The 144,179-nt window shown below is 45.1% G+C and overlaps 6 protein-coding genes and 1 long non-coding RNA gene across 11 annotated transcripts; 6 read left to right on the plus strand and 1 right to left on the minus strand.

Moving 5' to 3' along the window:
* Positions 1–9,400: 9,400 nt before the first annotated feature.
* Positions 9,401–19,894, plus strand: LOC133893007 (cysteine-rich receptor-like protein kinase 10). The gene is made up of 7 exons (XM_062333988.1): positions 9,401–10,535; positions 17,785–17,922; positions 18,009–18,136; positions 18,375–18,582; positions 18,669–18,906; positions 19,005–19,155; positions 19,274–19,894. Exons 1-7 carry the CDS (start codon positions 9,677–9,679, stop codon positions 19,544–19,546), a joined length of 1,995 nt encoding a protein of 664 aa, XP_062189972.1. The 5' UTR covers positions 9,401–9,676; the 3' UTR covers positions 19,547–19,894.
* A 13,155-nt stretch (positions 19,895–33,049) lies between these two features.
* Positions 33,050–36,964, plus strand: LOC133892072 (uncharacterized). Of its 3 annotated transcripts, XR_009904353.1 has the most exons (7): positions 33,050–33,832; positions 35,007–35,140; positions 35,207–35,281; positions 35,375–35,457; positions 35,718–35,922; positions 36,346–36,547; positions 36,646–36,964. It is a non-coding gene; the product is annotated as an uncharacterized LOC133892072 (long non-coding RNA). The 3 variants fall into 3 exon arrangements; XR_009904351.1 differs by having other exon boundaries at positions 35,718–36,547; XR_009904352.1 differs by having other exon boundaries at positions 35,718–36,547; positions 36,649–36,964.
* Positions 36,965–38,780: 1,816 nt separating this feature from the next.
* On the plus strand, positions 38,781–40,105 carry LOC133892103 (protein FAR1-RELATED SEQUENCE 7-like). The gene is made up of 2 exons (XM_062332842.1): positions 38,781–39,339; positions 39,582–40,105. The coding sequence occupies exons 1-2, from the start codon at positions 38,781–38,783 to the stop codon at positions 40,103–40,105; spliced, it is 1,083 nt and encodes a 360-aa protein (XP_062188826.1).
* An 18-nt stretch (positions 40,106–40,123) lies between these two features.
* LOC133892104 (protein FAR1-RELATED SEQUENCE 9-like) lies at positions 40,124–41,461 on the plus strand. Its single transcript, XM_062332844.1, has one exon. The coding sequence runs from the start codon at positions 40,124–40,126 to the stop codon at positions 41,459–41,461; it is 1,338 nt and encodes a 445-aa protein (XP_062188828.1).
* Positions 41,462–61,272: 19,811 nt separating this feature from the next.
* Positions 61,273–67,212, plus strand: LOC133892619 (cysteine-rich receptor-like protein kinase 44). Of its 2 annotated transcripts, XM_062333500.1 has the most exons (8): positions 61,275–61,920; positions 62,016–62,431; positions 65,098–65,223; positions 65,300–65,421; positions 65,499–65,709; positions 66,144–66,381; positions 66,486–66,633; positions 66,707–67,212. In XM_062333500.1, the coding sequence occupies exons 1-8, from the start codon at positions 61,484–61,486 to the stop codon at positions 67,046–67,048; spliced, it is 2,040 nt and encodes a 679-aa protein (XP_062189484.1). In that variant the 5' UTR covers positions 61,275–61,483; the 3' UTR covers positions 67,049–67,212. The 2 variants fall into 2 exon arrangements, with proteins under 2 accessions (XP_062189485.1, XP_062189484.1); XM_062333501.1 differs by lacking the exon at positions 65,098–65,223 and having other exon boundaries at positions 61,273–61,920.
* Positions 67,213–89,521: 22,309 nt separating this feature from the next.
* LOC133893704 (cysteine-rich receptor-like protein kinase 6) lies at positions 89,522–92,280 on the minus strand. 2 transcript variants are annotated; one of them, XM_062334796.1, is made up of 7 exons: positions 91,390–92,280; positions 91,087–91,218; positions 90,866–90,996; positions 90,572–90,782; positions 90,254–90,491; positions 90,004–90,154; positions 89,522–89,926 (listed from the first exon to the last, which is right to left on the minus strand). In XM_062334796.1, exons 1-7 carry the CDS (start codon positions 92,237–92,239, stop codon positions 89,660–89,662), a joined length of 1,980 nt encoding a protein of 659 aa, XP_062190780.1. In that variant the 5' UTR covers positions 92,240–92,280; the 3' UTR covers positions 89,522–89,659. The 2 variants fall into 2 exon arrangements, with proteins under 2 accessions (XP_062190780.1, XP_062190779.1); XM_062334795.1 differs by having other exon boundaries at positions 90,857–90,996; positions 91,390–92,279.
* Positions 92,281–111,242: 18,962 nt separating this feature from the next.
* LOC133893624 (cysteine-rich receptor-like protein kinase 6) lies at positions 111,243–118,338 on the plus strand. Its single transcript, XM_062334699.1, has 7 exons — positions 111,243–112,170; positions 116,338–116,466; positions 116,557–116,696; positions 116,777–116,987; positions 117,080–117,317; positions 117,411–117,561; positions 117,639–118,338. Exons 1-7 carry the CDS (start codon positions 111,324–111,326, stop codon positions 117,903–117,905), a joined length of 1,983 nt encoding a protein of 660 aa, XP_062190683.1. The 5' UTR covers positions 111,243–111,323; the 3' UTR covers positions 117,906–118,338.
* Positions 118,339–144,179: the final 25,841 nt, after the last annotated feature.

Raw genomic sequence — 144,179 nt, forward strand, 5'->3', positions numbered from 1 at the left:
GCATGAATATGGGTAGTGATTCAAATATTAAGATAGCAAGCTTCCAAAAACTCTAAAAAGAAAGTTTTCTTGAAGAAACTAATATTCCTAATCATATGAGTTAAATGAGATCTTTCACAAAGAAAGAAATCACTTGGAAGCAAAAGTTGAAACAAACATGATCAATAATGATTATCACTTGTATTATTACTAATTGTAAGAAAACAATGGTACATGAAGTTTTCTCAAGTCGGTAATTGCAACAAGCTATGGATCAACTTTCTTTCAAGAAGCATGATAATAAGGACTTTAGAAATTAAACATCAATCTTCAAACACATTCTTTACAAAGTCAGCTATTATAAGTAAACACATAAAAATAATAGTTGATTTGATTCGAATGAGAAATGATTCAAATTAAAATCTTGAGATTAAAATATCACTAAAGAAGTACCAAGAATCTCAAGTTTCAATTTAAGATCAAATGTGGATTCATTAATGGATTCTTGCAAAATTGAACTTTATATGAGCTTGATATACCGCATAGAAACTAGATAAGCAATGATATCAATTCTAAGTGGTGTTGCTCAAATATTCACACTTTATGAGTATTTAAGATGCATAAAACATAATACTCCCCCATAATGTGATATTTCATTAATTTCTCCAAAAAAGCCAAAATATAATTCAATAAGACAGATAAGATCAAATAAGGCTTCAAAACCACAATCAACATATGAATGTGCAATGCATCCTACATATATTAGTTATATGACTTACACATACTAGTTAGCAAGGAAAGCTAGATGCACTAGAAACAAATTCATAGCATACTTAGCAAACAATCAAAACATATATGGATATAAAATATATACATGATAAGATTGCAATAAAGTCTACACATGCTAGGATAAACACAAGCTCTAAACAAAGCATAGATACACAACCTATACATACAAAGAGCTAGAAACTTCCAGAATCCGGAGTTTCTAGATATAACCCAAAACTTCCGAGTTCTAGAGCACTCGGATATTTTGGCCTGACTCGGAACCTCCGAGTTCTGGAGCACTCCAAAAAATTATGTAGAACAAAAATCTAACACAATGAACATGAATATGAATTTAATGCATTGTTATAGAATGTTACCTTCATAGAATGACATTTGATAGATAGCAAATATATTTTCATATAACTCGACTCTTTAAGCAATTAGATAGCTCTTCAAATAAATATCCAAATCTCCAATCCCAATTCTCATTGACATCCTTGAGGATATTATTTTACAAAGAAACTAAACACAAATTTCACTTGAAGAAATATTAGTCTCAATACACAAAACATAGGATGAGCTCCCCATATATATGTGCATCCAAATACTTGAATTACTTGTAACATGCACTTAATTAATTCAAGACTCTAGGGGAATTTACCATATATTTTGAGTTTAAGGCACAAAAGTAATTTACAATGAAAATATTTATGTCAAGAATGAACTTAGAACCATGAAATCATGTAGATTAAGTTCATCTTCCATAGTCATCACCAAGTTCAAATCCTCTAGTATCTCTTTTACCTTATATAGCTCACAAAGATACAAAAAGGTAAAATCCACAAGAAAGTATAACTAGAGATTTTAGAAATTACCATCCCTCTTTCAAATGTCTCTTTGAACATCATTCACGGAATGATCTCTTGGTCACTTGATGAGCTCTTGAGATTTTCTTGATATTTTTCTTGATGGCCACCACCAAGCATTCATTGCCAAGATGTCATTGGTTCTTGATATTGGAACAATAATCTTCATACTTGACGCTCTTTCCACAAATGATGAGAAATACAACTTGAAAGGAAACTTGATATGAGATGTGTAAGAAAATTCTTCTTAAGTGAACTAAGTCTTCAATGCATCTCCAAGTACCTATTTAGCAAATTAAACACTTTGTGGTACCCAAACCATATTGGGTCCTTTAAGTTTAGTCACAAGAGACTTAGGCACCCAAATGGTTTTTGTGCTAGAAAATGATGAACTAATCACCTTAGTAGCACATGTTCCACTTTTGTCATTCCTAGGCGATAAATCATAGTCAATTGAAGAGTTAGGCTTATGAATGCAACCAATAGGACAATTATTACCAGTATGTCTCTTGGCCCAGCAAGTGTAGCAAATGCAGTGCATGTCCTTGCAAGATGCATTCTCATCTTGCTTCTTGCTTGCTCCCTTACCGGTGAGCCTCTTCCTTGATGACATAAGGTGTTCATTCTTAATGTAGGGGCATGATGCAATTTAATGTCCCTTCTCATTGCATTTATAGCACTTCCTCTTGATTCTTCTTATTTTCTTTTTTTGGAAGTGTGGTCTTGTCATCGACCTTGTTGGAACACATAGAGGCATAGTGTCCCATACTTAAGCACTTGAAACACTTGACATGAGGCATCTTTTTATCTTGGCTCTTGCTCATGTCCTTCTCTTCTTTCTTCAAGGAGCAGTCTCTCACATAGTGACTCTCCTTCTTGCACTTGAAGCAAGTGATGAGAGCATTGTTCTTTTTTTGTTCTTGCCCCTTGATCTTGATATTGTTAGACTTGTTCTTCTTGTTGGATTTTGCTTTAAGTTCATGATCCTTGTGCTTCTTATTTTTACCTATATGATCTAAGTCACATGTAGTGCTCATGTAACATTTGCTTGAGAGCAACAATGGTTAACACAAGTCAATTCATTATGAAGTAGTGAGCATATGCACTGTGCATGTAAGGTCAGTAGAATTTTACCATTGTTACTGAATGTGCATCTAGGCACCTTGTGGGTTTTGGATAATTGATGACAAATGATTAAGGAATTAATGGTTTTATCAAGTGTATCAACAGGTTTTAGTCCCGTTGAAAAAGGATAAAAGATGTCCATGCCCCTCAAAAAGAAAGGAGAAGTGACATGAAGAAACTCTTAGAATCCAACTGGTTTTTAATTTGAATTTGAGTCTTAGGAATGTCGTACTATTAAGAGGGATGCTTTTTGTAGTTTTGGTAGTGTCTCAGTGCTCAAAGTATTTTATGAAAACCAATTTTTGAGAGACACCATCACTCACGAACACCGGGATCAAAGGGCAGTTTTGTCTGGTTTCGGAGTCTCCGGGTTGGTCCGAAAACTCCGGACTCTGTAGGTGTTCCGGAGTCTCTGAGTGAGACTCCATGAAGAGCTCTCGGTTAGGCTTTAATTCTGTGCCCAGAGTATCTGGGATGGCCCGAATACTCTGGACAGTGCAAATGTTCCGGAGACTCCGAGTGAGTCTCCGAGAAGAGCTCTCGGTTTTGATTTAATTTTTAAGCCCAGAGTCTCTGAGTTAGTTCGGATACTCCGGATGCTGTTAAGCCCCGGAGTCTCCGAGTGAGACTCCAAGACAGGCTCTCGGTTAGCTAAGGTTTTTACCAGGAGTCTCCTAGTTGGTCCGGAGTCTCCGAGGTCTGAATACACAACCCCCCAAAACTAACCATTACAACACTTTTTTTACTGACCCGGAATCTCCGGGTAAACTAAAAAGGCTCAAACCGAGACCCCAACTCAGAACCTCACCCAGAGCATCCAGAACTCAGAGTATCTAGGTAAACTAAAAAGGCCCTAACAGGCCACTCGGCTCGGAACCTCACTTAGAGACTCCAGACAACCAGGAGTATCCTAGTTAACCCGAAATGTCCGAGTTCAGCATATTTGACCCTCTGAAAATGGCGATTACTTTTGATCCCGAAGTTCGATTTCAATGATTTTAGACTCTAAGAAAAGCTTATTCAGAGGGCTACACATCCTAACTGAATTCATGACCTCAAACATATTGGATCAAATTAGGAACACTCCGAAACTAAATTCGGACACTTCCACACTTACCGCATCGGATCCTTAAGCTAACTCTTACTTTGGGTTGGTTAGTAAATTTTTGAGCACTGAGACACGACAATTAGCTCTATGTTGCATCCCTCTTAATTGTGTGGTATACCTATTGTAGCAAAAATGGTCCTATTAGGCCATGATTGTGATTTTGGTGATTCAACATAGTCAATGGGACTAACATGTTTGTCAAAAATATATGTTAGTAGGTCTCATGGATGCAATATATGAAGAAGCCACCGAATCTAGAAAAAAGTTTGGTTGAATTGGAGAAGTCCCAGGAAGAATGACTTCACTGGATGGTCCGGTGTTCACATGTTTGAACATAGTGGAGCATTGTGTCCAGAGGCATTTCACCTCACCGGATGGTCCGATGCTCAGACGAGGATACACATCGGAGCATTTTCACTAGAGAAGGTTGCAGCCGTTGAAGATCGAAGGTCAACAAGCCGGAAGGTCCGGTGATGAAGAGAAGTACACTGGATAATACACCAGATAATGAACAGTGTAAAGACGAAGAAGAAGAAGAATACCCTGTCGGATAGTCTGGTGATTGATTTGAACATACCAGAGGAAAGCACCGGAGCATTGTTGACAAAGTGGAGAATGCAGTGAACTCATCGGAAGGTCCAGTGCTCTGAAGATGTGTACACTGGAGCATATTTTCTAGAGAGGGTTGCATTGGCTCAGCTGGCTGAGGATAACGCGTTGGATGGTCCGGTGATGAAGTGATGTGCATCGGAGAATACATCTGAGCAATTTACGCAGAGAAGATGTTGGCTCGGATGGCTAAGTTATACTCACCGAAAAGTCCGATGATGAAGATGGAGTATACACCGGAGTGTCCGACGTTCACAGAGGCTTGAGTGGAGTTCCAACGGCTAGTTTGTGAGAATGTACTCACCGGATGATCCTGTGTTAGTACTGTTGTTCTCACCGGATCATCCGGTGTTAAGAACTTTTCAGAGACGTTGGGTTAACGGCTAGTGCACGAGTTTGAGGCTATAAATACTTCTCCACTCAATCATTTGATGGTGCTGGAGTTCAGAGAAGTTCATATACACCTGAGATGACATCCAAGCCACCAAAGTGCTTAAAGTGATCATCTAAGGCAAATTAAGCATAAGATTAGAGAGTGATTAGTGCCTATAGGCCAAGAGAGTGTGTTGCTAGGTGATTGCTGACTAGAGAGTGGATCAAGAAGTGATCCAAACTTGTACCTCTTGGTACATCGGTGCCTTAGAATATTGGTGACTCGCCAGCAACTTGAGCCGGAGTTGCTCAAGCTTGTTGACCCTCCGACTTGGTGTGGAACGGCGACAAGAAGCATGTATGGGGACATGGAGACCCTTGTCTTGGTAGCTTAAGCTCTGAAGTGATCATGGCAGCAAGGAATCGAAAGAGACGCTAGTGGTGAGACCTTGCCTTAGTGGTTTGGTGTCTCATCCAGGTGGAGGCCTTGCCTTTGTGACTTAGTGGCTCAAAAGCTGTGACCAGGTGCCAACCAGGAGCATACCCTTTGTGAAGCTCCAACGTGGACTAGAGATAGCATTAATGCCATCGATACCACGGGAAAAAAAATCCTTATATCGAGTTTGCTCTCTTTACCTTATTTACGTTTTTGCATTTACTTACTTGCAAATTTACTTTTTTAATAGGTTGCAAGTGCTTTGATTGGTAGAGTAGATACATTAGATAAACCTAGAGCACATTTTGATAGAAATCGATATAGCCTTATCTTGTGTTATTTTTGGAACCAAAATTACTCTAAGTGTCCTAATTCACCCCCTTTTAGGATGTCATAGATCCCTTCACCTATACTCAATTTCAAAGATAAAACTCGTTTAAACCAATTTGAACCTTTGACTACTTTTAAGTATCGCTTTTTTCATTCAAACTTTGAGGGTTGCCAACTTCTATATATATTCTTCACTCCATCTCTTATTGATTCTTCATATGATTGATACGAATCACTTATAGATTCCTATGGCCTCACACAGTTCACTGGTGCAAAGCTTTCACTTGCTCTTCACCACCGCCTTGGTCCTTCGGCGCCAAGCCATCTGCTTACCCTTCACCACCAGATGGTCCATCGTGGCCGAGTCTTGTTTGCCCTTCACCGTCTTGCCGTAGAAAAATATTTTGTATTCGACATATTCAAGGAATTCACTTTATCAAATATGGAGTCCACTCTTATTCTTCACTCTTAGTATATATGATTTCAATTTAACTTATGCCTTCTTATAGATTCTAACTCCAACTCACTCTCAAGTACAAAGCATATGGGTTAGCCTATGAAACTTAATTGATAATTTAATATCTTTAGTTACTTGATCTCCACAAGTAACTTAACCTTCATGCTTCAAGCTTCTTCTTTGAGCTTTTCATTCTTCTCATGAGCATCACTAGGATCTCAATGACTTTGATGTAATTCTTTGAACTCATAGCATTTCTCAATGAATTCATGCTTCATTATTATGCATCTCCTATGGAATAACCTAATAACAATTCTCAACATAATTGTTAGTCCATAGATATTGTTATTGACTTACCTGAGCATCACTTAGAGCTCATTCATCTTGATTCATATCCCTTCTTCACGCATCACCTATGGAACAACCTACTAACAATTCTCACCATCATTGTTAGTCAATAAGTATTGTCATTAATTACCAAAACCACTCATAAGGGCTAGATACACTTTCAATAATAATATGTAATGTTTAAGTTAGATCATGTTGAAGTTGGGAACAAAATTGTATTATATTGAGGTATTCATATATTTATTAAATTTTCATACCAAGTTGGATGGGAAAGATGAAAATTATAGCTCACAACAATATCTATAACTTTGTAATTAACAATTTTTTTTATTTGAAGTATTTAGATATTCAAATAATTTAGAGGTTACAAGTTCGACTCCTATGAACCACATATATGCAAAAAAATCGCATGGCTTGTGAATTAGGGATGGCTAAAGCTGGCTAACTGTGTCGGACCAAATGGGCCAGCATGAGGCACGTTGATTTTGGCTCGGCCCAGGCACGACACGACAAGCCAGGCCATGCCTAGTTCAAAGCCTTGGCACGGCCTGGCCTGACTAAGCCGTACCGACAGGCATGGCCCCTCTTGACCGCCGCCACGCCCTGCCGGGTAGCTCCACCCCATCGCGCCTCCCAACTGTGAGGAACAATAATGTCCTAAGAGAGAGGTGAATTAGGACACTTAGATACTAATAGCTCTAAAAAATTCATAAGATAAATTTATCTTAATTTTTATCTAAATGTGCTTTAAGATTATCTAGTGTATCTACTCTACTGCTCAAGAGAATTGCAACTTACTCTAACAAGGTAACTTGCAAGTATATAAATGCGAAAACGTAAATAAGGTAGAGAGACAAAGTCAGCACAAGGGATTTTTATCCTGTGGTATCGATAGCACACAAGCCACCCCTAGTCCACTTTGGAGCTCCACAAAGTATATGCTCCCGGTCGCCAAGTCTCTTTTGGTCACGGCTCTAGAGCTACCAAGTCACCAAGATAAGGCCTCAAGCAAGATGAGCCACCAAGCCACAAAGGCGAGGTCTCACCACTAAACTCTCTTCCAGTCACTTGTACGTTGTCTTCACTTCAGAGTCTTAGTCACAAAGACAGGAGCCTCCGCGTCTCCACATAATCTTCTTGCTGTCGCTACACACCAAGTCAGATGGTCAGCAAGTTACCGGCGAGTCACCAAGGCTCTAAGGCGTCAGTGTACCTCTCGATACACGATTGGATCACTCTCTAGATTGCAGCACCTAGCAACACTTCTCTCTAGGCATATAAACACTAATCACTTTCTTATAGTGTGCTTAATCACCTTAGATAAACATTTTTAGCACTTTGATAGATTGGATGTCTTTTCAAGTGTATATGAGCTTCTCTGGACTAGAGGGCCTTCAAATGACCGAGTGGGTGGGTATTTATAGTCTCAAACCCGCCAACTAGTTGTTGCTCTAATGTCTCAACTTTACTATGAACACCGGATATTCTGGTGTACCTTCAACTTCATCGCCGGACATCCGGCGTGTTGTCTTGAGCCTGACAGAGCCACTTCATGCTTCTTTGTGTAAATACTCTGGTATAAACCTTCGGTGTACACAACATACATCACCTAACTATCCGGTGAGTTATCTTAAGCCAACCGAGATACTTGAATTCTATTTGCATAAAATACTCCGGCGTAAGTCTCTGGTGCACACAACATTGATCATCGGACCATCCAGTGCCTTGATCTTCATTCTTCACCTCTGGAAATGCCTCTGCAGGAAATACTCTGATGTAAGCCTCCTAGAAATGCTCCGGTGTGTACTACACATTGAGTACCGAACCATCCGGTGAGGTTAACTACATCTGGACATAAAGCTCCGGCGTCTACAAACTTATCCAGCGTCAGACCATCCAGTGAGGTCATTTTCTCTTGATCTTCTCTAATTCAATCAAATTTGTTCCGACTTTGATGACTTCTTCATGTATTGCATCAATGAGATCTACTAACATATATTCTTGATAAATATATTAGTCTCATTGATTATGTTATCATTAATCACTAAAATTACAATCATGATCTAATAGGATCATTTTCGCTACACTAGCTACCGCCTCGCCGTACGGCCGTGCCGCATCTGTGCCCAGGCCGACCTGACATGACATAATCTGTCACAGGTCATGCCATGGGCCGAGCCTCTAGCACGTGGGCTGGCATGGCACGACCCGATTAGTTAGCCAGGTCTGATGGCCATGCCTTAATTGGGCCATGCCTAGGCGTGCCCATACCAGCTCGGCCCATCAAACCCAGTTGGCCAGGTCGGGGGTGGCTGTGGTTATGGTTAGCCTAGTGATAGAAAAAATATATATTTTTAGTTTTTAAAAAAACTTAATTTTAGAAAGTACTAACCGTCAGTTAATGATACGAACTCATAACAATTTATTACTATCGGTTTATATATAGACTGATAATGATATATTCATATCATCAATCTAAAGTAAAATATTATCACTATTGATTTTACAACTTACAGCTTGTCAGTCGTAGGACGTCGGTTTAATAATGGATAGTGATAAAGATTAGGAACCGACGGTGATTAGTATTTCCCTAGCAGTGGACGCCCGCCAGGCCGTGACTCACCCGGACCTAGTCAAGGCAGCTGAGCCGAAGGCAGCACGGCACGCAACAGCAGCTCGGGCCTCGTGGGTAGGTGAAATGTGGTCGCGAACGCTATAGTTTGACGTAGAACACGAACAGATAGAAATGACGTGAATACTATACGAGCACACTTGTTCTCTGAAATGTGGTCGCGAACGCTATAGTTTGACGTGAATACTATAGTTTTGTGCAGCTTGCAGTCTGTGACCGAATAAACTAAACCAGCGGCGCCGCTGCCTTATCAGAAGTTAAGGCTCGCTGTGTCCGGCGATGCTGACGGGTCTGGATTGGTTTAATCGATCCAGTGGATGCCTCGCCCCACTGAAGAGTTGATAAAAAAAATACATACCACTAGATAGCAAGTTGAAACACATGCAGCTGCTCTGGTCAGGTTTCTGGGAAACTGGCATTGCAACTTGTGCCCCCTCTTTTCGTCTTCTTTTGAATTCTTCATATTATTGTGTTTCAAAGGAAACGCGTCGGCAAGTTCATGTCGTTGGAAGCGCGATGCATGCATCCTTGCAACCTTGATGTTTGTTGCCCTGGCCCCTGCCTCAAGTAGGCACAGCATTTCCCTACCCTTCGCCAGATAAGCTTCTTCCTCCGGTGACCGGTGGCTCCTCCGTCCGCCCGCGCCATGCACAGGTGCGTCGTCATTCGTGTCAGTGTTCTAGCACTCCTCGCGGCGGCTCTCGCGCTCCCCTTCGCCGCCGCCCAGCCGTGGCCGAACTGCGACATCAGCAGCGGAAACTACACCGCGGGCAGCGCCTACGAGGGCAACCTCCTGCAGCTCATCTCCGAACTCCGCGCGAACGCCTCCTCCTTACCCTCGCTCTTTGCCTCCGGCTCCGCCGGGACCGGCGCGGGCACCGTCTACGGCCTCGTGCTCTGCCGCGGGGACCTCAGCTCCTCCGACTGCTTCGACTGCGGCACCCGCGCCGGCCAGGACGTGCGGCGCGCCTGCAACCGCACCAGGGACGTGGCGCTCTGCTACAACCAGTGCTACGTCCGCGTCTCCGACACGGACTTCCTCGCCTCCGCCAGAAACTCCGGCGAGTTGTACCTCATCAGCGGCACCAACATCAGCACCGGTGTCGACGTCGTGGCCTACGACAGCGCGGTCACGCGCCTCCTCAACGCCACCGTGCGGTATGCGGTGGATACGTCGGGAAAGCTGTTCGCGACGGGGCAACTGGTGGGGCTCGACCCGAAGATTCCAAACATCTGGTCCATGGCGCAGTGCGCGGCGGACCTATCGCCGGCGCTGTGCCAAAGGTGCCTCGACGACCTGGTGGCCCGGTGGTGGAATGGGAGTTCGTTCCCGCTGAACGGGGAGGGCGCGAGGATCGCCGGCTCGCGGTGCAACCTGAGGTGCGAGCTGGGGAAGAAGTTCTACACCGACGCGCCGATGGTGAAGCTGCAGATGAACGGAGAGGCGGCCATTCCGGCGCCGGCGCCGGCGCCTTCTATGGTTGTTGTACCGGGCACTATGGGAGGTGAGTTCTTTCTCTTCAGCTTGATTAACTTGATAAATGTGTTTGCCCTAAAAAAGAGAGAGAAAAAACCATGAATAACTTGCTTCCGGACGCGCCAGCACTCTGCAGTAATGCACCGACGCCCACATGCGGACCGGGCCTGTGTCAGCCTCTCTGCATTACTGCAGAGAATCCGCGTCCGCCAGCACCGGGCAGTGCCGTGGAAGGTCGTGGGTAACTATAGGCATACCTGCTTGTCTCGGGCGGCCATAGCCATGGTCCATGGATGCTCTTCGGGGTCGTCGTCGCGAGGAAGAAAGAGCAGAGGCATCGCGGGCCCAATTAATAATTAACTAGCCTGGTCCACATAAGACCTCAACACAGACACGAGCGACGAGCCACTCGTTGCCTGGAGCTTTTTTTATTTCGAAAATGAAAAAATTGCAAAAAGTTAGCCATCCGTTTGAAATAAATTGTAAAACTATGCTAATATCATCGGTTGAAAGAGTGATATCTTAAAAAAATATTTTTCCAATGGGCAACAATAGCCTATTTTTGCAAATTTTTTTAAACAAACACCTAGTTTTGCAATTTTTTGATTTTCAATATATAAAAATAAAAAATTATGTTGCCTACGGGTCCACGGTTGCTGCGGCCTGCGGGATGGCGAGCGACGATGAATGACGGTGGAAGTAGCCACGGGGAGTACTGGCTGCCGCTGGAACTCTATGGTTTCATTTGCCTGGGAAAATAATCCATAGATGGTGTTTGGATAGATGGTGGGTTTAGGATATAGATATGAGATGTGATATGAAGTGGTGGTTTAGGGAAAGGGATATGAAGATTATAGATTTACATCACGTATGGATAAGTTAAATTTTGAATTAAGATAAGAATTTTATTGAACAAAAATACCCTTACTTCTATCTCGGCCTGTCACTTGTGAGCAAAGAGAGACCAGCAAAGAGAGGTCATCTCGGCCTGAGGTTCAGGTCCCATTTCCTAATCTTAACCCACCCCCTCCTCTGGGTATGACTAGGTGAGATATAAGTCCATCTTATCCATTCCCTAACTCTCCTCGTATCCCTTTCCCAGAAAACAAACACTGGATTAAACCTATCCTCCCCTCATATCCCATTCCCAGCAACCATATCCCCAAATCCAAATGCCACCATAGGAGAAACAAACCAAGTGGGGATTAGGTTGAGCCCCTCCCACATAGGTGGTTTAATCCCTTGGTTCCTAAGCGTTATTTGGACTATGCTTGAATAAGCTTGGATTGGCATGGATTGCCTCCTGTACATGTGTTCATAACAAATGGAGTCTGGCAGTACCTTTCTTGATCTGCTCCTCTTCTTATGCATACTTGATCTGCCAAATGCCTCACGGTCATTGTCATAAGAGCTTATGCTACTAAAAATAGAATCAGATATTCAATATGACAACACCAGGGAGAACCTTGTAAGATTATAAGTTTTGCATACAGAAGATAATTTTCTTCATTGTAGTCGAAAACACCAGGATAGCTATAACAATAGTTCATCTAGGAAGCTCAGAAAAAGATCAGGATATTGATTGGTCACAAATTAATAGGTGTGTTCATCCAACGAGTCAACGACCGCAGTCGCTCTTAACCACAATCTCCCCAAAACTTGACCTCGTCCAGCTAATCATCAAACCATCATTAGGGACACGAATGCCTCAGTTGCTTTATCTGATCTATTTCAAATGCATTGTTGCATGAACTAAAAGAACTATACAAAACATGAAATTTCAGGTGTAGTTAGTTATGTACACACCAAAATCCTAGGTTATGGCCCAACCTAATATCATACCTTGTGCAACATCTCCAACCAAACCATAAAAAAAAAAATCCTAACTAAGGAAGAGCTCCAAATCTCCATTCCCTTAATCCCAATATGTGCATCAAGATGAGGTAACACATGAATGATGCGCAGAATCCAAACACCAATACTAATCCACGCACAAATCATTGGGTTTTTTCTACCCGCAAAATTGAGAGAAAAGTGCAGTTAACCGAATATTTCATTGGAAATAATATATTGCATTAACAAGGATGTCTAGGATTGGATGTTTCAACAATAGTTGAATCTATGAAGACATAAAACTTGATATAAATTGACACAAAGAAGCAAAAGCACATTGTTCACAACAAATGAAATATTCAGTCCTAGACTGTTCTAGCATATTCTTTAAACATATGTGCAGAAGGTAATAAATTCTATATTACTACTAGATTTGCACTCACAAAAGCCAACAAAGTCAAAATGGAAGAATCAGGTCACCTCTTAGGTGGTTAGTGATAGTGCCAATGGCAACAAAATCGTTATCTCGTCACAGCATGCTCTGCTGTTGTAAGGTTAGATGAGTGGTTATTTTTTTTCATCTAACGGTCCAAGCACAAGATGACAATCATTTAAATTTGACCTTTTCCCCTCAAAATCTGAACGATATGCAAACATGATCATGAAATACTCAGTGGCAATGACAGGTCAGAACAATAAGAACAATATGCAAGAATAAGAACTTGATCAGAAGAATAAGAGCTTTATCACTGAAATCAGTCATAATTTGTGAGACCATATTAATGAGACCCTGTTCAAAACTGGGAGTAGTGTAGTACGTGTATGGCTAGCACTAATAGATGAAAATATCAGAAAATGCATGCGAGACAGTTGCATTTAGGAGTAAGTTATTCTGATCCTGCTACTGTAAAAAAATATGCAAGGCAAGCCTATCCAACTTTCAGGCATTAAGATACGTTTAAGCCTCCCTTTGCACCCGACTCAAAAAAAAAGAGTGCTTTGGGGGCAACTCTTCTCAAAATCTCAAAACAAAAGGTGAAGTCCGTGTTTTCGAAGATCCACTATGATTGAATTGTTGAATTCTTGTTCCTATGCCAACAAAAAAAGAATCATCTATGCCTAATTGACCCTATGCATCAAATGAATGCCAAGCATCCTAGCTTCATTTTCATATTAGATCCACAGTATACAAAAGTTCATAAAAAATCACTATTAGTATTCAGTACTCAGTAAGGGCGAAGGCCTCTGAAACTGACCAATGTTCTTTTGTGCACGACCGGGACGGAGCAATACCATCACAGTGCAGATAGGAGAAATGAGTAATCTCTAGGTTGGAGCATCTTGTTTTACTCTCGAAGTTCTATTAGTATAGTAAAGAAATATTTCTCTCAACATAAAGATGTAAAATTGATAAAGGAAGACCAAAAGTAACCCATCACATGTGAATACTTTGCAAATAGTGATGGCTTAATTTTGAAGAAACAACTAGAGAAATCACATGTCATAAAAATCAATGCATAACCGCAACCAATCTAACTACGACGACTGATATCTGCAATGCCGCAATGGGAGGCCAGAGGACAACATATGCATGTCCCCTTTAATTTGTTGTTGATACGATGGTGCACATTTGTGTTAGGTGAGGGGAGACCCAAACTATGCCTCCTTCTTCCCTCATTTCAGGAATAACACTGATTTCAGCTAATGCATGAAAATATTAAATATGAATATGTGATGCAACCTGAAGGTGGAATGAAATAGTAAAGCAGCATGCTGACATCCAACACTAAAACGTCATGCAAGAGTTGAAAGTATCATAATACAGGAGGCCAATGTTCACAGCTGCAATGCAAGAGCTTAACTGGAGTAAAAAGAAGAATACAGCAGCCATAAACTAACAAGAAAAACCACAAACTGATACATCGGAATCCATCAATGCATCCATTGCAGCGCGAAATCAATCAATTGGAAGGATTTATCCCCCAAAAGTGGAAGGAATTAGATCAACAAGGCTTGCTCTTTCCGTGCTCCATTGCAGCACGAAACAAAAGGACCATCAAATCGAACGCATACCATCACAAGGGACCACGAGGCTCACCGGTTGTCGACATCTGTATCACCAAAGGGAGTTGCGGCGACCCAGTGCGATGGGGAACCTTGGCTCACCAAGGATGCCCATGGGGTCGCCAAGGAGAGAGAGGATGCACAGCTTGCCAAGCGCATCACCCATGAAGACACATTGAGGTCGCCAGTGATTGCGGCGGTGACACGCGATAGGGGAGACGACACGAAGGTGACACGGTTCTCTGACTCGATGGGACGCGGCTTCGGGTAGATCAAGGACGACAGCGATAGTGACGGGCAGATTGTCGATCGTGGGCGATCCAGTCGGACGCGGCTTCGCGCTAACACGTGCAAAAATCGCTCGGGAAAGGACATGCATGACTCGCTCGGCGAGAAGGGCGTTGATGGTGACGAGCGCAGCATCAGGGTTTCGGTGGACGCACGGTGCGGATCGCCAGTCACTCTCCATCCAATAGGACGCGGCTTCAGGGGAGCATGTGCATGACTTGCTCGGGGAGGACGTGGCCCAGGGTGACGCGGTGGAGGGGTTCAGGGAGAGGGCGGCACAATGAAGGGGGTCAGGGAGAGGGTGGCGTGTTGGAAGGGGTTGGATGGCGCTCGTCTCCCACGTGCTCTCCTCAGTAGCCTGATGCAGATCGTGGAAGGTTAGGGGTGGGGGATCAGAGCGGGGGCAGGAGGTGTGGGTGGACGATAATTGTGTGGGGGAAGGATGGCGGCGACACGGGGACAGGGGAAGGAGAGGGGATTCGGGATGGTCGGGGCCATGGGATGAAAAGGTGAGGGGAGGTGGGTATGGGATTCAGCGGACGTGAGACTCATTAGAGATTTTTGAAATAGTAGAGAAAAACAACTTTTTTATTTATATCAAATTCAGAGATGAAGACTGACACAGGTGAATCACCAAATAATAACAAGGCAAAATCATCACTACTACTGCTATAGCCAAGCTTCCACAATGCATCGATGCAGAGATCATAACAATAAGCAAACAAAAGCCTCTAATATCTCTAGGCTAACAAATGTCATTGAGAAATTATTTAGTGAAGCATAGTTGATAATATTAGCATAAGACCTATCTCTAACTAGCCTAACTAGTGTAATGATCTGGGATTATGTTTGTAATTGAGTAGGTAGACAATTGAATCAGTTACAAACAGTTAGAGACAAGTTGAAAATATTGAGCTGGTCTGATTACACTTTGAATATGAACCTACGGACACTAAGTTTTTTTTTTGACACCACAAGAAAATTCAGATAGTGAATAAATGACGCACAAACAATTGAGAAACAACTAAACTTAACTGGTGTATAATAAATTGAACAAGACCCCCCAAGTTGATGTTAAAAATAGAAGGCAAGATATATTGTGCATAGAGATTTCAGGGTATATATATCCCTCCTGGCCTCCTGGGAAGATGTGAATACAGAGCAACTAAAGGATGCTGCATCTAGCATCAACCAGTGAAAAATTTGATCGTATTAATAGAAGCGGAAACAATACCATATCCACAGAAGTCTTTTCATGACAAAAGCAGAAACATACTCATGACAAAAGTAGAAGCAATACGAGATTGTTCTGTGATCTTGTGGAACTATTTATATAATCCTGACACGCATTTAAAAGCATGAACTAACACAAATAAAAATGCTTCGATTCAAGTAATGCATACCGAGGGGCATTCAAAGCGGACATATGCTAGTGCTTCACCAATTTGACCCATCACTGACGGATCAAATAGAAACAATGCAGCAATATAAACCCCCAAAAATTACAAAGTAAACAAATTTTAGACTCCTCATGGTAAGAACGCAGCAAACTGCCTGTGCTGCTTACCTCTCCTGGCCACCGACGTCAAGATCTAGCATTGCAAAGCCACCGAGGGTGTGAAGACATGCATACTGAGTTGGACGGTGTGGACAAATTCAGCAGATGACTCGATTTCACACTACAGGTGGTGGATTCGTGAGAAAAACTACAGATCCCTGGAGATGGAATCCCTAGGAGGAAGAGGAGGGGGTGCAGAGGGGAGTGGGAGGAGGAGAAGCCATCACCTGTGTGGGGGAGCTGTAGGTGCCATAGCCGGAGTTGGGAAGCAAGTGGCGCACGTGAGCAGATACGAGAGGCGAGCGGAGAGGGCGATGTGACACTATAAGAGGCGAGCGGAGAGCTCCGTTCCCGGCCTTGATTGGGGATTATATTTTCCCCCGTAGTTCGGCGGGGTTTTGACCGGAAACATCCCAATCCACGTTGGTGCCAAATACAATTTTAGCCCACCATGTGGTTTTCTCCCCCACGTGAGCGGGATCAGCCCTAATCCTGGTCAATCCTTTCATTTCCAAATGAGATCTTAGTGAATTCAGTGTGGATTTCTCACATCGTGGACTATCTTCGTTCTCAAATAGATATCATTCTAGAATACGTGCAGTTAAATATTAAAAACTTTGACCACTAATATACACAAAATTATTAGGATTTGACATATAAAAATGATAGTAATGATTTTGTTATGAAAAATACTTTAACATCATCTAATTGTTATCAATTTTTACTAAGAGCTAGTTGTCAAATGTAATAGTCGAACGTGCTTACTGAAGGCTGTGTTGATGTCATAAACAATAAGTAAAAGAGAACAAAGTTAATAGTTATTTGTCCCGCTAAAGTGTTAGGGACCAATAGCAGAAATGATTCCGGGATTGAGACAGTAAGAAGAAGAACGAAATTAGGATAGGCAGACGGAGGAATTGTATTGAGAGGATTGGAGTATTTGATTACAAACTCATCGATGCCTCTCTTAATCGCAGCCAGCTTTATAAAACAAATGGAGTACAATAGTGACGTCTCTCAATCGGCCACCCAATCTGGGCCTGTGATTCTTGGATTGGGTCTCGGGCTTCTATTCGATCTTCTAGTCTTGCCTTGGTCGGATGGACCTTCTATGGATGAGCTTGTACTCGTAGAGGTCTTGACAATTGTCTAGGTTAAACTTTTAGTCCTGCAAAAGTTTCCTAATTGTCCACCTCTTGATTATTGTTTCGATCTAAGTTGAAAGGTTCGTTGGTAATCATCTTACTACAAAGTATCTGATCATCATGGAAGTGATCTGCATATCTGATTAAGGACTAACTGGTTTTGAGGTTGGCAGTTAGCAGTCATTAACTTGTGGCAGATACGTGCAGTGCACGTTCTAGAAAAAAAAAACTCTTCACTTTTTAATAAAGGAGGGGATGGTACCGTGAAAATCAAAACCTAAGTCAAATGGAGCAACACCATCAAAGACATGAGCTAAGATAAAAAAAAAAAATTGACACATTGAGTGCTGGAGATAATTGAACTGAATTTTTTTGGATCAAAATTGCAGGTAAAAACAGTTCAGCCGGCAAACTTCTTGGAATTATACTGCCGGTTGTGTTTGTTGCTGTGGTAGCTGCTATAATCCTTTATATGTGGAATAAGCGTAACAAGAGAAGATACCAAAGAACAAAGCTTCCCCACCGAAGTAAGTCCTCTGCACAGTTTGGGATGAAGCTACAAAAAATTTCAGTTCTTTATTACTAACAAATCGGATCGATGGAAATTTACCAGCTCATACAGTTGAGGACTTCGAAAACATCAAGTCAACCTTGTTATCTCTGTCATCACTACAAGTAGCAACAAATAACTTTGATGAAAGCAATAAACTTGGTGAGGGGGGATTCGGTGCAGTTTATAAGGTATGATGATAACCTTTTCAAGAAAATAGCTACTTTGCAAGTTTGCGACAAGCTTTTATGTTCAAATTTCGAGTTACCTCAGGGATAGCTGGTTTAAATCAAGGATGTTAAAAAAAATAAAACTTAGATAGAAATCATGAAATTAGTACTCAATTGTTCTGAATTATAGTATGTGAAGCCTATTTCAGCATGCAGTATATTCTATCCATTTAACTTCACAGAAGATCAATTTATACAGGGAGATCTTTCCGGGCAAGAAGTAGCCGTGAAGAGGCTATCAAAGGGTTCGAATCAGGGGCTAGAAGAGCTAAGAAATGAGCTAGTTCTGGTGGCCAAACTTCATCACAAGAATCTTGTCCGGCTGGAGGGTTTTTGCTTAGAAGAGGGGGAGAGATTGCTCGTCTACGAGTACATGCCCAATAAAAGCCTCGACACCATTCTTTTCGGTGCTACTTCCTTGCCGTAGAATCTAAATACATTTTATTAACATCTATGCATCTGCCATAACCATGAAATTCTCATTTGCTATTAGACCCTGAAGAAAAAAGAAAGCTAGACTGGAGGAAACGATTCAACATAATAGAAGGAGTTGCTCGAGGATTGCAGTATCTTCACGAAGACTCTCAGAAGAAGATTGTCCACCGTGACATGAAAGCAAGCAATGTTTTGTTAGATGCAGACATGAACCCGAAGATTGGGGACTTCGGCCTAGCCAGGCTCTTCGGGCAAGATCAGACTCGTGATGTGACGAACCGCATTGTTGGGACATTGTAATTAATCATGGCCGTCCAACAATTAACCATTCAGTTTTTTCTCGTACTCATAACACCAGCTTAGCTAACCATGCTGTCAATTCTTCTTGCTGCAGTGGCTACATGTCTCCTGAGTACGTGATGCGTGGACAATACTCCACGAAATCAGACGTGTTCAGTTTTGGCGTTCTTGTTATAGAGATTGTAACGGGCCAGAGAAACAGCGGACAGTACTTTGCTGAGCAACATGAAGATATCATAAGCATCGTGAGTACTTGCCAACAAACACACGATCCTTCCTGTAGTAGTACTTGCGTATTTTCTTAAGCAAGTAGTATTACTAGATATATTGTTGTTAATACCGAACACATGTGACTGATGGCAGGTATGGAAACACTGGGCCGAGGGAACAATTGCAGAGATAGTAGACGATTCTTTGGGGAGAAACTACTCGGCAGCTGAGGTGCTAAAATGTGTTAACATCGGCCTGTTGTGCCTTCAACAGAACCCTGTCGACCGACCTGTAATGTCAGATATCATGGTGATGCTCAACGGTGACGCTACCAGTTCTCTGCCTCCCGCTGCTAGACCAACATTTTTCGTTGATGGAAGCTCAGGTTACTCTTACAGTACCGCGTCGTATCCGACCACCGGGTAGCGGAGGCTAACACCTAGGGCATGCCCGTTTCTGGATTGCGGCATATCGTTCCTGCTTGTTTCTAGTTGTATAGTAGTTCAGAGCAACCGTTCCAATTCATCACATAGTGCAATTGGTGCTCACCATTAGTTTCTATTATTCCTGTTGCTGTAAGCTTTCAGAAAGTATGAAAAAGCCCAGCGCCAAATTGTACGCGACAATGGTCAGGATGGTTTTCTTCAGGGATTATCTCAATTTTAGAGTGAGCTTCTTCAACTACAGTTTAATGAAGACTGACATGGCTCCAACAACTCTAGTGCACTGTTTGTTTTCTTTGGTCTACAGTTTAATATTTTTGTGATTTTGATATATGCAATACAGTTATATGAGTAGTGTTGCGTGTATTGATGTGAGTTAAGTTTAGAGAACTTATGCTTAAAATTATTTGTTAATTTTGTTTATGTGTATATGTGTCATGAGGGTGATATAGTCGGTGATATGGAGCGAGACTAGATTCAGGGAGTAACCATGGGCTAAGGAATATTGTACTTAAATATGGATTAAACTATAAGATGTACACATAAGTTGTAGGATATATGATATAAAGATAGATAGCTTGGAGTATGGCGCCAAAAGATTATTCTAATGGACACAAAAGTGCATGTGTGCATTGGAATAAAGAAAATAAAAAAGAAGATGTGCTTGAAGGTTGTATGCCGCCACAAAAGTGCATGTGTGCATTGGAATAAAGAAAATAAAAAAGAAGATGTGCTTGAAGGTTGTATGTCGCCTTTTGGAGGTTAAAGTGATGGAATTTTTTGTTAAGTATGGGTAGAAGTTTAGCAACAGAATTTGTGCTTGAGTCTTTAGCTCATCCTTTATGCCCTTCGGCCCAGTTCGCTGGGTGCGTGGCGCGACTGAGCGCATCGGCCCACAGGTAGGAGCGAGAGACGGCTGGCATGATGGCTTGCCGGCGTGGCCCAGGCGACCGAGCGTGGGTGCGTGAGGAGATGGGCCAAGGCGCGCAAGAGGTGGCCCGTGAGTGCGCGTGACTGAGTCAAAGTGCCAAGCCCACGGGAGCAATGAGTTCATGTTGGACGAGGACTGGAGCCAGCCAAAAATAAAAGGAGAGGAACAGAACCGAGATTGTGAGAGGTTTTAGTCGGTTTTTCTTTTTAGCGAGAAAAATAGGGAACTTATTTAGGTTTAGGATTTCATGAAAATCTTTCAAGGATCTCATATAGATACATCTTGTGAACTTATTCATATAATGAATATCAAGTTTGGTAAGTTTTTATCTGCGTTCTTCATTTTTCTTCCGATCTTTGATTTTTTTGGATCTTTTGGTTAACGTATTTTGTTTTGGTTTGATACATCCAAAATCATCATAAGCATCTAAGTAGAGTTCTGAAAAGTTTGTTTAGTTGAATTTTTTAATTCTTGTATAGTTGCGAAATTATTATTTAATTTATTTTCACCACTCACAACTCTTGATCCAGAGATCTCCGGTTAACTTGATTCTTTCTTATTGGAATAGTTTCGTAACGTTGTCTAGTTTTAACAGTTAAAAGTTGAGGGTAATTAGATCGATAGATATTTTTGTACATCATTAGTGACGTGATAATAGCTTGTCTAGAACAGAATACGAGAATAAATTGATTTTTTATTAGGGAGAATTAAATTTGAATTTGGCTTTCGCAATCATTCACTCCTTCATCTGATTGCATATTAGAGAGTAATTTATCCTACAAGTGCCAACAGAGCTATAAACCTTTCTAATTGATCTTAGCCGATCATTAGAAATATGATATCAGATAGGTATTCTATAAAACCTTATATTTTTCATAATGTTGATTTTTAGTTCCGGAAGATGAAAACTATGGCTTATATTCAAGCACAGGGTTTTGTAATTTGGGAGATGTCTACAAATTGTATGTGGTTCCAGATAACAGCGAAGTGACTACACAGATCATGCCAAAGTTGAGGCGAACAACAAGGCCAGGAACTTTATCATTTAAGGCTTAGGAAGGAATGACTTTGACCGAGTTGTACATATCAAGTCAGTGTATGAGGTATGTAAATAACTTTGTGATTATCATGATTCATCTACCACAGAAGAGATACATCAAGATTTATATAAGAAAAATTACATACGATTCGAGATAAAGTTTGGTGAGTCTCTAAATAATTTCTTTGCCCACTTTAATAAGATTCTTAGCAATTTACATGCTTTGCCCAATTTAATAAGATTATAGAAAAATTACATAATAAGATTCTTAGCAATTTACAGATACTGAAAATATACGTTAATTACTAAGAGCTTTAGACATGTCAATTTAGGAGATGAAAGTAACATCTATTAGAGACTATATCGTCACGGGTACACTTACTTTAGATATGCTTTACTCTAAATTGAAAACTCATGAGTTAGATGTTTTTACTTTAGATATGCTTTCTCTTCCGGTCTTTGGTGGATCTTCCGGTTAATGTAATTTGTCTTGGTTTGATTCATCCAAAATCATCCTATAGCATCTAGGTAAGGTTTTGAAAAGTTTGTTTGGTTGATGAAGCACCCCTGGGTCATCCCTGCTACTTAAAATTTTATTATACCAGTCTCTGAATTAGTCGCTGGTAAATACAAATCTTATAATAGGTGATACCATAGTTATACAACAAGAGGAGAGGTGAAGTAAATTCACCATCCTAATAATACATAAAGGACTACGCAGAGGTGCACAAGCAACAAAGTCCATATCACCAGAGGACACAACATAGTCAACATGAGGAACATGCCACTCCACAGGCAACTCGGGTGCAGATGCTATCAAGACTTATTCGTCAGCCTCACCACTGGTGAAGTCCAGATCCTCCTCTAAAATCATAAGCAAGGGTGAGTATCAACATAATAATCAAGTCCCAACCCTTGTCCTACATCAAGGAGTATAAATACATGCATACAATATTGGCAAGGGTAAGACAATAAGTTTAACTTTTGCGGGGAAAAAGCCAAGTTCACACATGCAAGGATTCATTTTCATAAGACGGGTTTTGTGAAAACAACATATCATAAATATTAAATGAAGGGGGTTTGGCCGTGGTGGAAAGGCACCAGGACCCAAGTTTTAATATTTTCGAACACTCCATCCATGGTAACCCGCGGCATACTACCAGACCTATTTTCAAAAATGGCACACCCTGCCCACTCATATTTCAAAGAAATATGCACAACCCATGCTAGTTATTGTGATCGAACCATAGTTCATCCATGACTGTGGACACAGCTATTCGAATAGTTTAACCTTTGCAAAGTGGTAAACTTTACCTACAAGCTGGGCAACAAACCACCGTCATTGCAGCGTGACTAAAAAAACCATTACCCACCACAACATCATTCCACTAGTCGTCTAGGGATCTAACAGGGGTTCCTGATGCAAACTAGGCCTTCAACTGGATCGACAAGCCTGCACTTGCTTGCACCTGCTCCATGGTTTCCCGTTGCACTCATGTCTCCAGATGATCAGTAGACTAGCTGGTGGGGTTTAGACTAAACCCTGTCACATACAGAATCGAGTGGCTATATTGTGAAGACTAGGTAGGATATCACATCAACTCGGTCCTTAATCGAGCCAAGACAATTATCTCCACAATAAGTCTGCCACACAGGCAACACTTAAACTCCCAAGACATTCCCGGCGGGAACCCTGATTTGCCCTAGCTGTAACAGGCTATCTGTTGTTACCAATATCCGATAAACCTTCCCATCCCGATAACTCACACAACATCGAATCACCAAGTTTCACATATTTCACAAAATTAATCATGATTAAGTATGAAATAACTGTAAAGTACACAACCCTAAGCATACTAGTATCAAGGTATTCGTCTTAGCGTAGTTAAAGTTGTCGAAACAACGGTCCTAAAGTTACCAAGATTATAAGTCAAAAGCAATCTAGTTGGCTACTCTAAAATAGGAAATAACTAGAACAACAATTTAAATTATGCCGGTACGTAATACTTCATACAATTATTTGGTGAAAAAATGGTCGCTACGGGTCGTGGTAACAAAACTTGGGTTCAGCATGATCAACGAGGGAAACAGATTGAGACTTGCCTCCGCTGAAGTTCTCGAGGGGTTCCTACTCAAAGTCTTGCGTTCCCGGCTCCTCCTCCTCAAACACTTCAATATCTAAAATGTGGCACACAACCTACACAAATAAATACAAAAAAATACAAAATTAATTTGAAATTTATGAAAATGGATATGATTTGAATTTATATAAATATCGGTGAAAGAATCATCGAAACCAAAGTTGAAACATAGGAGATATGGGCTTTGGAAGTTAGCCAACAGAATACATTTAGGAAAAAGAAAAGTGAAGAATATTCCCTGAAAAATTCTTTAGAAAATAGAAAAAAGTTATTGTGTTGTAGACTAGGTTCATGGATCTATGGACCGAAAGGAATCTAGTCTATGGTCTACAGTGGACCAGGGGCGTGGACTATGCTAATGTGGCAGCTAACTAGTTAAAGTGGTGGGGTCGGTGTTGAGGTGGCGCCAATGTGGCATTGATATGGACAAACACATGTCAACATGGGGGGATTTGGTTTCTGGGGTGGTGCTGAGACGACAACGCCAGGGAGTCTGCAGCGGGGTCTTGCCAGAGAGCTCACCACCGGTGGCTCCTAGCCTCGGATTGGACCAAGAGCCGGTCCATGAGGACTAGCACGACACGATGGAGCCAGTGGCGAACATCTCAACGGCGGGTGGTGGCTAAAACAGTGCCAGCAGCACGCCGGAGTTGGGAGTGACGGTGGTCGTTAGGGAAAATACACAGGGAGGCGGTTTGGGCTTGGGTTTAGGGCGTCAGGAGTGTGTATGAGGCACGGGGAAGTGATATCCTTGCTTGGCTTAGCCAATGGTGCATCAACGGTGGCTGGCGACGGAGACGGAGACAGAGACTGGCGGCTCGGTTACAGCTCAGGAGAGAGGGGGAGAGGCTAGGCGGAGGGGTGAGGGTGGTGGAGGGACCGAGGGAGGTCGGGTGGAGCTATCTGCAAGCTCAATTGGCTGGCGGCGGCTTCTGGCGGTGGGTTGACAGTGTTGGTCGCCGGAGGGGAAAAACAATGAGAGAGAGGGGGAGGGGAGGGGGAGGGGGAGGGGAGAGAGGGCAGAGCTTTCCTTAGCGAGCTTAGCGAGTGGCGGTGAGCTGCAGAGGAGTGGATGGCCAGTTTTTAAAGTCAGCAAAGGGGAAACAGTGCTGACGGTGGGGTCCGACGGTGGCACTCGTGTGTGGGGCGATGCGACAATTTTCCATGGTTATAGAGCGCGGTGGTGTAGCTACTTTGGACTCGCGTGGCATGAGCAAGAAGGGTGGTGCGGTAGCCTAGGAGATGACTACCTTTTTCTTGCGTGCCCGCACCGGCGAGGCTGTCGGGTGTGGTCGCTGAGTGCAGTGCTAGAGAGAGAGGGGCGGCGAGGTTAGTGTGGGTTAGGCTGGTGGCAGGGTGTTAGGCGGGTGGCAGGCAGACGGCATAGGGTAGGTGGGGTGGGGTCCATCTGTGATGAGCTAAGGCGTGTGCGAGCGGGAGGAAGAAGAAGGAGAGAGGGCGATGTGCTAGCAAGAGCAAGCAAACCATGGGAAAAAGAGAAAGAAAGGGAGAGTGGGCTGACTGGCACAAGCGGGCCGGAGGGAAAGCAAAAAGAGGAAGAGAGAGGGGGACAAAGGGATGGGCCGGCCCGCGGGGAGGTGGGGCGAGGTAGGGGAGGTGGTGGATCAGAATGAGTCCAAGGGGAGGGGAAAAGATAAAAGCTTTGAGATTTTGTTTGAATTTTGAAGATGATGTTTGATTCAAACACCATTGTTATGTTTATTTGCTTCCTTATTATTACAACACGGGAACTTTTGCTCCTTGTGGATACAATTTTTTTTTATTCTAAATAAGCCATTGACAGACACTTGTGCTCTTACGGAGCTTCCAGCCTTCAAATATATGATCCTAATCACCCACATTGTATGCTCAATGGGCCACAATAACGTCGTGATATATACCTTTTTTTTCAAAAAATTATTTTCAAATGCACAACCTCAATTGTGTGGTTCACTATTCTTGTTGATATGGATTCCACCTGCATGCTTGACTGATATTTGAAAAGATAGAGTAAGAGGAACAGAGCCAGAGAGGGGTACTGCCATGGATTTCCGATCTCTGTAAACAGGGGCACAAACACCAGTAAGAGGACCATTTTGTTGTGTGGTAGACATGGTGGAGTTGGTAGATCACATAGGAGATCCATGCAAATGTTACTAGACCATCAATGCAGACGAGAGGATCTTAAAAGCAACATAAAACTCGCAGGTGTAAAAATGTAAAAAAAAAAAGACTTGCAAGTGGGTTTATGAAAATCCCCAGACTTGCAGGTGTTTTGAAAATTTTCCTCTTTCTTATGTTTTTGACACTTCGAATAAAAAGTGGGCCAAAGCCTTTGGTGTAAAAGAATTCTACTATGCGAGTTTGACACTACTTATATCGAGTTACTGGCATTAGTATATATTTTTATTTTATGATCAGTTGTAGGAAATTATATTTCTCTATCGTAAATGACGAGTGTCACTAGTATGCTATTATGAATAATTTACTCAGCAGGACTATATGAATAAGGACGATAACTTATCACTATCGGTTACAGTCCAATAAAACAACCAAAGCTAGGTGATGTGCTCTACCACACGAAATGTTCATCATCGGCCTCCAGAGTCCAACCCACGCCAAACTCAGCCCCACGAATTTGCAGTTTCCATTTGCCAATTCACAATTATTGATTCGATGTTTCTTAACAAAGGGTGGTTAAGTTGAGTTTCCAGAAACGAAATTTGCCTATTTAATTCGCAGGTACCATATGAGTGTTGCATGAATTTAGGCATCTTTGAAACACGAGAGTCACAGACGCAGGAATATGGTTGAAATTGCATATATGATTTTATAAACACTGTAAAGACGTAGAAATTAATCCAAGGCACAAAGGAAGAAACGCGTGAGTTCACAACAACAGTTGAAGCGGCACCACTCGCCCTGACGAGGAAGCATAAATGTGCGAAGAATTAAAACATAAATATATTGGCAACCTTATCAGCTTAAGCTATGCGATCGACGGCACTAGACATTTTCAGGAAATAGGACACGGTTCTTGCGAACACAGATATTACATTCTGCTTTTGCAGGGAACACGAGATTCTTTCTCGATGGAAAGGTCATTTCGCCAGCCAAACTGTCTTTGATTGCAACGGCCTGTGACATTCCACATGATAACCGGCGCGAACGTCATGTCATACACACGGCTGGGATATATCCGGATATAGGGGTGGAAACGGATCGAATACGTATGGAATCAAATTTGGATAGTACGATTTATCATATTTTAATTTGAATGTGAATACGGATCCGGATACTCTCGGATGCGAATACAAAATGGATAGTCCGAATTCGAATTCGTATTCAGATATCTACTCAATCTTCAAAATTCATGTCTGGAATTTAAATTTTTGATAAAATTTGAATGAATTTTGGTAAAACTTGACTAAAATTTGTTCTAATTTGATTGGGATAGAATTTTAGAAATTTGGTTCGAAATTCATGTCGAAAATTTAAACTTTTGGCCAAATTTGACTAGAATTTGATAAAATTTGACTAGAATTTGATCAATTTTGACTGAAATTTGATCAAATTTGACTGAAATTTGATCAAATATGACTGAAATTTGTTCCAATTTGATTGGGCCGGAATTTCGTTTACCTCTAAAATTTCTAAAACTTTAACAAAATTTGGTTCCCTGGTTGGCGGATACGGATACGAATCGGATATATCTCGAATTTGGATATCCACATTTGAATCTAAATCTCGAAAACGAATTCGGATGTATCCATTTTAGTATCCATTTCCGAAACGAATACGGATACGGATATCCATATTCGTGTTTTAATGAATACAGATATCGAATAATTCGGATACACAGCCATCCATTTCCACCCTTATCCGGACAAGTGCCCGGCCGTGTGCATTCGTACATGCCAGTATATGGCGGCACCTTCCTATAGGGCCACTTGTTAATCGACGCCTTCCTTTCAGCAGGTTGCATCCTAGGTCCCTCGTCCGGAGAAGACAACGACGACTTACTCCACAACTTTCCAAAGTTCGTCAACTCGTGTTGGGGGGAAAAAATCTGCACATGCACTGCCCCTAAGGCCTAAGCAGTGGTAGGCTTAGGATTTTTAATCTAGATGTACATATTATATTGTATATAGTAAATATCTACTTTGTAAGTTTAATAAGGATAGGGTTTGACAATAAATACTCAGAAATAAATATCTTGGTTCTAAAATGCTCCCTCAAGTTCATGGTCAAGCAGGAGATTCGTACTTCTGGTCTAGGCTTACGAAGATTAAAAATGATTTCCTCAAATATGGATCTTTTCTAGTACAAAATGGAAACAAACTCGTTTCTAAAAAGATATTTGGTTGGAAAAATACCCATTATGCCAAAAAAAAAATTTCTTGCTGCACAATATAGTGAGACATAAACAAGCTCAGTTGTAGAAGTAATGAGAAGTATACCCCTCAATTTATCTTTTTGATGGTCGATCATTGGGAACAAGCTAATTGAATGGCAATAACTGACATTGCAACTTGTTCATATCCAACTCATTAATGAGCGAGACATTTACAATTGGGATATACATGGGAAGAGACTGTTTGCTGTACAGTCGATGTACGAACATGTGCTAAACCTCCCTCATAGTATACCTAACAAGTGGCTATGGCAACTAAAGCTTTCATTAAAGATAAAAATTTTCTTATGGTACACAGTACGTGGGGTGATTTTGACGAAAGATAACTTGGCCGAAAGAAATGAAAAGGGCAGCCTCAAGTGCTCATTTTGTAATCATAATGAAAATATCCATCACCTTTTCTTTGAATGTTTCTTGGCTAAGATAATTTGGTATATAGTCAGGATAGCTTTAGGGATTAAAAATCCAATGAATATTTCACATTTGATGGATACTTGGTTAAGGGAGATAGGATCCTAGAAAAAGAGAAGAATCTTAGTTGGAATAGCGTTTTTTTGGGGGCTATATGATTCTGTCGTAATGATATAGTGTTTCATAAAAATTAAATATATCTTTTATGCAGGCACTTCTTAGAGGAACTGATTGGCTAAGATTCTAAAGACTACTACACAGGGAGTAACAAAGGGAAGAGTTTATGAAGGTTTACCATTCTTTGGAGGTTGTGGTGATGGAGCTCTTAGCCAAGCATGGGGAGCTATGTAGTTACAGATTACAAGCTTCATGAAACTCTTCTTCATTTTATTTATGTTTTCTCTTATGCGATGCTGGCTTTATGTGCCTGGATATTGTAATAATCAATTGTGGGTTATATGCGTTTCTTGATGAAAAAGGTGGATGTTTATCTATTTTAAAAAAGTTATATTGTATATAGCTAATTTTTTAATCATAAATATTAAATAATGATAAGATCTAAGGTAATATAAAGAAACTACAAAAGAAAATTTGGAAAAAATAGTGAGCATGTGGTAATGTTAAGCATATGAACATTGAACAAATAAAAAAAACAGCACAACAAAAACAGTACAAATAACCTCGCTCATATGATGAGTGATGATCAATTGGACGTTCACTTTGGCATTTTCAGTATAGACCAATACAATTAAACAAAGTTACTCCAATCCTCCACTTTTCTTCAAGATGGTGACATTCCACTGCTGGAGCAAGAAGTAGAAGATTAAGCCACTGTAACCACTGGCATTAGTTTAAGCAATAATCAAGTGCATCACTTTGGAGACCTTGGGGGCGATTAACATAATGCATCAGTTAGGTACCATCGCATAATCACATTATGCTCCGGACCACGAATTAAACAAGCCGTGACATCAGGCAAAGCCATTTATCAGACAAAGACATCACAAAAGCCATTCCAAACGGGCAGATTTCAGTAGAATATAACAATACCGTATTCGCTGCGTTATGTGTATAAGTCGACATAAGCATTGAAATTGGACAACCAAAGCTGGGAAAACATCAAGCGCTTGAATCACTGATCTCACAAAACGATATACTGTCTTACCAACACATTTGGACAACCCAAGCCTTGGAATCAATATACTGTCTTACCAGTGCCTCCGTGGCCACGCCTCGCCTTGCCGCCTTTCTCGTGCCCGCGCCGCATCCACCGCCTGCCTGGCTCACGCTAACATCAATGCCATAGCTGCTACCGCTCGGATGGCTCGCTCCCGCGTCCCGTCTAGCTTACACCCGTGCCGCCACCACCCTCCATTTCATATCTCACACCCTCACAGAGATGCGGTTGAGATTCGTAACTCTTGTTAAAACAAAACGAATGTCAATACACTACTACAGAAATAATCATCAGTGCCGATTTAAAAATTATCGGTACTGATAATCTATGATTATAATCAACAATGATAATCAGTATCAGTGTCGATTTCTAACAGAGAACCGGCATTGATACTTACACTATTAGTGACGGTTCCTAACACTAACCGGCACTGATACATATTACAAGGCCAAAAAAACTTGTATTTTAAAAATAAAAATAATTTCAGCGTGTATGCATGGAACCAATGCACTTACTGATTTGCAAAGCACTGACATCATATTACAAAATCAAATGCATCCAACAGATATATCAATATCATCATCCTAGAGAAATCATGCATCAAAAACACATCTAGCTTTCCATGTTTCACCTCTGTCATTTCGCACAACCTAATATTAGAGCAAATAAGAGGTTTTGTACCTCCAAATATGACCCATCAATTCATCAACCAAACACGTTACACACAACATATCAATACGTACGAGCCTCATAAATTCTCACTTCACCCACCAGGCCACCGCAAACTCAGGATCAAACCACATCACTACCACAATTGAACAAATTCACACCAAAATAAAGTACTAAAGAACCCACAAATCATCTATAACAAACTCACCAATCTATGAAACATAGATCGTAGTTAGGCTGTAGTACTGGAAGAGCTGGACTGTGTGGAAAAATCTTTAGTTCAAAAAATATGAAACCAAGATTCACCGCAAAGGAGCTGATACAAGGGCAATTGGTGACTATGGCTGCTCTCAAACCCATAAACCTGAAATTTCAGAATCACTATCAATTGGGAAAAAGAACCGAGTAGTGAGTAGAGATAGAGAGGTGGAAGGAGAGGAAGAGTTGCGCTGGACGAGTACTACTTGTGGGAGGGGACAACGGCGGAGAGCAGAGGATGAGGATGCCACAAGCAGTGCAGGCTGCGAACGCGTAGAGAGAGAAGGTGGAGAGCTCCATCGGTGATGGATGAGGAGATAAGGTTGAGAGCTAGTACACAGACTTGTTCATGAATGCGTTTTACCTATGTAAAATTTTGGATCTAACTCAAAGAGTATCAGTGTCAATCCTACTAACGAACTGATACTGATAAAAATTATCAGATGCCGGTCCATATTTACGAACCGACACTGAAGTATCAATGCCAATTACTAATTAGAACCAACACTGATAATGAGTAATAGTGCCGGTTCAACCCGACTCAATCATTGATTTTGCTCAGAATATTCCTAACCGGCACTAATAAGACGACACATATGACCTATTCTGTTGTAGTGATACCTAGATAAAATACGAATACAAACAATATCAAAGACAAATATGATTCAAATACGATCGAACATAAAGCTGCCATGAAAATTTCTCAGAATATGAAGACCACTCAAATTACTTGCAGAATAACAAGCAAAACAATGATTTAATAGTATTTGACCAAAATGTTAAACGAACTCATTGTATGGATCATCGAAGTATTCTCGCAACAATGCATGGTCGTATGCTACGATAGAGAGATTAATCTATATCTATATCTATACCCTTATATAATATACTAGTTCAACTTTTTTCTACATCTACGTAACTTTCTGCCTTCATATAGATAAACTTTCTTCTATCAATCCCAATCTATACACACAGAAATCCTATTTTCTCAAAATAAAACGCTTAGATCTCTTCAAACATAGTATTATCGGCAAAAATCCAAAATTAGACAATATATGTGACCGTATTTACCGAAATAGACAACATGTTAGCGTATTTACAATTTTAGCATCCGTATTCGGCACACCGTGTGTCGAATATGGCACTGTAGCTCATATTCGGCACACGGTGTGCCGAAAATGACACTGTAGCACAATTTTCGGCACACCGTGTGCCGAAAATGGACTGTAGCACAGTATTTCGGCACACCGTGTGCCGAAAATGGACTGTAGCACAGTATTTCGGCACACGGTGTGCCGAAATACGGTGCTACAGTCATTTTGGCACACCACACTCCGAAAATGAACAGTACCGCGCGTGAACAGTACAACAGTGCGTTTGAATTTCGTTTTTACTCTTTTTCAAAACGGTGGTCTTCTGTTACTCCAAAAATGTTAAAACTTTTTTTTACATATTCCATAATCCATGTGCAACCCATTTTAATTGGATTCACCAAAAAATCCTCTGTATATTTAAAACTAAAATTATTCAAAAAAGACTACTTTTATAAATTGTAATAATTTTTAGTATCTCAAATAAACTCCCAAAAATCTAGAAAAATTCACTAATATTCTTATTATGTGATGAACTAATTTCTAAAATTATTTTCAGCTCTAGTTTATATGATGAAAAAATGAGTTACTTTGTAATGCTTCATTTACATGAAATGATAAAAATACATATAAATGAAGTATTACAAAAGAACTCACTTTTTCATCATATAAAATAGGACTAAAAATAATTTTGGAAATTAGTCCATCACATAATAAGAATATTAGTGAATTTTTCTAAATTTTTGGGAATTTATTTGAGACACTAAAAATTATTACAAGTTATAAAAGTAGTTTTTTTTGAAGAATTTTAGTTTTAAATATACAAAGGATTTTTCGGTGAATCCAACTAAAATGGGTTGCACATGGATTATGGAATATGTAAAAAACGTTTTAACATTTTTGGAGTAACAGAAGACCACCGTTTTGGAAAAGAGGAAAAACAAAATTCAAACGCACTGCTGTTACTGTTCACGCGCGGTACTGTTCATTTTCGGAGTGCGGTGGGCCGAACATGGACTTATTTCGGCACACCGTGTGCCATAATACTGTGCTACAGTCCATTTTCGGCACACGGTGTGCCGAAAATTGTGCTACAGTGTCATTTTCGGCACACCGTGTGGCGAATATGAGCTACAGTGCCATATTCGACACACGGTGTGCCGAATACGGATGCTAAAATTATAAATACGCTAACATGTTGTCTATTTCGGTAAATACGGTCGCGTATATTGTCTAATTTTGTATTTTGGCCAGTTTTATCAAATCCAATAATACAAAATGCCCAATTCATCTAACACTTACAGACCCACGTCATGATAGGTGAACCCTCCCAATCCCGATCCCGATCCCGCACCCCTCCCCAAACCACCAAACCGCGCCACTGCTCCTAGCCGTAGCCGCCATCTCCATTCCTCCTCCCGCCGTCGCCATCCCCTCACCCTCCTACCGCCGCCTGTGCCTCGTCGTCGAGATCCTCCAGATCTCGCACCCCTCCCATGCCCACTGCCCTCTCCTCCACATCCTCCTCTCGATCCCAGCCGCCACGCGTGGATTCGGACGCACGCGAAGGCACGCCGCTCTCCTCCTCCACATCCTCCTCTCGATCACCGCCACTGTCGTCGTGCCTCCGGTACACATGACTCCGCCGCGGCGTCTCCCTACTATGCCGATGTCGCTTCCTCTCCCTATGCTGACCCGCTACACCACCCCGACCTGACGCGCCCGCCTCCATGGAAGGCCCCTCGCGGCCAGCGTTGCCTTCACTGGCCCCGGTGCCCGCACGCGACACTTAAGCCTCCATGTGCTCACCGCGGCTCTACCCTTGGGCGTTGGTAAGGAGCATCAGTCGGCTCTGCCCCAGCGCCCAGCCCCGCCCGCATCCTCCCGCCCGCCACAGCCACCTCCCCGTCGCCTACCCACCCGCTGCGCCTCCCCCTCCGCCACCGCGCCTTTGCCATGTCCATCAGTCGGCTCTGCCCCACCCGCTGCGCCTTCCCCTCTGCCACCACGCCGCTGCCATAGTGCCATGTCCGCTAAGGCGCGGACGCCTGAGTCACCGATGGTGCCGCCGGCGCACCCCCCCTATGACCTCAAGGCCATCATCGCGCTCGCTCTCTCCGAGGATGCCGGAGATCGAGGTATGCAGCGTCACTCTCGCGTACTATTCGCTCGTTGCGATTCGGATTCCATGACACCATTACCTCAGTTGTTCCTGTCGTGTGGAGCACAACCGTGTTCCTGTACTGTGGAGCACAAATTTATTTTCTTGCTACATTCATCTATGTAATATTTGCTTGCTACATTCATCTATGTAATACGTGCTTCATCTCAAAGTATTAGTGAGCGTGTCGTGATTGCAATTGGACTTGCGGACATCGTAGTGACTGGTGCTGACTCTTGGTGCACAAATTTGGTCCTGTGCGTTCATCACCAAGTTAAAAAAAAGCAGCTTCCGAGCTAACATCTTAGGAAGAGTAGTATGAAAGTTGGTTTTCATCTTCTGAAATGATGATGGTGTTCTATTACTTTAGGCTGCAACTGATCACATGGAGTAGAAGCAAATAATTAGTCATTCCACATTCTTAAATCTTTACCTGCTATTCGTGCACAATAACACTATGCATTCGATAATCAGCATGCTTTCAGTATGCGGTATCAAAGGATGCCATAGGTAGCACTCACGTGATTAAAGAATTTGAGATAAGACCACAATTTCTTGTCCAATTTGCTGCCATAGGGATGCAGAGCTCAAGTTTCCTATTTGATTTCTTGTTATCATGCATCTGCTATAGTAAAGGTTATTTACGAAGGCAGAATGGACAAGAATGATTAACAAGAAATTGCATCCATACCACCAAACTAGACCCAGTACCCAAAAGCACCATCACTTTTTCACCGCTTACATCCATACCACTGCCGTCTAAAAAATCTTTCAGTTGTAAGGGTCAGTTGAGAACCAATTTATATGCAATTTCTATGATCCGCACGGCCCAGTTCCCGTTCATCAGCAGTACTACAAACTCTATTTACTTTCGGTCATCTAGGTATAGATTTTCATCAAATCATGCATGTTGCTTTCTTCTTAACCAACTCATGAGTTTTCTCCCTTTTAAGAGTGTAGATAACAGGTATGTTAACTAAAGAAGGTAAATACCACTTGGGTCCCTTCAGTAAGCTCCAGTCAGGTCTTTCCTCTGCATGTTGCGATATAACTTGTTGTTTCTTCATATTTTTTATGTTAAGTTATTTCTATTTTCATGGATGTACATCTGTTAGTACAAGATTGTGGTGACTGATTGTTAACACCGTCAGGGGATGTGTCTTGTTTGGCCACCATACTGTCTGACGTGGAAGCTGAAGCCACATTTATTGCTAAAGAATATGGTGTCATTGCTGGAATAAGCCTAGCAGATATGATATTTAACCAGGTCGATCCATTGTTTAAGGTATCTACCTTGCATCTTCTCTCCCATCTGAGGTTTTGGCAGGATATGATTCTATAGGTATTACAGGTGGTGTTAAGGTCGAATGGTTTGAAAGTGATAGAAATTTTGTCCACAAAGGATTGCAGTTTGGCAAATTACATGGTAAAATGCATGTAAAAGACAATCTGTTGTACTTGGCAGTAGTTTAGATTTTGAACTTATTAATCCTTTTCCCAATTCCCTTTTTGTATCAAGGGTGAGCTCGGAGCATCATTGTTCCTGAAAGAGTTGTGCTCAATTTCATGCAGAGGATGAGTTGCATTGCGACCCTAACAAAGGTAATTTCTGTCCTTATTTACATAATTATGGATGCTCCCCCTTCCTGGAGGAATTGAAATGTTGTTTGTCGTTCATAGAGCCTTGACAATGTTACAGTTTTGAACTCTATGTGCCCCTTACATCTTTTCCTGATACGTCCAACACATGCATATTATTCATTTTCCAGTTATTTGGATACTTCCATCCTTTCAGAGCTGTTTGTTTCCTTCGTCTTGGAGTCTACATCTAATCCGTTAGGTGGTGGGCATGATTGATGCAGGTCGAAGTCGAACCAGTACGAGACCACGCTGCCATAGAGATTTGGTACAAATTTGTGTGGCTATTTTTTTTAGCTCAGGACCATAGAGTGAGGCTGGTGCGAAAGGTAGGGGTACAATGACTGCTGATGAACTGGCCGGAGCAGCAATCTATTGAGCGGTCAGGCTCTAACAGAGCTAGCGACACAGCTGCAGACTGGCTCACAGGTTAGCCTCCCAAACATATAAATATTTTTTGTGGGGCAATCATACCAATATCAATATACCTTAGAGGCAAAGCTGAGAGTGTTGGAGCTTGACTATTTTTGCGAGTGGGGCAAACATGTTCCGTTGTAAATAAACAACTTGTTAGAGAAAAATACTGCATTGGAGTTTCAATTTGAGAACCGTTGACAATTAGTATTGCATTTCTTATGATTTTCTCCCTTGTACTATTGTATTTTGTCGCAATCAATTATTTTTACTAAACTTGTGTTGCATCAATATTTTTACTAAGCAATATCTATGCATATGCTTGATGTCATCTTGTACAAATTTTGTTTTCGTTGCAACGCACGGGCACTGAACTATAAATTACTCAAGTGTGTTGGTGATTTGCTTTTTTGGGTTTAATTTTTTTTGCCTATCAAGTGTCCTGTTATTTTTGGCGCAAAGAAGAGCTGCAGGTCAGCATTCAAGCATGACAAGGTTTCGATTCCTGAAGCCGGAACTGCTTCATTTGGCCATCTAAGACCGAACTCTCACTTGCGCGGTCTCGCATGGTTATCGTGGAGAATTTGCCAGATGATTTTACAAGAAATAGCCTCAAGAAGATCTTTGACGTCATTGGAAGGTTAGAACACAACTCCTCTTATCTCCATGTAATTTGTGGTACATGATGTAGTAACGTCTATTAACCGTGTACTGCATAACAAACTTGTTGGATTTCAGCAGTAGAATTTTATTCTGGCTACAAGATGAACGTGTGCGTACATGCATCTTCCAAACTAATTACATTAACTCACCACTCCAAATGTCAGGATGAAACTTCAGGAACAAAATTATCATCGATTTGCACTATTAGTACTCTCATTTATTTAGTATTTGGTCCATACCATTGTATAATTAATGTTTTCTGACAATGATCTGTAATAATGCATGTGCATGATGGGAATATGTTGAGGACTAAGTTCTTAATAGATGTATTGAAGTACAATGTGAATGAATTTAAAGATAACATTCCTAAAGTTATATAAGAATTTCTTAAACACATCAGGATTTAGATGGTTTTGAAAGATATAAAAGCTGCGATGTTATTTTACACATGTGGCTATGTATTCAATAATATAATAACTCTCTGTATCATTCCTGTTTTGCGTGAATCTTAAATCTATCTCATTTTATGCTTGATTATCAAAACATATATCGCCTTTTGGTTATTTTATTTGCATCATCATATATCGTCTTACCGTTAGCACGGGTATTATACTAGTCCAACTTTAGTGCAACACTTATCATATACATCATCCATGTATTTTCACAAACTAACATATGGACATTAACCAAATTCATAACATGACATTTCATGAAAGAAATTTAATCTATTACAATAGGTGAAAGTACATATCATAGATACCTTTTTTCGAGTATATCATAGATACTTGTAATACGTTAGGTGTGCTAGGGTGCGCGCGTGTGAGGTGGGGACATGAGTATTGGAGTGCAGTTAGGTTAGGGTTGGCTCTTGGGCCTTCACTGGTTATTGTGTTGACGATGGGCTTGGGCCAACTAGACACAGACAGTATGAACTTTGGGTTGTCCCCTTATGAATATCCAAGACACAAACTATAATTTTTTGGATACGACTAATGCACGGCCGTGACTAATGCACGGCCGTGCATGCTATTAGCATCTTGTCCGCACGCCCAAAAAAGGAATCTTTCTTTTGCCGCGCGCGGACTGCGCGTATGGCCCAAGGCCTTTATTCTCTCCGGCGCGGGAGCGCGTTTGCGCGCGGAGCGCGCCTGGTAACTGCTGGGCCCACCAAAAATCGATCGGAGGCGCTGGAATAGGCTTGCCCAAACCACGCGCCGCCGCCAGCATGCAAAAAAAGCAATCGCGGAGGCAAAAGCTAGGGTTCCAACGGAAAAAGCAAAAAAATCTCCATTGGAGCAGCACAAAGCTAAGCAGATTTGCCTAAAAAAATCAGGTATGCTTTAGTAGCTTCCCAGATTCTTTGATGGTTGATCAGTTTTACATCGTTTTTGTCTCAACCGATGGGGGATTCTCAGAGTGACACTGAAAAAGTTTGCATGGATTTCCTCTACCTAAAATCTACATGTTTGCTTCCTGGAAACAACATTTAGCCTGTATGACTGAAATTGTATCATAACTTGCCTGCACAAAAGGGAAAAAACAGCACGCAAACTTGCTTTTGTCATCCTGTTGGTACCCTTCTTATTATACCTGATGCAACTGACTACACAGACCTGCAGAATTGGGGAAAAACTGCATATGAGAATGAGCTATCCCTGTTCCTATTTGATGTAAATTACAAAACAAAGTAAACATAAAAAGAGGAAGAAAGTTTATGCTCAATAGAATCTGGCTTATTTTGCTTCTCTGAACTGGTTTAATGTTACTGAAGACATTAGATCTGCCTTTACAGGTCATCAAAATAGCTTGTATCTACTTAAAGAAGCTTGTATTTATCTTAAAAAGTTACATCTTCTAAAATTTGTTCAACCCTGTCAGGTTTTTTCTGCATGTTTTGCTTCACTGAATGAACACAATATAGTTTGTGCATATTTGCTTCTCAAATGGTTAATGACCGTAGAAAAAAAAGAACAGAAATTGTACTTCGAAAAAAGGACATACCCTAGATTTGCTTCCTGATCTGGTTCCAGATGTATGTATATGAATTCTCCAATGATACAATTTATTTGTGCTGCGAAACACAAAACCTGATTCAGCATGCGTGATTGTACTACGTAAAAAAAAAAAAGCAAAACCATGCATGATTTTCTTGCTTATGAAGATATGCACTACTGAAGAAACATTTATGTATTTATGTAGGTTTCTAAGAGATGGATCTAAACCAGCTGCCACCTGACTTTGACTATGATTTCATCTCAAGACATACTGAAGATGCAATTGAGAGCAGTCCAAAAAATTGCACTCAGCCTCCCCCTATCCAGCAAGACTCCCCAAGCATTTCTGATGTTAGACTCTCTTTGGAAGAAACACATTTACAAGATGTTCAGCAAGAAAATGCCGATAACACACTGGTTGCTGTAGGGGATAATGTTGTTTCAGATATTACTGGACAAGTTCTGCATGAAGAGGGTGAGGTGTGGTCTACGCCGCAAGTCCCCTATACTGGTATGACATTTGGCAGTGTAGTAGAAGCAAGGGGATACTACAATGCATATGCTAAGAGAATTGGTTTCTCAATAAGGACAAATACCTCGCGCAGATCAGGAATTACAAAAGTGCTAGAAAAAATCCAGTTTGTCTACAACAAAGAAGGGAAAGGGAAGAAAAGCAAAACTGATGAAAATATTGAGGAGCCTACAGATGATTCAGATGAAGATGATTCTGAACAAGATGATGTTGATCTACCGCATGAGCGAGCCATTAAACAGGGTGGGGGGGGGGACATGGTGGCAAGAAAAGGAAAAGGGAGAAAATGAAGTATACGCAATGCAAAGCAAGGATGACTGTGAAGCTAATTGGTGCTAGGTGGCATGTAATTTATTTCATAGCTGAGCACAATCATCCACTCATTACGAAGCCCTCACTAACAAAATGGCTTAGATCACACAAAGGCATATCTAAGGAAGAAAAGGCTTTCATCACTATGCTGCATGGCTGTAACATGACCACAGGGCGCATTATGCAGCTAATGGCTGAGTTCTATGGCTCCATTGAACTAGTACCGTACGTAGGCAAAGATGTCAGTAACTTCCGGTCCACACTTCGTACCACTGAAAAGTACAAAGACATGCAAGAAACACTAGACTACTTTGAAGAGTTGAAAGTGCAAGATGACCCTGATTTCTTCTACAAGTTCAAGTTGGACAATGATTATAAGATTCAGAACCTATTCTGGGTGGATGGTTCAGCAAGGAAGGCGTATGAGGCATATGGTGACTGTGTTTCATTCGATACGACATACATGACTAATATGTATGACATGCCCTTTGCCCCCTTCATTGGAATAAATAGACATGCTCAATCATTCCAGCTAGGATGCGCATTCCTAAGGGATGAGAAGACAGATAGCTTTGTTTGGCTTTTCAAAGAATTCCTTGAAGCGATGAAAGGCAAGGCTCCCCTTAATATAATAACAGATCAGGATGGGGCTATGAGGCGGGCAATTGAGCTTGTCTTCCCTAATACAAATCATTGAAACTGCCGGTGGCACATAATGGATAAAGCTTCTGGAACAATTGGTCCATACCTTTCATCTAATCAAGAATTGAAGGTTGAGTTTACAGACTGTATTAACTACAGTGTAACACCTGAAGAATTTGAGGTGAAATGGGATGCTATGATTAATAAGCATGGCCTGGGGGACATACAGCATTTTCAGCATTTATATAGCATCAGAAAGAGTTTTGTTCAAGCGTACTATATGCATTGTTTCTATCCTTTCCTCCAATCAACTCAGAGAAGTGAAGGGTTTAATGCAGTGCTGAAGAGATATGTGAATCCAAACTTATCAATACTGTTATTTGTGAAACAGTATGAGAAAATTCAGCAAAAGTGCCTTGTTGCTCAAGATGGTCAGGACTTTAGGACTGATGATAATGAACGACACACATGGTCAAAGTACCCTATTGAGAAATATGCATCAACTGTGTACACAAAAGGTATTTTCTATAAATTCTCAAAGGAATTTGAAAAGACTGCAGAATATGATGTGCAGGAGCATGAAGTGCCCTACCAATACAAGCTAGTACCGAATGACAAATTTGTTGAAGACTATGGGACTAGGTCATATATTGTGACAGCAATTGAAGAAGAAACAAGTTACTATTGTGAGTGCAGCAAGTTTGATAGGGATGGGATAATTTACTGCCACATCATGAAGATTTTGATCAGATTTGGTGTGAAGACCCTGCCTGAAAGATACATATTGAAAAGATGGACACAACAAGCAATTCCTGTTGACACAGATATGTCTGCTGATGCAAACATTTCTGTTGATATTGCGGCTAGTGGTATGTCTTTGCAGAACAAGAAAACACTGAGATTCAGCAACCTTGCTTCTGCACTTGCAAAATTTGCACGTGAAGGTTCAAACTCAGATGATGCTCATTCTATTGTTACTAAGCACATCGAAATGATGCAATATGAACTTGCAGATCTAAAGAAGAGGAAGAGTAAGAGGAAGAAAACTGTTGTTCCTAGCAATGACTTTTCTATTGCAAATGTATCTCAGTCTCTTTCTAATGCAGCTACGACAACTTCACCTCCTGGTCATGGCTCTATAGCTGCTATGTCTACTCCTAACCCAAATGTGCCTGCTCCTGTAGATTTTCAAGATGCTTCATATCCTGATAGTTCAAGATTAGTAAGGAATCCGCCAAGATCAGTAACTAAAGGGAGGAAGAAGTCAAAAAGGTTGTCTAACGGGAAGAATGTGCAACCAAAGAGAAAGAACAAATGCAGCATTTGTCACTCTGAGAATCACAATGCTGCAAAATGTCCTGGAAAAATAACTAAAAGAATCCCAAGCAAGGAGATGCAGCTATTCACATGACATTAGTATGCTTCGTTTTAGGTTTGTGGCAGGAGGAATGTATGCAGTGGAGTTTTCTTAAGAGTTTGTGTTAATCTGCTTAGTTAGAGTAGTAAACTGCTTTCTGCAGTCTAGTAAAGTGTTTTTTTTTGTTTAAAAGTGCTTTTTACAGACTATTAAAGTGCTTTTTGTTAGAGGAATATATTGTTATTGAACTGTTGTGTTAACACAACAATCTGGATACATAGGTAAATAGCACATAGGTAAAATGTATTTTCGATTTTGCTTTCTTAATAGGCAATATATATTTTCAGAGTCAACTACATTTCAGCAGTGGGTCGGAAAAAAAGAAGATAGATGTTACCTAAATGATGTTGAGCTTTGTCTTCCAGCGCGTCATGTTTTCAGGGTGACTTAGCCATTTGTATGTCAGTAGTTTGCGTATGTTTGGCATATCTTTTTCCTTGAATGTGGGTAGCTTACGACCGTCCCAGTGTTCACAATGCATAAGCATATGGAAACCACAGTCATATCTGTGAAAGAAAAAAAAACTGTACACATTGCCAATGAAAACATCAAACAAAGTTGCAAAAAAGCATTATGATAACTTACATATTGCTCTGCAACGGAACCTTGATGTCTACTAGTCGATAGCTATCTATCTTCTTCTTCGATTGCGTATAATATGTGATCCACAGATGCTTGATTGCAGATACCAAAGTACTGCAGCAACTTTTCAGCTTGTTATCATGTAGGGACCTCATTGAGTCAAGTACCTCAAAAGCACAAGAATGATACAAGTTACTTGTGCTGAATATGAATAGAAGACCTTATTGATAATGAACATAATGACTTTAGAAAAGTACATCAAACCGTTGTTCCCGTAAGTTCAAAGACAATAGAAAGTAGTGCCCAACTTCTTCGTGGAGACCCTCGACCTCCCACATTTGAAGTACAGGGAACATTACCTGGAAAAAATTGAGAAAAACATATTGTGTCTAAGAAATGCCAAAAAATGTGAGGAAAAAAAGAAAAAGAATGTTACCAATTTAGATCTGTCAAGATGGGTCAAGCCTCTCATAAATGCCCTCTTTATATCCCCATGATCCATTTCGCCCCTCAGGAGTCGATGCTGCACATAGAAAAAAATACAGGGAGGAATTTATAAACATTTAGAAACCCATGTTGTGTCTTTTCCTGGGTATGTATAGAGGCAAAAAAAAAAGAAAAAGAATACTCACGGCAACCCTTAGTGGCAGTACACATTTAGCAGGGCTTGTATTATCAGGTTCGTTCAACAGATGAATCCCAATTTCAGCTACAGTGTTGATTAACTTCCCCCCTAGTTTGACTGACTTTGAGAGATGATTTAAGGTGACCCAAAAGTCCCATACATTGATTATAATATCACTGCATGAACATTGAGAACAAAAAAGAAGAAAAGGTTTAACTTAGTCAAAAAAAAAGAGAGACCCACTTGGTAAAGGTTAGATGTTCAAGAACATGGGAAAAATACTTATCAGTTGTATGGATTTGCTTATGAGCATGGAACAACTTGCTTTCAGTTTACTGTCATTTTGCTTATTGATTGAAAATTCCAAAAAGTTGCTTCGACTTGTATAGAATTTGCTGTACAAGTATGAAAAACTTGCTTGTCCAAAATGCATGCATTAGCTTGTAGACAGGCAACAGGAATGCTTCTCCAAGTCACTAAAATTGCTTTTTCGAAGACATTACTATTGCTTACAGTTTCTGAAATAATTACTTTTATACATAGTACAGATAAGTAACTTAGTAAAAAATTAATCACTAACTTGCATAACAATGATAAGTAATTTGTTTAAAATATAATCACAAACTTGCTTAATCATAATTAATTACTTGTTTAATCATAACTTGTTTTACCGTGTTTTTGTTTTCTCTGTGTTTGGCAAATTACTTTTTATGCTAAAAAAGAAGAAGAAAGGCTTATACAAAATTGCAACTATTCGTGCTGAGCAGCTGATACAAAAGAACAGGGAGCTATATGAAAAAAAGAATGGTGATGAATAAGCAATAGAGAAATACATACTATGTCTCATTGGAACTTTGGCTTGACCTTGTAGTCCTTCCAGTGGCTCTGCACACCGCGTTGTACACCATGCAAACAACTTTGCTGCATTTAAAGTTGTTCTTATTATCGTAGTCAATAAATGGAGACCTCATTGTAGCTGGGATCTTCAGAAGCCTTCTGGGGGTTGCTGTACCAGATGTACTTGGAGCAGTAGAAGGTTCAAGATTGATTGCTGCTGGGGTTTTTTCTGCAATTTCATCAGTTTGAACTACTGCAATGCTTTGCATAATTGCTGCAGCTTCATGCATCTTCTTTTCTTCTATGTGCCTTCTTGCATCTTCTTCCATTTTGTGTAACAATTCCTCAGGTTTATTTGCAGCGTTCTTTTCTTCTATGTGCCTTCTTGCATCTTGTTCTATTTTCTGTAGCAATTCCTCAGGTATGTTTGCAAATGAATCATCTGAGTCGTCCTTGTTACTGCATTCAAATTGTGGTGATGTGTCTTTCTTGACTATTGTATCAAGTACAGTGAGGTTCCTTAGGCCTTCTTCAACCTTTGTTTGCTCTAAATTTTTTTGTTCATCCTCAATCCCATCAGATTCAATGTCAATGAACTTCATGATGTTACATTCTGGTGCCGGGAAATCCCAAGAATTGTTCCTAGCAATAGGTGGTGTAACATCTTTTGTCTCTAGGACATCATCTGTTGATTTGCTCTTGTTTAAAATGAAGTTTTCCTTCACACTATCTGCTGGGACAGGTAGCCTTAACCTCTCCCTCTTCAATTTCTTCCGAAGCTTCTCACTACAGTCATCTTGCTTAGCAACTCGCTTCTTAGTACTGCTACTTATTCCATGCTGCACATCTTCTAGATGCTCTGGTAACAGTAGCTCTATGACTTTGTTGTTAGCCAATTCTCCAACTCCTTCTTCTTCATGAACAGCGGCTGTTCCTGATGCTCCCTGCTCCCTATCTAGTTCATATTGTCCTTGCTCCATGCCTCTGTTCTTCCTTGTTCGCCTAAACAGAGGTGTTTCCTTTTCCTCCATGTCTTCCTTAATATGTATTTCATCATCATTCCTATCTTGTTCTTGTTCTTCCTTGTCATGACCTCTCAGATTCTGCTCTTCTGATTCTGCATGCGCACTGGACTCGTTGTTGCACTCCTTCTCACTCAACTCAACATCATATTTTCCCAAGTCCTCCCCCTCATGACCTGCACATGCTTCGTTTCCACTCTCTGAACCTTCCTCCTCATCCTCATCTTCGTTGGAGTCTACATCTTCATCCTCATAGTCTTCGTCCTCATAGTCTTCGTCTTCATCGTCGTCGTCTTCGTGTTCATCATTGTCTTCATGTTTTTTGCTCATCCTCCTCCGCTTGGATTTCCTTTGACTTGGTTGATCATGGTACACAGAAGGTTGGTGTTCCCCCATAATTTCATATACCACTCCTAAAAAGGTGCCCATCATTTGTGTGATGCCAATGCATACTTTGCTGACAGCTTCAGAGAGCTTCCTCTTTTTCTGCATTGAATTCATGTAAAAAAGCTTCTCCAAGTTACTAAAATATTTTTCAAACACTTTTAAAAATGCTTAAAGGTACCAGCAAAAATGCTTAAACAATCAGTTCAACACAAGGCATGAGTGAAGGGCTGACTAAATTGCAAGATATGTTGCACTAAAAATGAGTAAAAATAAGTAGAAATGACTTGACGATTATCAGGTACAAAAAAAAGTAAAAAAGTGACAGAATGATTATAATTTCATGTGACATTCATTGACCATGACAGAATGCCATAAAACTTCAACATGATTATTACACCCTAATACAGGATAAAGTTTGAAACAATATCGATTCCAACAAATAACAAAAGTTGGAAACTTAACTTTTTAGTAACACCACCAGAAAATGCTTCTCTTTAGGTAGAAAATGCTTCTCTTAAGGTAGTAAATGCTTTTCCAACAAATAACAAAAATGCTTTTTACACCTGGTAAATTTGCTTTTATACACCTGATAAATTTGTTTTTATAGTTACTACAAAATTGCTGGATGCAGATTGGAGTATTGAGATAAAAAAAATCATTATGATTTTTGCCTATCATCGGATATGTAGCTTTGATCCAATATTTCTAGTGCTATATTCATGGTTGTTGTAAACGAGTAGGTGTAGCTTGAGATTTAACATTAAACTGCTTGAGAGGACAAAAGTGAAATGCTTTCAATTAATAAGGTGCATAACAAGAATATGGGACAGACCTCAGCTGGTAAGCCTGGAGTGACCTTAGATGAAACAAAGCTTTCAATATCATCCATATGTCCCAGAAGTGACTCTTGGACAACTGAGTGGCATGAACTTTTAAGCTGAAAAAAAAGGAGACAGAACAACACGAAAGAAAAGTGAGATTTTGTGAACCCTCTTGCAGGGATAAAAACTTGTGCATATTAATCTGAACAAAAAAAAAGATTTGAGAATAAAGTTCACGCATTGTTAAGCTTCCAAATGACCCATTTCTGTTTTTGTCAAGCTTGATGACTTTATCGATGATTGTCCTCTTCCATGCCCCAATTCTTGGAATGCAATCAGGAATTTCATATCCGTCAATGACCAAGGAGTCTAGATACAGGAGCTGTACATATAAAAAGGAATTTAAAAAATCACAAACTGCCAGAAAAAGAAATTATCTTGTGGAGTTCAAAAGATGAAAAAAGAAAAAGAAAAAGAAACTGCAGGACAAGCTTACCACAAGGAAAAATAAGCAACCCTTCACAGAGTTCCTTTTGTGCATTTGATGTGCAGATTGTCTCAACGAATCTACAACAAACTGACACCAATTCAATGTATTAACCTTGGATAAGTTGACCAGTGCAGGATAACATTTTGAACTGATGCCAAGGCAGGTGGTTGGGCACAGAAATGATGAAACAGCCAACATAAGCCATGTCCTTAGGTAATCTTCATCAGCATTCTTGTTAGCTTTCAGTCTCTTCACTATTGAACCAATCTTCGGTGCATTCTCAGTATCATATTTCTCATGTATAAAGTTGATGGCTTTTACATTGAAGTCATACAACACCTTGTCTCCCTTCTTTGGCAAGCCAAGAATCCTATGAACTGATTCAGCTGTGACACTGATCCTCCCCCTCCCCGGGATCACAATCTCACTGGATTCAGCATTGAAATTCCTTATCATCCACTTGGTAAGGTCAGATGGTAGTGTACTTGTCCCTATACTGAGCAACCCTCCAAAACCAACTTTTGTAATCATGTCACGCTGTGCACCTGACATGCATTTGTACAGCTGTTCCTGGCACCCTGAGTATGGGACATGGCATCATTTTAAAAAAAAGCTATACAAAAAGCCACGCTATAGAAAAACTAAAAAAGCACTGCAACACAATACTCCCCTTAAAAAATCATTACTTATAGCAGTTAAAAAAGGCATTATTTCCATATTGTATTCCCTCCAAAAGCAGAAAAGCAAGTTAACATTGTTCAGATAGAAATTTAGGCTTTTCCTATTTGAACCAGTACTTGATCAGCATCAATGCTTATCATAGAACTACTCTAAAGGTGAATCTTTACAAATGGAGTGTGACACCATCACACCAAAAAACTAAAATGACTTTTGTTATACGCACCCCACACTGCCGACGATGGTTGCTACGTGATGTAGAAGCCACATCCTCTTTTGTTATTTGCCTTGTCATTACCTATGAAAAAATTACAAACAAAAAATAGACACATGGAGATCAGAGGAGCTGTGTGAAAAAACAATGGAAGAAGAAAAATGATGAATAATTAAAAAAAGAAGATCAACGTGTATGCATGTGGAATGTTACTTACCTGCTTAAACAAATTTGCTAATACGAAAAAAGTAATTTGCTTATCATACCATAAGCAATTTAGGCTACACAGTAAAAAACATTAAAATGCTTATAATACATAAACAAATTGTCCTATTAGTAAGTGTTAAAAAAACAATGATAAAACATAGCATCAGGGGAGATATCGAATAAAAAAAGGAACCACACAGATTATATATATGTGATGACCCAGTAAATACATAACAAAGTTTTTTAATCATTCGACGATAATACATAAATGACATAAAGAAAAAAAAAACCTTGTATATATGTATGAATGTAAATCCACTCATATCAATAGCAACTGTGAACAGGTTGTGCCCTATGACATGGGCTAGCTACAAAACAAGCATTGAACAAAAAAAGAATGAAAGGTGAAAAAAAAACTCATCCAATGTTTGTTGACCTTAAAAAAACCTTGTATATTTGTATGCAAAAAAAAAAGTGAGCATAAAACCATTGTATGAAGAGTGAATGGATCAGGCTATAACTATGATGTGTTTTAGGCAATTTGGGGGAAAAATTTGCATTCAGAGAATCGAGTACGCACATTCAGAGGATGCGAGGTTATCAACGATTTGCACTGGATCAGACAGGTTCCCCCCGAGCAAATGTGACAGAAGAGAAAATGTAGTACGAATTTTGGGGAGAACCTCACCTTGCTGTTCAATCATCAACACCCCCCCCCCCCCGCCCCCTTGCACAACTGATTTGCAATGGATCTATGCAAAAATCACGAATCAGGAAACCCTAGGTCATAAGATTGGGGAGAGAAAAAAACGCATGCGAGAGAACCAAATATGTGCACACTCAGAGGAATCCACGAGCGGGTACAAAACGATTTGCACTGGATCATACCGTATTCCCGAACAGTTAAAATATGTGCGAGAAGCGAAAAAAACAACACATTCAGACGGATTTAGAGGGGGGGGGGGGCTCACCTTCTATGCAATCCTCCTCCCCGCCACGCTACTGATTTGCGCTAGATCAACAAAAAATGTGAATCAGAAAACCCTAAAATCGCGCGAGAGAAGAAAAAACACAGCACATTCAAACGGATTTTGGGGGAAACTCACCTCCTGTGCAACCCTCCTCTCCCGCCGCGCTACCGATTTGCACTGGAACAACAGGAACACGCGAATCAGAAGACGAGAGCACGCAGCTTGATTTTTTCTGTTGCGAGAGCGACGAACCTGGAGAAGAAGACGAGCGAAACGAAATGAACTAGCACGGTTCCCGATGTTTGAAAAAGGCTCGCCTCGACGGTTCCGCGGCTAAAAGCTTCGCTGACGCGTGGGTTGGTATACGGGGCGCGGGCAGACGGACGTATCGCGTATCTCAGTCGCCGTATAAGTCGCGCATGCACGATCAGATGGAGAACGAACGACGATCCGAGCGTGCATGCTGAGAGACGTGAGCATGCACGCTCGGAATTTAGTCATTGGGTAATTTTTTTAGATAAAGGAATAAAATTATCCCAATATCTACATCTTGTGATATATATATATACACACACACTTCCATTTATGAACTCGGTTTTGAGAAAAATAGAAATATTGTGTCTTCGTTTCAGATCCGACAACCCGGCATGTTTTCATATCCGCTTTTTCTCCTGGACGGACGGAAACTCCACCCTCCGTTTTCGCTCATAATTTCTATTATTCGAGTTGGAACTTTTCTAAGGGCGACACGTGGTCCACTCTGAAGGACCAGAAAGGCTCCAAACGGGCAAGGATCCCGTGCGCCGCACAAACGCTGGGAAACTATGGCCTGCTAATTAGCGCACATGCGCTAGCAGGGCCCCTCGCGCACGATCGAACAAGCAAGAAAAAGGAAGGTCGTGTGCTGTCCCCCCGCACAATCAGGAAAGTGCCAACCTGTCGGCTTGACTGCTCGAATCAGGAAGGCGCACAGAAATCCATTTCCCTTTCCTTTTTTCACTTTTTTTGCAAAAATTTCCCACAAATATTGTCCTCAAAGTTTTTCGCAAAAAGTTTTCCGCAAAAAATGTTCACAATTTTTTCCGCAGAATTAGTTTCACAAAAGTTATTCACAGAAACAGTTTCACAAAAGTTATTCGTAAGAAAAAAAACACATTGTTTTGAGTAAAAAAACAGAGAAGGAAGGTTGACAACAATTGGCAGCACCTCAAGGACCCACAGTGAAGGTGATATACACTAGAAATAATTATAAAAATGATTGTATCACATGTCTATATTAATGTACTTCTAAATAATATGTTATTCAAAGAATGACTATCATTTAGTTTGATTGGTAAGTATGTGATTTGTTCATAAAACTCTTTGTTTATATCATTATGTTATTCTTAGTCGATCCTTGATCGTTTATCATTGTGATGATATATAAAACCAACATATGTATTGATTGATGATCACGTTTCATGAATCATAGGTATAGAAATATCAGATCAAGAATATGGACATTTATATTGAAGAACATAATGTTGATATACCAACCTTGAGATACTGTTAGGAATGTTATTATGATGTGTCATCAGTTGTTATCTCAAATGGTGTACCAGTAGGATCCTTACACCTAAGATCGTCATTGATTCCCAGAATATGTAGTGATATACTTTGGGGCTGTCAAACACTATTCCGTAACTGGGTAGTTATAAAGGTAGTTTTCGGGTTTGTTATGAAACATGTCGTGAGGTGTGAGCGATCAAGATAGAATTTGCCCCTCCTTTATAATGGGAGAGATATCTCTAGGCCCCTCGAGGTAGTTGGATTAAGAAAGTGCATAGTCATGCCAATATGATTAAAGAGTTGATCATGATGAATCCACTACTTAATCGAGTGAATGGTCGAGCTATCACAAGGGTGGTACGTATCTCGCCTTGAGCTTGACTGGTATCGTGAGGCGAAGAGATCGGTGCATGTGTATATCAAGATTCAGTCGATATGATCTTTTATGTATACTCGGGAGTCAACATGTCCTGCTAGGGACCGCTATTGATTTCGGTTTGGAAAGGGTTTCCGAATCATAACTGTTTGTACATGAACCTAACAGGTCACACACTTAATGGGTTAGAACAAAACATGCGAATTGGATTCGTGTATAGGTTTTGATTGGATTGTGATCCATGAGGAGTTAGAGTCCTAAAGGACTTCCAACGTGGGAGCCCATTGGCAGGCTCTATATAAATAGAGGTGTGGATAGGGCATGCAGAGGTTGAGCTAATCCAAAACCCTAGCCGTAGCCTTCCACACGATCTCCCAAAACCCTAGCTACGTGTGCGGTGCTAGCACATCGGCGCTCGGTGTTTCTGCCCAGTACGTGTGGATACCGTAGAGGCGCTGCTGTTATTGTGGCACTGATCTTCTCGGTGAGTTGATCGTGACGTGTTCGGGACTGGTCGTCGACCGTAGCACACTGGTCGACAGACCTGCTCGTCTGGTTGTAGAGCATAATGTGACCACTCGGATCTGGTTGGACAGCACGACACGACTACTCAGGATTGGTCGAGGAGCACAACCACCTGCTCGGACACAACCACCTGCTCGGAGCTGGTCGAGGAGCACGATCACATGCTCGGAGTTAGTCGAGGAGCGTGGCCATCTGCGCAGGGCTGGTCGTGGATCTGATTGAGAAACTGCTCGAGGATTTGACGCGCACGACGTTGGATCAGTCTACTCCAACTCTTCTTCCGCTGCACTGTGTGTCGAGCGGTAACCATCTATGATCTCTTACTAGCTTGATTTCCTGTGTGAATGCGGTAGAAAGTTTTGTTTTAGGCTTGCGTAGCCTACCCATTTCTCAACAGTGATATCAGAGCCATCTTGCGTAGTTTTTGGTTTGGAACAATCACATATATGTGATATGTGGTAGTAATAGATTAAATTTATTAGTTTAGTGATCTGTTCATGTGATGGATCGGTCGCTGCACGGTTTGGTGTAATTGGGATCGGATGAGGTGCGAGTCATGGAACTATATGACCAAAAAGATTAGCTCGATCTCCCACTTGGCCGCGCGTGCGACTTGGCTTACCGGCTGGAATCACCATCAGGGCTAACAGCGTGCACTACTGCATGGTTGCGAGAACAGCAGATCGAGGTTGTGTGTGTTGTCATCATTTCCAATAAACCTCACGCGATGATCAATGTGATTGATCCAATGAAAATTGAGGCATTGTGAATGATTCAGAATCGGTTTGGTATGATCAATCCAATGAGATTTTCATAGCTATTTTATAGATACGATCTATGAATTTCTGAGAGGCTTTCAGGGCGCTACCCTGAGACCCGCAGGGGGCGGCTCCCACCTCGACCCCTTGCCCGCTAACTGGCTAGCAGGACCGCCGTGCTGTCTGAGCTTAGGGCTTATAAGGATAAAATGTTGATGTTGCGACATTATATTTCGATTCCACGCTTAACTCATTTTTCAGATAATGTTGTGACTAGTATGGCCTAATTATGTATGTGATGCATGCTTGTAATTTTCATGACCTGCGCGTCATGGTTAATTGCAGCCCAAGGTTGTCATGTTATTGTATAACGGCCTGCGTGCCGACTTGTGATGCTTCTATTTCTCATATGATTTGTCTAGTGCTATTAGGTGTAGTAGAATGGTACATTATCATGGAGATTTAAAGCATGATGGCTGGAGGATAGGGACCATGGCGATGGAGATCACCATGTGAATGGGATATACTATGTCACAGTTAATATGATTGCATGTAATGCTTATCTATATTCCTGTCATGCTATTTTATTTATGTTTTCTATGAGATGGATATGTTAAATGATAGAGTAGCTTCCCTCAGAAAAATTAAGAATAATTGATGCCCTTTCAATAGCTGCACCTATATAGGTTTTGATCATTGTTTGATAGGTCTGCCAAAGCAGGGTGCCATTATTTATCTTAACCAATTAGGTAGATGTCGGACATCCACACGTATAGTGTCAGTTTACTTAACAAAGGTATCAAAACAGTTTTGGGCTTTGGGGCATAGAGTTGGGCGCCAGGGTATTCGATGCCACCCAACAAACAAGAGTCACATAGGGATGTGATTAACAAAATGTTGCTTACCTATGTTACCTAAGTTTCTAGTAGTGATGACAAAGCTCACTAGAACCTAGTCGACTATGGATCTTGTTCCACTATATGTTGTTAAAAGGAAACGGTATCAAAACATATAGTGGGAGTATCTTTTGTTAAATTATTTAATGAAAGGTTTACATAAACATAATGCTAAACCTTGCATATTTATTTCTGTTGTAGCTCATGGCACATACTGTTAATGCAATTCTAGTTTTAATTTGCGTTCGATTCTTGAAAAAAAACTATCTAGAACAAACTTTATTGATTGGTACAGAAATATGAGAATTATTCTCAAACAAGAGAAAAATGAGTATGTTCTAGAGGTTCCCTATCCTGAAGAACCAGCTGATAATGCATCTGCCACTAATCGGAGGGCTTACAATAAGAATACCAACGATTCACTCGATGTTAGTTGTCTCATGCTTGCCACTATGTCCTCTGAGCTTCAGAAGCAATATGAGAACGCGGATGCTCATGATATGATTGTGAGACTCTGAGGCATGTTTGAGAACCAAGCTAGGGCCGAGAGGTTCAACACCTCTAAGTCCTTGTTTGTGTGCAGGTTGACAAAAGACAGTTTAGTTAGTCATCATGCGATCAAGATGATTGGTTACATTGAGAGCCTGGAATAACTTGGTTTTCCCCTTAGTCCTGAGTTGGCTACAGATGTGATTCTCCAGTCGCTCCCTGTGAGCTTCGAGCCATTCATTTTGAATTTTTATATGAATAGCATGGAGAAGAGCATGGCTGAATTGAATGGGATGCTTAAGACTATTGAGGAAAGCATTAAGAAAAACTCTAGTCATGTGATGATGGTTCAGAAGGATAGCAAGAAGAGAAAGCGTAAGGTCAAGGCTTAAGCGTTAGATGAGATCTCGAGCTCAAAGCCTAAGTCCATTGGAAAGTCCAAGGCTGGCCCTGCTGCTTCTGATGCTTGCCACCACTGCCATAAGCCTGACCATTGGCGGAGGAACTGCAAGCTATATTTGAAAGAACTCAAGAAGAAGAAGGGAAGTAAAACTTTCACTTCAGGTATAAATGTTATTAAAATTAATCTTGCTACTCATCCTAATGATTCATGGGTATTTGATACCGGATCGATGATTCATACTTGCAAATCGTTGCAGGGACTGAAAAGGACTAGAAAGTGTACAAGAGGCGAGGTGGATGCGTGTGTCAGCAATGGTGTAAAAATTGATGCATTGGCCGTCAGTGTTTATTCCTTATCGCTACCCTCAAGATTAGTTTTGGAATTAAATAATTGTTATTACATTCCTGACTTGGGCAAAAACATTATCTCTTCTTTATATTTGGATGAAGATGGATATGATTTCATAATAAAGAACAAGTGTTGTTCGATTTATTTGAATGGTATGCTCTATGGTAATTGTCCATTGGTGAATGGATTATATATACTAGATCTTGAGGATGTCCCTATCTATAACATTAATATGAAGAAGCCTCGGCTCAATTATTTGAATTCCACCTTTATTTGGCATTGTCGATTAGGTCATATAAATGAGAAACTCATGCAAAGGCTCCATAAAGATGGTCTTCTTGATTCATTTAATTTTGAATCACTTGATACATGCAAATTTTATTTACTTGGCAAGATGACTAAGGCGTCTTTCAGCTGTCAAGGAGAGAGGTCGAGTGAGTTGTTGGCCCTTGTATATACTAATGTATGTGGACCAATGAGCTCTATGCAAGAGGTGGTTTTCAGTACTTTATTACTTTTACCGATGACTTTAGTAGATATGGTTATATCTAATGAGGCACAAGTCTGAGTCTTTTGAAAAGTTCAAGGAGTTTCAGAATGAAGCACAAAATTAACTTGACAAAATAATTAAATTTTTGCGATCTAATTGTGAAGGTGAATATTTGAGCCATGAGTTTGGTGACCATCTAAAGTAATGTTGAATTGTTCCATAGTTGACTCCACCGGGGACTCCTCAATGGAATGGAGTGTCCGAACGGGGGAACCGGACTTTGTTGGACATGGTCCGGTCCATGATGAGTCAATTTGATCTTTCTTTATCTTTCTGGGGATACGCTCTAGAAACTGCTACGTTCACTTTAAATAGGGTTCCATTTAAAGCTGTAGAGAAGACACCATATGAGGTATGGATCGGGAAGCGTCCTGAGTTATCTTTCTTTAAGATTTGGGGTTGTGAGGCCTGTGTAAAACGTTTGACGTCAAATAAGCTCACCTCCAAATCAGATAAATGTTTTTTTGTGGGATATCCTAGGGAAACGAAATGATATTATTTTTATAACCGAAAAGAAGGCAAAGTGTTTGTCGCCTGAAACGGTGTTTTTCTGGAGAAAGGGTTTCTCTCAAGGAACATTAGTGGGGGCACAGTGTAACTCGAAGAGATTCGGGAACCATCAGAAAGTGTTTCAGCTCTTACTGAACCACAATTGGATGTTGTAGAACATGTTGTGGAGACACCAACCCCACGACAGTCGGAAAGGATCAGTCGCGCACCTTAGAGGTTTATGTTCCTAATCACGGAGCAGCGTGATATATTATTGTTGGACAATAATGAACCTAAAACCTACTCGAAAGCTGTGGTGGGACCGGACTCTGAGAGATGGCTTGGAGCCATGAGATCCGAGATAGAATCCATGCACGATAATCAAGTTTGGAACTTGGTTGATCCACCCGAGGTGTTAAAGTAGTTGAGTGAAAATGGGTTTTTAAGAAAAATATAGACGTTGATGGAAATGTTCACATCTATAAGTTACGATTGGTGGCAAAAGATTTGAGACAAATTCAAGGTGTTAATTATGATGAAACATTTTTGCCTGCCGCAATGCTAAAGTCTATCCGGATCATCCTAGCAATTGCCGCATATTATGACTATGAGATATGGCAGATGGATGTCAAAATAGCTTTCCTTAATGGAAACCTAAATGAGGATGTGTACATGACATAGCCTGATGGTTTTGTCAATCCAAAAAATGCTAGGAAGATATGCAAGATGCAAAAGTTCATCTATGGGCTGAAGCAAGCTTCTCGGAATTGAAATCTTCATTTTGATGAAGTGGTCAAAGGGTTTGGTTTCATCAAGAATGAAGAAGAGCCTTGTGTTTAAAAAAAGGCTAGTCGGAGCGCACTTGTGTTTCTGGTCTTATATGTAGATGACATATTATTGATCGGGAATGATATTTCGATGCTTGATGCTGTCAAATCTTTGTTGTAAAAGAGTTTTTCAATGAAAGATCTAGGAGAGGCAGCATACATACTAGGCATAAAGATCTATAGAGATAGGTCAAGAAGGCTGATTGGATTAAGCCAGAGTACATACATCGATAAGGTATTGAAAAGGTTCAATATGCAGGATTCCAAGAAAGGTTTCTTGCCAATGTCACATATCATCACTCTCAGTAAGAGTCAGTATCCTTCAACCATTGATGAGCTCGAGAGGATGATTGCGATCCCGTATGCTTCCGCTATCGGCTCCATCATGTATGCCATGCTTTGTACACGCCCAGATGTCTCCTATGCTCTAAGTATTATGAGTAGATACGAATCAAACCCGAGTGAAGCCCACTGGGTTACAGTAAAGAATATCCTCAAGTACTTGAGAAGAACTATGGATATGTTCCTAGTCTATGGAGGTGAGGAGGAGCTCGTTGTAAATGGTTACACTGATACTAGCTTCCAAACCGTCAATGACGATTCGAGATCGCAATCTGATTTTATGTTTTGCCTTAATGGAGGAGCAGTGAGTTGGAAGAGTTCCAAATAAGAAATGGTGTCCGATTGCACGATGGAGGCCGAGTATATCGCAGCTTCTGAAGCTGCAAAGGAGGCTGTTTGGATCAGAAAGTTTGTTTCTGAGTTAGATGTGATGCCTAGTGCTTATAGTCCAATGAATCTCTATTGTATAATAGTGGAGCCATTGCGCAAGCCAAAGAACCTAGGTCGCATCAGAAGTCCATGCACATACAGCAGTGCTATCACCTTATTCGAGAGATTTTAGATCAGGATGACGTTAAGATATGCAAGGTGCACACGGATTTAAATATTTCTGATCCATTGACAAAGCCATTCCTGCGGCCCAAGCATGAGGCGCACGTGAGAGCTATGGGTATTAGATACTTACATGATTGACTCTAGTGGAAGTGGAAGATTGGAGGTGATATGCCCTAAGGCAATCATAAAGATAATTGTATCACACGTCTATATTAATGTACTTCTGAATAATGCGTTATTCAAAAAATGACTATCATTTACTTTGATTGGCAAGTATGTGACTTGTTCATAAAACTCTTTGTTTATATCATGATGTTTTTCTTAGTCGATCCCTGGTCGCATATCATGGTGATGATACATAAGACCAGCACATGTATTGATTAATGATCACGTTTCATAGATCATAGTTATAAAGATACCAGATCAATAATATGGATATTTATGTTGGAGAACATAATGTTGGATATACCCACCTTGAGATACTGCTGGGATTGTTATTATGATGTGTCATCAGTTGTTATCTCAAATGGTGTACCAGCAGGATCCTTAGACCTGAAATCGTAATTGATTCCCAGAATGTGTAGTGACATACTTTGGAGCTGTCAAACACTATTCCGTAACTGGGTAGTCATAAAAGTAGTTTTCGGGTTTGTTATGAAACATGTCATGGGGTGTGAGCGATCAAGATGAAATTTGCCCCTCCTTTATAACGGGAGAGATATCTCTGGACCCCTCGAGGTAGTTGGATTAAGAAAGTGCATGGCCATGCCAATATGATTAAAGAGGTAATCATGATGAATCCACTGCTTAATGGAGTGAATGGTCGAGCTATCACAAGGTTGACACATATCTCGCCTTGAGCTTGACTGGTATCGTGACGTGAAGGGATCGGTGCATGTGTATATCAAGGTTCAGTCGATATGATCTTTTATGTATACTCGGGAGTCAACATGTCCTGCTAGGGACCGCTATTGATATCGGTTTGGAAAGGGTTTCCGAATCATAACCGTTTGTACATGAACCTAACGGGTCACACACTTAATGGGTTGGAACAAAACATGTGAATTGGATTCGTGTATGGGTTTTGATTGGATTGTGATCCATAAGGAGTTAGAGTCCTAAAGGGCTTCCAACGTGGGAGCCTATTGGCAGGCTTTATATAAGAAGAGGCGTGGATAGGGCATGCAAAGGTTGAGGCAATCCAAAACCCTAGCCACAGCCTTCTACACGATCTCCCAAAACCCTAGCTGCACATGCGGTGCTAGCACATCGACGCTCGGCGTTTCTGCCCAGTACTTGTGGATACCGTAGAGGCGCTGCTGTTATTGCGGCGCTGATCTTCTCAGCGAGTTGATTGCGACATGTTCGTGACTGGTCACCGACCGTGGCACACTGGTCGACATACCTGCTCGTCTAGTTGCAGAGCATAATGTGACCACTCGGATCTGGTCGGACAGCACGACACGACTACTCAGGATTGGTTGAGGAGCACGACCACCTGCTTGGGGCTGGTCGAGGGACTGGTCGAGGAGCACGACCACCTGCTCGGAGCTGGTCAAGGGATTGGTCGAGGAGCACGACCACCTGCTCGGAGTTGGTCGATGAGCGTGACCATCTTCACGGGGCTGGTCGCGGATCTGATCGAGAAGCTGCTCGAGGAGTTTGACGCGTATGACGTTGGATCGGTCTACTCCAACTCTTCTTCTACTGCACTGCACATCGAGCGGTAACCATCTATGATCTCTTACTAGTTTGATTTCCTGGGTGAATGCGGTAGAAAATTTTGTTTTAGGCTAGCGTAGCCTACCCGTTTCCCAACACACAGATCGGATGGTAGTGAGCTCTGGTGGTTGGGTGGCACCCCTTAGATGACCGGATCTTATGGTTGTGAACTTCAGTGGCCTAGATTCAACGGTGATGGCGAGCTTCGGTGGCCTAGATCGGCCATCACTGCCACCGCCTCCAGATCAGGGAGACATCGGGTGGAGGGGGTTCCTAGAGAGGGTACAATTATTTTTCTTGATGCACATATATGATGGGTACTAACTGCAAAAAAAATTTTGGTAGACCTATTAAAGTGGGAATGAATCTAAAGACAATATCTTTAAGTTGTATAGGAATTTGTTAAATGCGTTAGGGATTACATTGTTTTGGAGATAGAAATTAGTTATGTTGTTATTTATGCACATGACTATGCATTGTACTAAAACCATCTTAGTATGTGTTAGCTTATCAAAACATACATTGTCGCATTGGTTACTTGATTTGTGTTACGTCCGTTTATAATAGGTGTCCGTAAAATTTCGAAACCGTGAAGTTTTTCCCCTACTTCGCCCCTATGGTTACTCGGGTCGCACCCCAAACCGCCGCACATCGCTACCCTCACCCTCATGCCCTCTACCTTGTCACCGCCCGAGCTTGCTACTAGAAGCCCACGCAGCTACAAAGATGGAGGCGGCGTGGCTACATCAGCCGATCATTTTTCTTCCCCTCCCTCCCCCTCCTTTCCCTGTTCTCTTGTAGGTTGCGGCAGCCAGTGCGCCGCCACCCAATTTTTGAGCATGGGTGACTGGTTTTTCTTCCTATTTGCGGATTTCTCATCCAGCGCAGGCGGCCTTTGGATCTGTGTCAGTGATCGGATTCCCTCGGTGTTAACTTGTCCTAGTGCGCGGTCACCGGATCTAGTTGGGTGGTAGCCAGATCTGTGAGTCCGGTCGGTTCTCCCATGTGATCCTACTCTCAGCGGCTCGGATCCTCTATCGTCCCAACTAGCTGGTCACCGAGGTGTGCGAGCATTGTCGGGGGCGCACGAGTGATCGTAGCGCCAACAGTCATCTCTCGCTTGCTCTCCCTTCTCGAGTGCCCTTGCCCTAGGCACTTGCTGCTGGCATGCCGTCACGACCGCCATGGACTCGGGCGTGTCGGTAGCAGTGCTCAGGATGCGTTCCACCCTACTGGCACGGTTGGTGACGCTCTGCAAATGGATCATGATGTTTGTGCACCTGCGCCTCGAGGAGGCCATTGCCGGTGATGAGCAGCGTCGTGGCAGGGTCCTTGCGCAGCCCCTCGATGGGCTGCATCACCTTGTTCGTCTTGTTGGTGCTATGGCGAATAGAGTTGGTGCCCTTGCGAGCACTAACTTCCTTGCCATTGTACTGAAAGTCGCTGCATGTGGGTATGTTGCTGGATGACTTGCTAAGGAGGTAGGTGCCTGGTCGTTGGTTGAGGCGTGGGTGGCCCGGGCGAAAGCCTTGCCTGGTATTTGGCATGGGCCAATGACGGTGCCACTTTCCTCTTTGGAGGCATTATTGAAAGTGCCCCACCCCTCTTCCTCTAGTCGTGGGATATCTCAGGTGAAAACCTTGTTCGTGTTCGAACTGGTGATGACGATGCTTGGGCGTCATTTCCTCCCTGGAGGCGTTGCCTTGGAGGATCTCTCACCGCGTCCTAGTGACCACTGGCATTATTGGGGCTACAATGGAGTCATTGCTGCTTTGGGACGTCCAATGAGCTCAACAACGACGACATGTTGCAGCTCTCTCATCTGACGCTGTGCTATGGTGGCCGTTGGTGGGGAGAGAGGACATCGGGACAGAGGCCAAGGTCTGTGTTGGGAAGTCAGAGCTGCTTGGCCTCATTTGTGCGACAACCTTGTTAACGATGACCCGATTGTGGACTGCATTTGGTTGTTCTGTGTGTGTAATAGTGTTCAACTTTTGTTGTCCGGGTGCTCACGTCGTTGGATATTTCACCGGTTGGCTCTAAATCAACCGTATAGTTGTTAATGTTTTTGAACCCGGTTTTCCTCATAAACTAGGTCAACTATCTTCTTCTTTAATAACGTCGACATCACTGGTGCCATCCTTTCGGAAAAAAATTGGTAACTGTAGTTTGCTTTTAAGCATGGTAGTTGTAAAGCGGCACGTGCATATCACATGTGGATGATTAGTAGTTATGGTAAACGAGGTAAACATAAGGCTTCATAAAAGGTTTTTAAATTATTTTTGGTAAATGAAGTAAATTGAATCAACCAAATAAATTGCGTGCAATACTTAATGGACATATATGATAGACATGAATTGAGAAAAAAGTTATAAGTAGACCTATTTAAGTACGGTGGGAATGATTTTAAAGACAATATTTTTAAAGTTGTACAGAAATTTGTTAAACACATAAGGGATTACATGGTTTTAGAGATAGAAATTAATTGTGTGGTTATTTTTGCAGATGACTATACATTGTCATAAAACCATCTTAGTATGTGTTAGCTTATCAAAACATATATCGCTGCATTGGTTACTTGATTTGTGTTAGGTCCGTTTATAATAGGTGTCTGTAAAATTCAGAAACCATAGTTTACTTCCAAACACAGTAGTTGTAAAGCTGCATGTTTGTGTCACACATGCACGGTTACTGGTTATGATAAACAAGGTAAACATAAGGTTTCATAAATGTTTTTAAATTATTATTGGTAAATGAAGTAGATTTAATCAACCAAATAAAATGTCTGAAATACTTAAAGCTGAGCGTAAGAAATTAAAAAATTATAAAGCATGCAAAATTATAGCTGTTCACATTTGAATAATTTGGCCAAGTTTCCAAATGGAGCATAAAAAGCTGAAATTGTCTATATACTTAGTATCCCACATGCACGTAGTGTAAACAGATATATCTTATTAGAGGTAATATGATGTCAACAAAAGATGTCATAACAAATCTAACCGCGCAATTTACGCGGATACCATGCTAGTTTTTATTGCTCGAGTTGGAACTCTCCACTTGAAACTCATCTTCAGCTGTCCACGTCAGACACAGCCCACGGGCATGCCCCAAGTTGGGCAGATGAGAAACGAATCTTCCGTAAGCAATTCTCGTCCCGCAAAATCAAGCGTGCTCTTATCCCAGCTCTGTGTGCCGGAGCATTCTTGACTGTTCCATCGTGGCCACTTGCGCTGACTAATAATGCCAAAATGGCGCGCATCCTACCGCCGCCGTCGCCGCGGTCAGGCCGCCTTGGTCACTAACAATTGTGTCGCGGCGAAGGAGAAGTAAGCCGCCTCTCCTCTGCCCCAGGCGATGCTCACCGGCCGCTATGCCATCGTCGTCGTTGCCCTCACGCTGCTGCCGCTGCCGCCGCCGGCGGCGGCCGCGGCTACCCCGGACCCGGACCCTATCTGCGACGGCTCCCCCTACGCGGCCAACGGCACGTTCCAGGCGAACCTGAACCTCCTCGAGGCAGAGCTCCCCGTCAACGCCTCCGCGTCACCGGCGGGCTTCGCCACCGGCTCCGTCGGCGCGGCGCCCGACCAGGCCAACGCGCTGGCGCTCTGCCGCGGCGACACGAACGCCTCCTCCTGCGCCGCCTGCGTCGCGGCGGCCTTCCGGGACGCTCAGCAGACCTGTGTCCGTGACAAGGGCGTCACCGTCTACCACGACGCCTGCGTCCTCCGCTTCGCCGGCATACGGTTCCTCGACTTCCTCAACGCGGACCAGTGGCTCTTCTCAGAATTGGTGTATGGGCTTTTAACTAAAAAAATCTCTATTCTTGTAACATCAATTTCTTCCAGTTTGAGAGGCGCGTCTTACAAATTTGGGAACTTGTTACCAGTCCTGACATCGACAATGGCCTGGGGAGCGTCAACGCATCTGATGCCTGGTTCAGCGCCGCCGTCACGGCGATCTTCACCGCCCTGGTCGACCGCGCGGCAACAACGACCAACTCGACGAGGAAGTACTTCGCCACGGCGGAGATGGACTTCGACCCCAAGATCTACGGGCTCGCGCAGTGCGCGCCGGACCTGACGCCGGATCAGTGCCAGGGCTGCCTCGGTCAGCTCTCGCGGGTAACGATATTACGGTACCTGATCGGGCGGCCCCCGTCGAACAGCGCTTTCGTTGTGTGGTGCTTCCTGAGGTACAGCGTGTCGCCGGTCTACGAGGGCCGGGCGATGCTGCAGCTTCCCGCGCCGCCCGCACCACCATCGGCGGCCACGCTCACGCCTTCTACTCCAGAGTCCGGAGCAGGTAGTACCCTCATTTATTGCTTTCTAAAAGAGCAGGAGTGTATTGGATTGAGCTTTGACGGTACAATATATCGAGTATAGATGGATTAGATGTTAAGTAATTTCAGAGATAAGATAGAATCTAATCCTAATTTATTGTAACAAACAGATCCTTGTGTATCCTATACTATATACTCAAACATCTCTATAGTCACATATATAGAGTATAGATGGATTGGATGTCAAGTAACCTTAGAGATAGAATAGAATCTAATCCTAATCTATTGTAACAAACGGATCCTTCTGTATGTTATACCATATACTCTAACGTCTCTATAGTCACAGCAGGGGCATCATAGACAATGAGACTGGAGAGGAAGATGAATGGCATCCCCTCGCAGTTGAAACAGCGCGATGCAGATGCTGTGACTAGAGAAACCGACAAGTTGCTCATGCAGATGATAGCCCTTTGTGCCTAATGTCAAGGTAACCGAGAGCGAGGCGAATAGTCATGGCTGAGGATGTCGTGTGTGAGATAGTCATGATCGATGTAGTCGTAGTCGAGGTTGCCGTAGTTGAGGGAGCCGCACATGAAGCCATGAGTGCAAGGGGCGCCATGGTGACAGGCGCAAAGAGGCCCGAGGAAAGAAGACGGTGACACAGATGAGATAGTCGTAGAAGAAGCGGTCGATGTCGAAGTCGACACAGCCGAGGCCATCGAGGGCAAGGCGTGCATCGGGTTTGCCAGTCCTGGGAACACGTCGGGGGATGAAAGCACGCACCGGTGTTGCCAGTACTGGACGCACGAAGTTAGAGAGCCCAACCATGCGTCAATGTCTGAGGGATGAGCAGAGAAGGCCTCAACAATCACGGTATGTAGAGCGGCGAGGAGGAGAAGGTACCGATGCAGCCCGCTGTTGCCAGAGTAGACGAAGAGGTCGAGGAGTAGACTGCGATGTTGGTGGCGAGATTGTGCTGGACGAAGGAGGTAGAGGCAGAACCAGCGGCCTAGAGCGGCAATACCGATGTCCGAGAGAGCGTAGCAACGGTGCTCGAAGAAGCCAACGAAGATCACCCGAACAGCGTGACGAAGACCAAAGGCACCGACGACTGAGGCGATGACGCGCTGAGAGAGGTGACATCAGTGGGCCGCAATGTCATGGTGCGTGGGACGACGATGTAGGGCAACAGTGAGATCCTCCATGTGGTCGGACCGTGCCAGGGAAGGTGTCGCGGCACTGCGCAGGTATGGCCATGGGCGGCAGAACTGTGGCCTGAAGGTGACACAATGGCACCTCGGTTCTCGAGAGGGAGACGCGCGTACTCAAGGAGGACAGGAGCCACACCTGATCGATCAAGAGGCATGCACTATCGGCTGATCAGATCGAGGGCATGCAAGGCGGTCATGGCGAAGGCGTCCCGATTGGTGAAGGCAATGACGAACATGGGAAGAGGTGGGGCGGACGTGGTAGCTAGGCGGGGACACGTGAAGGCGTCCCTAGGATGCGGCACACTCGGGTGTGGTTGTGGATTGCCAGGTCGAGGGCACAGGCCGAGGATGGCCGTGGTCGATGCATGCGCGTGACGTGATCCGTGCGTGCTGGTCGAGGGAAACGTGATTGAGTGCGTGACGGTCCAGCACGTGGTCGGGGGTGACGAGCGAACGCGATCCAGGCCGGGCGTGTGGACCGGTCGTGGACGGCGACATGTCTTGTGTGCGATGGCTGGACGGGTGACATGATGGATGGTGATGCAGCGGACGTGAGCTTGTTGGCCGACCAGAGGCGCGAGGAGACGTCACATGAGATGGAGATGGTGTGGACGAGCGATGCGTCGGTGCGGGAGACGCAGCGCGTGGACGGGGACGTGCAGGACGCAATGCGTGGCTAGGCGACGCGTCATGGACGGTGACGGAGACGGATAGATCCAGTGCGGCGTGGACGACAACGGATGTAGACGGGTGACCATCGCCGTGCCACACGGGAGGAACCGTCACCGTGCTGCACGAGTGGCCATAGAAGTGTATGCCGCTATCTGAGTAGAGACGTGCAAGATCAACGGGCTGCGTGCGACGCAAACCAATCTTGGATTAGAAAAACCGAAGACAAACGCCGACTAACGACCTACGAGAGAGAAAAAAACCGATCAACGGATCGGTAAAAGACTCTCTAGGGTGGCCAATCAATATGATCAGCGGTGCGAATCCTAGTTACGAGCGACGCTGCCCTCGGCGGAGATCATAGAGATCGATCTCCTCAGGGGCGCGCGGTGCGGAAACTGACAACGGCTAGGTTTTGTGGCCTAAGACTAGGAGCTAAACTTGTGATACCATAAAAGAGTATGAGGATTGATTAGTGTGATCGATGTATTGCATTAAGTCTCGAGGGTGAAATATATAGGATACAAATAGCTTGAATGTCAAGTCACTTTAGAGATATGATGAAATCTAATCATAATCTACAATAATAAATAGATCCTTATATATCCTATACCATATATTCTAACATTTTTCTCTAAACAAAACATTTTTTCTCAATCGTCCTGTTACTGTGCAATTAAATAGCTGCCGTTAACTCTCAAATATTATTAAAAAAAATCCACCAAATCATCTAGTCCAGAGCTCCTCACAATGTTTCAAGTTCAATGTCGCACTATTTGAAAGTTGAAATTCGTGGCTGGTGTATCCAGGGAGGAAACGAAGTGCAGCCGGAATCTCTGCAGGCATCGCCTGTTCCGTTGTGTTACTGTTGATTCTTTCAATTTTTTCCTTCCTTCGCTTCCGGCGAAGGATTAAGGCGACGGAGAACGACCACCGTGAGTAGTTAAATGTGGTATTTTCATGACCCTGAATTTACTGTTTCCTTAGATAATTCTTGTCATATGACACCAGCACTGAAGAAGATTGGGAGAGCGCAGTGCACCATCTTTGATTTGGCGACGTTACAAGAGGCGACCGAGAACTTCTCAGAGAAGAATAAGCTTGGAGAAGGTGGTTTTGGTACCGTATACAAGGTAAGTAACAGAGCGAGAACGCAAGGGGAATGAAATTGTACTACCTCGCGCCTTCCCTGAAGGATAATCTGTTTCAGGGGATACTCTCTGATGGGCAAGAGGTAGCGGTCAAGACTCTTTTAGGAAGAACCGGGCATGCGTTGCATCAGCTACACAATGAGGTGCTGGTACTGGCAGAGCTTCAGCACAAGAACCTTGTTAGGTTACAGGGGTTCTGCTCGCATCAGAATGATACGCTGCTCGTTTATGAATACATCAAGAATGGGAGCCTCGACAACTTTCTATTCGGTATTTTCCTCATCATTCACCTCTTCAGTTACATATCCGGAATTCTCTGGTCAGAGGTCACAGTAATTTTTTTTTTGCTCTGCTCTGTTGCTTTTCACGAGTGCCTAGGGCATTTCATATGCTCTATGCGTGAATGTTGTTGATTACGGAGCTAGCAGTACTAGATGAGCGTGATGAGGAACATAACTGAATATTCATACAAAGTATGAAAAAAAAAAAGAATCACTAATAACGTTGCTGTACACTGCAGTATCATATTACTACAAAGCACTAAAACTTTAGTATTTCTGACAAATTAAGTTACACAGTTTATACTGCAATGACATTTTGCATTTTTTCTGAACTGTCTGATAACTGAATGGTCATCATGATAGTAGGGTGCTATGTCTGTATTTACCTTTCAGCGACATAAGCTGAACATTTGGTCACAACAGATGATAGTAAGAGAAATGCACTTAGCTGGGAGCAACAGTACAACATTATTCTAGGAATTGCCAAAGGGATATTGTATCTCCATGAGGATTCAAGTATGAGGATAATCCACCGGGACCTCAAGGCGAACAACATTCTTCTCGACGACAACATGGAACCGAAAATCGCGGACTTTGGGTTGGCAAGGCTGCTAGGAGAAGGCCACACCCGTACTCTCACAACCAGAGTTGTTGGGACATTGTAAGCTACGCCCATGCGCATGATACGGCTTCGGCGCGTCGCGCTTACTGAATGCGTGTGTGCTTCCAAGCCTAGCTAAGTGAATTTCGCCCCACCCTCTGCAGCGGCTACATGGCGCCTGAGTACGTGGTGCACGGGAGCGTGTCGCCCAAGATCGACATCTTCAGCTTCGGCGTGCTGGTCCTTGAGATCGTGACCAGGAGAAGCAACTGCAGCTCTGATGACCACAGCACCGTGAATCTCCTGAGTGATGCAAGTGCTAGGCTCTCTTCGTTATGCATTTCCTTTTCACTGAAGAATTAAACTGATGCTGACCATCTGACAGGTCTGGGATCACTGGACGAAAGGGACGATATCGCAAATGCTGCAGCACTCGCTGGACGGATACGGTCGAAGCCAGGCGCTACGATGCATCCACGTGGGTCTGCTCTGCGTCCAGCCCGACCTTGATGACAGGCCTGACATATCAGCCGTCGTGTCCATGCTAACCAGGGATAGCATAGAGCTCCAGCCGCCGGCGCAGCCTGCGTTCTTCTTCGGTAGAGAATCACCTTCAGCTTCGCGGTCAGATGGGCATAGCAGCTACGTATATGATCGGTCTGGTTTTATATTGGAGCAGGGCAACTCTGTGAATGGGATCACACTTACTGAGCCGTATCCTAGATAGGTCTTATGTTTCTTTTTCTTTTTAAAGGAGGCAGGAGGTGTGCCCCATAAATTGAATAAAGGGAAAATTGGTTTCGTGCCATTGAAAAATACACGTTTTAGAAATTTACTATCTGCAATGGTTTACTTTAATACCATCAAAAGTTCCCATGTTTAGATTTTTAACATTCCGTTCACTTCTGTTAGCCTTTTTTCATTTTTGTCATTTTTCTCTCACTTTGGCCTAGGTGAAAAGTCATGTTTGCCCTTGGTTGTCTGATAGTACTATGAACAATTGGTCATGTTGGCTGTAGGGGCAAAATGGTCAGATTTTTTGTCGTTAATGTGAGAAGTGGACAGAGTGGTAAAAAGCTAAACCAGGGAACTTTCGGTGGTATTAAAGTAAATAATTGCAGTTCGATGATAAATTTCTAAACCATGCATCTTTTAATAGCAAAAACCCATTTTTTCATAATAAAAACAGGAGCAAAACAAATAGAACAGTTCTGAAAAAAGGAACAACAACATCCAACCCTAACAAGAGGAAGGAGTTGATAAAAAAAGTGGTACATGCATAAGCAAAAGCAAAATTCCCCACACAGAAGCACTAGTCCGTGTCCAAGATATCACTCGGTTTCCTTGCTCCCCACACCAAAAGAGGTCTTATGTTTCTGAATACCGAGCACATGGAAATTGGAATGCAGTTGGGGCTTTTACACCACTTTCGTTAAATTTGTCTAAATTTAATGTTCTACTGGAATGCATGCATTCATGCAGCTGCAACCTATTTATGAAAAAGAAAAGGGTTTTTGATAAGTTTCACTCAGACAAAATAAACCTAAAATCATCAAAATTTCTAAACTTAGGATTATGGGTTGAGATTGTGCTCTGGCAAGGGTGCTTTCTTTTCCAACGGGCTTTAGCACTGGGGTGGCTGGTTTAGGCCTTTAGGATTTGTGGTTCACTCACCCTAACCCTACAATTAGGTAGGCGGCGGTGGAGTTGCCAGGTGGCTGCAGGTAGGAGGGGTGTGGCAAGGGGAGGAGGTCCGGGGCGTGATGGAACTAAGTGGTTAGGAGGAGGCAGAAGCCGGATTTTTTTTGAAATAATATTATTTTATTATAAAATTGCAAAAAATATTTAAAATGGTAAATATGTAGAAATAGATGTCAATCGGTACTCTAATTATCGACTAGCCACCAATCAGTGATTGGAGTGCTGACTAGTCCCTCGTTAGCAACCGGATAACTGATATGTAATTCCCCATAGACATGTCAGCATACCAACTACTGATAGGTCTCGTGTCCTGCGGCCAATATTTAAAGAAAAAATCATAATTTTTTTATATGATATCGGATGAAGATAATCTTTATATAAAAATTATACCTATCGACAATTTCTACAAATTTATAGCTGAGCATTTTTTTTCATTTAAATCTGTTTAATAGCTCAAAAAAGTGGCTAAAAATTTCAGATCTAAAATTTTAGCCATTTTTGGGGTACTTAACGGATTCAAATGAAAAATTATTTAACTAGAAAGTTTTAGATAACGGTGATAAATATAATATTTATATAAAGATCATATCCATTTGAGGTCATATGAAAATGGTATCATTTTTTTCTTTGAATATTATTTGAAAGACACAAGACCTATCGGCAGTTGGTATCCTCACAAGTCTCCACGTGTGTGCCAAATGGAATGTCGCCACTCCGATTGCCGATAGATGTCTAGTCGACAATTGGAGCGCTAACTGGCACCTAATTATATAAATTTCCTATGTTGAATAATATTTTTACAATTTTTCAATAAAATAATATTATTTTAAAAATATTGATAGCTATTGGGGAAACGTCCTAGTCTAGAGATATTTGGATGATGTAGTGTGATATTACTATAGCTACTATAGTATCATAACCACCACGTGGTATGTAAAAGGGTGAAGTGTCTAGAATACCCCTCTATGTACATGTTTGTATCATAATATCTTAAGAGCAGACTGATAATTTCTCATACCCTTTCTATAAATAAGCCCTCAAAGGGCAGGAGAGGGAGCTCTCAGAGGTTTTTCCCATAACACTGGCTTCATTTCTCTCTTGTTCTCTCCCCATGGCTCACTGTTTAGCTTCAAGCTTGGGCATCCTCTAATGAGTGGGGCTCTCCTCATATCTCTTCACGAGGCTCTTGCCATATCTGTTCATGGGGCTCTCGTCGTATATGTTAGTAGCACGTTTTCGTGCTCCAATAGTGCGCCATCTACGAGGACTTCGACACAAGAAGCCATGAGAGGAGATAAGTTGAGAGCATACTAAGCAAGTACGATTGGAAAATCTATCACCTTTGTAATACTCGAGCTCAGAGTTGAATACTGCGTAGCTCGACGTGTCAGGCTACATATGTGAAGGGCAGTGCTCGTGCGGTTCTACACGAGCAAGCCCGTCGCCCTTCGTGGCCTCAACAGTGAGTATAGGGAGGCCGCAACGGCATGGCTCCACGCGTACAAGTGCGTCGTTTCCCGTCGAACCCCTCGCCGTACGCGGCATGCCCAGGGAGGCCCCTTGCTGGACGTCCCCGGTCATCTTCTATGCACTATGCGGAGGGCAGCTTCGGTCGTGCCGCTCATCGACAGGCAACACACAAGTCGACAGGCTGATCATTGCCCCGCATATACGAGCGCGTATACCCCCGAGCATTACTCCACGCAAAGGTGAGTGTACATGAACCTCCGAAGCAATGAACGGACAAATAGAGTAGTGCTGGTTGTTTTTCCTCGGACGAGTGTAAATCACTAGCATGTTAGGGGCAGGCCCTGTCCACTTGGCGTAGGCTCCCAACACACGCACCGTCTGCAGCAGAGCATGGTACTGCGTTTGTTGACTAAAGCCAATGGTGAGAACATGTCTCTACGATATTGTTCTCGTGTTGTAGGAGATAGTAGCATATTTATTTATTTACAAGTCATACACAAACACCGGTAGTGTACGGTCTAAGTAAAGAAGCACATGCAAAGTGACATGATAGCCTATAACTTTTAAGTGGCTAGAGGATAACTCTTAGATTTTTTTAAGTATCCACGTACCCTTATTTCTGACTAGCTTATCTTCTTATGAGAGACAGATACGTGGGTTATGGCAGCCTAGCATACCCATGTTTTTAGGCCTGACGTATAGTGGTCCCACTAAGTATGTCATTATGTTATAGGGACACGTAGGTAGTAAGCTCTATAGCCAAGTCCCCTCACTAGACCATAGTAGCTTTCACTAGCCTGCACGAGCTAGTCCTTTAATTCATATTAAACTAGGGCCCAAAGCCTGTCAGCTTCCTGGTGGCAAGCGCTCGGTTAGGAGTCAGCTTCGGATGCAAGAATGCTGTGGCATTTGTGTTTACTGTTGCAAACCGCTACGCAGCAAGGGACGCTGTTGCAAAAATATGATGTGCTCCTGTGTTCTAACCATGCATGCAGGTTGCCCCCGGCAGTCCAAGGCACGCCACACCGTGAAGGAGCTTGAGCTTGCTCACCGCTGTCACCAGCCTCACAGCAGCGTGTGCTCCATGGAAGACGTAGCTCGCATCATCCTGCTGGTGGCCGTGGCCGCCGTGCTCGCCGGCCGGTCAGACGGCGCGGGGTGTGTGTGCCACGCGGACAGCCGGACAGCGCGCTGCAGAAGATGCTGGAGTACGCGTGCGGCGACGGCGCGAACTGCGTGCCCATCCTGCAGAACGGCGCCTGCTTCGCCCCGGAAACCGTCATGACCCACTTCTCCCACTTCGTCAAACAGCTTCTACCAGCGCAACAACCAGAACCCTCGGGCGTGCGTCTTCTCTAGCACCACCACGCTTGTCAGAAGCGACCCAAGCCAAGCGGCGGTGGCTGCCGGTACCCTGCATCTCAAGACTGCCCCCGGCAGTACCTCGGCTCTGGCCTGCCGTGCTCCGATGCCCGGACTCTCCGCGCTTCACTGCCGGAGGGCTCTCGCTACGCTCCCTGACCGCGTGCCACGTGAAGCCTGTGCAATCAGATATATTCCACATATATATCAGAATCAAATTTTTATACATACGGTGACTTCATAAGTAATAACATAGCAGTATCATTACATAACGATAAGTTTCATTACAAAAGGACCCGTAGGTCTTAAAGAAAATACTACGATAACTTCCAGCGATAGTGGGTCTTTCATCCAACCGCAGGCGTTGTTAAGAGAGCACCAGCCTACAACATGATCTTTAGATAAAATCTTATTTCTCCTAGAACTCAGCTCCATCGGTCGTGATGTCTTCAAAGTCCTCACCTTCTAAGTAGCATTAAGAGGTTAGGAGAAGTCAAGTATGAGTACATAGGGTACTCAGCAAGCGTGAGAAAATATAACATGAAGGCTTAAGGCAACGAAGGCTTGACTCAGATTTACTGCATATATGCCATCCAACTATTAGACTCAACAGACATTCCATATCCGGCTACTAACTCAACGGGACACCACCCGACTACCCAAAACCAACCATCTAAGATCCCTCACTAATCATGAAGAAGTCTAAACCCGTTCTTTACCGTGAGCACGACTGATCGATTAGTTTTATACTCTGCAGAGTTTGCACACTTTACCCACGAGTCGTGATTCCTGTTTTGCTTCACACTTTCAAGGTGTAGAGCCGGGGTCTCACTATAAGGCCATTACAAAGCACATCCAAATCCATATGTACCCACTAAGGTTTCACCGCTAACAGGGATTTCATCCATTACAAAGGGCCCCTCTTGTGCCACTTAACGCCCATTGGTGCGTACAGAATAAGGAGGACATCTAATTAATTGGCCAAGCCGTACCCATATAAGCCTCGTGGTTGCGCTGTTATGCCGGGTTACAGCCTTCACAAACCGGTCCTTAGGATCTAAGGCAGGTGCTCGCAGATTCCCAATACGCACACAATAGCCATACCAACCAAACCAACCTACCGGGATCCCTATGATCCATGTTGCTACAAAAGGTTACTCAAACCGGTTCATATTGCATAGACCATTATTCAGATTAACATTTAACCCACCTGACTTGACAGCACGACTAAGCATTTCTACCCTTGACACATAGACTACAACACAAACGACAAGAATAATCACAAAAAATACTAATAAACCCTAAGAATGAGATTCATATTGACAAGCATGCATCTAGAAAAATAAAAGCTACACTTTCCTACAAATATCTAGGACCTGACCGAATTACTGGGCCTTATCTTGGATAACTACCTTTTACCCTACATAAAAAATAAATATCTATCGTGGTAACTATGTTGGTGCTTACCCTCTGAGGGGTGAGCCGGCTGCCAATTACGGCCCGACGCCGCTCTGCCGGGGGTGTCAAGACTTGCATCGTGTTGGGGTGTCAGGATAAGCACCACTTGCACCGACATTTATCACCCGTCACCTCGCGTCAGGTCGGCGGCAGAGAGGGGGTGTCTTTTCTTCCCCGATATTATCTTCGGAGGCCAGTCGCGCCTTTAGGCTTCGGAAGGCCACATGGGCATTGGAGGGGCAGCCCGAAGGGGTCCGCAGCCCCTGGGGATAAGGCTTCCTGTTGAGTTCCGAGGCCTAAGGCTCCGGGGGTACTTGTTGTAGCTCTGAGTCTTCGTAAGGCCATGTATGAGCCGGAGAGGTGGTCCGAAGGGACTTGTAGCCTCCGGGGATGGGGCCTCCTGCCGAGTCTAGGGGACAAAGACTCTGGAGGGACCTTTGATAGCAGTCGCCAACTATCATCCTTAGGCTGGTCTATTTTCCCCCAATAGTACCCTGTCATTCTCTGGCCTCGACGTTTGGAGGGGTGAGAGGATGTAGAGGAAAATCCACTCCAGCTTGGGTTTGTAACAAGAATGCCCGAAGGCTATTCCCTGTCTTTGAGGAGTTTTTCGGCAGGAACTGCGGGCGTTGATGGTGAAGCTCAATGCTGATGGTGCATTGGTGATGGCGGCACACCCTGGGGTTATGCTAAGGTTGGAGATGTAGCCGGCGTCGAAGTCGGAGTGGAAGACCGAAGACGTCCAGCAGAGGAGGTACGTTCCGGAGCCTGTTGGAGTTGGAGTATACGGTATCGAAACTCGGGGCCGAGAGGTGTAGGTGGAGGTGATGTGCTCCGAGGTTTGTGCCAAGGTCGATTTAGATTCTTTAGGCTGTTTTGGTGATGGGTCTTCCTGCCATTTGAGTTTATTAGTGTGGAGGATCACGCGTGTGGGATCAGAGAATCCCCACGTTTGCACGTTTGAGAACGGTAGGATGGGATGTGTCATTGGTGCATTTCTGACTGGATAATGCATGGGTTCATCTAGGGTCTTGTGCCCACGCCCCTGGTAGGCGCCGAAAGGGATGTGACGGGACATTCATGCGAGAAAATGAGGCATTGCCGTGGTATCTTGCCATGTGTCGGTGTAGGATGACCGGGATATGGCCATGGGCCTCCAGAGATTAATGAGGGATGCCATGGAGCGACACCGAGTTGGTTCCGCTTCTCTTCCTGGGCGGACGTGGCCGCCCAGCCTGGGTATAAAGCAGGGGTCATCCGGCTAGATCTATCACCGCCCCATGAGCGAACACTTAACTTGTCTTTGAATATGGCATCGTCTTCCTCCTCATCCTCTTCGAAAAACATCGATGATCTCGATTGCTTCTATTGGGGCTTGGGCTGTCTCGGCCACCGGTTGTGGCATTGGTGGCCGTCCGGCTTTCGTCCCTGCGGGGTGGACAGCTGCCTATTGCCCTTGGTCAACCCCCGGTTCGGGAGACCATGCCTGTCGAGATCATCGATATTTCCAATGATGATGTGGGGATCGACTAGGATCTCCTGCGGAGGGAGAGTGACTAGGAGGAGCAGACTTTGACGGTGAGGGCTGGGAAGAAGCGGGAGGAGGACCCAACGGTGGTTCCTTCGGTTTCTTCCTCGTCTTTTGACAGCTCGGGGGTCGGCTACTGCATCAGCTTCTGTGGCGGTAGGCCGCAGATGAGGTGTATACGCCGCTCCATTCATGGCCCCTGCCAAGATCCGTAGGAGGCGAAGGTGGCTTTCGGGGGTGTTTCACGGACAACCTTGTTTTGCCGTCTGACTATGGCCCTGCCGCGGGTAATAGTTGCCTTTTGCCACCTTGCACTCTTTCTCCCCCTGATTTGCTCTCTCGGGGTTTTGCCTCCCCTGCAGCATTCTTTGTACTATTTGCTTCCTTTTACGTGTTCTCCGGATGCATGATTTGTTTAATAATATGATTTTGACCCTTAGGGGCAATTGTATCTCTTTTTGGGCCGAATTGTGAGGGGGTCCTTCGAGCAGGGGACTGTGTGTCTGTGTTCCTTTGTGCCTTCAAGCCGCTTCTCTTCGTCCCCTTCGTAAGTGATGACTAGTTTTTTGGACGACCGACATACCGAACCTTCGCATAGATCATCGCCAGTTTCGTTCCTTCCGGTGGATAGGTGGCCTCGGGAATCTGGAAGTGGTAGATATGCAGGGTAACTAAGGAGGTCCAGGTGAAGCGGTGGCGACCTCGTTGTTTCTGGTTATCGCATGCTCCTCAGGCTCGGTGCTGGTAGGGCCTTCTTCCAAATTTGTTCCAGATTTTCGACCCTGCGAAGCCATCTGGAACCTTGGGAGACAAGGTCCGGAGGTGGTCTTCGACCCTTTTTGCCGCTGCCAGGCTCCGGAGGTAATTTACCTGGGGCCTGGAGACGGCGTGTTGGAGGCGAAACCGAAGGCGAGTCGGGAGAGGTGATCCTCGACCCCCTTGGCCCTTAGTCGCTGTCCGGCTCCGCAGGTAATCCGCCCGGGGGTTGGCGATGGTGTGTCGGAGGCTAAGTCGAAGGACAGACGGGAGAGATGGTCCTCGACCCCCTCGGCCCTTAGCTGCGGCCCGGCTCCGGAGGTAATCCACCCGGAGCCTAGAGACAGTATGTCAGAGACGAAGTCGAAGGCCAGACGGGAGAGGTGGTGCTCGACCCCCTCAGCCCTTAGCTGCGGCCTGGCTCCAGAGGTAATTCGCCCGGAGTCTGGCGACGGCGTGTCAGAGGCAAAGCTGAAGGCCAAACGGGAGAGGTGGTCCTAGAATCCCTTGGCCCTTAGCCGCTGCTCGGCTCTGGAGGTAATCCGCCCGGAGCCTCGCGATAGTGTGTTGGAGGTGAAGCTGAAGGCCTGACGGGAGAGGTGGTCCTCGACCCCCTTGACCCTTAGCCGTGGCCCAGCTCTGGAGGTAATCCGCCCGGAGCCTGGCGATGGCGTGTCGGAGATGAAGCTGAATGAAAGAAGGGAGAGGTGATCCTCGACCCTCTCGGCCCTTAGCCGCTGCCCGGCTTCGGAGGTAATCCGCTTGGAGCCTGACGACGGCGTGTTGGAGGCTAAGCTGAAGGCCAGACAAGAGAGGTGGTCCTCGACCCCCTCGGCCCTTAGCCGTTGCCCGGCTCCTACAACAACCAGCTGGGGATACATACTGTTACCATATGTGTCCGAGTCATGCGGGCCATACCTCTTCGGTCTGTTGGCTGTGCTTGTCGGGGGCTAGTGGGCTTCGCATCCTTCCGGCATGGAGGCGTGTGCCTTCAAGATGCCGCGGAGTTTTGCCCGATCGGTTTTTTGGAACCTCTTTGTCTAGCAGAGGCTTTTGTGAGACTATTTGGTGGAGGTTTTTGCAAGACTCTCCACCTCGCGGAAGTTTTCGGAAGTCTCTCTGTTTTTACCGGAGCTTTTGCAAAACTGTTTGGTGGAGGTTTTTGTAAGATGCTCTGCCTCGTGGAGGTTTTCGGAAGTCTCTCCGTTTTTGCCGGAGCCTTTGCAAGACTCTCCGCTTTTGTCGGAGGTTTGGTAGGACTCTCTGTCTTTGCCGGAGGTTTTGTAAAGGGCTCTCCGTTTTTACCGGAGGTTTGGTAGGACTCTCCGCTTTTGTCAAAGGTTTGGTAGGACTCTCCGTTTTTGCCTGAGGTTCTATAAAGGGCTCTTCGTTTTTGTCGGAGGTTTTGTATCCCTTTTTAAGACTCTCTATTTTTGCCGGAGGTTTTGTATCCTTTGGTAAGATTCTCCGTTTTTGCCGGAGCTTTTGTATCCTTTTGTAAGACTCTTCGTTTTTGCCAAAGGTTTTGTATCCTTTTGTAAGACTCTCCGTTTTTGCGAGAGGTTTTGTATCCTTTTGCAAGATTCTCCGTTTTTTACCGGAGGTTTTGTATCCTTTTGCAAGAGTCTCTGTTTTTGCCGGAGGTTTTGTATCCTTTTGTAAGACTCTCCGTTTTGCCGGAGGTTTTGTATCCTTTTGTAAGACTCTCTGTTTTTGCCGGATGTTTTGTATCCTTTGTAAGACTCTCTGTTTTTGCCGGAAGCTTTGTATCCCCTTTGGCATGTATTAATGCCGAAGGCTCTACACACTATCGGGGCTACGCAATACCTTCTAGAAAACCTAGGCAGCCTTGCCTTCCTGGTGACCTAGGCATGCTACGCCCGCGGTGTGTAGGCTCGTCGTGCTCCCGAGGAAACGCCCTGGGTGCACCGCAACACTGTCCACCAAGGGTGTGATCTGACGCGTGGCATTTATACGACCGAAGCAGTGCAATGCCTTCCAGGAAACCTAGGCTTGATGCCCTCGTGGTGACCTAGGCTCGCCGTGCTCGCGGTATATAAACATATCGTGCAACGAGGATTCCTTGCGACAGCATTTTTCAGAGCACCACATCCTCACATCAAGGTAATCCCTTGATACGCGGCGTCCACACTAACGAGGCTGTGCAATGCTTTCCAGGACACCCTGGCATAATCTGCCCTCTGGGTGACCTAGGCATGCTGTGCTGCTGTAAGTGTGTGGGCTCCACTGGCTACCAGGGCAAAGCCTACCCTCCGGGAAACCTTTTCAGGTGACTTTAGGTTTAGGCAAGCAATGCCTACAGGTGCATGGGCGTGTCACGCCTCCCGAAGAAATCTGTCGAGGGCGCTGCAACTACATTACCAAGGAAGTCCCTTGATAACCAGCATCTATACACTATCAAGGCTATGCAACGCCTTCCAGGAAACCTAGGCTTGATGCCTTCACGGTGACCTAGGTCTGCTGTGCCCGCGGTGTGCAGGCATGTTATGCAACGAGGATTCCTTGCGATAACATTCCTCAGAGTACCGCATCACCGCCCCGGGGACATCCCCCGGGGCGTGGCTTCGACACTGCTGAGGTTATGCAATGCCTTCCAGGACACCCTGGCAAAATCTGCCATCTGGGTGACCTAGGCATGCAGCGTAACTGCAGGCGTGGGTTTTGCATGGTTATGTTACTAGTTAAGTTTTGTAGTCTACTGTTGGCAGTAAGCAGCTAATTGCAGTATAAGATATAGCTAAGTCGAATGACTACTCATAACTCCTGTCAAAGGAAGATGTAATTTAAGTTATACTGCTTACTGCTAAACAGGGACATAATCTAGATCTACCATCCTACCTAATGGCTATTTGTTTTAAAAGCTTCTAGCAGTCAGGTTGGAGGCCTCCAACATATTTTTTATCGTATTGTACAAAAGATAGACCAACTGGGTAAACTATCTATAGGTAACAGTGGACGTACCTTTGCTAGAGTAAAGCATTTATTATGAGGCTTGAAAGACTCAAAGACTACGACTAGGCTGGGAGAGATGGTCCTCGACCCCCTCGGCCCATAGCCACTGTTTGGCTTCGGAGGTAATCCGCTCGAAGCCTGGCGACAGCGTGTCGGAGGCGAAGCCGAAGGCCAGTCGGGAGAGGTGGTCCTCGACCCCCTCGGCCCTTAGCTGCTGCCCGGCTCCAGAGGTAATCTGCCTGGAGCCTAGCGATGGCGTGTCGGCCGGAGGCGAAGCCGAAGGTCAATCAGGAGAGGTGGTCCTTGACCCCCTCGGCCCTTAGCCGCTGCCCGGGTCCAGGGGTAATCCGCCCGAAGCCTGGCGACAACGTGCTTGACTCAGTCCTTGCCGCTGGGGTATTGCGCTGTAGGTAGCGGAGTTGGTGGCAACGGAGCGGGGTCGGAGGGATAGTGATTTGCTCGGGAGTTTCCTCCAGGTTTCCGACCCTTGTGCTGTCCTTCTCTGGTTCCTTTTGTAGCCAGGTATCTTGCTTGTCTTTCGAGGTACTCCTCCCGGAAGGTCGTGAGGGTCCGACAGTCGTTGGTGTTGTGGCCGCGTCTTGGTCCGTGTTGGATGCACTTGTATGCCTCTGGGGGTACCGGAGCTTGTGGTCGATGTTGAGGTCGCTGCCAACGGTCGCGTGCCCTGGAGCCTGTGGTTTCCCCAGGGCCTCCTTTTCTTTGGGGAGACCGCTGGGGTCATCTGGTGAACTGGTTTTCTGGATGAGGTGGACTTTCTAGATGAGGTGGACTTTCTAGATGAGGCGTCTCGAGGGCCCTGCGGTTGGCGTCTCGGAGGCGCAGTCGGGGTCTAAGCACTCCGGGGCATTGCGCCTCTTCAAAACCTCCTTCTGCCATGGGGGAGGACGCTGGGTGTATAGGTTGTCCGAAGGTGTAGGCTCGGCTGGGGCATCCCAGGTGTTGTCGAAGGAGATACCCTGGGACCAAGTCCAAGCGGGAACATTCCGAGGTTCGACCGTCCAGAACCACTGGAAGGCGGCCTGCTTGGCTGCGACCTCGGTCGCGGCCTCTTCTGGTGCAGTGAGGTCTTCGCCATGTAGAGGCTGGAAGGGCTCCGTACGGTCTGGAGTTTCTGTACCAACCTAAGGTTCTGGGTTGGTCAAGGCCGAATGAGCGCCGTCCCATATGGCAGCAGGGCTGGAGGGTATACGTGATGCTCACGGCTGAGACGACCACACATATGGTTGCATGGTTGTAACGGTGGATATGGCAGCTAGCGCGTAGGTGGTTTTTCTGGTGGATTCCTACCTCTCTTAGCACTTTTGTGTTCGATATCCCCACGGACGGCACCACTGTTGGAGCAAGAGTTCGTCTTGCCCCAGTAAGTACGACAAGAGTTTCTTCTAAGGAGGAGACTCAAGCTTAGAGATGAAGTTTGAAAGGAAGGAACATCATGAATGTATTGATTGTAAAGATATAGACTGGGCTAATGGGGAGTATCACAGGAAAAACTCTGCGATTATGCTCCTCTGTGCTGTGTTGGGTGTCTTTTCTTTCTTTCTCCTCTTCTCTAGGTGACTACGACCCCCTGTTTATAAGGTAGTACGTATCTTAGTGTACAAGTTATCACGATGTACAAATATCTAGAACCTATCCGAATTACTGGGATTTATCCTTGATAACTACTTTTTACCCTACATAGAAGATAAATATCTACCGTCGTAACTATGTTGGTGCTGCCCCTTGAGGGGTGAGCTGGCTGCCAATTACAGCCCGACACCTCTCTGCCGGGGTGTCAAGACGACTTGTATCGTGTTGGGGTGTCAGGATAAGCACCACTTGCACTGGCATTTATCACCCGTCACCTCGTGTCATGTCGACGGTAAAGAGGGGGGATGTCCTTTCTTCCATGATATTATCTTCGAAGGCCGGTCACGCCTTTAGGCTTTGGAAGGCCGCATGGGCACCGGAGGGGCGGCCAGAAGGGGTCCGCAGTCCTTGGGGATAAGGCCTCCTATTGAGTTCAGAGGCCGAAGGCTCCGGGGGTACTTGTTGTAGCTCCGAGTCTTCGGAAGGCCATGTATGAGCCAGATGAAGGGTTGCGGGTAGGCTACGCTAGCACAAAATAAATTTTCTCTACCGCATTCAACCAGGAAGCCATGCGAGTAGGGGATCATGAATCGTTACCACTTGACGAGCAGTGCAGCGGAAGAAGAGTTGGAGCAGACCAATCCAACGTCGTGCGCGTCAAGTAGTCGATCGTCAACCTCGTCCCGAGCACGTCCCGAGCACCTTCCGAGTACTCGCGGGTACGTCCCGAGTACTCCCGAGCAGATCAGCACCGCAATAGTAGCAGCGCCTCTACGGTATCCACACGTACAAGGATGGAATCGCCGTGCGCCGGTGTGCTAGCACCGCGCGCCCGGCTAGGGTTTCGAAGGGAGTTCGGGAATAGGAGGCGGCTAGGGTTTCTGAAAAACTCAATGCGCCTTGGCCCCTGCCTATTCTTATATAGAGCACGCTAATGGGTCTTTAATCAACATTAAAGCCCATTATAACTCTAAACCCTAATGGTCCTTTAATCAACATTAAAGCCCATTAGCAGATCCAATCCGCAAACTCGATCGCCTCTAGGGCATATTACCAACAATCTCCCACTTGCACTAGAGTCAGCACAAGTTTTATATTCCATCCCCTTAAGTGTGTGACCCGTTAGGTTCATGTGTAAACGGCCGCTATCCGGAAACCCTTTTCCGAATTGCAAGTCAATAGCGGTAACTAGCAGGACATATTGACTCCCGAATGCACACAAAGATCATATCGGCTGAACCTTGATATACTCATGCACCAATCCCTTTACCACACGATACCAGTCAAGCTCAAGGCGAGATTCGTGCCACCCTTGTGATAGCTCGACCATTCACTCGATCAAGTAGTGGATTCACCATGATTAACTCTTTAATCACATTGGCATGGCCATGCACTTTCCAATCCAACTACCTCGAGGGGCCCAGAGATATCTCTCCCGTTATTTAGGAGGGGTAAATTCCATCTTGATCACTCACATCCCACGACATGTTTCATAACATACCCGAAAGCAACCTTTATAACTACCCAGTTATGGAATAGCGTTTGGAAGCTCCTAAGTGTGTTACTACACATTCTGGAATCAATGATGATCTCAGGTCAAAGGATTCTGTAGGTACACCATTTGAAATAACAACTGATGGCACATTAAAAATAACAATCCCAGCAGTATCTCAGGGTGGGTCTATCCAACATCATGTTCTCTAACATGTGTCCACATTACTGATTTGATATCTCCATATCTATGATCCATGAAACATGATCATCATTTAGTCAAATGTGCTAATCTATAAATCATTATTGTCCCACACAATGATATGAGATTAGGGACTATTTAGAATAACATCATAAAAACAAAGAGTTTCACAAACAAGTCACATACTTGCTGATCAATGTAAATGATAATTATTCATGGAACCAGATAACAATTATCCAAAAGTACATTAGCATAGACAGAACACATTCTCTCACATGCACTAGAGTCTATCCCGCAAGTATCTAATACCCATAGAGCTCAAGTGTGCCTCATGCTTGGGCTGTGAGAGAGGCTTCGTCAACGGATCAGCAATATTCGAATCCGTGTGCACCTTGCATATTTTTACATCACCTCTATCAATAATATCTCGAATGAGGTGATAGCGCCGAAGTATGTGCTTGGACTTCTGGTGCGACCTAGGCTCCTTGGCTTGTGCAATGGCACCACTATTGTCACAATAGAGGTCCATTGGACTGGACGCACTAGGGACCACATCCAACTCAGAAACAAATTTTCTGATCCAAACAGCCTCTTTTGCAGCTTCCGAAGCTGCGATATACTCGGCCTCCGTCGTGGAATCAGCAACCGTTTCTTGCTTGGAACTCTTCCAACTCACCGCACCTCCATTAAGGCAAAACACAAAACCAGACTGCGATCTCGAGTCGTCCTTGTCGGTTTGGAAGCTAGCATCGGTGTAACCATTTACAACGAGCTCCTCCTCACCTCCATAGACTAGGAACATATCCTTAGTTCTTCTCATGTACTTGAGGATACTCTTTACTATAGCCCAGTGACATTCACCTGGGTTCGATTGATATCTGCTCGTAACACTTAGAGCATAGGAGACATCTGGGCGTGCACAAAACATAGCATACATGATGGACCCGATAGCAGAAGCATACGGGATTGCACTCATCCTCTCAAGCTCATCAGATGTCTTAGGACATTGATTCTTGCTGAGAGTGATGCCATGTGACATTGGCAAGAAACCTTTCTTGGAATCCTGCATATTGAACCGATTCAATACCTTGTCAATGTACGTGCTCTGGCTTAATCCGATTAGTCTTTTCGATCTATCTCTATAGATCTTTATACCCAATATGTATGCTGCCTCTCCTAAATCTTTCATTGAAAAACTCTTTTGCAATGACGATTTGACAGCATCGAGCATTGGAATATTATTTCCGATCAATAATATGTCATCCACATATAAGACCAGAAAGACAAGTGCGCTCCCACTAGTCCTTTTGTAAACACAAGGCTCTTCTTCATTCTTGATGAAACCAAACCCTTTGATCACTTCATCAAAACGAAGATTCCAACTCCGAGAAGCTTGCTTTAGTTCATAGATGGACTTTTGCAGCTTGCAAATCTTCCCAGCATTTTTCGGATTGACAAAACCTTCAGGCTGTGTCATGTACACATCCTCACTTAGGTTTCCATTAAGGAAAGCCGTTTTGACATCCATTTGCCATATCTCGTAGTCGAAATATGCAGCAATTGCTAGGAGAATCCGAATAGACTTTAGCATTGCGACGGGCGAAAACGTTTCATCATAATCAACACCTTGAATTTGCCTGAAACCTTTCGCCACCAATCGTGCCTTATAGATGTGAACATTTCCATCAACGTCTATCTTTTTCTTAAAAACCCATTTACACTCGATAGTTTTCACACCATCAGGTGGATCGACCAAGTTCCAAACTTGGTTTTCTCGCATGGATTCTAACTCGGATCTCATGGCTCCAAGCCATTTTTTGGAGTCTGGTCCCACCATTGCTTCCGAGTAAGTCTTAGGTTCATCATTGTCCAACAATAATATGTCACGCTGCCCCGTGGTTAGGAACATAAACCGCTCGGGTGCACGACTGAACCTTTCCGACCGACGTGGGGCTGGTGTCTCGACAACAGGTTCTGCAACATCTTGCATACCGAGTTGTGGTTCAATAGGAGCTGAAACACTTTCAAGTGGTTCCCGAATTTCTTCGAGTTGCACCGTGCTCCCACTAACTCTCTTCGCGAGAAACTCTTTCTCAAGAAAGACACCATTCCGGGCGACAAACACTTTGCCTTCTTCCCGGTTATAGAAATAATATCCTTTGGTTTCCCTAGGATACCCCACAAAGAAGCATTTATCAGATTTGGGAGTGAGCTTATCAGACGACAAACGTTTTACATAAGCCTCAAAACCCCATATCTTAAGGAAAGACAATCCGAGACGCTTCCCGGTCCATATCTCATATGGTGTCCTCTCTACAGCCTTAGATGGAACCCTGTTTAACGTGAAAGCAGCAGTTTCTAGAGCGTATCCCCAGAAGGACAATGGAAGATCAGATTGGCTCATCATCGACCGGACCATGTCTAACAAAGTTCGGTTCCTCCGCTCGGACACCCCATTCCATTGTGGCGTACCCGGTGGAGTCAATTGTGGAACGATTCCACATTGCCTTAGATGATCACCAAATTCATGGCTCAAATATTCACCTCCACGATCTGATCGCAGAAATTTAATTGTCTTGCCTATATGATTTTGTACTTCATTCTGGAACTCCTTGAACTTTTCAAAGGATTCAGACTTGTGCCTCATTAGGTAGATGTAACCATATCTACTAAAGTCATCGGTGAAAGTAATGAAATACTGAAAACCACCTCTAGCTGTAGAACTCATTGGTCCACATACATCTGTATGTACTAGGGCCAATAATTCATTTGTCCTCTCACTTCGACCAGTGAAAGGCGTCTTAGTCATCTTGCCAAGTAAACAAGACTCGCATGTATCAAATGATTCGAAATCAAATGAATGTAGAAGACCATCTTTATGGAGCTTCTGCATACGCTTCTCATTTATATGACCTAATCGACAATGCCAAACAAAAGTGGGATTCAAATCATTAAGCCGAGGCTTCTTTGTATCAATGTTATAGATAGTTATATCCTCAAGATCCAATATATATAATCCATTTACTAATGGACAATTACCATAGAGCATACCATTCAAAAATATCGAACAACACTTGTTCTTTATTATGAATTCATAATCATCTTCTTCCAAACATGAAGAAGAGATAATGTTTTTGCCCAAGGCAGGAATATAATAACAATTATTTAATTCCAAAACTAATCCTGAGGGTAGCGATAAGGAGTAAACGCCAACGGCCAACGCAGCAACTTTTGCACCATTACCGACGCGAGCATCCAATTCGCCTCTTGCACACTTCCTAGTCCTTTTCAGTCCCTGCAACGATTTGCAAGTATGAATCATTGATCCGGTATCAAATACCCATGAATCATCAGGACAAGTAGCAAGATTAATTTCAATAACATTTATACCTGAAGAGGAAGTCTTACTTCCCTTCTTCTTTTTGAGTTCTTCCAAGTACAATTTGCAGTTCCTCCGCCAATGACCAGTCTTATGGCAGTGGTGGCAAGTGTCAGAAGCGGCAGGGCTAGCCTTGAGCTTTCCAACAGGTTTAGGCTTAGAACTCGAGATCTCATCCGAAGTTTTAGCCTTACCCTTGCGCTTTCTCTTCTTGCTATCCTTTTGAACCATCATCACATGACTAGAGCTCTTCTTAATGCTTTCCTCAGCAATTTTTAGCATCCCATGCAATTCAGCCATGCTTTTCTCCATGCTGTTCATATGAAAGTTCAAAATGAACGGCTCGAAGCTCGCAGGGAGCGACTGGAGAATTACATCCGTAGCCAACTCAGGGCTAAGGGGAAAACCAAGTTTTTCCAGGCTCTCAATGTAACCAATCATTTTGATCACATGAGGACTGACTGGACTGCCTTCTGTTAACCTACACGCAAACAAGGACTTTGAGGTGTTGTACCTCTCGGCCCGAGCTTGGTTCTCAAACATGCCTCGGAGTCCCACAATCATATCATGGGCATCCCTGTTCTCATATTGCTTCTGAAGCTCAGAGGACATACAGGCAAGCATGAGGCAGCTAACATCCAGTGAATCGTTGGTGTGCTTCTCATAAGCCCTCCGATCCGTGGCAGGAGCATTATCAGCTGGTTCATCAGGATAGGGGACCTCTAGAACATATTCCTTTTTCTCTTGTTTGAGAACTATTCTCAGATTTCTATACCAATCAATAAAGTTTGTTCCAGAAAGCTTCTCTTTTTCAAGAATCGATCGCAAATTAAAACTGGAAGTGTTACTAGCGGCCGGTGCCATAATCTACAACAGAAAATGTAGGTTCAGCACTATGCCTATGTGAATCTTCTATTAAACAATTTAACAAAAGATACTCCACTATATGTGTTTTCCCTCTAACAACATATAGAGGATCAAGATCCATATTCAACTAAGTTCTAGTGAGCTTTGGCATCACTGCTAGAAACTTAGTGACATAGGTAAGCAACGCCTTGCTAATCACATCCCTATGTGACTCTTGTTTGCTGGGTAGCATCGAATGCCCCGGCGCCCAACACCATGCCCCAAAGCCCAAAACCGTTTTGATAGCTTTATCAAGTAAACCAATACTATGCGTGTGGATGTCCGACATCCACTCTAACTGGTTAAGATAAATGATGGCACCCGCTTTGGCAGACCTACCACACAATGATCAAAACCTTTGTAGGTGCAGCTATTGGAAGGGCATCAATTACTCTTGATTTTTCTGAGGGAAACTACTCTATTATGAAAATCATATCCACCACATATAAAACATGAAAGAATAGTATGACAGGAACATAAAAACATCACAGGCAATCATATTAACTGTGACATAGTATGGCCCCTTCACATGGTGATCTTCATCGCCACAGTTCCTGTCCTCCGGATCATCATGCTTCAAATCTCCATGATCTTGTTCTAGTCTATTACACCTAATAGCACTAGATAAATTACATGAGAAGAAGCATCACAAGTCGACACGCAGGCCGTTATACAATAACATGACAGCCTTGAGCTGCAATTAACCATGACACGCAGGCCATGAAAAATTACACACATGCATCACATATCACAAGGCCATACCAGTCACAACATTCTCTGCAAAAACGAGTTAAGCGTAGAATCGAATTCTAATGTCGTGATGGGATCATGTTATTACAACAATCTATGCGTGTACGCGACGGCGGTCCCGCTGGCCGGTCAGCGGGCGGGGGGTCGAGGGGGGAGCTGCCCCCCCGCGGGTTTCAGGGCAGCACCCTGAAAACCTCTCGGAAATACATAGATCGCATCTATGAAATCGCTATGAAAATCTCATCGGATCGATCGTATCGAGCCAATTCCGAGTCATTCATAATGCCTCAATTTCCATTAGATCAATCCCATTGATCATCGTGTGAGGTTTTTCCAGAAACGATGACAGCACACACGACCTCGATCTGCTGTTCTCCCGACCATGTCGCGATGCACGCAGTTAGCCCCGATGGTGATTCCAGCCGGTAGGGGCAAGTCGCACGCAAAACCAGGTGGGAGATCGAGCTAATCTTTTTGGCTATGTGGTTTCATCGACTGGCATCTCATCCGATCTCTAATTCACCTAACCAACCGTGCATTGATCAATCCATCATATGAACTGATCAAAAACAATAGATCTAATCTATTTCTATCACATATCTTCTATATGTGACTGATCCAGATCGAAAACTACGCAGGATGGCTCTGATACCACTGAAGGGTTGCGGGTAGGCTACGCTAGCACAAAATAAATTTTATCTACCGCATTCAACCAGGAAGCCATGCGAGTAGGGGATCATGAATCGTTACCACTTGACGAGCAGTGCAGCGGAAGAAGAGTTGGAGCAGACCAATCCAACGTCGTGCGCGTCAAGTAGTCGATCGTCAACCTCGTCCCGAGCACGTCCCGAGCACCTTCCGAGTACTCGCGGGTACGTCCCGAGTACTCCCGAGAAGATCAGCACCACAATAGTAGCAGCGCCTCTACGGTATCCACACGTACAAGGATGGAATCGCCGTGCGCCAGTGTGCTAGCACCGCGCGCCCGGCTAGGGTTTCGAAGGGAGTTCGGGAATAGGAGGCGGCTAGGGTTTCTGAAAAACTCAATGCGCCTTGGCCCCTGCCTATTCTTATATAGAGCACGCTAATGGGTCTTTAATCAACATTAAAGCCCATTATGACTCTAAACCCTAATGGTCCTTTAATCAACATTAAAGCCCATTAGCAGATCCAATCCGTAAACTCGATCGCCTCTAGGGCATATTACCAATACCAGAGAGGTGGTCTGAAGGGACTTGTAGCCTCCGGGGATGGGGCCTCCTGCCGAGTCTGGGGGCCGAAGGCTCTGGAGGGACCTTTGATAGTGACCGCCAACTATCATCCTTAGGCTGGACTATTTTCCCCAACAGAGGCCATGTTGGAAGCCGAGCCCGGTAGGTGCACGCCCCGCGCCAGTGGCCAAGTTCCGGAGGCCGTGCTCAGGCCGTAAGGCCTCGCCGGGGGCTGGGCTCCACACCCACCTCTGAGATCTGACCACCTCCGCGCGGGAGTCCGAGTTGTGAACCCACCTCGCCGAACGCCGCGCGTACTCGCCGGAGGCCATGCTGTGCGCCAAAGGCCTCACTCCGCACCCGGTGAGCTCATCGAAGAAACCTACTCGCCGGAGACCCCCGTCACACCAAAGGCCTCACTCCGGCCTACCTCCACCCTCCGGACCACCTGTTCGTCGAAGGCCACCTCCATCGCACATCACGTCGGACGACGTGCTCCACAGCCGCCCTCCTTACAGAAGGTCGTCCAACCTCCGCGGCCACTTCCTCGCCGGCTCCATCCGCGCAGCGCTCGACAACATCTGCAAGCAGGCGAGCGGGGGCCTCCACGACGTGCCCCGCTCCTACCTCCTTACCTGTTACTCAATGGCGCTGCGCTTGATCGAGGCTAACGGCGTGCCGCGGCCCGGAGGACCTCAGTACCGACCAAGGAAGACCTTAGCACTATGCAACAGGCTATCAAGGCTGTCGCCCTGAGCCTAGGCAGGACGGCGCTCCGCCCTCCTCCACACAAGGGCTCGGGCTCCGCGCTTCAAACAACAGGACATGCTCCAATCATCCTCTCATCCGTGTGGGTCCGTGGCTCCTAGGCTCAGCTCGCGGAGCTCTTGTCGGCCGAGGAGTCCCGCCTCCTCGGACTACGCCGGCTGTCACAGAGGCTCGAATGAGCTAGCTTCCCCCCTACAAACAGCGAGCGGTACCTGCGATTCGGGCTGGCTAGCAATACACACGCAAGCCCATACGCAACAGCTGCAAGGCCCCAAGCACAGATCACGCATACGTGCTTACCAGAGACCGGGATAAGTCACTGTAACTTTATCACTAACAAATGAATTCGATCCCACGTGTTAGTGATCAACAGTAAATTCAGGTATCCCTATCGGCTTACCAGCTGCAAGGTATCTGGCGCTGATCACCATGCTGGCATACGTGCTTACCAGCTAGTTCATACGCATGATGCGTGCACAATTTTCTCTATTTTCTATAAAAAATAGGATATTAAAAAAACCTTCGTAAACAGAGAGGTCTTAAAAACCTTCTCACCAATGGCATAGCCCCATTGATAGAGATGTCTTACAAATCTCCTCACTGATGGCATAACTCCGATGGCGGAGATGTCTTAAAAACCTCTGCACGCGGAGATGCTTTAACCACTTGGCACGTGACCTCGGTGGACCTCGCGGCTTTCACTCCTGAGCAAGGACGTCCACGCTACAACAACGGAAGACCACCTTGGATACCCAGACTTCGAGGGGGCTGGAGCTAATTCATGGTGCATCCGCTCACCCCTCAGAACCTCGAAACCGGTGAATGAGGGGTACTGTTGGGAGGAACGCCTCAGCTTAAAGATATTAAGATGATACACTATGGTATTACTATAGCTATCATAGTACCATAACCACCACGTGGTATGTAAATGAGTGAAATATTCGAAATACCCCTCTATGTACATAATTTTAGCATAATGTATTAGAGGTAAGCTGGTAATTTTTTCTGCTTATTCTCTTTATAAATAAGTCCTCAAATGGCAGGAGAGTGGGCTTTCAGAGGTTTTCCCCATAACACTGGCTTCATTTATGTTTTGTTCTCTCTCCTCATATCACTGTTTAGCTCCAAGTTTGAGCCTCGTCTTATGAACGGGACTCTTACCATATCCGTTAGGGGTATGTTTTTGTGCTACAACAGTAGCCATCGGATATGAGGAAGGAAGACAATGAAGCGGAGTGCAGGCTCGCTGAAGGAAAGAAAGAAAGCGGGGAGCGCCATTCATGTGGGTTGAAATTGGGACCTTAGGATTATGCAACCACAGCCCCCCAGTTAAAGTCTTTTTCGATTATTATCGGAAAGAACCCCATAAATTTCTTTGTCAGGAGAAATCACTCTTTGACACATTGTAAAGTGCTCCATAGTATTTCGAGTTTGAATTGTATCCAAGTCACATTTTTTAGTAAGAATTGAGCCTTTGTTTACTAGTTACACTTATAACCGTTGGGTCATCTCCTAATCAGAAAAAAAAAGGTTTGGTGACTTAAATCTTGCGAAAGCTATAGAGAGGTTAGGTGTTGGAGAGAGGAGGGAGTGGGGGGTTAATCTGGGCTGTTGGATCTTAAATATAACGATTCATGATAGTTGACATACTCACATGGAAACACACAAGAAATGCTCCTAGCACATAGCCTTATGTGACTGATCCATACAGACACGTGGACAACACACCTTCGTATATCCCGTTCTGTCTGTATTATCCACCGAAAATTTCTCTGGCAACACATAAGCCATAGCTAACCCTGCACCGACGACGTTGACAAGGCCATGTTGTCGGCGCCGTTCCTGGCGAAGAACGCCGGTTTGGACGGGGCCTGAAGGGTGATCGTGTCGCTGCCGAGCATCATCACAACCGATGACATCATCGGACGGACCGCCGGGTCTCCCTGGACACACAGAAGCCCTATGTGGACGCATCTCAGCACGTCGTCCTCCGGGAAGCTGCCCACCATGCACCGGTCTACCACCTCGGCCAGGGTCCCGGCCTCCCAGTGTTCCCATACCTGCACGGTTTGGTTTGCAGCCGTGAGCCAAACTGCACCGCAAGGTGTAACAACAATGGTGATCGGATTGTTCTTACCGTGGTCAAGAGATCTTCAGACCTCCTAGAGTTGTAGCAGTCGTTGTTCTTCCTCCCCGTGACGATCTCCAGCACCATTACGCCGAAGCTGAACGCGTCCGATTTGACAGAGTAGTTCCCACGCATCACGTACTCCGGCGCCATGTATCCACTGAAACGAGAAATTAAGCAAAATTTCTTTGATTAAATCACCTAAATGTTGCAGAACACGAACACGGTTAATGATGAGTTTTGTGTACTAAGTACTAACTAGGTGCCGACGACGCGGTTCGTGACGGCCTGCGTCTGGTCGCGCCCGAAGATCCTCGCGAGGCCGAAGTCCGAGATCTTGGGGTTCATGCTAGTGTCTAGCAAGATGTTGCTGGCCTTGAGATCACGGTGGACTACTTTGAGCTGTGAGTCTTCGTGGAGGTACTGCAGGCCCCGAGCGATGCCGTTTATGATCTTGTACCTCTGCCCCCAGTCCAGCTCCTCACGTTTCTCAGGGTCTGATGGCATCGATCATAAATCAAGTATGGAGCGATCAATATGATGATATTAATTTTTTTTTTTGAATTTCAATCTGTACCGAAAAGGATCAGGTCGAGGCTTCGGTTGGGGACGAACTCGTAGACGAGCAGCCGCTCCCGCTGCTCCAGGCAGAAGCCGACGAGCCTGACGAGATTCTTGTGCTTCAGCTTCGCGACCAGCGTGAGCTCGTTCTTCAGCTCGTCCACTCCCTGCGTCGAACTCTGCGACAGCCGCTTCACCGCTATCTCGTCGCCGTCCGGGAGGACACCCTGAACAAAGCAAACCAATGATCCATGAGCATTTTGAGTTCAGAAACTCCCAGGGCATCCTTGCTCGTTACAACCTTGTACACCGCGCCGAACGCGCCTTCGCCGAGCTTGTTGCTCTCGGCGAAATCCCCAGTGGCGGCTCGCAGGGTGGAGACGTCGATCATCATAGAGTCCACCATTTCGATGTCCTCTGCTTCAGTGGAATACATACGATCTGTTCAAGTATCAGTTGTATAAGTCATTTCTTTTTGAATTGTAGGAAGTATTTGACTCCGTAAAATCAGTGAAATTTGCAGGAACATACATGGTTGCTTCGCTTGTGCTTCTGGCCGCCGCCGCTGTCTCCAGAAACACAGGCAAGCGACAAGGTTCAAGGCTGCTAGAGTAGGCAACACAGCTACAAGAACCACGCCGGGCACACTGTACTTTTCCCCTCCTGTGAGTGAACTAACGAATGTGTGAGCAAACATCACGTCAATTAAGTGTGCAAAACTGCAATCGATGACCAAAAATTAGACGAATAATTTTTCCGTGACTTGCACGCGGTCCACACAGACCATAAGTGTTCACATGTTCACGGAAAGACGCAATAAGCGCTCTAACTCACCTCCTCCGGCTGGCGATGGCGTCTGAACCGTTGGCTGTACAGCCGGCGCCGGCGCCGGCGCCGGCACCGGTGCTGCAGCGCTTGGTGATGTGAGCCGCACCATCGCAGGTCCATTGAAGAAGGGTGTGATCTCGTACCGGTAGTTGCAATTGATCCAGAGCACCCTGCCTCTGATATAGTTCTGGAAGTCCCCCAGGGTCGTCGCTATGATCCCGGCAAGGCACCTCCGGCAGTGCGCTGGCGTCTGGTCCGGCGTGCACTGCGCTAGGCTGTACACCTTGGGGAACTCCTGGTCGAAGTCGGCTTCCCCGGTCGCGAACCGCCGCGTGGAGTTGTACGCCGCATAATCGGCGGTGGCGTTCATGAGGGCGGACACGAGGCGGTTGAACCGCGCCGGGTCCGACGTGACATTTTCTGGGTACGGGAGGGAGTATGGGTCCGTTGACGGGTCCGTGTCGTTGCCGGAGAGGACGCGGATGTCGGAGTAGTGGAGGATGCAGGCATCGTAGTAGATGGTGGCGTCCTTGTCATAAGAGCAGTCGTTCTGCAGGTCCTGGAAGGCCTGGGTGAGGCAGCCGAAGCAGTACGTTGCGTTGGCGTCGCCGCGGCAGAGCCCCATGGCCCGGAGCTGGTCTGGGACGGAGCCGGCGACGACGGTGGCGAAGAGGTTCGGGGACGTGGAGGCGTTCTTCGGCAGCGTGGCGGCGACGCGGTTGAGATTAGCCTGGTACTTGCTGTTGGGCTTGAAGGTCGTGTTCGTGCCGCACGCTGGCCATGGGTAGCCAGTGGAGCGGGGCACGAGCTGGGCGACGGCGACGATGGCGGTCACGGCCAGGAGGCGGCAAGCCATCGTGCACAAGGTGGAATGAGGGAGTCAGGAGGCCGCTTATGTAGACGCGGGGTAAATTAGTCACGGACTCACGGGACGTCCCACACGGCAACGTGAAAGCAGTCACGGTAGCAATTGGTGGCGTTGCAAGTTGCATGCTGTCACGGCCTGAACCACCACTGCTGCAGCCTTGTAATAGGATTACATCCATTTGGCCAGCCTGATAGCGTGCACGTTGTAATATCCAAGGAAACGCAAAGGCTTGTATGCCGCGACTCTGGCAGCGGAGACGGTGAAGAGACATTATAAAGGAACTCTAAGTCTGAACCCCTAAATCCTCAAATTCCACTCCTCCCAAATCCCCAATTCTACCTGTTTCCCTTTCCAATCCGTCTAGATCGAGTAGGTTCGTAACCCATGCTCTCCGGTTTCCTCCTCTAGGTTTGTCTAGACTGGATTCAATGTTCCCATCTACACAAGTTTGTTCATAAGCAGTTTAGGGTGTTTTAATTTTTGCCAGTTCAAATGTACCCAACTCGCAAGGTGGTCATACTAATAGCGTGGTTAGTTTTGCTAAAATATTTTGTCAGATAATTTTGATTAAAAATTAGTCTCTTTAGTTTTTTATGATGCTAGTGTTATTTAGTTACAAAACGCATAAAACTAGAAGAAGAAATAAAAATTATGTTAATAGAAAAGAAAATTATTTATACTCCAAACTTGTATCTAAATCATATACATGTATTGGTTTGATTCGTATATGTTTTGATTAATTGTCAAAATGGTATATCTGGTGTAGACAGTTCAACCAAAATCAGAATATTTTACCTTGCATTCTGACTGCTTCATGTGACGACTTTGAGCTACGCAATGCTTCTTAATTAACCCATTATCTTAGTAAGAATTTTGATTTTTTTATTTTTTATTATGAATTTTAGCTATTGATTAATTGTATTTTACACTGGACTCTTTATTTAGGTATTTGATTTTTATCATAATTTGATTTTTTATTAGACTATATTTGATATAGATCCTTATTTTTTCTATTCTAACCCTAATTTTAAGTATTATTAATTTTATTTAATTTAAACTTTTTATTTAGATATTTTGCATCTCAAATTATATGGAAATCAAATTGCTAATTTTTCATAATTTTTAATTTCAAATTTAGGTATTTATTAACATGGGCCTTTGCCATGCTTAGGTTGACCGTGGCCTTAACGGGAGAGGTAAAAACGAAACGGATCCTAGTTCTGGAATGGCAAAACGAAAATATATCTTTATGGAAGAAAGGATATCTATTATATTATTGATTCAGAAGAAAAAGAAGTCATCATGTTTGCTTTTAAGATTACAAAATTATTATGTTAATTAGAAAAAAAAATCTAGACCACTTATTATTATAAACATATCAAATACGATTAATAAATAGCTAAATTTGAAAACAAAAGAATTCCTATCAAATAGGATCCCTAGCTGCACATGATTTCATTTTACCACTCCTATTACTACCGTTAGGGCCGCGGTTAATCTGGGCATGGCAAGAGTCCATGCTGTCCCTAGTTGCACTAGGTTAGTTAGGGAGGTTAACCACTAGGTAAAATGATCTATTTCGATTCAAAATGCTTAAATTTGGAACAGATTTTGTATGATTTTCTGGGTTTAACTTGTCGAGGGCACTTGAGCTGCTGATCAGATTGGGTCAACCGGTGAACCGTGGAAGGAAAGGAAGCCGCGGAAGGTTGCGTGGAGTTTCATTCGGCGTACATGCGTCGTTCACTTATCGCCATCGGCCGGGGGAAAACAATTGGCGCCGTAATCAGCGGCAAGTTGGCGCAGCCGCGCGGACTGAGGTGACTGTAGGTCTCTATCTAACGTGGGGTAACCATGTGGAAACCGGACCAACTTGTCACCTTTAGTACTTCACAATAGTTCCGTTAAGAAGTGCCTCACGATCACAAGCGAGCGTTGTTTTGGGTGGTGTATTAAAAACGAATCTTTCACCATCTATCTTTTTTAAATATATCAACTGAACTTTTGAAAATGGTACAACTAGATTGTAGTGTGTTATAGACCATGTCTATGCCCAGAACAATAACAATACTCTGTTGTGATTGGAAGGAGTAGCAGTATTCTCACCAGTTATATGTATCTGCAGGTTTGGACATAATTTTGCCAAGGACCATAATGTTGTCAAGTCCACGGGCAGGACAACAAACATCTCTGATGCTGGTGAACGATAGGGGAAGAACATGCGTTCACACTTTTATGTGGAAAGACCTGCAGGGCCAAGGGTCGTGAGCACTGGACTCTTGAACAGTTCACCAGTTACAAACTTACAATCACTACTCCAGTTGGGATTTGTGCTGCTAATATATTGTGAACGCGCAATTTACCAACGGGTCCACACCATGACACTATCAGGCGTGACGGGATCATCTGCAGTACTATAGAGGATATGTGTCCCTATCAAGCAGGGTTGCACCGTGCTGTGACCGGACAATGACAACGACGTGCCAATGCGTAGATCCAATTTCACTTGTTCGGTACTTGACTCAGCTGGTACCCCACGACCATGACCCACGCCCACGCCCACCAGAATTTTTTTAAAGGACGATAAAAGATTTGCCAAACTTATATTAGGAGTAAAAAGGAAAAAATACAAAAGTTTAAGCCTTCCGCTAGAGCAGCTGAGCTCAAAATATGCACCACAAACCGGGTTAGCACTACATACAACTTGGAGGGTCAACTGTTTAAATTTTCGATTAGAGCAAAAGCTAGCCGTCGTTGCTCAATGTCTTCTTTGATCTTGAGTGCCACCTGTATGGGTGTTAGCTCCTCTTGTTAAAATATTCTTCTATTTCTTTCCTTTTAGATATTTCACTAAAAGTAAATGACGACACCGTCAAACTCCAGTAGGTTCCAACGAGTGATTCTCGTCCGTGCTTTCCTCCACCATTTGTTAATTGTGGTCACCTCATCGAAACTCGACAGGTGGGGTAAATTGATCCATCTCGTCAGCTCACTCCAGACATGCTTTGTGAAGATACAATCCTTGCATAAATGCGTGTCTCATTATCTACTCGACAAAGTTTACAAGTCTGATCATGAGACCAGTCCCTTTTCGCTAGATTGTTTGTTGTTAGGATTTTCCGTTTTATGAGAAGCCATGTAAAGAACTTGCATTTAGGTTTCGCCTTTGCCTTCCAGATCGGCATCATATGAGGTTTTCTCACAGCGCCCTCGAATTGGATTAAGTATGCACTCTTTGTGGTGTACTATCCATCTTATGTGCACCTCCATATGATTGTATTCGAGTTGTTTGGATTTATAATGATACCCTGGATATCTTCCCACAACCTAACAAATTGATCTAGTTCCATCTGTGTGGTTAGCTGCCCCAAGTTTCTGACCCACCGCTGATCCATGAGTGCATTCGCCACCTTTTCATTTTTTCACGTAGATTTTTTGTACAACGCTGGAGCAAGGTTCTTGGGCGACTGTCCTTGCAGCCAGCAGGATTGCCAAAAGGAGGCACGCTTACCATCCCCCAGCTGCACCATTATTGATGCACGAAATAGGTCCCTATCAGTCCGATCACACGAAATTTTCATACCAACCCGAGGTCGATCCCCCTCTTCCCATTCAAACAACATCCATCTTTGTTGGTGAAAGAAATTGTCTTCCATGAATAAAGTGCGGCAAGAGCTAAGTCACAAGAGTTGCTCAAGCTTAAAGGAGAGGTGGAGAAGGAGGGAACACCAAAGTTGTTTGAACAATCTTTTTCCTTTGCCTTTGGTTTGATGGCTAAGGTTCTGTATTTATACTAATATTCAAAGTGTAAATATACAAATATGCCCATAGGAGGTATGCAGATATATATGTCTTATACTGTACAATCAGAGGGTAAGCTAGCCCAGTAAATTATCATTACGACTGGTAAGACGGTTGTTCTAGCGACAAGTCGTCCATTCCGGCGCCGCACTACACTAGCGTGTCAGGAGACCGCCACTTGTGTCATCGTGTCAGGCGGCCCTACTTGCACCATTGTGTCAGGCGTCCATCACCTGTACCAGCATTAAATGCTAGTAACCTCTCTACACGTGGGGGCAGCTTGTGAGCCCCCTCTTAGTTGATCTTTCTGAAGGTTTAAAGGCTATGAGGGTCTGGAGGCATGGCCTTCGGGACCACCCTGGAGCCCCAGGCCCCGGAGAAGATTGGAGCCTAGTAGTCTTTGAGCCTAGACCGTTGGGGCCAAGGGACATCAGGGGTTCTTAATGGCGATTCCCCCAATAGCAGCCTCTCGCGAGGATGGCTAATGGTGTGGCCATTGACACGATATCTAGAGTAGGGCCTCCACGATCCTTGGCTCCACGGTTATGGACCCTGACCTCTTAGGGGTGCAGGCTCGATACCTAACATTACCTGTGGGGGAGAACATTAAATGCAGCCTACGGTGGGTGATGTAGTCGTGTTTGTCCAGTCGGTAGTCGGACGCATGCCGCCTTGGTATTGGAGTGTCATGGAGAGTGGTTCCGCCTCCCCATGATTGTGAGGAGAGGAAACAGGACGTGAGCATGTGCCACGAGGAGGTAACGACCCATTCCCTAATCTATAAGGTGAGGGTTTTGGACGAGCATCATTCTCATTCGGCACCTCTATTTTTGCTGCTCAAGTTCTTGCACACGCACCCAGCAGCCCCATCCTCTATAGACTCCTAGTTAGACAAGCTCTTCATGCTGTTTTTTTAGGGAGCCATGGCTCACTCCGGCATCTGCAGTGTAGCGGGCTCACCACTAAGGGGTTGCGCGTCGTTGGGAGATCATGCCACCACGTCGATGGCTGCTGCCGCTGGTGGTGGAGCATGCGGAACCGCCAATGCTTGTGGATCAGCAGAATCCCAAGCGATAGAAAACCTTTCGCTGCTCTCCAGCCCGTAACCGGGTGTAGAGCTCTGCCGCGCCAGCAGGAAATACCCTTTTCAGACCGGCGCGCTGGGTGCGTCGATCGTCACCGAGGCCAAGCTCGATCGGCTAGTCGAGGGAAAGATACCCTCCAGATCGGTTGCACACATTCCGTGGGGGGAGGGAGACTATCCCAACACCACGAAGCCATGAAACCATGGTCTTCGAAGCCTTCTTCGATGTTGGGCTCAGGTTCCCAGTGGCGTCGCTCCTCGAGGGGGTGCTTCGGTATTATTTTGTAGAGCTCCCCTAGCTCTCGGCCAGCGCCATCACCCGCCTGGCCATCTTTGAGTCGGCTATACAGGCGGGGAGCTGTGAGGGGCGCGTGAAGTTTTTTGTTGCCCTCAACGAGGCAAACTACCAACCGAAGCTTTAGATGGAGGATAGGGTGAAGAAAGCCCTCAGCTTCGCCAGTGTGAACTTCCAGCTCCGGTTGCAGTACCATAGAGTGTTCCTGGCGAAGACCATCAACGAGTGGTGGTACAACGAGTGGTCGAAGAGGTGGTTTTACTACGTCATGGGCTCTAGGTCCCCTCTTCGCTCTACCAACCGAGAGATCAAGTACATCCGGACACTGGCGGTAGAGATGCCTGAGGCCCGGATGACTTCGACGGTGGAGCTCCTCTGGCGGGTGACACGAAGGATGAGCATGCGCAACCACATGGAGGAGTTCACAATGTTGTGCATCAAATCCCTTCACGCGGGTTGGGACTATACCTTCGAGCAAGGTGAGGAAGGAGAAGGTGAGACAGACGTACTTTGGGCCTGCCATTGACTCTGGTGATTCCTCCCTGCTATCCAACTTCAAACTCACAAATGTGAGACACCTTTTTCTTTCAGAGTAGTGCTTGATGCTGGATGAAGCTGCCAAAGCCGTGGACAAGTTCCTCGGTCAACCTTCCTTCGCTGAGTGGGAGCAGCGTATGGAACTGGTAGGGAGCTTGGAGTGTCATAACCGGATCTGCTCACACCTCGGTTTGGTGGCCTCAGCGTGGCACAATCTGGCGGAGCCCCAAGGAGCTATAAAGCGTGGGCATTCTATAGCTGGCATCATGGGCTCCGCAGCCACGACGACCTCGCTCCCAGCTTGAACTCCCATCTCTCCAGTGGGCACGTGTACTAGTTCGGCAGCCAGATCATCCGGGACAGAGTCAGAGGGGGAAAAGCACCGGAGGCTCAGTTAGGACTCCAGGGCCAGAGGTGGTGTGTCTGAAGACGAGGTCGGTCTGGAGGCGGGTGCCTCGGGGAGGTTTTGGCCTGTCCGGACCCGACTGTCCTCAGCTAGGACGAAGGAGGGTGTGAGGTTTCCCTTGATGACCTAGGTCCCTAGGGGATCCTCTGCCCCATCGACGATGAGGATGTGACGGGTCCGATGGCAGCCATGACTGTTGGCGTGACTGAGCCCACAATTCATCCTCTTTCTTCTCCCTTTTTCTTCGTGGGCTGCGCTCATGGTAGCGGCCTTGACTTTGCCTTCTTGTTTGCAGGGGCTATTGGTACGGACTCGTCCGGGGCCCCCTGCTTCGGAGGTATTGGCTCCAGCTAGAGTCCCAGTGATTCCCCAGGGAGGCCGAAGGTGGCACGCCGGAGGCTAGGGCTTCACCGCCCAGAGCTGTGGCCACAGACTGGGTTTTGGCTGTCACGACTGGGGTTGGGGGCTCTGGACCCTTCAGGGTGCCCGCCTCTATTCCTCTGGAGAGGGGCTTGACCCTCGAGGCCCTGACCCTGGCCGACTTTGCACTTCATCTAGAGGCATTGAGCATCTTTGCATCCACCTCATCTCTCTCCACAAGCGGGTAGGTAAGTCGATATATGGCTCAGAGGCCTCCGGAAGAGGTGGTGGTGCGTCTTCGAGTGACGACTTGGCAGGTATTTTATTGGCTGCCGCCCTTACGCTCTTTCACTACAACCGACATCAATTGGTCCTAGTGGAGGTGCTGGTGTGCTCACATCGCCAATCCTTCGTGGTGGCTCGTGACTCGGCTTGTGCTGACGTAGACCGACTCTATAACACATTGGTAGAATCCAAGAAGCGAGTGGTGACCGTAGAGGGTAGCCTGTAGGAGGAGGTGACATGCTGGGAGCATGCGGAGGAGGTGGCCTAGGTGGCTGCCGAGGACCACCGTGCTGCGGAGGAAGCTATCGACGTGACCAACACGACCCGCATTTTTGTGGAAGGCGAGGCCTGGGATCTTTGGTTTGTTGTGGCTGAGGCTCAGCGTGAGGGGAGGGCTGCTTGGGTTGTGCATGATGGACTATGTTCTTAGCACCAAGGGTTGGCTGGGCGTTCAGCGGAGGTGGCCCATGTACTTGGGAAGGCACTGGAGGACCTCAGGGCCCATGCCCCGTCTTTGCCTTCGGGGGCGAGCAGCCTGCGTCCGATGCTCCGCTGGCTCCGATCTGCTATTGGGGTGGCGACAAGCGCTACTAAGGCCTTCGCAAGCTCCAGTGTCTACATGGCCTCAATGGTGTAGCTGGTGCTGTTGTACCGCGCTGGGTGCAACCATCTTGGGGTGCTGGAGCAGTCGATCCCTTACTCTGCGGTGGAGGCCATCCTATCCGAGGTGCCCCGAGCAGAGGTCGATGCAGTAGTGGTCGGCTTCCACCAGGGCGTATGGATGAAGCATGGCCGGCCCGCGACGCTGCGATTTAGATTATATCACCTAGGGTCAACCGCCCGTGGAGCTCCTCGCTTAGATTCTCCAACGGGGGCTTAGGCTTCGCATCCTGATGTCTCAAGCCGACCGACACCTCACTAGGATGTCTCCGAGTTGCCTCCCCAGGCGAACGCCACCTAGCAGCAGCTACCCCCGCGCGCGGGTGATACCCCACAGGATCTGCTGCTAGAGGTGTAATTCAGGGTATGGTTCGTGCATGTTATGTTTTGCTTCTCTTATATTTCCACGGGGTCCGGCGTCGTATCATGTTAGCCCGACACTCCTGCTTTATGTATCCTGGCTTTTACCGGCTAATCTTTTAGTGATGCTATGTCTCTATTTTGTCTTGTCTGTTTATTCTGTTGATATGCCGAGGTGCATATGTCATTGCACAAATCCTTGAGTAGGGATTACGCGTGCAGGTCGGGTGATCTAAGACAGCTGGAAGCTTCCCAAGTACTCAAATCGTTGCCTCCGCGGAGGGGCCCCGAGCGTCAGAACCCTCTGGGTCTATACCACCAGCCTCATGATGGGAGCGCTTCATCCTTCCTTGTGATTCCCAAGGACTTGTGGACCCTAGGGTGGCCATCGATTTTTTGATGAAGGCGGAGCCAGGGGATCCCTCCGCTTCCTCTTCGGATGCCAGCTCGAGCTTTGTAGGGGTGGATGAGTGGTGGATGGCCTTCGAGGCTGCTGGCTCGCGGGACTCTTGGCATTTTGTTCTCCCCCGTGGCTCTGACAGACTGGTGCCACCAGACATTCTTACGGACGTAATAGCCTGAGTTAAGGAGGAGGATGCTGAGGAAGATGTGGAGGTGTCAGAGGAGCTAGATTTTCTAGCCTTCGACTCATACCCCTTCTAGGCGGAACCCTCAGCTCCTCGGGTTCGGGGAGATTCTATTTCAATAGGTCTTCGCACCTAGGGTACTCGTGTTGTCACATCGTGCACCGTTACATGTCTTCTAGCAAAGCCGGTGGTTCTGGAGGCCAAGGCCAGCCATCTTTGTACCGTCGTACTTCGGGAAGGCACGGCAGTTTGGTGTGCTTGTTAGTCCTAGATTGACTAGGGCATATTGCCAAATTGATCTTCTGTATACATGACACATGAATAATAAAGTAATGTGTTGTTTTTGGCTCCTCGCTTTTTGCTCACACCTGTACTCCAGGAGTCCTCCCTTTCCTTAGCCCCCTCGCACTCAGTGGTTGCTGGCATCCGAAGGGTGTGATAGTAGGAGTACTTATAGGTGTGTTAGGTGTGTTAGGTGTGCAAGGATAGAGTAGGCCTTCGCGATGCGGAGGGTGTGAACATGAGTACCTTCCTCTAGACCTTGCATCAAAAGTACATCCCCTTCTTTCGAAGACTTGAAAGAGGGAAGATTTCATCAGCTTCTTCTGTTCCCAAAGTGAAGTTATCACGGTACATTTCTGCTTTGGAAAAGCTGACAACACTACTGCACGATCGAGGCTGATGCTTTCAAGGTGCGAAGGGTCAGGACCTCGACGGAACTGAGGCCAATGCAGCCTTCGAGGTGCGGAGGGTGTATACCTCGATAGGACCGAGGTTGATGCCTTCGAGGTACAGAGGGTTTAGACCTCAATGCAACCAAGGCTGATGCCTTCAAGGTGCAGATGGTTTAGACCTCAATGCAATCGAGGTTGATGCCTTCAAGGCGTGGAGAGTTTAGACCTCGATGCGACCGACACTGATGCCTTTGAACTGCGGAGGGTTTAGACCTCAACATGATCAAGGCTGATGCCTTTGAGATGAGGAGGGTTTAGACCTTGACAGGACCTAGGCTGATGCTTCCAAGGTGCGAAGGGTTTAGACCTTGACGGGACCGAGGCTGATGCCTTTGAGGTGCGAAGGGTTTAGACCTCAATGGGATCGAGGCTAATGCCTTCGAGGTGTGGAGGGTTGAGACTCGATGTGATCGAGGCTAATTCCTTCGAGGTGTGGAGGGTTTAGACCTGAATACGATCGAGGCTGATGCCTTCATGGTGTGAAGGGTTCAGACCTAGACGCGACTGAGGTTGATGCCTTCGAGGAGCGGAGCGTTTTTTTGTGTGTGGTATGCTATATGTGGAACTACTGAGTAGCGGTGTATCTTGACTTTTAGTAAGGAACTGATGGGCATGATGAAGGTAGTGTGCTTGACTTCAACAAAATTGGTCTGAGTCGCGGGTCAAATCATCATGGGTCATGTACATCAGAAACCCTGCCATAGAGTGAGGTTGTGGTAAGGGAATCGCCTCGTTTGACTCCTGGGGTTTCAGACCTACTGCTATTGCATGCGCCGAAAATAGGTTGGGTAATAACTATGATGGGATGCATGCGTGAAAAACCGGGGCATTTATGTGGCTATTTGTTTCAGATATGGAATTGGACTCGTTCCGAGTGGCTTTATAAGCCATGCCCATCCTTGCAGTGCTCCTGGCCCTGAATAGGACAAGATTTCTTCTTTGCAACTCATCTAGTAGCTCTTATGTCATCGCCTCTGAGTCCGGGTGCAAATGGCTAGGGCAACCTGCCACTGACTCCAGCGCCGGTTCCCCTGGCTGTTCTGCCACCAAGGGCAGGCGATCTATGGGTCATGCTTGCCAGACTGGAGCCAGCCACCATTGTGCTACCATAGGGGTCCACATTCGCTTATTCTAGCCCGACCTCCGACCTGGGCAGTTGCCTCGCCCAAGGTTATCAACATCTCTGATGACAAAGAGGAGGTTGGCTGGGATCTTCTGGAGAAGGAGATCGACGAGGAGGAGGCTAGGGAGAAGGCCAAGAAGGTGTCCCCTAGTTCGTCATCATCCTCTGATGGTGGACACTATTGCAGCAGTCTTCGAGGCGGGGCCCTGCTTCTGAAGCACTTGCACTGGCCTTAGGGTCTTGAATTAGAGGGATGATCTCCTTTTGCCGCCCCCATAGGATGTATGAATTGTTGATTGAAATAGCTTGGACTAAAACTTTAGACTTTCTATTAGCATATATGTGTGCTCTTGGCGATGCTCTGCTAGCTCTCCATTTTTACATGTAATACCTCCAGAGTGCCTCCGCATTCCAGGTGTGCTCGAGGGGTCCCCATACATATCCACCAAGCGATAGGAGCCTGGTCTGTTAGACGTGAGGACGAGGTAGAGGCCCTCCCATTTGTTGTGCAGCTTTCTTAGAGCCAGCGCTTGTCGTAGGACTAGATCTCTGAGCTTGAAGGCTTGTGGCGCGACCTTAGGATTATACTAAGCCTTGGTTTCAACGATATAGAGGCTGTGGTTACGAATAGCATGAAGCCTCATGCCTTCTGTAAGGTCAAGGGGTACTTCCCTTTCTTTGATGGTCTCTAGTAAGTGAAAAGGGAGTGTCCCTTGATTTTTGCTGGTATCATGGCTTCATCGCTGAACAAGAGACAAAAATGGGTAAATCCGGTGGGATGGGTGACCGTAGTGTGGAGGGACCACAACACCTTTGGGAGCTCTTCGACCCATAAGCCTTTAGCGAGGATGACGAGGCGTCGATTTAGTCAGGAGTGGATGTTGCCGTTAGCGCGCTTGACCGCCATGTTGGATTGTGGATGACAAACTGTGGCGAAACACATCTTAATGCCAAGGTCAACACAGAACTCCCAGAATAAGCCAGAGTCAAACTGTGTCACATTGTTGACAGTGAGGTGTCTTAGGACACTGAAGCAGCATATGATGTTTTGCCAGAAGAACTTCTGGACATTCTTGGATGTGATTGTTGTGAGGGGCTTGGCCTCAATCCATTTGGAGAAGTACTCCAAGACCACGAACTCATACCGGAGGTTTCCCTTGGTGCAAGGGAATGACCCAATTAAGTCCATCCCCCCAGTACGCTAGGTGCCAGATAGGAGCAATTGGCTACAGCGGGGTTTGAGGATGATGTCTCTGGTGTCTCATCTACTAGCACCTTTGGCAAGTGCGGACGAGTTCCTCTTCGTCAGTCATGATAGTGGGCCAATACAGCCCCTGGCGGAGTGCTTTGTCTACGAGGGCATGGGGTGCGAGGTGGCTGCCTCAGAGCCCCTCGTGGATTTCCCTTAGGAGGTCAGCCCCCTGCTCCTTAGTGACATATTGGAGGAAGGGGGTTGCAAACTCCGGTTTTGTAAAGGGCTCCGTCCACTAGGAGGTAGCCCTTGGTATGCTGTTGGATACGTCAGAGCTCAACCGGGTCATCAGGCTCTTTGGTTCCCTTTAGGAAGGATAAGAGGAAGGCCCTCTAGTCCGAAGGCCCAATGGGTAGGATGGCATCAACAACCTCGTTAGAGTCACCTGCTACTATCTTGTTGAGGACTTCGGAGAAGGCCCCTAAAGGGAGGACCCCGCTTCTAGTTGTGGCCTTTTGTAGGGCGTCTGCCTTATTGTTGTTTGCGTGGAGTATGCTTTGTACTAAGATGCCGTGGAAGAACTCTTCGGCCTTGGGGATGGCCTTGAGGTACTTTAACAACTCCGAATGCCAGACCTGGATGCTTTTATCAACATGTCCGCTAACAACCTATGAATCTATTTTAACAATGATCCGGACGGCCCCTAAGGCCTGGACCTTACGGAGCCCAGATGGCCTCGTACTTGACGATGTTGTTGGTTCCGTTGAACTCCAGGCGGGCTATGAATGCCGCCTGCTGTCCTGTCAGGGAGATAAGGACGACTCTAGCCCTGTGCCATTGGATCCATATGCTCTATCAACATATATTATCCATATGTCTTGGGGAGGGGCCTCCGGGGGTCCTTTGGATAGGGGAGTCCACTTGATGATGAAGTCTGCTAGGACCTATGACTTAATGGCTGTGCAGGCCACAAATCTTACCACAAAGGGTGCCAATTCTACCACCCGCTTCCCTATGTGTCCCGTTGCCTCCTGATTCCAAAACATGTCACCCCGGGGGTATGAGGACGGTACGGTGATGTCATGGGTGAGGAAGTAGTGCTGGAGCTTGCGGGAGGCCATTATGAGGGCATATGCCACCTTTTTGAGCTATTTATAGCTTGTCTTAGCATTGGCTAGGGCTTCCGAAATGTAGTAAGCTTTCCTCTGAATAGAACGGCTTTCCTTCCTTCTCCTCTTCTCGTACGAGTACGCCACTCACAACGGAGGAAGAGATGGATACATACAAGAGAATCCCCTCGCCTGCAAGGGGTATGATGAGTGTCTAGAGGTTGGAGAGGTGAGCTTCGAGGGTCTCAAAGGCATCCTGGCACTACACCATCCATGTGAATGGCCCGGAGCCTCTCAATGTTTTAAAAAACATGAGGTTGTGCTCGACGGACTTGGCAAGGAAATGGCTGAGGGCCGCCAGGTGACTAGCTAGTCACTGGACGTCCTTCAGATTGGTGGGGGTGCCATTTCAGTAATGGCACGAATTTTGCTAGGGTTAGCCTCGATGTCATGCCTGGAGACGAGGTACCCCTGCAACCTTCCATCTTTGGCTCTGAAGACACATTTCTCCAGGTTGAGCCGTACACTGGTGGCCCAGAGGCTATTGAAGGTTTAATGAAGATCCATAATGTGGTATGTTTCAAGCTTTCTCTTCACGATGATATTGTCGATGTAGGCCTCCATGTTATGGCCCAACTGTTGCTCTAGGATTTTCCATACTAGGCGGGAGAAGGTGGCTCCGACATTCCGGAGACCGAAAGGCATCTGAACGTAGCAATACACCCTGAAGGGGGTGATGAAGCTGGTCTTGCCCTCATCTTTAGTGACCATCCACACCTGATGGTATCCGGATTATGCATCCAGAAAGCACAGTAACTCACAGCCAGCGGTGGAATCCACCAGTTCCACCAGCTGGTCTATGCGAGGGAGCGGGTATGGGTCTCGAGGCAGGCTTTGTTGAGCACCATAAAGTCGATGCACATGTGCCATTTTCCATTAAGCTTCTTGACCAGGATGGGATTTGATATCCACTCTAAGTGGATGACTTCTCGAATGATGCCGGCCTTCAGCAGCTTCTGGACCTCCTCCTTTACAGCCTCTGCTTGTTCAGTTGATAGCTTATGGAGCCCCTGTCATAGAGGCCTTGCCTGCGGGTCGACTCAAAGGGTATGGTCAATGATGCGGTGATGAACTCTCGTGAAGTCCTGCGGAGACCATGCAAATACATCAGAGTTTTCACCTAAAAGGGCTACCAGCTGGGCTTCTTGCTCCTTAGCGAGGTCTACCCCAATTTTGAACATTCAGTCAGGGTTCCTCATACCCAACGGAATGTGCTTGATGTTCCCCTTTGGTCGGGGCTTCAGAGGGACTCGGTGCTCAGGGCACATCAGAGGGGGGGGGGGGTCCTTGAGGGGGCCTTCAATCGAGTTATGCACGTGGCAGCTGTCGAGTGGGGCCAGGTGCCCATATGCGATGCGCCTAGCCAGGTGTTTATCACCGTGGATGGAGATCAACCCCTGGGGCCTAGGCATCTTCACGCAAATATAGTTGTGGTAGGGGACTGCTCCAAATTGGTTAAGGGTACCCGGCCTAGGATAACGTTGTAGGTGTAAGGCGTGTCTACGACGTCGAAGGTGATCATCTCATTTCGCATAGTGGGGTCTTTGTCGAAGGCGATCGGTAGTTCTATTTGATCCAATGCATCGAGGGGAGCTCCATTGAATCCTTGAAGAGGCCTTCGGGCCAGGGAGAGTCGGCTCCACAGAATGCGTAGCTAGTTGAAGGCATGTATAGAGAGGTTATCCGTGGTGCTTTGCCATTGACTAGCACCATCCGGACTTCAACCTCAGTGATGTTGGTGGTGATGACCAATGCATCGGTATGGGGGAAGTTTACCCCCATAGAATCATCATGGGTGAAAGTCACCAAGGCTTCGGCCCATCCAAGGATCTGGTGGTGGATGTTGGTGGCCCCGACGTGGTTGACCCTCGTGCATAGTCTCTCCACTGCCGCTTTGAGGAGCCATCGAAACGTCCTCCTCCTATTATGTTGAGGACTACTTCCATAGCATGACCCCCCTCGTCGACATGCTGCACTATGGGCAACGACAGTGGTGGAGGTAGAGCTAGCGAGGGATGGTTTGGCAACATCAGTGATCAATCTAGCGGCTTGCTGCCAGCCTATGACCCCTGCGCTGCTCATCGCTAGCCCTGTCTCCTATCGTGCATGCTGCCTGCCTCTCGAGGTATTCTTCTTGGAAGGTGATAAGGGTCCGGCAATCTTCGGTGTTGTGGGAACGTCCTGCTCTGTGTAAAGTGCACCAGTATCCCTTGTCTAGCTGTCAGTTCAGGGCACGCTACCACTCTTGGAAGGCTCCAGAGTGCCCCGGCCGCGCCCCCTAGAATGGGATGGGTTTGGAGCCCTTTGGGCTTGAGTGATGTTGTTAACGCCATGCCGTTGCCGTTGTCGGGGCCTTTAGCCTCCTCGGAGCTCCTTTTTGTCAATGAAGGTGGTGGGGCATGCGAGGAGCCTCCTTGCGAGGGTGGCTTCTCGTGCTTGATGCTGGGGGCCGTGGTGAGAAGCACGACCTCCAGACGGAGCCGCTCTTTCTCCGCCCATGCGTATTCCTCAAATTTGCACATGAGGGTGCTCATCGAGAGTACCAGACGTTGATGTAGCCGATCAAAGAGAGGTCCAGAGGCTAGGCCTTGGGTTGCAACGTCGATGATTGATGATTCCAAAATGCCCTTTACCTCGGCCTTGGTTTGGTCGAACCTCTGGAAGTATTGCCGAAGGGTCTCACCGGGCTATTGCTTAATTGCATACAGGCTCCTCGAGGTTGTTGGCTCGACTAAGGTACCCCAGAAGTTGTTGCAGTAGGAGTCTCTAAGTTGGGCCTAGGTATAGATGGATCGGGGCTCAAGCGCCTAGAACCACAAGAGGGCTACCCCTCCAGAGTGAGAGGAAAACACTTGGCCATGGTGGTGTGACAGCATCTGTTGGCCTCGATAGCGAGGGCGTATGCGTGAGTGAACTCCACTGGATCTGAATCATCTTTGGATTTAGTCAACTTGGGGGTCCGGAACCCGTCCGGGAAGGGTACGACCTGTAAGTCTGCCTGAAGGTGAGAGTCAGAGTTGACGAGTGGGGCCTTGCGTCAACAGGCCTAGGGCTCCACTGCTTGTTGGTTGACCGCAGATGACACGTGATGACGATGTGTCATGATGACGAGGCCCTCGTTGGCCCCCGGAGCCTGGCCGGCACAGCTTTGGCCGCTATGGGTGCTACAACAATCGTGTGGATAGGTGGTTATGCTGCCTACAGGGCCATCTGCAGCTCCTCCAACTGAGCCAGGAGAGCCGCTACGTGTGCCTTCTAGCCAGCCGCAGTGACTTGTGTGACCGTGGCCTCAGCCGTAGCCCCCGGGGTGCCCCGAGGTCTGCGCCTTATTACCGTCGTAGGCCCCCAAATCGATGGGGTCCCTAGTGTCAACCACGACTGGGGTCCTATTTGGACCGTCGCTGGCCTCGTGGTCCTTGTTTTGGCCCGTAGAGGGGTTGGCATCAACGAAGTGCGAGTTTGGGTGCGGCAGCCGTGTGGACCTTCGCATGAGCGTGGCTAGGGAATCGGCCGCCTGGGATGTCACCTCGGCAATATTCTTCTTTGGTGGCATCCTACCTCTCCTAGTACGTGAGGAACAGTCCAAACAATATTCTAATTAATCATCAGGAGGATCATTATTCATAATCACAACCTCAATGGTTAACCAGAATACCATCCCGGTAGTCTCAGTACGTGTTTTGTGCCCAAGATCGGAACACATGCCTTTCCAACATGTACATCACAACATAGCTTAAGAAAGAGCGAGTAATTAAAGTTATATTATAAGTTCTTAAGCATACAACCATTTGCAACAGTTTACAAAAGAGAAACTATGCAGCGGAAGATTAAAACCTTAACGACAACCAAAGGAGAGTGGAGTCATATGCCCTTAGGCTCCACCCCAAAAGCTACGCCTCACAAAAGTAGGATGCACTACTCTTGCGCACCACCTGCATCGGCGGGCACGAAGTAGCCAAACACCGCCTCACCCTCACCAGTAGAACCTGAAAGCGCAGGCATGAGTACGATGGTACTCGCAAGACTTAAACCATATAGAGCACATATACATAGTTCGACTCCAAGGATTATACATTGAGCTGTTAGCAAGAGTAGACCACAAGTTTAAGTAAAACATATACGGTAAGTAACCTAGGCACATATGTGTGAGCATTTATACTTAACTCAAAAATAACTACCTTTCTACCCTGTAAACCACAACTTGAACATGTATGTATAGGAACCATAGTATCTCATCAAAAATCTACCAACCAATTCCATCATACCATAACCTTATCCCACATTTGTAAACTCTACGACCGATACAAATGAAACAATAGCATGCTCATGATCGAGAGCGTGGTAATTCGAATTGTTTTTACAACTTGCAGGGGAGTACAACTTTACCCATATGACTCGAGGACCATTCGGCTTGTGCTACATGAAAGTACACACAAGGGGTACTCGAGATGGCGCCACTATTGATGAAAGAAACCGTCTTTCATGAACAAAGTGCAACAAGAGCCAAGTCACAAGAATGACTCAAGCTTGAAGGAGAGACGGAGAAGGAGGGAGCACCAAGGTTGTCTGAGCAATCTTTTTCCTCTACCTTTGGCTTGATGGCCAAGGGTTTGTATTTATACTGATATTCAGAGTGTAAATATACAAATGTGCCCATAAGAGGTAGACAGAGATATGTCTTATAATGTACATCTAGAGAGCAGGCTAGCCTAGTAGATTATCCCTATGACTGGTAAGGTGGATGTTCTAGTGATGGGTTGCCCATTCTTGCGCCGCACTGCACCAGCGTGTCAGATGACCGTCACTTGCATCATCGTGTTAGGCGGCCCCACTTGCACCATTATGTCAGGTGATCATCACCTGCACCAGCATTAAATGCTAGTTACCTCGCTGCACGTGGGGGGGGGGGGGGCTGCGAGCCCCCTCTTGGTTGATCTTTTTAAGGATTGAAGGCTCTGGGGTCCGGAGGTATGGCCTCTGAGACCATCCTGGAACCCCAGGCCCTGGAGGGGGCTGAAGCCTGGTGGTCTTCAGGCCCAGACCGATGTGGCCAAGAGACGTCGGGGTTTCTTAATGGCGATTCCCCAACAATCCTAATCTGAGTGCTCTTGCGAATTTTTGCAAATCCGAGATACCAAGGCCCCCGAGGTCTCTCGATCTGCATATCATGGCCCAATTCACCATGCAATAGCCCTCATTGACATTCTCTGGTTCTTCTCCTTTCCAAAAAAAAACTACGCCTTATACTATCAATCCGTTCGGTGAGCCATTTTTAATTGAAAATACTGTCAGGTGGTAAGTAGGTTGCCACCATAAAACAATATTTGCTAGCATTTCTCTACCTGAAGGTTTTGCTAGCATTTCTCTACCTGAAGGTGTCAACATTTTTCCATTTCACCCTGGCAATCTATTCCCCAATTTGTCGATCAGTGGCTGCACATCCCCCTTCTCAGTTTCTATGTGTGAAGTGGCAATCCTAGATATTTGCCTAGAAGGAGCTAATTTTACCTAGGAACACATTTATGGTTTGCTTAGGGGAATGCCATTGCACCGGATAGAGAAAATCTCAGTTTTGTTTAGGTTCGTGCTCACTCTTGAGCATTTTTCGAAGAGCGTCGAAATCTTGCTTAGCGACTTCATCTCTGACGGGTTAGATTTGCAAAAATAGCTGTCCGTGTACAGGGAACTGTAAGAAATAAAGCACGACAGGATCGAACACGAGACACGATTTTTACGTGAAAAACCCTTACGGGAAAAAAACCACGAGCGCCAATCGGCGATCTTCACTATATCAGGGATGTGTATAATGCAGGGGATTACAATGAGCGTCTTGGCTCTCCTTGCAACTTACAAGATATATTTATAGGGGTGGACACATACGACTCTAGTCTAATACGGACTGTTCCAGAATATGGACCGAAAACGTCCCTTACCTGACTCAACAAAAATTCGGATCACAATCCCTATGTGTTGAGCGGGGAGGATTGGATCAAAGATTTTCCACGGTGCTGCCAGATCGATTAGTCACTAATTAGTCTATGCGATGCTAGCTAATGCCGTTTTGTCAGTTTTCTGGTCGCGCTATTCGTGGGAACACATCGCGCTGTCGCTAATCAACAGTGGTCATATCGGATGGATTTTCTTTTCTAGCCGCCTGTACGACTCCGCGCGGCCACTCCAAGTTGCTGCATTATTAGGTTAGGCGCCACGGTTTAGCCTTGAACCGATGGTGAAAGCAGATCCACGCGCATATGGAAATCGATTTCTGTGAACAGGAACCCAGCTTTCGTGACTTCCTTCCATGGTTCACCCGAGACCGGGGAAACAGGCGGCGGCCTCCAAAAATATCTATCCCTGTGCAATTGGTAACTTGCTGTGGTCAGTGGTCGTCGTCGCCGCGTGACTGTGAGACGGTGACGAATTTACCCGCGTCTACATAAGCTAGCTCTTCCTCACTTTCCTTGCGTCCACCGCGCACGATGGCTCACCACCTCCTGCCCGTGGTGGTCGCCATCCTCGCCGTCGCGCTGTTCGCGCCCCACGCCGCGGGTTACCCGTGGCCAGCTTGCGGCGAGAGCAGCAACTTCGAGGCCAACAGCACGTACCAGGCCCATCTCAACCTCGTCGCCGCCACCCTGCCCAAGAACGCCTCAGCGTCGCCGAACCTCTTCGCCACCACCGTTGTCGGCGCTGTCCCGGACCAGCTCTGGGCCATGGGGCTCTGCCGCGGGGACGTCAACGCAAAGACCTGCTTCAGCTGCCTCACCCAGGCTTTCCAAGACCTGACCAACTACTGCGCCTACAACAAGGACGCCACCATCTACTACGACCCCTGCATCCTCCACTACTCCGACGTCCACATACTCCCCGACGACGACACCGGCACGTTGTACGACACGCTCAACGTCTACAACCTCGGGAACGTTACGTCGGACCCAGCCCGGTTCAACCGCCTCCTGGCCGCCCTAATCAACGCCACCGCCGATTACGCCGCGTACAACTCCACGCGGCGGTTCGCGACCGGGGAAGGCGACTTCGACAAGGAGCCCCACAAGGTGTACACCCTGGCGCAGTGCACGCCGGACCAGACGCCGGCGCAGTGCCGGAAGTGCATCGCTAGGCTCATAACGGAATCGCTGGATGTGTACATGGGCCACATCGGAGGCAGGGTTCTTTGGGTCAACTGCAACTACAGATTCGAGACCGCGCCCTTCTACAATGGACCAGCAATGGTGCAGCTGGCATCAACGAGCTCAGGAGCGCAGGCGCCGGCGCCGGCGCCAGCTATGCTGCCAACGGTTGGGACGCCGGTGGCGGCCGGAGGTGGTGAGTTAAATCCAACAACATCTGATACATGCGTACTTCAATATTCGTACAAACGCTTTACGAAAGATAACTTGGCAGATGATTATTACTTAACTAGGCCCGCATAAATAGTCGTGGCTAGACTCCCTTTGATTTTTTTCATCATAACATGAAGTATAAGCATTGACTTTGCATAAATCAGGAGAAGAGAGAAACTTGAGGTTCCAAATGTAAATAGTAATACTAATACCGATAAAAAATAAATACTAATACATTGTTATTGATAGTTTTAGGGTGAAAGCTTCAGTAATAGGCATTATTATAATTGTATATGTAGCAATACGACTATATTTTCAGCCATATATATATCAAAATTATACAGCTAATACAATTTTATTTCAAATCTTATCCTATACGTGTAGGCTACTCAGCTAGTTATTTTACATCCGGAGTTATATTTTTTTTCTTTTTTTTTTGGCGTGATATAGCATGCACTGGACCATCTGTTATGCAAGTCCCTTGCTACTCACTTGTGACTTCGTGACCACCTTCCTCGCCGTCTCTCCACCATCTTGCTCGTCTTACATTGTCTAAGAATGACGTCGAGCTGACACTATAGACTGCGGACAATCTAGGTCTTCCATCGTGAACTCGATTGACGGCGCGAGCTGAGGCGTGACATTCATGAGGCTCATGTTGCCAGCACCTCCCTCCGCCTCCTCATGTCTCCAACCATATAATGTTTAAATTTCAGCCCGCTAAATATCTAATGGTGTTTGGTTCACATTTTGTAACGTAAACGGATTACAGAGGGGTAAGGGATACCGTTACGAGTGTTTATTTCGGACTGGTGCGTGATCTGTTACCGCGTAATCCGATATCGGCCCATTGAGAACCGATTCCCTCTTTCATGACCGGTATCACATCGTATATTTCTCTTCTTGTTTTACCTTAGGAACCCTACAGCTGTGAAGTAATTACAAAACGTACCGCACCCATGGCCCACCAGTCAGCTATTCCCTCACCATCCCCACCCCTCTGCCCACGAACCGAACATCATCATACTCCTTTTGGTCCGCCTCCACAGCACATGTTGCCGTCACCATCAAATTCATCGCCGCCGGTGGCTACTCTCACCACCGCTGGTCACTGAAGGGAAGCCCTTGAAGCCGGCATTCCATTTTCACATCCCCTGATGTCGTTGCTGATCGGTGTGCAGGCCCTGTACGCCGCATATAGTCTCTCGATCTGCAACTCCTTGGTCGTCTGTCCAGATTTGGCCGCGGCCCAAATCGTATGCTAGAGGGCGCTTGAGTACGGATCTTATTCCTTTTGCCCTTGCTGCGTAGCGCCGCCGCCTCTGATGGATCGTCGGACATCGCGTCCCACGGCAAGTTCACCGCTGACACCAACAATGGTGTCGCTGCCATCTCCAGGGAAGTGGGCCGGGGAAGATGGAAATTGAGGTTCGCTTTCTCCCTCCAGATGCCCCCTTCTCTCTCTCCTAGGATTGCGATGTGCTTGTCTGCTGTAGGCTTGCCTGCCGACCCGGTGCGGTGGTGGAGTGCAATCTGCAGGCTACATGTGCTGCTTGCCGTCCTTGCCGGGAACCCCCGCCACCGTGTGCTGCCTGGCTAGCCATGGCCCGGGTGGTGCTGGCGTGCCGCACGCCCGCTGTGGTCGCTTCTTGTACGCCTTAGGGCATTGCTCGCCCGCCGTCGCCCTCGTTCGTTGCCGCCGCCTACATGTGTCTACCAGGGCCAGTTATCCTGTCTCAACGTTGATAAATCAACGTGAATCTAGCACAATTATCTCTGATTCGAACTCCATATATATAGAAATAGAGTTGTACTCGTTCTCCAACTCTATCTTTATCTGATTAATCTCCACCATTATAATCTTATTCCCCATATCTAATGGTGTAGATTAATCTCTTTTTCTTGCGATCAATATAGTAATTTTGTGACCTTGTGTAATACTCCGGATTCCTACAAACTAGAAGCCTATCACCCCTCATCATAACTTACACTATGTCCAAAAATTATTAGAAATTTCGGTAGAGTTTTCACTGTATTTATCGGTTTCTGGATAAACAAAATTTCACACAGTTCACATGCATTATATTTATGAGCAGAAAGTAAGCATCACAGCTCAATTTTAGATCCCAACACAATCCGAAGACTCAACACGACTCTAAGACCCGTTACACACGATCAACTTATCTAATTAACCATTTAACCGATTAACTAGCAATTATTTCTTCATTGCTTTAAGAATAGACTAATTGAAGTTGCGCGTGAGCTCCATCGTGATGCTACTCACATCCCATGCATGTCGCAGTCATTTGGTATCTAAAAACCAAATAAAACACAAGTGTAAGTAAAAACACTCAATAAGTATAATATCGAACTGAAAGAACCAAAATGGCGAATCAGGATCTAATAGAAAAGCATAATCGAAATAATTGTTTCTTGTCTTTTGAAAATGTCAAGAAGTAGTAGTTTTCGTCTGAAGCGGATAACACTGGAATACATTCTTAGCATTTACTAGTAAAGCCAAGCAAGTGGGACTAACGCTTACAGGAATATGAATATAAGAACCAAACTGCATATCCGGTATTTTCAGAAAAACCTCGGAACATGAATCATATGAAAGAAAAAAACTTGAATCTCGAATCATCTTTGCAAGAAATATTATCTGGAAACTTGAACCAAACCAACACATGAAGATATGAAAATTGAAATAACATAATCGAACAAGTTGAGAATCGACCAATGAGTAAACCATAGCATCACACATAAGTTCGTCATGCACTTGCCTTAAACTCGGCACCACGCCCTTGGTACTGGAACTCTCCAAACCTGAGAAACAAAACTACACTTATGAACTATCCCAAGATAATCTCAAGTCTATATAATGAACACCCGAACTTGTCTATCAAGAAAACCCTAAAATCCTCAAATCTTGTTTTGTACGAAACTTTGTCTACTTTTCTGCATTGCTCGTTGTTTTGCTCATATCTTTTAATTCGCTTAACAGATCGTTCAAAACAAATACATCTAGAGAATCTACAGGAAATTTCCTACAGCTTTTGTATGGTTGATTTGGGCGAAATCCTTCTCCAACTAGGTCAAAAATAGATTAACCAAATACTGCACATATTAAATTTAACGGACAGCAGTACTGTTTTGATGATTCCTCCTAAACCGCTTATCAGAATAGACCAGCACCATTTTAAAGATATTGATGAGACTTACAACTTTCGTTTTAAGCTTATATCTAAATTTGGCACTATTTAATCTCAATTCTTGAATTAAGCCGCTGCACACTAACCGGATTGGCAATCTCCAAATCCGACGACAGTGAATCCTTCCGTCAAAATCGATGTATGAGCAGCTAGGGACTAATTAGGGTTTACCCTTGCAGCAAAGAAGATATCCAATGATGAATTTCGACGGAATTGCGAAATCTTTCTTCTTCCTTTTCTTTTCCTCTTCTTCCTCCCTTCTCTTTTGTCTTCTTCTTCTCTTCTCTTCTTCCTATTGCTTGCTGCTGCCCTCTACTTGCCGTTGCTCTAGCTGCCGCACAGCAGCAGCAGCAGGCCGACACCCGTGGCGTGGCGTGTGACGGCGTGCGACACAATAGGGACGACGTAGATGGACGGCGAGGTGGCGATAGCAGGGGGTGGCATGTGGAACGGGCGACTGCAACATGTGGCTGGGGTGGCATGTGGAACGGGCGACTGCAACATGTGGCTGGGGTGGCATGTGGAACGGGCGACTGCAACATGTGGCTAGGGTGGCGGCGGAAGCGGCAGCCCCGCTCGGCCCTATATGGGCAGTGCTTGAGGTCGAGTCAGTCTCGTGACCGGCTCGGTCTCGATCCCATTTTTTTCTTTTTGCTTTTTGTTATTTTAGGTATTACACCTTAAGAGCGAATACGGAGACTCTTTTTAACACTCAAATATTAAGATAATAGATCCTAATTTGTTTCAAGTGCTCGTTGAATAAATCTACCATATGAAGTTTAGTTTGTAACACTTTCATAAAAACTTAGTACGTAATAATATGTATACCACTGCTCTTCCCTAAATAAGGGTCCTACTGTGCCTTTTTGGTTCTTCAAAACCTAATCTTGGTCATCATTTCTAGAAATATTAGTGAAGCTTAACGTGATGTTTACTCACAGGCAGAAGGAAGTTCAGAGTGCCCGTCCTGGTTCCTGCTGTTGTGCTGCCAACTCTAGCAGCCTTGAACCTTGTCGCTTGCCTTCATTTCTGGAGGCGACGGCGGTCAGTAGCACAAGCGAAGCAGCCATGTATGTTCCGGCAAAATTCAGCCGTTTTACAGAGCCAAACACTTCCATAAATTCAAAAGGCAACGATTTTTCCAACTGATACTTGAACAGGTCCTATGTATTTCGCTGAAGCAGAGGACATCGAATTGGTGGACTCAATGCTGATCGACGTCTCCACCCTGCGAGCCGCCACTGGGGATTTCGCGGAGAGCAACAAGCTCGGGGAAGGCGGGTTCGGCGCCGTGTACCAGGTTGTAAGTTGTAACGAGCACAATGTCCTCGGAGTTTCTGAACTGAAAATGCTCATGAATAATTGGTTTGATTTGTTCAGGGTGTCCTCCCGGACGGCGACGAGATAGCGGTGAAACGACTGTCACAAAGCTCGACGCAGGGAGTGGATGAGTTGAAGAACGAGCTCGCGCTGGTGGCGAAGCTGAAGCACAAGAATCTCGTCAGGCTCGTCGGCTTCTGCCTGGAACAGCAGGAGAGGCTTCTCGTGTACGAATTCCTCCCCAACCGGAGCCTCGACCTGATCCTTTTTGGTACTGATTGAATCATATTCAACGTAATTTTCTCGTTGATATCATCATATCGATCGCTCCATACTTGATTTATTATTGATGCATGCCACCAGACCCTGAGAAACGTGAGGAGCTGGACTGGGGGCAGAGGTACAAAATCATAAACGGTATCGCTCGGGGCCTGCAGTACCTCCACGAAGATTCACAGCTCAAAGTAGTCCACCGTGATCTCAAGGCCAGCAACATCTTGCTAGACGCGAGCATGAACCCCAAGATATCGGACTTCGGCCTCGCGAGGATCTTCGGGCGCGACCAGACGCAGGCCGTCACGAACCGCGTCGTCGGCACCTAGTTAGTACACAAAACTCATCACTAACCGTGTTCAAGTTCAGTCACATTTAGGCGACTTAGTCATAGAAATTTTTGCTTAATTTCTCGTTTCAGTGGATATATGGCACCGGAGTACGTGATGCGCGGGAACTACTCTGTCAAATCGGACGTGTTCAGCTTCGGCGTCATGATGCTGGAGATCATCACGGGGAGGAAGAACAACGACTGCTACAACTCTGGGAGGTCTGAAGATCTCTTGACCACGGTAAGAACAATCTGATCACCATTGTTGTTACACGTTGCGGTGCAGTTTGGCTCACGGCTGCAAACCAAACCGTGCAGGTATGGGAACACTGGGAGGCCGGGACGGTGGCGGAGATGGTAGACCCGTGCTTGGGCGGCAGCTTCCCGGTGGGCGACGTGCTGAGATGCACCCACATAGGGCTGCTGTGCGTCCAGGGAGACGCGGCGGTGCGGCCGGTGATGTCATCGGTTGTGATGATGCTCGGCAGCGACACGATCACCCTTCAGGCCCCGTCCAAACCGGCGTTCTTCGCCAGGAACGGCGCCGGTAATGCGGCCTTGTCGACGGCGTCGGTGCAGGGTTAGCTATGGGCGCCTAAAACAATTTTCAGAGGCTAACACGGAGGGAATGTGATATACAAAGGTGTGGTCCGTGTGCCGGTATGTGTCGATCATATTTCGCTATGCGAAGAAGCATTTGCCTGAGTGTCGACGATCGGTGGATTGCTGTTCTTACAAATTTATAAAAATAGTAGAAGATGCTTTGAGTAGATGAAAAACACAGTACACATGATCTTATATAGGTTAAGGTCTCTCTTCAGATAATAACTCTACGTCTTGTTGGTCTTATATTAATCTCTGAGACTATATACAAGGGTGTGCTTGGCTAATCTAGATAGATCTAAATATAGTTGGAGGGCTCGCTTGTATGTAATATAGATCTAAGTTGCAGAGGGTTCGAAGCTGCAGAGGGTTCCACATGCTTGAATGACATTAATTGAGTTGTATTGACTTCTAATGGGTTGTCATCTGCATGGTTCCTGGCTTCGTCTATATAGGAGGGCTATTATATAGCTTATGGAGTCCTTTCTTTTTAGTCTTAGAGATAAATTTTCCTATTTACGAGACATCTTAGGTATCTGCACGCGGTTTCTATATATACATAGATTTTTTCCCTAGGGATAGAGATATGACCCAAGAATGATAGAAAATCCTAGAGTGTTCGGATATGGTAGTCCTATATTACTCATCGTCAACTCCTATTGGTACGTGAAATGAGGTTGTGATGGATCAAAAACTTAGCCCGGCCCATAGAAACATCCCAACATGCTATTTTTTCAAGTGATGGCTTAGGTGTTCGGGTAGTATGTACATCCAACCAGGCATCCGGATGTCTTCGGGTCATCTAATCGGGATTTTAGGCTTTTCCTATAGCTCCATGAGTGTCCAAGAAGGTGCCTCATCTGAGAAGGAATTATGGGTCATTCGAGGGATATCGTCCAAATTTTTTGGAGTTCCGAAAAGGATGGAGAGACGTGGCTCTTTGCTTGACATTTTTTTTTTTGAAAATTGAAACATCACAGCGGAAAATTCCAATGGTGGTGAGAAAATCCTTCCTCCTTTTCTAGCAAAAGATCACGATGACGTTTGGAAACTGAGCGTATTTGTTGGTTTCGTGCACCAGCTTTCCTGTGATTTTTCATACCAACAACCCCCGCATACGGTGAAAGAGATCCCTAACATAAAATGCGATGGGACTCTAGGATAGAAGCTCATAGCTTCGAGTCTACTTAGGCTTTCTTCTGTATCCTGTACTTGGGAATAGAAACTTATTCTTTTATTAGTAAAAAAATAAAAAAGAATGTAAATAAAAAATGTGGGACTTCTTGGGAACTTGATACCAAGTAGATACCGATAACCTAATTATGCTTAGTGCTACTCGGTTCCCCCTTCGGCTACGGTAGGATGACTTCATTACTAATTGAGGAGCTTAATTGGGCCAGCTATAAGTCCGATGTAAGCAGGACGCGTCATATCCCCTTGGCACTCAGGACACGATAAGGAGCCTTTGTCACATCCCATGAGGCCGTAACTTAGAACATTGTCTCCACGCGAAGGAAGTCTCTTTAGCACACGCACAATATATTGTGGTTAGCTCTTTCTATATTGTATTCATCCAGTCCTGACTAGTTATCTGGGAAAAAAACTCAGATAGACAGTCAAAGATAATAAGATAAAAATTACTGACCGGTCATTATGAATTAGCTGACCGAGGTGAAATAAAAGAATTGAATGCTCATACTTCCTATCTGGTCGTAGAAACTCTTATTTCTTGAAGTCTACTCCCGTGTGACCTTGTTCGGACTTATCCGGGTGTACATGATAGGTAAAGGTACCCGGATTGCATTTTACTGTCGATGTATCCATCTCACGGGTGCCAGACGTTTATTCAGGGAAGACAGAAAAGAGCCCAAAGAGATTCAAGCGGCCTTCTAGTAATTATATACCTTACTAGTGTAAATATTTCTTAGTACTTACACATAAAACTTTTGGAGTTGGCCAACGTTCCAAGAATTATTGAAGATTCATCCATTCTCCGTTGCTAAGAGATCCATGACAAGTAGACTCGACCACAGTGTAGAGACCCTCCCACTCTAGGGATAGCTTGTTGTTACATTGGCTTTGAACATCTCGTAGAATCAGGTTCCCTACTTGGAGGGTACGTTGTCGGGCGTCTTGGTCGTATTGGCTTCGGAGGGATTTGAAATTCGGCTGATCGTCTCAGAACTTGATTCCTTTCTTGATTGAGATACCAAAGGAGACAAAAAGGAACTTGAAACCCCCAGGCACTACCGAGAAGGGCCCTAGAATATCTAGCCCCCAAGTCATGAATGACCATGATAAGGGGATCATTAGTAAAGCTTGAGTAGGTTGGTGCACACGCCTGCTATAAAATTGGCAGCTAGTGCATGCTTTAACCATCTCGCTCGCATCATGGAGAGTCGTAGGCTAATACAAACCTTGTTTGAATACCATTCCGATAGGGGTTCGGAAGGGAGCGTGAGCTCAACACACCTATCCGTGGATTTCTTTGAGTAGTTCTCTACCCTGCTTCTAAGAGATGTGCTTCATGAGCACTCTGTGGGTGTCCCTATGATACAAGACACCATCCACCAATGTATACATCCTAGATCAACGAGAAATCTCCTCGGATAGTGCATCATCCTTGGGAATAACTCGATCTTGAAGAAACTTATGGATTGGACTCCATCCATGCATCCTTGTACTCGAGCGGAGCTACAAGTTCCCTCGTGACTCCTTTTGGAGTATTGATTCCTATTGAGCCCCCGAGTTGATTATAGGTTTCGTAGACCACCACTCCTTTGGTCATGTCATCTTATGATGTCACAGTCAGCTTCGAGAGTCTTTCTTAAAAGATCCCGGATGTCCTGAAGATCGTGAGGTGGCTAGTCAGGCAAGACTATCGATGAGGTAGTTGACTTTATCAAATCCGATGAATTTCTTTCTATGTTCCTCACCTCTGCAAGGTAAGCTTCCATGGTCTTATATGAGGTTTAGTACTCCTTTCCAACTCGCTTCACCACCAGCAATGAATCTCAATTCATGAAGAGGCGATGGGTGCCAAGTGCAGGAGCTACTCAAAGACTAGCAAGCAAATATTCATTTTTGGCCACGTTGTTTGTGGTTGCGAAGTCAATCGGCAAAGCGTATTGTAGGCATTCTCCGGTTAGAGAGATGAGGATTATACCAGCCCCGAGCCTTTGACTAGCCCTAGATCTAAAATGTTCGGCACCTTGCGGGTAGCACGAGGTAGTAGGATCTGGATTGGCAACAGGGTTCTGGGCCTGGTCATGAGGTGTTGTCATTGGCGGGGGAAGAGTCTGATTCCCCACTTTTGAATCAACGATGGTGTTTGGGTCCACCATGTCATCATCCCGAGGAAGATTGGATCGGGTACTGCTTGCATCCCCAATGGTAAAAACTTCTCGGGGTTACGCCCCATTGAATGTGAAGTCCACGCCCATAATGGAATTGTCATCGGAGGGTGCCTCCGGATATGTTCTTCGACAATTCATGTTGTCGAAAGCCGCAGGGGAAGCTCTCGACTTGCGGTGAACATCGCTTGCACAATCATCTTGGTCACCGAGCGGTTCAAACTCGATGTCGTAATCTATGGTGCATTGATCCATAAAATGGTTCACCTGGGTAATCGCTGACTCTTAATTGGTTGTGGGGTGAAATTGTCACAGAACCCCTCGTCCGAGAAGCCAATCCTCGGTGCAGGCTTGGGTGAGGTCAACAGCACATCGTGTGTCAAAGTTTTAATGTCTTTGGTCATGAAACCCACGAACGGCGCTAGTTGTCGATGATTGGTAAACCAATGATTTGATGAATTTCTAGAAATAGTAGGGGATGCTTTGAGTAGATGAATCACACAGTGCACACACGATCTTATACAGGTTCAGGCCTCCCTTAAGAAAATAGTCCTACATCCTGTTGGTCTTGTATTAATCTCTGAGACTATTTACAACGGGGTGCTTGGTTGGCCTAGATGGATCTAAACCTAGTCGGAGGGCTCGCTTGTATGTAGTTGGGGAGAGTTGCTAATACAGATCTAAGTTGCAGAGGGCTCGAGGGTGCAGAGCTTCCACAAGCTTGAATGATGTCAATGGAGTTGTATTGACTTCTAATGGTTTGTCCTCCGCAAGGTCCCCTGGCTCTATATATATATAGGGGGTCATCGTACATCCTCTGAAATCCTTCCTTCTTAGCCTTGAAGATAAACTTGTTTACGAGATATCATGGGTATCTACGGATAGTTTCCATGTGTTCAGGGATTCCCTTCCCAGGAATAGAGATATGCCCCAAGAATGATGGAAAACCCAAGGTTTGTTCAGATATGGTAGTTCTATACTACTTATCATCACTGATAATTTTTTGAAAATAATATTTTATTGGAAAATTATAAAAATAATATCTATTTATGAAAAATTGCCAAAATAGCATCATGTCAGCAACCAAAATGCTGACTAGCACCATGTTGGCATTTCGCCTACCGACATGCCAGTATCATCATCTGGTGCTTCGATTGGTGGTGGGCCCCATCTTTTATTGTGTGGGTAGTGCTACATGGGTATTTGTTGGCATGCCAAGTGCCGACATGTACCCTTGTACTAATGCCCACGGTGCCAGCAGGGGGAGTCACCCCATTAGATTAGTTCACTTTTCGGTGAGCATAGTAGAGAAGTGGAGGGCGAGTAGTGCAGAATAGAAGGAGGAGAGCATCATGGATTCCTGGAGGAATCACCCCTGGGAGTGTCACTCTGCCATGAACGTCCATTCTTCCGGTGTGGCAACCGAGCTCAGATCTCAACACCTTTCGATGTGGAGACTTTTGGTAGATAGTTCTTCATGTGTCCAGACCTTGATGATGATTTTATGGTATGTTCTTCTTTTTCAGTTCATTCGCACCTACGAACTCTATATTAGGACCAACATGCCTAATGTCACATTTATCTTTCATAACCTTGTCACCTCAAGGACTGGATCGACATGGTGAGGTCGCCTTACAATGGGGGATATATTAGAGAGGCTGAAACCAAATGTGAGTATGAGATCAGGATGGAGGAAGCTCGCTAGTGGCAGGAGGCATGTCAAGAGTGCCAATGGGAACGTCAGCGGCAAAAACAGGAATGCAAGCGATAGGTCGAAGAACTTTAAAGGTGGGAAGGGCAACGTCATCTGTGAGAGGACATTTTAAGGAGACATGAGGCAAAACTTTAGAGGCATGAGGAACTACTACAGAGACGTGAAGCTCTTCTACGCTGCTAGGAAGAAGTGAAGCGCAAAGCAACACATGGAAGAAGAGGGAAAATCCTCGATCCACGTAGTAGGATCTATTGCGATAGTAGATTTCCAACTTTACTAATAAAATTACATGGTAGTACTATGTGGTACTTCAATCCATTGTACTACTACATTACATGATGGGATGAACCTTTATTGCAATTGGAAAAATATGGTATAAGGCATTAAAGCAAAAAGCTAGGGCAACACATTGGGGTACAATAGTTCTAGTTGTAATGGTTTAGAATGAAATGTGAGGATGATCCTAACTCCAAGTGGCCGCCATCACCATATTGTGCTGGTGGTGGTGGTGGAGGAGGAGCGGACTTTTGGTGGCACCTGCAGGAGCACCAGAGATCTAGACATACGGTAGGATTATCGAGGTGGATGACCAGCTCGTCCTCCTCAGGAGGAGTTGGAATAACATCAAGTTCCCACTGCAAGTCGAAGATACAGTCTTGGAGGTGACGGATGTAATCTTGGATGTTCGGTTAAATAGGAGGATCAACCCATCTAGTGTAGCGGCAATTGTTGTCATCATCAGAGTCTTGCAAATATCTACATATTTGTTACTAATTTGTCTGAAAATATGATCTTGAAAATTGTTAGAGCTCTCACCCTCCCAAGAGGACATCAGAAGAATTGATGCCCTCGATTAATGCTCCCATCATACATCTGGACAACACAGTCGTGTCCATGTGATCACTTGGGCCACTGCTCATTCGGGTGGTCGTATGTCCTAAAGTGAAGAGGTGGACGAAACTCACTCTTTCCATGCAAAGGGAAGTTGTCGAGTGGTGTGACATAGGCATTGAGACCAAAGGAACTTGGCCATCTCACCACAACCCTTGATCCTCGGCCTCTCCCACCTCTAGTCATCATTGAGTCTTATCGCTTCGGTTGTAAGTCAGGGTAGGCTTTTAAAGATGCATGGGGAGTGCGATAGGGCTCCATCGTGGTAAAATGGTAAATCCTACATGCTACACTAATCCTAAACTTAAACCCTATGTACAACGGTAAACCTAACATTAAACCCTAAGTACAACTATAAACCTAATATTAAACCCTAAGTACAATGGTAAACCTAAAATTAAACGACGCTTGTCCTAGGCTTTTTGGATGTGGGCTTTCAGACCTAGCTTTTCAGATGTAGATTTTTAAGATGTAGGCTGTTCAGACCTAGCCTTTTTAGATGTAGCCTTTTAAGACGTAGCATTTTTAGAGATAGGTTTTTCAGACGTAGGCTTTCCAGAGGTAGGCCTTTCAGACATATGTTTTTTAGATGTAGCCTTTGTAGATGTAGGATTTTTAGACCACTCTAGGTAGATGAATCAATTCCTCGTCACAACTATTCACCGTGGACTTAGTCCATGAACCAACACACATTTTCAATATAAATAGCAGTCCAGGAGGCCACTTCTTGAATGAAACCAAACATCTGAAACTCTTCTACTCTTACTAAAATGGCCTATGATCCTCTCCCAAAGAAATATATGACGGCTACTACCCCTTTTGGGTTGAAGTTCTGATGTGCTGGTATGGAGACCTTTGTAAGGTGAAGAAAATCAATTACTTCTTGGATACCTACGTCAGGAGTTTCTTCATGTGTTCGAACTACGAGTACAACCCGCCGAAAGGCAACATCCACGGTGGCTACCGCCAGGTACACACTAGTGGCCAAATTGTATCACAACTACCTGTCACTTACCACTGATAATTTTTTCCTCTGTTGCTAGTCTCTGCCACCACTCTATGGCTTCGTACAGTGGGTGGATACTGAGTAGAGTCCAGCAGATGTGTTCCTACTGTACAAGGAGCACCGACTGGCATGGAGACGATTCCATCAGATGGAAGCAAATGAAAGGAGGGAGGCTGAGAGCAAATGCATTCAAAAGGAGCAACGGAAGCTGAGAGAGTAGCAGAACCGCTTGAAGGAGGAGGCCCATGAGGCGGAGAGGGAGAGGAAGCACGAGAGGGCACGTCGAGCGTGTGAAGCAGGACCAGATGCTGCAAGGAAGGGAAAGTACCTTCGCTGCACCCAGTAGAGTAGCGGTAGTAATTGGTTTCTTTACATTCCCCAAGGCATGTTTGTTGAAGATTAGTCCCGACAATATGTCCATAAATTGACTGGGTACCTTCGAGGGTAGGGATTAATCACGAAGCGAGACAAAATGATGTATACAAGTTCGGGCCTACGATTGGAGTAATACCTTACGTCTTGTGGGGGTGTTGCTGCCTTGTATTGATTATCTCGAGTACAAGCAAGGTGGTTAAGACTATTACATGGAGTTGACTGGATCTAATCTATCCAAGGGCTAAAGTCGTCGAGTAACTCCTCTATTGTTGTCTTTCGTGTTGCTCGTTGTTCTACCCTCAGCCTTTCTGTCTTATATAGGGGTGAGGTAGCGATTCCTATCCAGACGTAGTCGATAGGGAGTTGCCTTCATTAACGTCCAAGTAGATAGATCTATTTTGAATACAGGTCATATCGGTTTAGGTAACCAATCTAAACCTTCTCGATATGTACTTCCTTCATTCCGAGTGTATCAGGTACCGCTGATTCGGTTCCATGATATCTGGAGCTGCCGAATATGCGTCGTATATACCTAGTTTGTATATGATGTACTCCTTATACGCATATACCCCATAGTTAGATATTTGACAATGTTAGGTTAAGAGGCGGTACATGGCTAGGTTAGTATAAAAGTGTACCGTACATGCCATCATGTCTGTTGTTTTTTTGAATAAAAATGTCATATTCAACCGTTCTTGTCAGGTGATTCCGGTTCTAATTGTTTTCTCCTCGACTAAATCCGAATAAAAATTTCATGCTTCAGCGCAGCGCTCTGTATCGGAGAGGAACGAGGATGATGGTGATCTTGACCGCATCATCGACCAAGCTGCTAGTGAGGTTTTTGGTGGTGGAGCCCCCGAATCGTCGTCGGTGAAGGAGGCACAGTCGCTTCTCTGTCGACAACTGCGAGATCGCCTTCGCGCCAAGCAGCTCCAGCAGGGCCTTCGCCTCGGCCATTTTTCCTGGTCCTTATGCTGGTCGGCGGCCAATTCCTAGGGTGATTAGCTTCCACCTGAGGGAGGAGTATAAAAGGTTCCTCAACTCGTTCAAGGTTTAATGAGGGTCCATACGCCTCTAAACTTTCGGAAGTGGTGGATCTTCACTATTTGCCAGAGCTAGGTGGATCCTTTCTGCTAATTTTGCACTAACCACATGGATTAGAGGAAAAGGGAAAAATTATGTAATCAAGTAGTTAACCGAATCGAATGTAATCGACTTACCTGTAACCTACCTTTTCTATGAATAAAACTTTCGGAGTTGGTCGACGTTCCACGAGTGCTCGAGTATCTCGTCGTTCGGAGTAGATAGCCGTACTGATCCAGGTCGAGTGACTTCAACTACTATGTAAGGTCCTTCCCACTTAGGTGATAACAGGTGGCATTGGACCTGTTTTTGCACCTTTCATAGGACGAGGTCCCCAGCAGCGAGTTCTCTGGGCTGAATTCTCTGACTTTGATATCTACGCAACGTCTGCTGATACTTAACTACTCGAATAGATGCTCGATCTTGGTACTCCTCGAGTAAATTTATGTCATCCACTCATAGTTTCTCCTGCCGTTCTTCAGAGTAACTTTCCGCTTGAGGTGATCCGAACTGCAACTCAGTCGGGAGCATCGCTTCTACTCCATAAACCAAGAAGAACGGAGTTTCCCCAGTGGCTCTATTGGTCGAAGTACGAACGATCCATAGTACTGAGGGAAGTTCTTTTACCCAGCATCTTGAGTAGGCTTTTGACCTGTCGAAGACCCGAGTTTTGATTCCCTGTAAGACTATTCCATTAGCACGTTCAACTTGACCGTTACTCTGCGGGTGAACTACTGAGGCAAAACGAGTTTTGATACCGAATTCTTCACTAAACACAATAAAGGTCTCATTTCTGAACCAGCTACTGTTATCCGTAATTATCCGATGTGGAACGCGAAATCGAGTAATTATGTGTAACACCCAAAATTCAAATTTTTGCAATAATTTAAAACTTTCTTAGAATTAACTCAGGTGTTGCAACTTAGCTCAATAGGAAATTAATTTCTAAAATTAACATGGCCTAGGATAATTGTTTGATTGCATTCATGCCGTTGTAGATGCAATAAGGTTTTATTGGGTGGAAAAAAAGTTTGAAAAATTTCGCTAGGTTTCGCCGCTTTAAAACCCCATTGGAAAATTTGATGAAATTCATTTGGAAAAAAAGAATTTCTAAAAGGAAAATGCCCTCGGGCCGATTCTTTCTCCCTCGGCCCATTTTTCCCTCCTCTTCTCCTTCTCTCGTGGGCCGTCTTCTCTTCCCCCGCGCCGGCCCATCGGCCGAGCCGGCCTGCAGCCGCCCCCCAGCCGGCCTCTTCCGCCGACCCCCTCTGTCGGGTGGACCCCACGCTGAGCCGCCCGCGCCGAGCCGCTCCGCCCGAGCCGCGGCTCTGCTTCTCCCACCTCCGGCCGCCGGCCAATTTTCCCAAAATCCACCACCGCCGATTCAAATTCGAGCCCCCCCGCGCACTACCTCGCCAATTAATCACCACTGCCGGGTTCCACGCCCCCTATTACCTCTTCCCCGACGGTTTCCCCTCTCCATAGCTCGATTGAATGCGAGGAAACCGACGCCATTCAAAGCCATGGCCGCCGGCCATTTTCTTCAAATTCCGGCCGATCCCCTCCCCCTCTCTCGTATTTAAGCTGACCATCATCTTCCTGGTGACTTTCCGTGCTTTTGCAACCGTTTCCCCCTCTTCTTCCGCTCGGATTCGAACCCGGCGCCGTCTCCTCCATTGCCACCGGTGAGAAGCTCGCCGCCGCCTTGCTTCACCGTGCTGAACCCTTTTTTTAACTTTAGTCTTCGCTTCTTTGGTGTCGCAGGGCACCGGGCGACGCTTCCCGACGCTCCTCGGTGTCTCTCCCGCCGCCGAACGCCTTCGCACCGAGCTCCAAGGCCGCCGCCCGTTCTTCCCCGTCGCCGGCCATCACCCGGATTATCTCCGCCTCTGTGAAGCCTCGGTATGCACTCCTCGTGAGCTCCTCCTCCGTTTGAAAGTCATTCCGTCGCATTTCGTGGCCGTTTGCGTGATTCCGGTGCGGTTCCGGCCATTCTGCCGCCGTCGGCCGGCCGCCGCCGTGTCTGCGCCACCGGTCCGAGCTCCCTTTGTTTCCCACCTTCAGATCCGTGATGGATGGCCCAGATTAGATGCTCCAATACCCCTTCGCCTAGCCAATTCCGTTGCGACACGTGGGTTATGTAATCCCAGTTGGCAAAGAACCGCCACCTCATCGCCCCTGTAAGCCGGCCACCTCAGCCTTTTTGCCCGCGTAGCGATGCCACATCATCATCCATATACCCAGTCAGATTTATATTTGTTTTAATTCGGGAAAAGTGGTATTTTTGCACTTAAGCCCCTAGACTTCTCTGTAACCTCATAAAAGCTATGTACTTTTATAGAAACCCCTGGATTTGTTTTATAAATAGGATTTTCAGTATAAAAACAATTCGGTAATTCTCTGAAATTCAAGTAATTTGCAGAATAGCCCCTAAATCTTCAAAAGCTCATAACTTTTTGCTCGTAGCTCCGATTTAGGCGATCTTTGCGCTCATATTCTCGTAGCGACGTGTAGAATCTGTGTATAGGGTTTTTCTCTAGTTTTAGGAATGTTTGGTGTACTGTTCTCATGTTAGATTGTGTGCTCGTGTAGACGATTCAGTCCGGGAGTTCGGCAACTTTCAAGAGGAAGATTTTGAGGGACCTGTGCAACACTTCGATGAAGGCAAGTGTCTTGACCATGTTGCAAACCCAGTTTTACATCAAGTAGTCTTTTTTCAGAATATGCATGATGCTTTACAAAAATGGGTAGTATAGCAAATACTAGTGTTGGATATAGATGCTTTATCCATACAAGATCATCATGTTTTTGCTTAGCCATGCTTAGATGAACATGTAGCGTGTAGGATGATGAATCTTGAGTTATGAACTAAAAATTGATATAGGAAGAATATCATGGAAAATTAATGTTGTTAAGGGAGTTAACAACGGAGATAATTGGGGTTCTGGGCAAGAAAGGGGTACTTTTCCCGATATGGTTGGTTGTTTGGTTGTTGGGTAGTATATCCTTATGGGGTTATTGGAGGTCTTGCCCAGACCATTTTAAGGACCGGTTCGTGGAGCGAACACCCATGGCAAACAAGGCAACCACGAGACCAATATGATACGGCTTGGCCTAGTAATTAGATGTTCTCCCAGGGTTGTATGAGCCAATCGGATGTGTAGATAAGGAAGGGTTACTTCCCGATTCTACCCAGCACAAGAGGGGGCCTTTGGGGTGGAGGGTTACTCCACTTATGTACGGCGGTGAAACCTCAGTGGGCAAGTGCATTCTGGGAGACTCTCTGGAAAAGCCTCGTAGTGATCTCTTGGCGCACACCCCGGAAGTGTGTAAGGTACCATCAGGTGCTGGCAACAGAGAAGATCACGACTCGTGGGTAAAGTGCACAAACTCTGCAGAGTGTCAAACTGAATATTCAGCCGTGCTCACGGTTATGAGCAGCCTGGACCCTCGCATGATTAGTCGGGGTGGGTGTTTTTCTTGGTCTGGGAATTGGGTTGAATTCCCGGAGGTTAAAAAAAACCTTTGGTACATCTTTTCTCGGTTAAAATAAAAATTTGTTTCCGTAGTTCAGGGCTAAAAACCAGCTTTTATGCAAATGAAACCCTAGATTAGGAAAACCTTGTCTCAAGCCACCATAGTAGATTCATTTGTTTTCCCCCACTTGTTGAGTATTGGAAATACTCACGCTTGCTGTTTCAGAAGGTGACGCATTTGAAGATTTTCCTGAGGATGACTTCCCCGAGGATGATGCCGAGTTCTAGGCTTGTGGAACCTCTCGGTCGGCTGCCTGTTGGTTTGGAGCTGCGCCGTTCCCTTTTTCCGCTGTGGTGTTCTTTTCTTTAGACCCGTGGGTGGTCATTTTGTAATATTCTAGCGTTGTAATAAGAAACACTGTGTCTGTTACACTAATGAAGTCGCTATATGTATGAATAACTGATCCTGGCATACATATAGTTTACCTCTGGTTTTGGTCTTTAAACCGGGTGTGACAGAAGTGGTATCAGAGCCGTGTTGACCGTAGGTCGCAAGCCTAGCTAGAAATGGTCGCGTAATAAGGATTAATTTATAAAAAAAATTATATTTGCAAAATCTTCATTTACCCTTGAGCTTCATTTTACTGCTTTATTGAAAATGTTTTTCTGATTCTCTCTTGTTTCCAAACTGTAGATGGCTCGTGTCAAGCAGACTGCCCGCAAGACCACCGGCGGCTATGTTCCTCCCCGTGCCCCGGCCACCTTTGCACCCAACGCCTCTGCTGGACCTAGCCGTGGAGTCACCATCCCTAAGAACGGAAGCAAGAAGCTGTACCATTCCAAGGGATTCGAAGCAGGGAAGGCACCAATGATACTGGTGGAAATGCTGCAGCGTCTAGGGTACACCAAGGCGCCTGTCTACCACGGTCTTCGCCAGATTTATCCAGGACGTGAGGAGTAGACAGTGGAGGTGTGCCTCTACGGTTCTCCGGAAGGCGACGACAATTATGAGATCGTGGGCATCCACAAAGCCATGGCCGTCCGTGCAAGCTTCGAGGCGGGGATCCGAGACGCAGCAAGGCAGGCACTGGCTTGTGTCTGTGAGCGCCACAGGAGTGCTCTGAGGGGGACCTCCTACGACTACTTCCCTCGTCGAGAGCGTGGAAGCCGGGACATCAAGGTGAAGGCAACCACCCACGAGCACAGCGGTGTGGCTCGAGAGCAGGTGCTGCTGGCCACCACACTGCACGAGGACTTGGATGAAGCCTTGGACGAACTTCAGGACACCCGCAAGCGCCTTTGTGATGCCGAAGCACAGATCAGGGAACTGCAGAAGAGCCTCAATGGGTTGTCCAGCTCTTCCGACTCAGAGGACCAGTCCGTTCGCTCGCCCTCTCCCGAGAGGCCACGCCGCAGTGATCCTTCCAGTGAGGAGTCTTCGGAGGACGGCGACCAGTCAACTGCCAAACCATCTACTGGGTCGCATGCTTAGGAGAGTACCTGAAGCCAGTTTAATAAGTCGTCTAGACCGTTTGTGTTGTCTAGTCCTGGTGTCGTCGTGTCTGTTTTGTGATCATGTTATGAATTGGATCTTTTTGTGATTGTCGATGTAAGGTGGATGCTCTTTCTCCACATTGCATCAGTTATCTTATAATAAATAGTTGGGAGTCTTTTTGCTCTTGTTCTTCCTGTCTCAGTCATATCTTGTCGTCTTGGCTTTTTCCTCCGTTCCCCGCTCATACCTTGGCAACCAGCAGATGGTGAACACCAGGAGAAACCCCCGCCCCAGCAACAACGAAGTCAACAACAATCAGCAACTGCCTCCTCCTCCTCCACCACCTCAATTCAACATGGAGCAAATGATGGCCATGCAAACGCAAATCCTTCAAGGACTAGCTCAAACTATGGCAAATATGCAGCAGGCCCCCGTGCGCATGCAAGCCCCTCCTCCTCCGCCGCAGAATAAGTTGGGAGAGTTTATGAGAACTAAGCCCCCAGTATTCTCACAGGCTATGGAACCAAAGGATGCCGATGACTGGTTGAACACCACGGAGAAGAAGCTCCTAATAGCTCAGTGCAATCGACTAAGAGCAGCAATGCAACCTGTCAGTTTCTGGACCTCTTTCAGTGTTCGAGGTGACCATATCTCGTCGAGATCCTCAATTTTGCATGGGTTGGCCTCAATGCCTCGACTCGACAACATGAAGCCAAGAAGCTTGCCAGACGGCACGCCAAACGTGCAGTTTTCGGGGTTGAGCATCATGCGATACTTCCTGAGGTTGTCGAATGTTTCTTTGAGATCATCAACCAATGCGTTTCCAGTTTTCGATTTGACTACAACATCATCGACATATGTTTCTACATTGCGCCCGATTTGGGGTTGCAGATAGTTTTGAAAAGACCTTTGATACGTAGCACCAGTATTTTTAAAATGAAAGGCATCTTTACATAACAAAATACACCGAAATGAGTAGTAAAAGAAGTTTTCTCCTCATCCTCTAATCCCATGCTAATTTGGTGATATCCTGAATAGGCAACTAGAAAACATAACAACTCGCAGCATGCCGTAGAGTCGACGATCTGGTCGATGCGCAGGAGAGGAAAAGGATCCTTGGGGCAAGCCTTGTTGTGGTCGGTGAAGTCGACGCATATTCTTCATTTGCCATTGGCCATCTTGACAAGGACAGGATTCGCAAGCCATGTAGGATGACGTACTTCTCTAATGAAGCCCGCCTTTACGAGCTTATCGACCTCCACCTGGATGGCCCGCTTCCTGTCTTCCACAAATCTTTGCTGCTTCTGCACCACAGGTTTGACATTGGGTTTAACAGTCAGTCTATGCTCGATCACCTCCCTAGGGACCCCAGGCATATCAGACGGTTGCCATGCGAACACGTCTTGGTTTGCCTAGAGGAAGGTGACGAGCTCAAGTTCCTATTTGGGGTCTAGGTTGGCCCTAACCTTAACTGTCTTGGATGGTTCAGATGGGTCGAGGGGCACTGCCTTGACGCAACCCTCGGTCTTTCTATTGCTGATGCTGTCGTGGGCCTTGCCTTTGGAGTCGTCGGATTTGGTAGCGCCAGCAAGGCTTACGAGCCTGGAGTCTTTGGCCTCGACAACACCTTGCTGCCTTTGATGCTTAGAACTTGCGTCCTTAGGAGCGATGGACACTCGACTGAAGTGTTTGACCATATCCAGGCTTTGCTTGTCGCATTTGACCGCTGCACGCTGATCTCCTTTAACCGTAATGGCCCATTGGAACCCAGGATCTTAAGCGCTTGGTAGGCATAGTGAACCACCGTCATGAACTTGCCTAGCATTGGGCGGCCTAGGATCACATTGTACATCGTCTCAAAATCTGTGACATCAAAGGTCAGCTTTCCTGCGCGGAAGTTGTCAGGCGTGCCAAATGTGACTGGCAGCTCAATTTGGCCGAGAAGCATGGTCGATGAGTTGGGAGTTATGCCGTGGAATGGCACGACTCCAGTCTTAAGCTCTGACCTCTGGATTCACATCTTGTCCAAGGTTTTGGAGAAAATGAGGTTGAGTGAACTACCTCCATTGACTAGAGTTATGGAAACCTTGATGTTGAGCATGGTCGGCTGAACTACGACCGGGTATTGACCGGGATGTGGTACCGCGACCGGATGGTTAGTTTGATCAAAGGTGATCGGTTGTTCCGACCACTTGAAATACCGAGTGGGCCTAGTTAGTGCCAGGTTAACTTCTCGCTCGACTGCCTAGTACTATCTCTTGGACTCATACATGGTGGATCCTCCGAAGATGTGCGCCTAGCTATGGTAAGCCTCGTGGAACTGGGGCTTGTCACCCTCAACATTAGGCTTAACCTGCTTACTACCACACTCAGCACTTGCCTTGATCTTCTCATCAAGTTTCTTCTTGAACACAAAGCACTTGTCAAAGTCGTGCTGGTTGCTTCGATGGATGGGGCACCACTTTCCACCACATCAACTGTGGCTTTTGTTGTCCCCAGTGTTGCGTGATTTGCTCCTGTTGACAGCGGCTACAGTCGTATTGGGACCCTTGCGCTTGTCACTGGGTTTGTTCTTCTTTCCTCCGTTCTTCGAGGACTCAGGTTTGTCCTTGCCAGATTAGAGGTTTTTAGCGCGCACATGCACTGCCGCTCGTTTCGCGCACTTGTCGGCTAACTCAAAAAGCTCTTTGACCGTGCGGATCTTTCAAGTAGCCATCTTTCCATGCAAGTTTCTGTCCTGAACACCTCATTTGAAGGCGATAATTACCGATTCATTTGAGATGTTCAGGATCACGTTACGCTTGTCGCTGAACCTATGGATGAAATCTCGAAGCGATTCATTGTCGCCTTTGTGCTGCTAGGGAGGTTGTTCTCCATTCCTGGGCACTCGAATGTGCCTTGGAAGTTAGCTATGAACTGAGCCTTGAGTTCTGCCCACGAACTAATCAAGTTGGGCGGCAAGTTTAGCAACCCAGACCTTGCGGGTCCATCAAGGGCGATTAGCAAGTAATTGGCCATTACTTGATTGTCATCGCCGATTGCTCGAATTACGGTGGTGTAGATCTATAACCACTCGTTGGGATTGATGTTCCCGTCTGCTTTGAAGTTCTCAGGCCACCTAATCGACCAGAGTTCGCGTACGAAAGCCTCACAGCCCCCGTTGAACTCTTTAGGAGGAGATGGTGGAGGACTACCATGCCTGTCTCTTCGAGCGGTGGAATCATATCGATCATCTCATCCTGTAGATCTACGGTCGTAGTAGCGGCGATTGTCTTCAGAGTTCCTCACGACGGTTTTCGATCACCATACGTAGATCATGCCGGTTGTGAGGAATACAGTTCCTCAGATCTTCCCGATGCCCGCGCCTATGGACAGGGTAGCTACAGTTTGGCCCACAATATCGTTTCTGGGCTCCATCACCTGAGCTTCCCATCTGGGATTCCCCTACTCGAGAGCGTTCTCGCCTGTAGCTCCTCGAGCCGGGACAGTTCTGACTGGGAGGCTTGGAGTTGCAAGGATTGTTTGCTCGAGTGATTTGGTTTTGAGCCGCATCGAGTAGGATCTTGACTTGATTGACCATGGGAGTCAGTGGATTCACCGGATACAATTCTTGAAGGGATCTAAGAATCAGATGAGCTCCTTGCACATTAGCATCCGAAGTACTGAATATGTCGCTACCGAGGCTCAGTTGCGGTCGAGCCGATGAAGCCTCACGTTGACTATTCGGAGGGAGCTTGTCGCTTAAGCCATGGGCTATCGCGGGTGTAGGTACACCAACTGGAAGTCATCGGGAGAGGCCAGGAGGCATCTGCCTTCCCGTGGTCCGCTGGTGGAGGGCTGTGTCGGGTGCACATACAGCTCCATATGCGGATGTTTCGCTGGATCTCCAAGGATTTCCGCGCCATTATCGACCATGGTGTTTGAATCTACTACCATTGGGTCAGCTGATGGGGGGTCATCGCCTCTAGCCATAAATGGCTGCTCTGGCTAGCGTTAGAGTCACCATCGCCACCCTTGTCACTATCGGTGTCCATGTAGTGGAGAACATTAGGCTCCGCAGGATCCCACTCGAGACGACCCACCTCGCGGTACGCATCCAATGGTATGGACTCGAGGTTGCCGGTGTGGATCAGTCCACCTTGGTCTTCCCAACAGAAAACCATGGTTCCGAAGATGATTTCTGAGTCGATGGAAGGGGACTCGAAGATGTCCGCCATCGACTTGAAGCAGTCGTAGAAGCCAATGTCGGAAAATCCGACACAAGAGTGAGTCCGAGACATGATTAATACTATAAAATAGAAGAATGCCCCTACCTGATGTGCCAACTGTCGAAGATTAGTTTCCAACGATATGTCCGTAAATTGACTGGGTACCTTCAAAGGTAGGTATTAATCATGAAGCAAGACAAAACGATGTATACAGGTTCAGGCATCCGATTGGAGTAATACCCTACGTCCTGTGGGGGTGTTGCTGCCTTATATTGATTATCTCGAGTACAAGCAAGGTGGTTAAGACTATTACAAGGAGTTGATTGGATCTAATATATCCTAGGGCTAAAGTGGTCGAGTAACTCCTCTGTTGTTGTCTTTCGTGTTACTCGTTGTTCTCCCCACCCAGCCTTTTCGTCTTATATAGGGGTGAGGTACCGATTCCTATCCAGCCGTAGTTGATAGGGAGTTGTCTTCCTTGATGTCCAAGTAGATAGATCTATTTTGAATACATGTTATATTGGTTTGGGTAACCAATCTAAACCTTCTTGGTATGTACTTCCTTGATTCTGGGTGTATCAGGTACCGTTGATTCAGTTCCGTGATATCTGGAGCTGCCGAATATACGTTGTATATACCTTGTCTGTATATGATGTACTCCTTATGCCATATACCCCATAGTTAGATATTCGATAATGTTAGGTTAAGAGGCGGTACATGGCTAGGTTAGTATAAAAGTGCACCGTACATGCCATCATATCTGTTGTTTTCGTGAATAAAAATGTCATATCCAACCGTTCTTGTCGGGTGATTCCACTTCAAATTGTTTTCTCCTCGACTAAATCCTTTTGGTTTGTGGGTATGTATAAAAAACTCCTCTTGCATTCCAAATAGCCTAGAATTTTTCTCAGAGATATCACCACTTGAATGCTTTACCAAGGAAGGAGTATCTGAAAAATACAAGCGCCGTTGGACATATCTTTATTGCGAGTACTTGAATGAGACTCTATAAGTAAGAGAATAAGGAAGTAAAGAACATCGAGTTCTTGGAACACTACCAAAAGCATCCAGATACTGTACCACACCTATAGGAGAGCAAGGAAGAAAAGAACATGAAGTTACGAAAATGCACTGGCAAAAGAATTAAAGGTTGTTAAAAAAGTAATTGTGGTTAAAAAATATAAAAGTAAAATACCAATGATCTTTCGGCATCTATTTTGCCACTGGGACTTGTCGCCAAAGAAGACAGGCCTGTTGGCACGCCAGATGCCGACAAGTCCTGTCGGTAAGAGCCCATGCGGATAGAACTCTTAGTCGGTAGTTAAAATTATGACAATAGGCATGTTGGCAAGCGAAATGTTGACATGGTGCTAGTTGGCATTTTGGTTGCCGACAAGATGCTATTTTGGAATTTTTCTATAAATGGATATTATTTTTGTAATTTCCCAATAAAAAATTATTTTAAAAAATCAGGTTTTTATAATGCATGTTTACTAGACGTTTATCTAGTTAAAGTTCAGTAGATCTTTATCTAGCGAACACTGTGGAAGTAGGCGATTGTTTAGTTTGAAATTTTTTTGAACTAGGTTCTAGAAAAATTGTTTGCTGGTTTAAGAAACTGTGGAACTATGTGATTTTTTGGTTCATTCCTACACATTGCCACACCTCCTTGTGGACCACGCCTAAGGTGTGGCTAACAATTTTTTTCGCCACAACTCAGGCAAGGTTTGAGCTTATGACATGTGGGCTAAAAAGCTGAAAACTGTAGCATGATAGAATTGTGGCAACAAACCAAATAACTGCCACACAAAGTGTGGCAAAGTTTGGTAAGTGTGGTAGTCAGGGGTGGACCTAGAACTACTCCAGAACACCACATATGTAGCGCCCTATCAGTGTTGGTTCAACAATAACTGCGACTGAGGACATATCAGTGCCGGTTCTTAAACTCTCATGTATGAACAACGACTGAGGCATTTAGAACCGGCACTGATAGTCATTATTAGTGTCGGTTCTTGGCTGGAACCAGCACTAATACTTCAGTGCTGGTTCTAGCCATAAACTGGCACTAATAGTTACTATCAGTGCTGGTTTCATATACCAACCGACACTGAAGCATAGCAGGACCTGAATTTTTTATTCAATGAGATTTTGGTTGCGACCATCAGTGCAGGTTGTAGCCTCCATCGGCACTGAAACATAGTGGACCCAAAAATTTTATTGAACGAGATTTTGGCTTGGTCTGAGCTCTCTCGTGTCCAATCGGTACTAAGCTTATCTCTTCGCGTACATGCTCACCCGCTCTCTCTATCTCTACCTTATCTCCTGTGCTTGTCTGCTCACTCTGCCTCCACTCTCTCTCTCTCTCTCTCTCTCTCTCTCTCTCTCTCTCTCTCTCTCTCTCTCACTCTACCAGGAGCTCCTCATCGTTGTCCCGCTCTGTCCTCCCTCTGCTTTTTTGGCCATCTCACTGCCCCACCACCTCTCCCCTATCATCACCTCACCATAGCAAGCCCCATGCTCTAATCCCAGATCTGGCCGCTATGGAGTGCAAGCATGTGCTTGCTCGTGTCTGGCCTGTGCTGTTGGTGTTCTTTGATCTGTTGTACTCTACTTGCATGTTGTCTGACTTATGCAGCGGCGGCGGCTCCGAGAACGCGGCAGCGATGACTGGTCCGAGAGCGCGGCAGCGGCGACGGGAGCGATGGTGGGAACTGCATCCAAGCTAGATCTTTCCAAGCCAGCTCGGATGCCGCTCCCATCGCCACCAATTTTCTGTTTTTTTATTCTGTGAAATGGCATACTACCGAGTGATGAAGCAACACTGATAGTAGTCGACTATCAATGCTGAGTAAAGAGTGTCGGTTGAAAAACCAGCACTCATGCCATTTTGCTATCGGCATTGATGTGCTTTTTTGCATTAGTGCAGGAGAGGACTAGTGAGAGCACATGTCCTTGCTCAAATTCTTGTTTTTCAGTGGACTTCAGTGGTTATGCTGGTAATTTGGATAAGAGATCTCTCATAGGTTATGTTTTAATCATTGGTGGTTGTGGTGTTAATTGAAAATCATGTTTGCATGCTACTATTGCTTTATCAACTATTGAAGCTGAATATATGACTATTTCTAAAGCATGCAAAGAAACTATTTGGTTGAGAGGTTTATACATTGAGTTTTGTGGAGATAATTCTTGCATTAATATATTTGTGATAGTCAGAGTGTTATTTGCCTTACAAATGATCATATGTTTTATGAAAGAACAGAGCACATTGATGTGAGGTATCATTACATTCGATATGTCATTACTCAAGATGACATTAAAATGTACAAGATAAACACTCATAATAATCTGCTGATATGATGACAAAGCTAGTTCTTGCTACTAAATTTGAGCTTTGCTCAAGTTTAGTCGTTGTTACAATTTAAGTTATAGAGACTTTTGACACTAGTGATATTTATTATTGAAGGGAGTCAATTGATGATTCTTCATTTGATACAAAGATATAATTCATCTCGAGGTGGAGTTTGTTAAAATATAATCCAAATCTTTATTGGCCGCACAAGGGATGCCATCTTTGGCCCACATTTTGGATTAATCCGTATTAGACAGCTCATTGTAATTCCTCTGTGTTTGTACACAACTCCTAATATAGTGAAGATCGCTGATTGACGCTCGTGTTTTTTCTCCATAAGGATTTTTCACGTAAAAATCATGTCTAATGTTCGATCTGTTATGCATTATTTATAACACAAATTGATGGAAGACAACTCTCAATAGGACCAAGAACTACTTAACTAAATTGTAACAGGAGCATATCATGAAATGCAATTGATGAGAAGCAGCTAATTGCATTTTTATCTACTTAAAGATGGTATGCCTGACTGAGGACAATATTTTATTGATATCTTGCCTTCGCTTTATATGGATTACAGACCACGGTATTTCTCCAAACATAGAAAACAATCAGGTCGTTGCTGTCAGCTGATCTGATTCTCATTGTACTGACCAATTCAACCCAAAGACAGAAAGACCTTTATGGCTCTTTTCATGTGCTCTCTATTACCGATCTGTAGGGGTAAGTAGGATGAAACTAGGTTCTTGTACGAAACAAGGACAAACCTAATTGTTTCCATCTTCTCTTAAATTTTCTTCTAATCAAACCTGAATTACTTTTTTATGTGTCGTGTCGAGTTTGGCTAGAATGGCTTAACGTAACTCCTTGGATCCTTTAAAAGCTAGCCAACTTTAAGTGGTCTGATTTCCGTGGATCTCGAAGATTTTCAGAGATGGGCGAGAAAATCCAAGTTGAAAGAGTTGTATGCGCAACTGAAGAGCCTATTTTTTTCTTCATGTATATTTCATTCTCTCTATTTATATGCTATATTATGACACAGGAAGAAAATAGAAAATAAAAATCCATTGGTTAGTTGTGTAAAAAAATACTATTTCATAAAAAGTTATTTCCATAATTTGTTGTTTGATAAATGTGATCATCTATGCTGTTCCAAAATAAATCCTGACTTGCATTTCAACTCATGCCTAGAACTTGAGAACAAAATGTCGCATATGAGGTCGCCTACCTGAATTAGCACCCTAACTTTGTTCTAAGATACATAGATGATATTGAGATTAGCCACGAGGATAAGCAGGCTGAAAATATAGGAAGAGTAGAAGCCAGGCTCTACTACAAAGTGATCTTAGGGATTCGATTTTACAAAGTGAACACTGAGGCTTCTGGGATCAGATGTCTTATGTGGTCAACAATTTGTTTCATGATTTTATTATCATCTAGCTTGTTCCTTTTAATTCAAGAGACTAGCTAGAAGATTAATGTTCAAATCTTAATATTTGTAACACCAAGTCCCCATATTCTTCTTTCATACAAATGCTATCCCAGTTTGCTAAGTGATATGAATGATGATCTTTGAAGTTATTCAAAACCAATGTGACATATGGGAATCAATGGCCTAGCCAACTATTTTGAAAATTTGATTAAAAAAATAAGATAGACAGGCATATATTCTAGCAATACCTGTTTTGATTAACACTAAAATGAAATAGGAGTAATACGGAATAACAACAGCACAAAAAAAAGTAAACAGAGTAAATCAAAATCAATGTGACACCCATGTGGCCTTGCTGTTACACGCATAGTTATGGCTGCTGAGGTCTTGGTTAAAGTCACCATTATCTTTCTTAAAGAAAAGATAGTTGGTTATTTTTTTCATTTTTTAATAAATCAGCATCGGGCATGCTAAGTTGTTAAGGGGAATCAGTTCACTCTTAGGGCATGTTTGGAAGCAAGGGGAGGGAAATCCAGGGGAAAAATCTCCAAGGGGGGATTTCGATGGCACTTTATTTCCCTAGGGAACCCCCGCCATTCTCGTCACTGTTTGGGAGCGAAATGGGTAAAAATGCAGGGAAAGAAAAATGGATTCGAAAAAATAAGGAAAAACAAGGAAAATTCAGGAAATATAGTGATATGACAAACTCATTGCAAGATCATTAAAACTCAAAATCTGCACCAATGTTATAAGACCATACAATACATTCAAATTATTGTTCTCTCTATCTATAAATACTATGAGAAAAGAGTAACTAAAATCTGCACCAAAATTCAAATTAGGTTCTCTCCATCCCTACATCATCAGAGATAATTGAAATCAAATCATACATGACCTGAATTCATGCAAAAGTTGAACTATATCATGTATAACATCCAGCCAATATGACATTCGCACATGAGCACATTATAGATAATTCACATCAGGAAACATGGGTCTTTTCATGTTTCAAGCATCTGGATTCTGGAAGATCAAGCATTCACCATATACAGATCTAGCCACATTCTACTTCTCTTCTGCTCCATTTGTCGAGATGAAACAACCTGGAAATCGAGTAATAGAAATTATATATATACGAGGAATCAGGAGCAGTCACTAGGAAAAAATTACCTTGCAGCAAAACATTTAGGAATTAACTTCGTCATGCTATACAACTGTATCCTAGTAAAATAACCATCATGTCATACATGAATATCATCAATATGATTACAGTTTACAATAATAAGAATTACTTTGATCATCATTCTTGCTATCATATATTGCCAAGTTCATAGTAAAATAGAACTTCACTAAGAAATAAATACAAGGACAAAACTGGAAAGCTGAGCAATAATGTATATTACATAGAACAATATATCACACACTGATCAGATTTGCAACCCACCAGGGTATGGTCCAGAAGCAACATATCTCTTTTAGATATTCCCAAACATGACAATCAGATCATCTTATATTGAAACCAAAACAACTTTAAACTCTGCTCCTCTAAAGAATGTATTAGCTAGTATATGCAGATCATAATGTTAATTAGTATAATGATCTAAACATTATCATATAATAAATAATAGAATAGCTAATTGCAACATGTGTTTCCCTTTTTTTCTTACAGTTAAGAGACATACGATGGAATCACTGAGGGCCTATGATCTTTCTATATCTGGTCACTATCCTCTTAAATTTCCAGTAAACAATGCTGTAATGAGCAAAGGCGTAGGACCAATATTACTAGGCTATTCTAGGAACCAATTTGTAACATGTATACAAAGGTGCTCTTCATACAATGGAAGCCATGGAAGCATGTGAACCAATAATTTCAAGGAATAAAATTTGTATGCATGCATCATATGAAGCACCTAATCACGAATCATAATTCCAAGTGCCAAATGAAATATACGACTCCGAAACCTAATGATCTGCGTATACGACCAGATCAGAAGCTCAAGTGAACATGCAAAGAGGATTTTATACAAGAATAAAAAAGATTAGCACAATAAAATTACCTCTGATGTAGCCTCCGACCTTGATGTAGCTATGGACTCCCTTGTGTTCCTTGTATGCCGTGTGCTCCTCTTCCCCCAGCAAGATCTATGAGAATAAGAAAAAAGTGTGAGCAGAGGAACAATAGAGAGAGGAAGAGTACTCATATCATCGCCGGAGAGAGAGGGATCAGAGACGAAGACAGAGGCAATAGGAGGAGTTGAGGTGGAGGAGCCTTGCTTTGTCACTGGTGTACGAAGAAGAGCACCATGACAAGTGAGAGAGGCGGCGGAGGCGGAGGCGACTTATATCGAAAGTGTGAGAGGCAGAATCGATCGTGACTCTCTAGTCACCATGGGAACACGTTCCCAACATGGACTGATGTGGATTTCTCCCCCATGGAAAGTAGGTGGATCGAGCTATGAAATTCGTGAAAATGGCCAACCAAATGCTTCATCCATCTGGCCCGGGGGAGCTTGCCCCATAGACCTCTGCCCCACGAAAAGGGCCAGGATCCCGGCGGGGGTTGGGCCACGTAAACAAGCCCTTAAGGAAAAAGAACTCTCTGCAGCAGTGCTGCATCGCCATTCCTGTGGAGCACCATGCCGGATGGACACCACTTGTGTCGTGCAGATCTCAAAGCAAATGCTTCCTCCCTCCCATAATGTTGCTTCGGCTCCAACGATTAAAGGCTCGGCTAAGCCTCCTACTAACGAAGCTTCTGGTCAGATCATAGCAGCAAGAGCAGGGAAAGTTCAGAATGTTGGAGATGCATTCACAGCGGAGCTACATGCGGTTCGAGAAGCTATTAGTCTGGCTAATCAACTGGGAATTGGTAATCTAGTTATAGAATCCGATGCCCTGGTGCTTGTTCAGACACTTCAACGAAGAAGTACAGATGCTTCGGCTATGGCAGTCACCGTCCAGGAGGTAAAATTTCTGATGAACACCTGCTTCCAAAAGTGCAAAATCCAGCACTGTAATCGTCTTTGTAACGCCGCTGCGCATCAGCTAGCTAAATTTGGAGTAAGTAATGATGTAAACCCTTTGTGCTCTTGGGAATTTGAGGTACCAGGGTGTGTATCTGTAATAGTTGCAGGTGAGATCCCTGCACAAGTTGAGTAATACAGTCCCTGTGCTTTCAAAAAAAAAAAAAAAACTAACGAAACTACAGCTTTGTATACAAAAAATTGATCAAGCCGCACACCTCGATCGATCTGCTACCATTGCGTCGTGGCGGTCACTTTCGATGGCGACCTCCGCACCCGCCACCAGTGAAGAGGGAAGCAAGGCACCTACCCTCATGCCCTCGTTCTCGCAAGGCCGCTGTCGATGGCAAGCTCCGCCCCCGCTGTAGGTGAAGAGGGAAGCGACGTGCCTCCCGTCGTGCCCAAGGTCTCATGGCAGCAGTGCAACGGCCTTTGTCAATGGCGGCCTTCGTCCCCGCTGTTGGTGAAGACAGAAGCGATGGGCATCCCCTCGTGCCCTAGTTCTCATGGATCCTGTCATTCATGGCGTGCTCTACTTGCTACCCTCGCTTTTGCCAACCTGTGCTGTCGCCGCCGCTTCTGGAAATCTGCGTCACCGGGACGACACGGCCGTATGAAGCCACTCGGATGTTATCAAAATTGATGATGCAAGAGCATGATTTTAGTGAATTATTAGTCCAGTAGATAGTTTGACAGGATCTCTGAAGCAGCAGCAGTGGTCTTTTTTTGACAAGCTAATTTAGTTTCAGCCTAGAACTAGTGTTGTTGGTTTAGTGCTGGTTTGTCTGAGTCATCCATTCCCTATTTGTAATTATAGACTTTGTAGCAACAGCAATATGGTAAAGTTT

This window comes from Phragmites australis, chromosome 15 (assembly GCF_958298935.1).
Source record: "Phragmites australis chromosome 15, lpPhrAust1.1, whole genome shotgun sequence".
Lineage (NCBI taxonomy): Eukaryota > Viridiplantae > Streptophyta > Magnoliopsida > Poales > Poaceae > Phragmites > Phragmites australis.

What these genes read in the sequence shown, in the direction of transcription:
- LOC133893007 (XM_062333988.1), top strand. Translation starts at nt 9,677, where the DNA reads ATGCACAGGTGCGTCGTCATTCGTGTCAGTGTTCTAGCACTCCTCGCG. An exon ending in AACCGCATTGTTGGGACATT is followed by an intron (nt 18,907 to 19,004) that starts GTAATTAATCAT and finishes TTCTTGCTGCAG; the next exon opens with TGGCTACATGTCTCCTGAGT. An exon ending in ATGAAGATATCATAAGCATC is followed by an intron (nt 19,156 to 19,273) that starts GTGAGTACTTGC and finishes GACTGATGGCAG; the next exon opens with GTATGGAAACACTGGGCCGA.
- LOC133892103 (XM_062332842.1), top strand. Translation starts at nt 38,781, where the DNA reads ATGGATCTAAACCAGCTGCCACCTGACTTTGACTATGATTTCATCTCA. An exon ending in TGAGCGAGCCATTAAACAGG is followed by an intron (nt 39,340 to 39,581) that starts GTGGGGGGGGGG and finishes ACATGACCACAG; the next exon opens with GGCGCATTATGCAGCTAATG.
- LOC133892104 (XM_062332844.1), top strand. Translation starts at nt 40,124, where the DNA reads ATGGATAAAGCTTCTGGAACAATTGGTCCATACCTTTCATCTAATCAA.
- LOC133892619 (XM_062333500.1), top strand. Translation starts at nt 61,484, where the DNA reads ATGCTCACCGGCCGCTATGCCATCGTCGTCGTTGCCCTCACGCTGCTG. An exon ending in GTTTTGGTACCGTATACAAG is followed by an intron (nt 65,422 to 65,498) that starts GTAAGTAACAGA and finishes AATCTGTTTCAG; the next exon opens with GGGATACTCTCTGATGGGCA. An exon ending in ACCAGAGTTGTTGGGACATT is followed by an intron (nt 66,382 to 66,485) that starts GTAAGCTACGCC and finishes CACCCTCTGCAG; the next exon opens with CGGCTACATGGCGCCTGAGT.
- LOC133893704 (XM_062334795.1), bottom strand. Translation starts at nt 92,239, where the DNA reads ATGGCTTGCCGCCTCCTGGCCGTGACCGCCATCGTCGCCGTCGCCCAG. An exon ending in AGCACAAGCGAAGCAACCAT is followed by an intron (nt 90,997 to 91,086) that starts GTATGTTCCTGC and finishes ATACTTGAACAG; the next exon opens with ATCGTATGTATTCCACTGAA. An exon ending in AACCGCGTCGTCGGCACCTA is followed by an intron (nt 90,155 to 90,253) that starts GTTAGTACTTAG and finishes TTCTCGTTTCAG; the next exon opens with TGGATACATGGCGCCGGAGT.
- LOC133893624 (XM_062334699.1), top strand. Translation starts at nt 111,324, where the DNA reads ATGGCTCACCACCTCCTGCCCGTGGTGGTCGCCATCCTCGCCGTCGCG. An exon ending in GCCGGTGGCGGCCGGAGGTG is followed by an intron (nt 112,171 to 116,337) that starts GTGAGTTAAATC and finishes GTTTACTCACAG; the next exon opens with GCAGAAGGAAGTTCAGAGTG. An exon ending in AACCGCGTCGTCGGCACCTA is followed by an intron (nt 117,318 to 117,410) that starts GTTAGTACACAA and finishes TTCTCGTTTCAG; the next exon opens with TGGATATATGGCACCGGAGT.